We start from the raw sequence: 144,179 nt of genomic DNA, 5'->3' as shown, positions 1-144,179 counted from the left end.
CAGTCTATGGCATTGATTCCCCTGAACAAGGATGTTTGTTGGAAAGTTGGAATGAGATAAAAAGAGATATCAATCAGATATCATTATCCAGATATGTAGAAGAGACATGTTAATGTCAAGCAGATATGCTTACTGTGAAAGTACATTTATCCTTATTTTAAAAGTGAAACTGACTTTCAGATTCTGACTTTGGGGAATTATCTGAGCATTTCTTCTGGGAGAAAAATTTTGGCTGCACTTACTTGTGTTATTTCAAGTGTCTCGCCCAAATAAAACCCAGATGAGATTTTCATTTACACTCCGGCACAAAAAAATGTGTCTCCCTTGCCAGACTACAAATGTGACTGCGATCTGTCTTGAATTTCCCAGGCTGCATGTAAATCACTGGTGTCCCTTCTTCAGTTCCGAATGTGGCGTGATGCACCTAAAGCTGTTTGGTGACTGCCAAAAATAAACGGAGTAAAACTTGTGTACTTTAGCAGCATATTTGCAACTCGGCCCAATTTCCACCCGAAGGCCATTACACCTTAGACCTTTACAGACATAACTGTTGCCGAGGAAGTGACTGAGTATGACAGACTGTAAGAGCTTAAAATGGACAAAAAATGAATTGCATAGCACTTTGTAACATACCTATAACATTACTTTAATGCCAAAACATGTTTTACACGATTATAAGCTATGATTTTCCACTCACATGTCGGTTTCTTTTCTCTTGTGACTTTTGTAACTTTGGGGTTGGTTACATTGACTGATTAGAGGTTAGACAAGACTATTCAGTTACAGCATTCTAGTCAACAGAAGGGGTTTTAATATAATTTAGAGTTTCTGTGACCGCTCAGATAGTGTGAAGGAATGGCTTAATGTCAATGCTGGGACACGATATTCTGGGGGAAAAATCTTTGCTTGCTCTTGAACTTTTCTATTTATCTATCCATTCATTATCTACACACCTCTTAAACCTCACTAGGGTCATGGAGGGGCTGCAGTCTATTCCAGCTGGCTTACCGTGAAGGCAGGGGAAACTCTGGACAGGTCACCAGTCTATCACAGGCCTACACAGAGACAAACAATCACATTACTACGGACAATTTGGAGTTACCAATTATCCTCAGGATATTTTTGGACTGTAGGAGGAAGCTGTAGGATGCACAGGGAGAGCATGCAAACTCCTTGCAGAAAGATTCTGGGAAGGCCGGGACGCAAACCGGGGATCTTCTAGCTGCAAGATGAAAGTAACCTGGCAATAGCCAGATTAATAATTGTGTAGTACTTGATAGTACTCCACAATATCAATCTGGGACCGCTCCATGGAAATCCGTTCGGAGGAAAGAGGCACGGATTGGACAATGCAACAGTATGTCCCGCCTCTGACAGGTTTGTTTGTAGCCAATCGCAGGATCTTCCCAATTGGTAGATTAAACTCTTACCAAAACCCATAGGTAAAAAAGCACAAACATCTTTACCATCCAGAAATGCGCAAAGCGCCTCTCGTTGTTCTTCCTTCAAAGAAACGATAGGAGATTCAGCTAAAACTGACTTAATAGCAGCATCTACACGATCGTTGTCCTCCGTTGCCGTGTTTGTTTTGATCTACTGGCGCTTGGTGTCGTCGTCACACCCGGATATCCCGCCCATTATCCCGCCCCACACACGAATACTGCTGCGTGATTGGCCCAAACCAACTTGGTGTTGTGCAAAAAGTGAAAGTGGGAGCAGAGCAAGATGGTTTCTTCAGAGATTTGTGAACTCACAAATATCGCGAGAAATCAACTTGCTGGCAAGGTTAAGATGCTAACCACCAAGCCACTGTACAGCTGAACTCTGCTGAAGAACATCAAAAGAAGCCTGAGGAATACTGGTGGCACATACTTTGGTAAGATTAGACAAAGAAAAAGATGAATGTGCCCAGTGAGTTTGGTGTGAACCTGGTCGAAACTATTACATTGAATGCATAGTCCCGACAGTGAAGCACGGAGGTGTGAATGTGATGAATCGGGGCCGGTAGCGAGACATTTTCAGACCTCTGTACTTAATGGTTGTGCTTATTTAGGGTTAAAGGGACAGTTCCAGTTGAGTATCTGTCACCAGCTAAAAGTCTGGTGTCCAGAAATTTCCAGAAAACAAAAGCCAATACAGTACAAAAACTCCATTTTCTTTTCGGTCACAAGTGCTCTTGTACACACTGGATGAAGCACATCATGGCTGTTGGACGAACAATCTGCAGTGTAATCCACAACTCTGTAGCTTAAAGTTACACTTTCAATCAAACCAATTGAAAACATACTTAAATATTTTTTTATCTTTTGTGCGTAACACGAATTTTATTTGCCATTGAAGCAGCATATCTTTGTTCCCACGGTGCACGAAGGTTATGTGCAATAAAAGCACAAAACAGTAAAGTGTTCTCTGCGCCTCCAAAATACCAACATTTGCATAATATAACGCGATTAAATAATAAATCCTTAACGCTTTGCTCTAAATGTGACCCTGGATGCTCTGGTACAATGTGAGGTCAGTAAATGCAAAGCTTTAGTGTTGCTCTAATTGTACAGCAGGTACAGAGAGCTCCGTGCTGGATGTGTTGATGCAGATTGTATTAAAATAGATAGATCAGAAAATTTTGCCTCATCAAGGTATACGAGATGTAGTATAGAATCAATTCTATCTATTGAAACCAAGTACTGCTTTAGGTAATTCTCTATGTTTAAGCACAAAACAGCAATTAAACCATTAAACTGCCAACAGAAACACACAAGGAGTCCACTGGGAAAGTTTGCTGATTGATCTTGTTCACACATATCTTTTAAACATAGCTTTTATTGTGTTTTGACCTTTTGTTTCAAGAAGAAATTCAGTTTAACTTCAGTGAAGACTGATCTTTTAGAAAACATTCACAGTCAAGTAATAATAGTTTTAGACTATGTAGTGGCTGGTTTAGTTTTCAGTCAGGAGAGTTTTGAGTTTGGTTTGTTGGCCTACTCAGTTACGTGTGCATCCTTGGTTGTCTGTAATTAAACTTCGTGTTAAATTGATCCGCCTCTGTCTGCCGTCTGTGTGCTTGCACTCAGGGTTCAAACCCCCTCCGCCCTATGACAGCATTTGTATCATTCTTCCTTCCAGCCATTTTTCCAGGCGGTTCCAGTAATGTGCAGTAAGTCGTCATTTACATATTTGTGTATTTTGCCCGCATTTATAGCCCACAAATTTTGCATTTCACATGAATGTCTGCTTATGGGTCCATACTGACTCCTGCAGACTCAGATGATTTAATTTCCATCAGGATATGGGTCATTCCGAGCCTAGCCGCGCTAGACCCATGCTCTGAAGACGCAAGGGTCTAGGCACGCTCGACAGGGAGGGAGGCGGACTAAAAGGTTGTCTATCAAATCCCTCTGCAGCAATTGGGTAGGTATACAACCAATCAGCACAACGAATAGGCTCCTAGAGCGCCGGAAATCAGAGGATGCGGTAGTTCGGTGAAGCCTTATTTATACAGTCAATAGGTGAAGCTCAAGTATATTACAGACATGTTAACAGAAAGATTATTCAGAGTCGGTGCTAATGGAGCTCAACGACTGTTGTCGTTTTTGTTGTCGACCCTGGCAGAGAATTAAATTTGTTGCCGTGGGTTGTCTAGCGTGGCTAGGCTAGTTGTTTCCGGTTGTTTCTATCAGAATCGTCGCGCCTCTGTCGTCACTTAGTTACGTCCGCCTTCTGACTCTACACTTCATGGTGATTCGTCCGGCCAGTTTTAGGAGCATCCAACTTCGAGCCTTATGGAGGGTAACTAGACCCACCCTGGCAGAGAATTAAATTCGTTGCCGTGAGTTGTCTAGCGCGGCTAGGCTAGGTCATTCCAGAATCAGAGGAAATTTAGGCTTCAACATTTTTGAAAAAATAATTTTTTCTTTTCCAAATTTCTGCTACATATTCATCAGTATGTAATAATATAATAAAGGCTTGACTGGCTCAGCTTACACATCATTGGTACTATTTTTATTCCATATTTTATGCTGCTTGCTAACCCTACTCTAATCACAGAAACAGGATTGCTAATCCATGTTAGCTTTCTCAAGCAGAAGCTACATATTTAGATAGCCATTACTGCTGACCAAGAGGACAAACCTACTGATGGAAAAAAGTAAAAAGAATTTGTTTTATAATGATAATATGCATAACATGGTTGCATAAGGTAGAGTGAGACATTCAATCAAGGCTGACAATGTTATAATAAATATGGAAAATAGAAGAGATGACATAGCTTTGCTCTGCCCATTCTTTTGGAAAACTGCTTGATGATGTCAATTCCAGTGTATCATGTGATTCCAGCTAGAAAGGTTTTGCTAACAGGGTTGTTGTGGGACACACATTCCACACATAATAATTATTATTTAAAATCTTATGTTGATTAAAAAAAATGTTCCCACAATTACAACAGACATCAATGAAAAAATAATACCAAAAAAAGAGGTTTAAGTTTACTTTTAGCTGTTTTATTTGAGATTCAATATGGTCATTAGGGAGGTGGGACAAGAGAAAATGGCATTTTAGAGGGAACTCCAGACTTATTTGGTATTTTTAGAAATATTTTCAAACATTCTTTTCTCCTTTTTTTATTTTTTAGATTTGGTCTCAGGACAAGGAAATTTACACAATAACTTCATGTTTTGGTATTTTGTACATGGATTATTTGAAATGTGATGTGTGGGACATAAAATGTCCTCCAATTATGGAATGACCCTGTCGGTTTTACGTGCTCTTAACGTAGTTTAAATTGTGTTTTTAAGGTATGCTGAGATTTGAATGAGAAAAGGGAAGAAAGAATCGGTTGAAAAGCCACCTCTGTGCACGTGGACTGACCCAACATCTTAGTAGTTAACAATTCTCGAAGCAGCAGCTTGGGTCAAGGGTTAACAGCGTTTCTCATATAACCCGACCCCTGTTCGTGTGGAGTCTGCATGTTCTCTAAGTGTCTGGGTGGGTTCCCTCAAACATACAGGTTAAGTGATATGGAAACACCAATGTGTCACGTCTACATGCTGTGGTCAGGTGCACATTTAAACTGGAGCTAACCTTTTGACACTTTGAAAAGCCGATTCCGCTTAGAGCATGTCTACTATGGCTGTGTGTTGAAAGCTGCATGGTAGTGAATTTTGCAGATTAGATTAATGCACTGTAGTTAATGGATGTATAAATGAAAGAAAACCTATTAAAAACAAGCTAGAAAGGGACAAATTGCAAACAGCAACTGGGTCATTCCAGGCGAAATGACCAGATATTCCTTGGGGGTGTTGCCACACCATTTTCATATTAGTCCTAAATTTGCGTGCCATTAGATAGTTACAAAAGTACTTTCTATGCAAAATTGTAGGCCTGTAGCCCAAATAGTTTCTGAGATGTGGGGGTCTGAAATTTTCAGAATTTGGGCTATAGAAAGCCTCACCAGCATTTTTTGCATTTTTAAGTGGTTATTTCTCAGCCTCTAGACATACCAGAGAGCTGTGAGTTGGTAAACAAGGCCTCTGCATGTAGCTAGTGCCCCACAAACATCCCCAGGTGTTTCCCTACACTCTGCAGGCCATGGGGGCTTGCTAAAAATGCTAAAAATTAAGAGATACCTACTCACGAGTGGGGTTTGGGACCTTAAAAGTACTAGAAATACTGCACAGAAGTGTTCTAACACCTCTGGGTTCCATTCTACACAAACTTGTGTGATAACTTAGCAAACTGGAGCTTTCTAGGTACCTCAGTTTGGAAAATATGAGCTCCCAAAGTTGGACGAGATTTTTAATTGGCTGTTTTTGGTGGCAAAAATCTCAGTGTGGGACAGGTACCAGAGACCCCAAATTTTTCTACAAGACAGTTCCATCTGTCTTTTATCACTGTACAAAAAAACAGCAGGGTTATATTTGTAGTTACTGAGATATTCTTACTCAAAATGGCATGGGTAATGTCAAAATCGTTTTTTGCTTTTCAGTACTTTAAATTGGGATACAAGTATTAGTAGTCATTCCAATGGTAGTATTATGTATGTTTTGTTCTTTTTGAAATGTTAGTTGTTAAAGGTGACTACCTTCAAAAAGTGTAATGGTATAACTTACGTATACCTCAGTTATAACTTAGGAATAGGTTCTTTTGCTTGTAACATGACATTGTACAATTAAATTTAACATGTTTAATCCCACTGCACTGTGGGATATATCTTTATGTTTGAAGCCTGAAATGTGGCGAAAGGTTGAAAAGTTCAAGGGGGCCGAATACTTTCACAAGGCACTGTATCTTTTAGTTTACCAGTACTACTTTACCATGACATTTACTGGGAAAAAGGTGTTTTTCTCTCCATTTTCTTTACATTTGCAGCTCTGCAGCCGAACAAATTGTCCACAGTGACGTTGAAACAGTGAAGCTAAGCTGCTTGTTGCTGGTGTTGCTGCCGGAGTTTGTTTAAATCTGACAACTGTGACCTTTTGGTTCTCTTCCAACACAGACGAGGTGACATTCTGGGAAAAATGCCACTTTTGTTATGATCCCTGCTCCAGCCCCTGCTCTTCTTCCTCCTTCTTTCTCCCATTGTTCCTCATCGGTTTCTGTTTTAACCCGTCTCTCTCTGGTTCCCTCTGTCTGCACCTGTTGGTCTCTGTCTTTCTGCCTGCACTCCTATGCGAATCACCTGCACTGATCAGCCCATTTACCTCACTTGTCTTCAACACCACCACTATATAAACCCAGCTCAGTCACTAACTCCCCGCTGGACCATAGACTTCAGTACCCTGCGTCATTCTTACAATCACCACAGCTTCATGGACTTCATGCTGCCCCAGTACTCCTGCTGGTTCCTGATAATTCTCCACCTGGACTCACTTTCCCCCTTTTTGGACTTCCACCTGTTCTGTTCTGTCTCAGCCTGCTGCAACTCTGTCTCGTGTTTTGCAAGCCCCACATTCTCTGAGCCTGCTTACCCGCCCCTTCAGTCTAGTTTTTTTCCTGTTGTGAGTATTCAGTTTTGTTGAGTTGGTTTTAGTTTATTCTTCTGCGGGTTTCTTGGTTTTCCCCTCTGTAGTTAGCTTAGATTTAGTTGTTTTTGTGATCTTGTCAGTTTTCTCTATTACGTTTGGTTTGTCAGATTTCAGCCCGTCCTCCCTGCCCAGTCATCCCTCCTAGTTCCCCCTTAGTTTGTATCCTTAATTTTATGTTTGATATAAATAAAGATTTATTTTTCTGCCAAAACCAGCTTGCCTGTTTCTGTGCCTGCGCCTGGATTCTCTGATTTCCCACTGTAACAGTGTTACGATCAAAAGGACAAAATTACAATGTCTGATTTTTCAAATAAGTTATGTAGCATTGCCACGTAAAGGATTCATCATGCTTCATATGTACTCCTAGTTGGGAGTACCATCGCTGCCCCCACCTTCCTGGCTCTTGAACACAGCAGCAGCTATTGTTCCTATGGCAATCAGCCTCAGATGCACCGCTCACCAACAGTCTGCTCCTGTGAATTCAGTCAACTTTCATGACAGACTTAAAATATTCTAGGTGTCATCATGCTACGTTAAGCCTCAGAGTTTTTTTTTTTAGCAGAACAGAGACCTGTATAGTGGTACTGTATGGAAAGCCATTTCTACAGCCTGGCATTTGCTGTACTGTATGGGATGCTAACAGCTGTACAACGCCTGTGCTCAGCACAAGGTCATTTTGTTTGTGAGTACATCTACATTGAAATGCCACATTCTGTGTCGATCAATAATCATTTCTGATCATCAATTAATAAATAAATGCTGCATTTCCAAAACAAAAATAAACACGCTCCGCTTAAAACATCCCCCGCCTTATATATAGTACCTCTAAGTGCAAGAAATAATAATATATACTGGACGATACACCTCCAATATGATACATCTTCACTACAATTTAAAAAAAAACAGTCAGGTCAAGGTCATACACCCCAAAAGGCACATCTACATTACCAACAGGCTTAGTGTGCGCATTATGACTGAAATCCCTCAGGTAGTTTGTGAGATATGATCCAGAAACCAAAAAATATTTGGAGTGCCTCAGTATGACCTTGAAAATCAGGTCAAGGTCATACACCCCAAAAGGCACATCTATATAGAGATGGCCTGGGTGCAATATGAATGAAATCCTTCAAGTAGTTTCAGAGATATGATCCGGAAACGAAATGCAGACGGACGGACGGACGGACGGACATACATACATACAGACAGACGTGCCCACGCCAATACCCCCCTCCGTGCCTACGGCCGGCGAGGGATAAAAATGGGGAATTAACAGCCTTTTCTAGTTATCCATGTTCCTCTGAGTTCACTTGATCTGATTGTGTTTTCCTTTTATTATTACGCTGATGATGCACTGCTCTACTTGTCTATTAGTTCTGGGTACCTCTCAGATTTAATAACTCTGTTCAGTTTAACCCTTCTGGTGAAGATTAGTGACTGTGTGATAATTTTCTTCCCAGAAATCTAAAGTTCTGGATTTTACCCCCCACCCGGTCCCTGCTAATTAAATCTTATAAAACCATGGCTCATTGGCAACAAGCACAATTTCTCTCTTTTCTTTGTACATGTGTGACCGTCGTGAGTTTGTGTCTAAAATTAATCTTCAGGAGAAGGTCAGACTTGTGGAAACAGCAGGTTTATTCCACATCTCATTATAAATACTGCATTCACAACACAGGACAATAGAGTTGACTAATTCGTCATCTCACGTGGACAACGGCACGTGCTCTGTCCAGAATGAAGGCATTGTGTTAGTGATTGTTAGCTACACAGTGGAATTTATGACTAACTACAGTGCCTTGTGAAAGTATTCGGCCCCCTTGAACTTTTCAACCTTTCGCCACATTTCAGGCTTCAAACATAAAGATATAAAATTTCAATTTTTTGTCAAGAATCAACAACAAGTGGGACACAATCGTGAAGTGGAACGAAATTTATTGGATATTTTAAACTTTTTCAACAAATAAAAAACTGAAAAGTGGGGCGTGCAATATTATTCGGCCCCCTTGCATTAATACTTTGTAGCGCCACCTTTTGCTGCAATTACAGCTGCAAGTCGCTTGGGGTATGTCTCTATAAGTTTTGCACATCGAGAGACTGAAATTCTTGCCCATTCTTCCTTGCAAAACAGCTGGAGCTCAGTGAGGTTGGATGGAGAGCGTTTGTGAACAGCAGTCTTCAGCTCTGCCCACAGATTCTCCATTGGATTCAGGTCTGGACTTTGACTTGGCCATTCTAACACCTGGATACGTTTATTTGTGAACCATTCCATTGTAGATTTGGCTTTATGTTTTGGATCATTGTCCTGTTGGAAGATAAATCTCCGTCCCAGTCTCAGGTCTTTTGCAGACTCCAACAGGTTTTCTTCCAGAATGCTCCTGTATTTGGCTCCATTCATCTTCCCATCAATTTTAACCATCTTCCCTGTCCCTGCTGAAGAAAAGCAGGCCCAAACCATGAGGCTGCCACCACCATGTTTGACAGTGGGGATGGTGTGTTCAGGGTGATGAGCTGTGTTGCTTTTACGCCAAACGTATCGTTTTGCTTTGTGGCCAAAAAGTTGGATTTTGGTTTCATCTGACCAGAGCACCTTCTTCCACATGTTTGGTGTGTCTCCCAGGTGGCTTGTGGCAAACTTCAAACGAGACTTTTTATGGATATCTTTGAGAAATGGCTTTCTTCTTGCCACTCTTCCATAAAGGCCAGATTTGTGCAGTGTACGACTGATTGTTGTCCTATGGACAGACTCTCCCACCTCAGCTGTAGATCTCTGCAGTTCATCCAGAGTGATCATGGGCCTCTTGGCTGCATCTCTGATCAGTCTTCTCCTTGTTGGAGGTGAAAGTTTAGAGGGACGGCCGGGTCTTGGTAGATTTGCAGTGGTCTGATACTCCTTCCATTTCAATATGATTGCTTGCACAGTGCTCCTTGAGATGTTTAAAGCTTGGGAAATCTTTTTGTATCCAAATCCGGCTTTAAACTTCTCCACAACAGTATCTGGGACCTGCCTGGTGTGTTCCTTGGTCTTCATGATGCTCTCTGCACTTTAAACAGAACCCTGAGACTATCACAGAGCAGGTGCATTTATACAGAGACTTGATTACACACAGGTGGATTCTATTTATCATCATCAGTCATTTAGGACAACATTGGATCATTCAGAGATCCTCACTGCACTTCTGGAGTGAGTTTGCTGCACTGAAAGTAAAGGGGCCGAATAATATTGCACACCCCACTTTTCAGTTTTTTATTTGTTAAAAAAGTATAAAATATCCAATAAATTTCATTCCACTTCACGATTGTGTCTCAATTGTTGTTGATTCTTGACAAAAAAATTTAAATTTTATATCTTTATGTTTGAAGCCTGAAATCTGGCGAAAGGTTGAAAAGTTCAAGGGGGCCGAATACTTTCGCAAGGCACTGTAAAATGTCTGAGCATTTAACCCAAACAGCAGTCCTTTCCTTCATCTCAACTTGAGGATAACTTAAAGACACAATGTCTTTATTTTTAATATTCTCTATTATAATAATATAATAAACAAGCAACCCTCCATTTGGAACAGTTATTTTGCAGATTCTGGCCTAGAAACAGTGCATTTGTCCCACCCTCCGCCTCCTCAGTTGGTCTGCTCCCAGCCCAGCTGCTGTCAGTCATGTTGATGAGCTGTCTAACAGCCTGTGGCTGAGGTAAAAGCCAGTGCAGGCCCTGAGGAGGCAGCTGATTGCAGCCAGTCAGCTATGAATAAAGCTGTGTGAACTGTGTTAGCCATTATATAAAGGTTTAGTCTTCCATTTCTTCAACTTTTCTGCCACTGTTACTGTCTGACATCCTTAAACTCAGTAACCTGCTCAATGCCGACAGCACAGGGGGGAAAAGATGAAAACGGATAGGACACTTAAAAAAAAAAGCTTGCAAATTTATTAAAAATGAAATGTGGAAATTTCTCATTTCCTAAAGTAGTCAGACATAGCTGGTAGAATTCAGCACGTTGTACAAGCCCCCCTTTGGCAACAAGTACAGCTTGACTCTTACCTTCTCGGGTATGTCTCTACAGGCTTTGCACCCCTGGATTTCAGCATTTTATCATTCTTTTCCTGACAGATTTTGTCAGGCTTTGTCAGACTGGATGAGAAGCATCGGTGAACTGGGACAGCCCGTGTCATTTCAGATAGCAGTGTTGCTCTACTGTCTCAGATTGTGTGACCTATTTGTTATGTGGGATCCAAAACTAAGTTCTGTCAAATTTTTTTTTTCCTGAATTTTGAGATTTTTTTATGTTTTCAGACCTGGGGATTTGAGTTTTTTTCACCCTCAATAAATACCTGGGAAGCTATTTTAAGGGTTCAGTATTCAGAAATATAACTCCCACAGCCATGAAACTTGATGAGGAAACAGAGTAAAATATTTCTAGGAGAACAGGAGGGCCACAATTTAACTTACTTCCCACTGAATATGAAAAAAGTGGAGAAAAAAAAATCACGAGGTTGGAATAAAATCCCTTTATATGATGTAATATATATATATATAAATACAGTCACTGGTATAGTGTGAGAGACTACTTTTAACTTTGTACATATAACAATATATAAGCCTCAATGCACACCAGTTTTTGTTTTACTAAGGAGACCTTATATCCATTTTGGCATGTAAGAACCATTTTTTTGTCCTAACTTTCTGGAACTTGTTTGAAAATTCTGCACTTTCTTCCAATTTCAAGGGTTAATAGTTAAACATCCGACCTCTGCTGCTGCTATCCAGTTACACAGATCTACTGTAAAATGTGTTCATGCGTGTCAGAGTTATAAATATGGAGATACTGCAATGGAAACATTTAAAGTGTTTTTGAACGGTAAAAACACAAAAATCCCCAGATCTGAAAACACATGAAACTGTCTAAGTTTAGCCAAAGCATTTTATAGAACTTAGTTTTTGGTCTGAAATAACACAAATCTGAGATGGAGAAACATATTTTGCAAAATCATACATGACTGTAGAAAGTATGCAGACACAACTACAATAACCTGAATTAAGCAATGCACAAAAGAACTACCAGCCTGGCTCAGGATTGGGGACTTAGCTGACAGGGAACCCAGTGGGGAATTGGGGAAGTCGCTGGCAGGTGCAGACGTAGGCGGTGGTGTGGAGTGGAGTGGAGCAGGAGATGGCCTGAGGTGGCACGTGGTGGCCAAAACCAGATGAGGCAGGCATGGTCCCAGACGGGGAAGGATCCAGGGGGACGGAGTGGCAACGGACGGCTCAGGCTTGACATACACACGTGGACAAAATTGTTGGTACCCCTCAGTTAAAGAAGGAAAAACCCACAATTCTCACTGAAATCACTTGAAACTCACAAAAGTAACAATAAATCAAAATTTATTGAAAATTAAATAATCAAAAACAGCCATTACTTTTGAATTGTTGATTAACATAATTATTTAAAAAAACAAACTAATGAAACAGGCCTGGACAAAAATGATGGTACCTCTATAAAAGATTGAAAACTATTTGACCAGAGTGACATGATTAACTCAGGTGTGTCATTTAATTGACATCACAGGTGTTTCCAAACTCATAATCAGTCAGTCTGCCTATTTAAAGGGAGACAAGTAGTCACCCTGCTGTTTGGTGAAAAGGTGTGTACCACACTGAACATGGACAACAGAAAGCGAAGGAGAGAATTGTCCCAGGACATCCGAAAAAAAATGATAGACAAACATCTTAAAGGTAAAGGCTATAAGACCATCTCTAAACAGCTTGAAGTTCCTGTGACAACAGTGGCTCATATTATTCAGAAGTTCAAGACCCACGGGACAGTAGCCAACCTCCCTGGACGTGACCGCAAGAGGAAAATTGATGACAAATTGAAGAGACGGATCGTTGGAATTGTATCCAAAGAGCCCAGAGCAACCTCCAAAGAAATTAAAGGTGAACTCCAAGGCCAAGGTACATCAGTGTCAGATCGCACCATTCGTCGTTGTTTGAGCCAAAGTGGACTTCATGGGAGACGACCAAGGAGGACACCACTGCTGAAAAAAACTCATAAAAAAGCCAGACTGGAATTTGCAAAAATGCATGTTGACAAGCCACAAAGCTTCTGGGAGAATGTCCTTTGGACAGATGAGACCAAACTGGAGCTTTTTGGTAAGGCACATCAACTCTATGTTCATAGACTCAAAAACCAAGCATACGAAGAAAAGAACACTGTCCCTACGGTGAAACATGGAGGAGGCTCAGTAATGTTTTGGGGCTGCTTTGCTGCATCTGGCACAGGGTGTCTTGAAAGTGTGCAAGGTACGATGAAATCTGAAGACTATCAAGGCATTCTGGAGAGAAATGTGCTGCCTAGTGTCAGAAAGCTTGGTCTCAGTCGCAGGTCATGAGTCTTCCAACAGGACAACGATCCAAAACACACAGCCAAAAACACCCAAGAATGGCTGAGAGAAAAGCGTTGGACTATTCTGAAGTGGCCTTCTATGAGCCCAGATCTGAATCCCATTGAACATATGTGGAAGGAGCTGAAACATGCCATTTGGAGAAGACACCCATCAAACCTGAGACAACTGGAGCTGTTTGCTCATGAGGAGTGGGCCAAAATACCTGTTGACAGCTGCAGAACGCTCATTGACAAATACAGAAATCGTTTAATTGCAGTGATTGCCTCAAAAGGTTGTGCAACAAAATATTAAGTTATGGGTACCATCATTTTTGTCCAGCCCTATTTCATTAGTTTGTTTTTTTAAATAATTATGTTAATCAACAATTCAAAAGTGATGGCTGATTTTGATTATTTAATTTTCAATAAATTTTGATTTATTGTTACTTTTGTGAGTTTCAAGTGATTTCAGTGAGAATTGTGGGTTTTTCCTTCTTTAACTGAGGGGTACCAACAATTTTGTCCACGTGTGTAGGTGGACGGAGAGTGGTCCGAGCAGGAAAGAGTTCAGAACAGAACAGAACAGACGAAGCCAGCAGAAGTTGGCAGAAATAATCTTGGTTCTGATAATTATTTCCAGTTTGTCTTAAAGAAAAATGAACATCATGTATGTAGACGCTTTAACCTGTTTAAATGTGTGAGCAAAGCAATAAAAGAATGTAATGCTGACGTGTACAAGGGTTCTTCAAGCAGCTGCATGCGGAAAGTAGTTCCCAGGAGGAGGGGAAAAAAAGGCTCTGATTAGCTCTGTCAGGGTCTGATTCTGATGCCAGATGATCAAAGAAGTACTGGAGGCAGCAGTCATAATCTGTGAATCACAGATTTGAAGAGCAAAGTCAGAATAGCCTTCACGGTAGGGAGGACTGCGGGCAAACACGGGCCTCGTCACATCCCATCTTCAGCTCTTCCCATTAACTTTTAATCTGGAGTGGTGTGAAAACTCATCGCACTGTAATACTGCATGTTTCGAGCTCTGCTTCCCCTCTGATCTCCTCATAAAAATGTATAATTTCCACTGTCACCGTGGGAGAACCAGAGGACAGTATTAATGCATTCTGGAGAAATTGGAATGCATGAGGTGCTCGGAGCGTTGCCCACTAGAGCAAGTGCCACAAGCGCTGTGATAACAGTGCTTATCCCTTCAGGAATAATTTAGCACAATACAAGCTTTCTGTGCTGCGTTTAGTTCTGATTTATCATATTTACAAAAAAAAAAGCTTAATCTTTATAAACAATCCATCGACACTCATAAAGATGAGCATCTATGGGGATCTGTGCATACAGAACACTCCTTTGGGTAAATGGTCTGTTTAAATCAACCAGAAAGTCACAACCTGTGATTCTGGAGAGGTACTTAAGGTTAAGGGATAGATGCTGAGGTTCGCCAAAACACTATGACATCAAAACCCAAACTAGGGACACTTGGTGGACAAATTGGAGAGCAGGTACACTTGAATTTTTACTTCAACCTACTAAATTATCTCTAACACAAAACATGTAATGCTGCAACTGAGCCTAAAAACTACACAAATCCTAGTACAGACACTTAAGAGAATAGATAAATGGTTTCAAGGTTTGTAGATGTGTTTGAAATTGTTAAATAATGCGATAGATAAATGGCTGAAGTGGTTATCCATAGCATAGTTTATTTTGGATAAATAGGTTAAAAAGGGACAAATATAGGGTAAGATAGTCCATACAGCAACCAACACAGGTAATGGATAAGCAGTCAGCTGAAAAGTCATGGATGGATTTAAAATTTGTTGAAAAGTTACCTAAGAGTTTTAAATAAGTGGTCCATTCCTTCTCTTCCAGTCATTTGGGATCAGGTCATTCCAAACATTCCTCTTCCCTGCATGGTTGCTCCTCTTGGGAGGCATTCCCAGACCACATGAGATATGTAATCATTCCAGTGAGTTCTGGCTCTGGGTGTCCTCCCTGTTGGATGTAATCATAGAACCTCCCTGTTCAAGCCACATCTGACCCAAAGGAGCGGCGACTCCATTCTGAGCTCCTTCCAGATGTTCGAGCTCCAAAGCAGATCCCAGCCACCCTACGGAGGAAGCTCATTTTGGCTGTTTTTACCTGCAATTTCATTCCCTTCGTGACTACATAGAGCTCGTGGCCACAGCTGAGGGCTGAAATGTAGACCGATTGACCGTCTGGTAAACTGAAAGCTCATCCTAAAGGCTTCGCTTCGTCTTGAACACAACAGTGCACTGCAACATCACCATTATTGGTGACCGATGCATCTGACCACTGCAACCAAGACCCTAAGATACTTGAACTCCTTCACTTGGGACAACAACTCACCCCCAACCCAGAGGGTGAAATTCATTGTTACAGTTTCTGTGAGGCTCAAGCGCAGGAAAGGAGATGGAGCACAGGCGGTGTAAAAAAAAAAAAGGCTTTTATTTTACAAAACAGAAGGTCAAAGTACAAAGAACTACAAATGATGACCGGGAAACTACAACCGGAAGGAACAGATAGCACCAAAACAAAATAACTCAGGTGAGCCTCGAGAGGGCTGGCGGAGAACAGTGTTACAGGTATATTTACAGGAATGAACAAACCCACTCATGAATTAATCACGAAAAAATACTAGCCTTGGAGATCAAATTTCACGAGAACAAGACTACTCATAATACTTAATACAAGAGAATCCAGAACACTAAACAGCAAGAGAGCTACACTAGTCTGGTTTGTGAGGACTGGGACTTAGCTGAACAGAACCGAAGGGGAGTGGGTGTCAGGAAAACCAGAGACTCTCCTAGCCAAGATGGAGTGTGGGATGCAATGAGTGAGAGCAGCAGGAGATAGGGAGAACGATGGATGGAAACTACGGCAACATACTTCATATGAGGCATCGGGGAAGTGTGGAAGAGGTGGCTGAAGACCATGAGAGTGATACCCGGGAGGGTGGAGGATGTAGAACGGTGGTTGGCTGGTGGTGTGCAGGGGGAGCTGAAAACTGCCATGAAACAGATGATCCATGGTAGATGAGGGACAGGCTGAACACAAGCAGGTGGGCAATCCAGACTGGACAAGTTACTAGGAGCTCAGGAACCAGAGGGCTAGACAGAACGGTGCTCAGAACTAACTGTTCATGGTCCAGCAATAAGTAGTGAGTGGAGTCCGTCGTTATTGCAGCAGAAATGAGTCTGATTGGGCCGGTCCCACCTGCTCGTGCTTCTGCTAATGCTGATTACAGATGATTGTCACCTGCCGCCACAGCCTCTGTGCCAAGCACACCCAGGCGTGAACTAACCGTGACGTCACCCGTTGGTTTCAACGCCGAGAAAATGAAGCCTGGATTGTGCTACTTCCTGGTCGCCGTTTTGGATTTTTTGGAGCCAGTGACGTAAAAAGCGTCATCAAACAGACTGGACCGGAGAGCAACTTGGGACAGGATTGGCTGAGGACTCTCTTATCCCGCCCACATTTTACCGCAGAGGCTTCTGTTGCTGTCTATCAAGTATAGCCACGCCCCCTGGCTCCGCCAACTTTAACGATTTATTTAAAATTCAGTATTGATTTATTTTAAGATCGGCCACCTGATCTCTCATTTTGACCATGAAAACTAACAGGGAAAAAAATCCTGAGCCGTAGAAAATCAGTCTATCAAATTTTATTTTTTCCAAAAATGAATTGGGGTCTATGGAGAAAAAGCTTTTTGGAGCCAACCCTAGCGGACAGCGTGATATTGCAAGTTTTTGACACTTCCGGGTTGGCTTCAATTCTGGAGCCAGATGCTACGTCCACTATATATACAGTCTATGAGCACACCTAGGAGAAGCAGAAAGGGTGGGGGAGGGGAGAGCAGTTTCTGGAGCCCCCAGTTGTGGGCCTGACATTTACTGGTTTCTGCCAGACAACCATGGCTTCAGATTTTGAACAGAAGCATACCATCTGCAAAAAGTAGAGCAGCAGCTCCGAGGTTCTGGACATCCTACTTATCCCGTCGATGATTGTCATTTATATAAGACAAGTGTAACCTTGGAGTTTATCTTCCACTGGAAATATGTTTGACTAGCTCTTATTTTGGTTTCACATGGGATGAATGGTGGATAAGTAGAGAAAAGTAAGTAAGTTTTAATGTCCCGTTTCTGTCAATGTGTGTGATAACAGATTTGGTCAAACTGACCAGAACACTGAAAGTTTGACTGGATAAAAATCCCTGTCAGTTGCAATCTGCTATGGTAGTGTCACAAAGAAAGCTAGAAGAGCCTGTAATAGAGCCCACCTTTTAGTCCTACCAGTGTACTTGCAGTGTTTTTTTTATTATTATTATTGTATTTAAAACTAGCATAATGTTGTCTTATTTAAAACCAATCTGCTAATATCAAGTATTCAGAAATGTTTTTGCCTTTTGGTTATTTCCCCAATTAAAAAAAAACAGGCAATCAAACGCTCATTAACCTCTGTGACTCATCACTTCTTGCAGCTGCATGTTGCAAAGACGACGACATTTATGGAGATGAAGGTTTCGTTTGCATAAGGAGTAAATAAAAGAAAAAGAAATGGCCATGGCAAGATGAGACAACTGCATCGCCAAGACTTTAAAAACGTCCCCATATTTTGAAGTCTTCTCTTAGTGCATCATCCAGTATGTGTTTGTCTTCTTTTTTTTAAGTGGCCTAAAATGAGTTAAGTCTAAAAGAAAATCTTCAGGTTGCACTGCAACTATTAACCAGTCCCGAGAACATTGAAGGTGTTCCAGGTGATTTTTCATCGTGACTTGTTCATGTAAGTTGATAATGTGTTTTCATGTATGAGTAATTCACGCAATTAATTCATTCCTTCCAATCGTACACCAGATACAAAACAGTAGCAGTTATAAAATGTTGCCACTGAATACTAACTGAGGTTCTACAATTAAATCGCATTAAGAAGTCATCTCAGGGCACTTCACATTTTAAGTTTCCACAATATTTTTTTATAGAGGGAAACCAAACAAATGCACCAATTCCCTCTGAGCGAACCCTTTGCCACTGTGGGAAACAGCATAATCCAGAGTCAACAGTCTGTCTGGTGAATGGGTTGAAAGAAGTAAGTATCAGCTTTACTGAATTATTACATTGCCAGTTTCATATTCAGCAAAACCTTTTCTTTCAAGAACAAAGACAAAGAAATCTCACAGTAGAACAAGACAAATTAAGTCCCTCAAGATTTTTCCATTTTCTCTTGAATATCTCATGCCTACATTTTCTTGCAAACTTCTTAGCACATATCTGCCAGCTGTCTTCAGTAACTTTATTAGTGAAGGCAGAAGCCCCCCTGACAATTCTAATGCCTGCATTTAAGCTACTGCTAAATTCAGGCCTAATTCTGCATGCACTTCCAATATCTTTTTATGTGTGTAGTATCAGTTTCCCTTTGTTTCCTGGAGAGTGAAAGACATTGTTGAATCTAAGTGCACATGAGAATCAACACTTCTTAGGGTGGGGATGGCTGCAGAGTATAGAGCGAAAAGTCAGGTATTATGTTCACATTATACGCCTGGTCGAATACAACTGGATGTTCCCACTCAGCAGATATCCAGACAGCTGACGAATGCAAGAGTACTTGGCTGCAGACAAGATGTGGACCATGGAATGATCTCAGCAGTTAACAGGACTTTACAGCCAAATGATTCAAAATTCTTTCACCTGTCAACAGCTGCATTTTCTTGAAATTGAAAAGTAGAGTATTTTCTCTCACAACCTATCAAAAACAAACTCTTCGGAAAGATTATATTGAGAATACAGACCCCAAACTCAATGAAACAAAAGTTAATCCGTCATCAGAACTTCGTTGGATGTCTTCGTTGGTCTGTCTATCAGCATGTCTGCATCACGGTTCCGCATAGAAAACTAGAAAATTACTCAGAGGGCACAGACCTCCACCAAGGATATTGACATTCCCACAGAGAGGAAAACAGGAAACCCATGCAGTAAAGGATTAGGAGGTGGAATTGAACCTGCATCGCTGACACAGTTCTGTTTATGAATCACCTTCTTAACCAGTTGAGCTATCTGGACACCTTGTTCCCATTTGTTGGACGACATACTAACCTATGATGTTTTTGTCAAAACATACTAAAAAATTCAAAGTGATCCACAATCCAGGATCCTTTCCGGATTGCCACCAAAATTAAATCAGCTCTTCCTCTTACCATAGTCTACATCCCCTCAAAATTTCATCTGAATCTGAGCAGGCGTTTTTGAGTTGTCTTGCTAACAGACACACAAACGCTGGGTGTCACATAACCTCCTTGGCGGAGGTAATAATTGCTGGACGAAGTCAAAAAAATCTGATCATGACACGTAACCAAATTAGAAAAGGAGGAAGGAAGCTCAGAGACCATCCATCCATCCATTCTTTATGCACCGCTTTATCCTCACTAGGGTCGCGGGGGGTGCTGGAGCCTAACACGGTCGCAGCAGTAATCAGGAAGTCAAAAATGAGCCACTATGCCACTAATCAGAGCTGCAGTGACCCTCCTCATAAAATGACACTACAGAGAGTGTGTTACCTTTACAGTCCAGCTTTGATAAAACACACAAGCAAGTGATTTAGACTTGGCATGAGATTATCAGCCTGATTATCAAAGTTGAACTTTACTAGGAACATGAAAAGAAGCGAGATGAAGTCTCACATTTTTGCTGTGTGCCTGACCAGGAGTACCACAGTGTATGCATAATCCTGACAGTGGAGAACAGAGGTGGGTATGCATTGATATGGGGCTACATTAGAACAAACATGTTGGAGAAATTGCATATATGGATGGCACAGTGAGTGTCTGAGAATATACCAAAACACTGGCTGACTACAGAAGCTTGGAAGAAGAGGATGATAAAGCTCCAAAGAAACGCTGCCAAAATCACGCCACAAAACTACGACCTGGACAAGTATGATGCCTGACTTAAATCTACTAGAACACCACTGGAGTGAGAAAGAAAGAGCAACTCCATGTGTTTATTAAAAGAAAAAAAAGGTAAAATGGATAACTTGTTGAGTCAGATTGGCAACTTGCAAAACCTTGAACACTTGTGATATCAGAAAACGCTATTTTCTTGTCCCCATGTATTTCAGAAATTGGGTAATTAATGGATTAAGATCATCATGATGTGGTCCCATGTTAAAGGAGCTTGTAGCTGAGCTCATTCACAATAATAATCTTTCAAGCTGCTGGACATATCACTGACAGGCAACGGTGTTTCTTTGTGGTTCGTTCCAGTCATGTGAGAGGCAAACTGAAATCAATACAATCTTCTCTCCCAGGAGTCCTCCATGACTAAACTGGCTCTTTCTCTCTGTGGATGTCCAGGCGTCCAATCTGTCTTCCACTTTAGCGAAAGAGCTCTCATGCGCTCCTGGCCTTGGAAGTGCTGAATGTCACGACCCTTTATTACCCCGACTGGAGAGATCTTGGAGCAGCTTCTCCTCCTGCTAACTTGTAAGTGACATAGCAGCAGGTGCTGTCTGTGGGAAAAGGAGGTAATTTTGCAATGTGCTGCATTGACCTTAACTTTAAACTGGCCCACTTAAACCTGACACCAGGTTCTCGTTTCATTTGAGCGGCCTGGGTCTTTTCTAAAATGCCTCTCCCTCCACTCGACTACTTTGAGTGTTAGAACACTGCAGTAGGAGTGACCTGTCTGCACCATGGCAATTTCTGCAGCTTGGGAAATAGTGAGCTGCAGTTGTGTAATGTTTTACACTGACCAAACAATTCCAGAGCAGCAGTGAACAATATGGATGCAAGTTAAGTGGTGCTTCACCGTTGGCATCACACTTAAGGCACGACAGAGCCTCATTTATTTGGAAATCCACTGCACTGTAAAAACTCTACCTAGAGGTGTTTAGCAATGTTTGGTTGAGTTTAAAAATGGTCTTTTATGGAAGCAACTTTTTTTCCTATTATTTTTGAAAAACATGCCATTCTCTACCTTATTGAACAACTTTTTTCGAAGTGTATAGAGTTAAAAATTTAATCTTACATGATAAATTGACGTTTTTATCTCATCTTATTAACCCCAGTATCCCAAACTAAGAAGCAAATTTGATCAAAAATCAATCTGACCATCAAAATTATTCACAAAACTATTCAGACTTGCAGTGGCTCCCACCAGTGGTCAGTATACCTTGTTTTGCTTAATAATTCTTAAGATGTATTTAGAACTTGACTTCCATCTGTGGCAAACTGCATTAAATTCAGTTTAGAATGGCACATGCCTATGTATATAAAGTTCCCACAGCTCAGACTGCATGTCAGGACAAAAACCAAGCCAAGAAGTCGAAGGAACTCTCGTTATTCCTTCACAGTAAGATGTTGTTGAGGCATAGACCAGACTGAGGGTACAAAACCATTTCTAAAACTTCAAATGTTTCCAGAAGTACAGTGGAATCAATAACTGTGAAATGGAAGTTTGTACCCATCAGGACTCCTCCTAGAGCTTGCTGAAGCAGGAAGAGCCTTTGTGAAGTCACCAGGAATCCAACAGCAGAATCCTGCACCTTGATAACCTACAGAAAAAAAAGTTGTGTATTGGATGATTAATATACATTCATATCATACAGGTATAAAGAGCAGGTAGGTTGTGAGAAATATCTGTGCAGTATCTTTAACATCTAATTGAGCTGATATTGGCAATTGATCACAAGGATTTTTCAACTTTTCTAAGCCTTCGACACAACTTCTGATCCCTACATTGCTGAATATTGATGCCTGCAATCATCACCTTGTTAGTTATAGTAGTCAAAGTAGTGACACACAACGTAGAAAGAAAGGTGTTTTCCTGCTTCTGTGGAGCCCTGAAGTTATGAAAAGACTTTGTAGTCTCTTCCACAAGCCACAAGATGACAAGAGTAAGATGCACGCAAGAGAAACAACAAAGACCAGTTTCTCCTATAGATAGCAAACGGCCAATGTGTCATTTGGGTCTCCAGTTGTGGGCCGCTACACTCTTTCTATCCTTCCCTGGTAGTGATCTATCATAAACAGCCTCGTACACCAGGTCCTGCACCCCGATCGGCCCCTACATTGATTTGCCTTCAATGTCCTCCTCTCTCTGGAACTGCGGGTTGATTGGTCCAAATCTGACTCCAGTCCTCCAATCAAGCCCCACGTCTAGCTTTAAAAGATTTGTCATCTCAGCATTGAGATGCTTTTGTGCGGTGTGCAGCTTAACCATGTGTCTGTGGGTCATTTAGTTAGGTTTTGTAAATATTTTTCTCATGTTGTTGGGTAGTTTGGATACACACGTGGACAAAATTGTTGGTACCCCTCAGTTAAAGAAGGAAAAACCCACAATTCTCACTGAAATCACTTGAAACTAAAGTAACAGTAAATAAAAATTTATTGAAATTAAATAATCAAAAACAGCCATTACTTTTGAATTGTTGATTAACATAATTATTTAAAAAAACAAACTAATGAAACAGGCCTGGACAAAAATGATGGTACCTCTATAAAAGATTGAAAACTATTTGACCAGAGTGACATGATTAACTCAGGTGTGTCATTTCATTGACATCACAGGTGTTTCCAAACTCATAATCAGTCAGTCTGCCTATTTAAAGGGAGACAAGTAGTCACCCTGCTGTTTGGTGAAAAGGTGTGTACCACACTGAACATGGACAACAGAAAGCGAAGGAGAGAATTGTCCCAGGACATCCGAAAAAAAATTATAGACAAACATCTTAAAGGTAAAGGCTATAAGACCATCTCTAAACAGCTTGAAGTTCCTGTGACAACAGTGGCTCATATTATTCAGAAGTTCAAGACCCACGGGACAGTAGCCAACCTCCCTGGACGTGGCCGCAACAGGAAAATTGATGACAAATTGAAGAGACGGATCGTTGGAATTGTATCCAAAGAGCCCAGAGCAACCTCCAAAGAAATTAAAGGTGAACTCCAAGGCCAAGGTACATCAGTGTCAGATCGCACCATTCGTCGTTGTTTGAGCCAAAGTGGACTTCATGGGAGACGACCAAGGAGGACACCACTGCTGAAAAAAACTCATAAAAAAGCGAGACTGGAATTTGCAAAAATGCACGTTGACAAGCCACAAAGCTTCTGGGAGAATGTCCTTTGGACAGATGAGACCAAACTGGAGCTTTTTGGTAAGGCACATCAACTCTATGTTCATAGACTCAAAAACCAAGCATACGAAGAAAAGAACACTGTCCCTACGGTGAAACATGGAGGAGGCTCAGTAATGTTTTGGGGCTGCTTTGCTGCATCTGGCACAGGGTGTCTTGAAAGTGTGCAAGGTACGATGAAATCTGAAGACTATCAAGGCATTCTGGAGAGAAATGTGCTGCCTAGTGTCAGAAAGCTTGGTCTCAGTCGCAGGTCATGGGTCTTCCAACAGGACAACGATCCAAAACACACAGCCAAAAACACCCAAGAATGGCTGAGAGAAAAGCGTTGGACTATTCTAAAGTGGCCTTCTATGAGCCCAGATCTGAATCCCATTGAACATATGTGGAAGGAGCTGAAACATGCCATTTGGAGAAGACACCCATCAAACCTGAGACAACTGGAGCTGTTTGCTCATGAGGAGTGGGCCAAAATACCCGTTGACAGCTGCAGAACGCTCATTGACAAATACAGAAATCGTTTAATTGCAGTGATTGCCTCAAAAGGTTGTGCAACAAAATATTAAGTTATGGGTACCATCATTTTTGTCCAGCCCTATTTCATTAGTTTGTTTTTTTAAATAATTACGTTAATCAACAATTCAAAAGTGATGGCTGATTTTGATTATTTAATTTTCAATAAATTTTTATTTATTGTTACTTTTGTGAGTTTCAAGTGATTTCAGTGAGAATTGTGGGTTTTTCCTTCTTTAACTGAGGGGTACCAACAATTTTGTTCACGTGTGTTTACTAGACTTCAATGAGAAATCCTCTTTTAGTTCTATTTATTTGTTTTATTTAAGTAACATCCCTTGTCCGTAGTTCCTTCAGTGATTTTACCTCTGTTCACTTTGGCGAAACAGCATGTATCTGCTGTTTTTTGCTGCCGTCTTAGTTCACCCTAGACTGCTGGGTTGTTACATGAGAGTTGAATTAAATTTAGGGAGGACGCCATGTCTTTTGTCTATTTAAGGAAACAAATAAATATAAAGTATTACACACAACAAGCACATTTCTCTAATTTTGTATTCACTGGATATACAGTAGCAAAGGGATATGAATAACAATCATTATTGTTGATTTATTGTGCAGCTGGGTTCACAGTTATTTCTTTAGAAATTGCAAAAACATGTGCAAGACAAATGCATTGTCAAGTAGGGATTGGATCAAGTTTATTAGCCTCCTATCCAATCTGCCAATGCTGAGTCTCCATCAAATATAATTTCTTTGATAATACACACTTTAAGTATATTAGAGATATTAAAATCAATCCCGTGTACATCTTTGACAACTGGATAGCCCTGCAATGCATTAAGGTGAAAAAAAGATGCGTTCCTGCATTCAAGCTGTTCCCTGAAATGTAATGTGGAGAGGGTAGGATGTACAATGATTCTACAAACAGGGCGGCATGGCTCGGTGGGTAGAGTGGCGGTCTTGTAACCGGAGGGTTGCCAGTTTGATTCTGGCCTGGAAAGCTTATGTCGAGGTGTCCCTGAGCAAGACACCGAACCCCTAGCTGCTCCTGATGGGTCATGGATAGCTGCCTTGCATGGCAGCTTCCGCCATCAGTGTGTGAATGGGTGAATGTGATGTATAATGTATAGCGTTTCAGATATAGTAAAACACTATATAAATACAAACTCCAAAAGATGTTGAAAACCTGTATTTTCTACACGCATGTCTGAAATGTGTTGTAAATTAGCAGTAGCAGCGCTCGATTTAGACGGTCAGCAGGTCACCATTTGCGACTAAAAACCGATTTTGGCAACCAAAAATGACAAAAAACACGCTGGTTAGGGGCCCAAATATTTTGATTGGAGCTACTGACCTCCAAATCCAAGTTTCAGGGATGGCAATTTTCCGCGGATTTCCGCCGATTTAATTTCAAATTTGAACACTTTATTGCTGATGTTAACGTCTTTAACATCGCGAGACTCCGTCGGGTCCAGAACCAGCCCAGAATGTGGTGGCGGCATCCAGAGGACAGCACCAACTGAGCCTCAGCACCGCGAACGGAAAGCACCAAGCCACCGGAGCTGTCATTTTTAACTCGGTGGGTCCGCCGGCTGCTCTCCCCGGTCACAGACTGCTCAGACTCCCCGGCTAGCTAGCTGTCCCCCACTAGCTGCTCGGCTAACACCTGCCGCTCCTCGCCGCTCATCTGCCCGGGACAAACCGTACCTGTTCCGGCTGTCAACGTCCCAGTCGCCCGCTAGGAGCTCCAGACAATGCGCTGCTCATTCGTGGGTGACTTTTCACGGCCGTGGGGGGTTTTAAGGCACACCAGTGATAGCTCGGCAGCTCCAGCTAACAACTTGACGTGGAGGAGGAACTGGATTAATTTTTTTTGGCCACTTGATTTTTGGCTCCTAAAAATGTCTAAATTGACGTATGTTGGTGGCCCAAAAAATGTCATTTGGGCGACCGGACCTCTTGGCCTTAAATCGAGCGCTGAGTAGTACCTGATACCCTCTTACTATTTAATTGCAACCCGAGGAGGCGGTCAATCAGAAGTTTCATATTGGCAAGCACAGAGGATTGTGCAGGTTTAGCTTGCAACGGGCACCGTGACAAAGACTTCTGTGATGCTCTGGCCACATCATTTGTCTACATCAAAAAATCTTGTGTCTGTTGAGATGAGCGCCGAACTTATTGAACTCAAAATAGTGCACATTCCGACAAGAATGCATCAGAGTTACGTAAAGATTGACGTTGCTTTGTTCGTCTGTCCGTCCACAACATAATTCAAAAACAGAGAAACAGATTTAGATGAAATTTTCAATGAAGGTCATAAGTGACACAAGGACCAACTGATTAGATTTTGATATGATATGATGAGACGGTCCTCAGTGGTCCTTATTTGGTGAACAATCTGTACTTGTGGTTACAAGAGAAATCGATTCATCTGCCTTTATGTCGATCCATGCTTATGTATTTAGACAGCTCGACGACTGATAGTTATGAGATCTTCCCTACACAGTTCTCACTTTGACACTTCTGTGGCCAATTTGAATTTGAGAAACTAGGACAAAAGCCTCCTTGGACCCTGTAGCTTTGTGGAAATGCCAGGGCTGACGTGAAAGGGGCTAGAGAAAGTCATTATGGGCTGTAATTAAAAGCTGGAGCTAAATTATGGATTCCATATCTCCAGAATTCTCATTTTCATGGCAAGTTCAGATACATACGGCAGGGAAAATATTCCACATTAAGCTGTGCCAGAAACTGAAAAAGTCTAATTATTAATAATTTAGGGAACACAATAGCTTACAGTAAAATATAGCCTCTTTAATATAACATTTCTAAAGTAATTTGACCACTTCAGTGATTTTAAAAGAAATACTTTCCCTTACCCCAGACATTTTACTATTGGTCCCAACAGATATGACATTTATTACAAGACTTCAGCGGTTGAACAAGTTTCTGCTTCATGGTTTACAATTTACATATATTACATAAAAGGAAGTGGATTTCTGATTTTAAAAAAAAACACAGCAAGAGACAGAGAAGACAGCAGAATCACAGAATACTCTGCGAAAGCCTTCAGAAATATTTAGCGAGGGCTCATGATAAGAGCCCGCTGCCTTGTATATGCAGGGTTTGCAGAGGAACAGCAAGGAGAAAATTCTGCCCTCATTTTTCCACTTTCAGCATTTAACCCTGAGCTGCCAGTCTGTCTCATGAGGAATTAGACAGCCACCATCATCAAAGGCACAGTCCAATAACAGTGAGTCACTTGCTTTTGCTGCTATTATCTGGAAGGGCAGTGTGCTAAGACTGATGAGCTGCAATAATGTTCATCGCTGGACTCCTTCATCTTGTTCATCAGAGACCTGACAATAGTCAGGATAAATGCAATGGAAGTCACGAAGGTCCAGAGTGACTGATTAAGCTCAGGCTGGCATTACAAGGAGCTGGTTTCTCCCAGTTTGCACATTTGCGACAGTTGGAGCAGTAATCTATTCTGAGACCTTCATCTCAACCAATCTTCAGCCCAGATTATTTGCTAATATGGTTGTTTAGCCTTCTTGTTTGCTTTTGTTACCGCAAAGTGTTACAGAAAGTTGTTGCATCATAGTCTCGACTTTGTTACCATCCGCTTCCCCACAAGATCACATGAGATGGTGCACAATAATCTTAATCACATCATGAATTGTGTGATGCGTCATTATTGTCAAATCTTGGAGAACAGAACAGAAGAACATCTGTAAAGTCTCTCCTCGTGTGCAACCTAATTTCAAAATCTGTTTTCTGAAACATTAGCAGCTGCTATCAGAACGGCATGCCCACAGCAAAAGCGAAGCTTTATGCAGAGATACAGTCTTTTCTGATACAGGCTATCGATTAACTCCAGACTTCCTTTGTAAGTTGGTTTTGAATACTAAACAAAACCCAAATCTCTGGTCATGAGTTCTGGGTAGTGATCAAAAGAATAGTAATGCAAATGCATGTGGCCGAAATGAACTGAATGAGCTATGATCGGAATATCAAAAATGGACATGGATACCAGAATATCACATGAAACAGGTGTTATCAGTAAAGTAAATCTGTTCAAGTGGCTCCTTTCAGGGGACTAAATTCTTGGAGGCACGAGAAATACTAACTTATGTAGATCTAATTGCCTTTATTGCATTAAGGAAGAGTTCAAATGTGGTAGAACCTTTGCAAATGAAACTCAAACAGCCCAGGTGGATGCTGGCTCGATGAAGGAAATGCTTTTGTGGGACTGGAGTGATGGAGTCAGCACTGTGTGTTTAACAAAACAGGCCTCATGTCTGTGTGCTGTTATGCTGCCAGTCCAGTGGCATCTGATCTCTATGACAAGTTCACTCTGCCTGCTCTGTTGCACCTTGCTCACTGCCGGGGAGGGGGAAAAACCATTTTGTTTGCCAAGCTCAGAGACTGATGCCATCATATTTACACAAGCAGTTCCCTGTTTTTCTATTTCGGCACAGCATGTCACATGTCAGCTCTGGCTTTCAGTGTCAATAGAGCGATGTGAGGGGCGGCGGGGGGGGGACACGACAGTTGATTTACTGAGCTTCACGTTGAGGGTGAGACAGCAAACGTTCTGGGCAGGACAAATGAGATCAACCAAAAGCTATTATGTACATTAAAGATGACGGGTGGATGAGTTGTGTTTTTATCGCTGTGAAACATAAAGCTCAGAATTGTGTTGAGGGACATAAAGGCAAAGACAACACTAATTAGCTGAACTGCCTGTCTCCCTCTGTCCATCCCTTTGTCACAAATCTCAGACTTGTAGGGATGATATGAATCACACACATAGAAGTAACTCCATTTAGACTTTAAATACTTAAAGGTCAGCAATCCTGGAGAGAGAATTTTGATATTAAACTTTGTGGTATATTTAGATCGTTAGCAGGAGCCAGGTTTAAGAGGCCTTTCTGTCTTGTCCTGTGCATGAGCATGAATGCTCAAAAAAAATCAAACGCGCACAGGACACACTGGAAAACTGAAGTGCAGATCGCTCCGAGCCACTGTGTTTGTTTCCTATTTACAGAGCCAAGGTTGTGTACAAACCCCAGGGCACGATGTTAAAATGCTGGGAATCAGAGTCTGGACCCAAAATACAGGACTAAACACAAACAAGAGGACGTTTAAAGGACCGTTTGTTGCTCCAGTTTATCTTGGTGGTGAGGAAAGCTCGGTAAAGATTCAGGGACTCAGCATATGTTGACTGAAGCTAAACCAAATTACTGGTCAGTCATAACCTCTCATTAGCTCACTTGATTTCATCTTATTGCTTAAAGTATTAGTTACGCTATGATAGTTATTGATTACTAATTGAGACCAGGTCTTTCTGTACTCAATACTGAGTCTACACATTCTGTAAAGGCCACTGAACTCAATGTGCTGTGTAAACACTAATGAGTTCACAACAGCCGTGACTTTATGCATACATTTATTCTAAATATATCATATGAGAAATATGAAGTTCGTAGTGTGCATTACCCAAAACGGTGTGTGCTATCACCTCTTACATACACATATGTGCATATTTACAGATTACCAGAGAGAACATTATTTCTCTTTAATTGACCACGCCTGACGAACGTCAGCGGGGTTATTGCATTCGGTGCGGTATCTGGCTGGGTAAGTATGTATGTATGTATGTATGTGACTATGTCCGGTCCGATATCTCTGCAACCGCGGAAGTCAGAATGATCAAACTTGGCACTGAAGATCAGTCTAAGGTCCCCTGCTCAGTTGTGGAATTACAGGTCAGCAGATCAAGTAGGGAGGGGGATACGTACATGATCAAAATTGATACATATTGCATCAGTTGTATAGGGAGGACAGGGTTTTCGCCAGCAGAGGGCGTGGTTCTGCCCTCTACTGAGGGCTCATCTAGTTTTAAATGGCTTTGTAAAAAGTTTTTCAAACTCAAAAGCTAAAACTGTATCTTTAATAAAAGTAGTGAGACTTGACAGACGAATACTTCAAAAAGGCATTCTGTTTCTGTTTGCTTTATAAATCCTTGGGATGTGTCAAAAACCAGACTGGAAGTTAACTGTGAAAATCTTGAACTGGATATAATTTTGAATAGGACTCACTTGTGCACATAAAGGTCCCACAATTTATCATGTGAGAACAGAAACTGAGCGACGAGATCGAAACAACTGTCTGTAAAAAATGCCAAAAGGCCTCTGAAGGACATTAAGAACATTAAAGAAGAAAATATCCTTAGTTTTAATCATTCAAAAATTGAAATATTTGAGCAGAGCTCAAAATATTATAAACATCAAGCACTGCTCATTATAAACAAACTGGTGGGCTGGCCCTCCCTTGAAACCATGTGTCTCCAACACTGGCTCTTACTCATTTACAAGACCCTATCAGGGAAGACACCTCAATATCTCTCCAACCTCCGACACCCTTTCCATAACAACTACCACCCGAGGTCCAGGGATTTTATAACACTTTCTATCCCCAAGTGTCGCACTGTCTTTGGCCGGAATTCCTTTCGATTTGCTGCAGCAACCGATTGGAATTCCATCCAAAAATCTGTGAAACTGCCATCCCTTCCACCACCTTACATTTTTAAGCAGAAGCTGCAGCAGACCCTTGTTGACCACTGCACAAGAATAATCAAATAAATAAATAAATAAAAAAGCATGGCGGTAGCAGCATCAAACTTTGGGGGCGCTTCTCAGCAGCATTTATAGGTAGACTTGTCAGAAATTAAGAAAAAAATAGTACAGTCAAATACAAAGGTGCAACCTGTTGTTGGCCCATTATCATAATGACTCATTCCCATATATACAGTATAGCCCAGAAGGAACCTCCTCCTTCACCTTCTAGTAGGTTCAATTGGAGCATTTTCATTTTGATCACTGCTAAATAGAAAGAAACTGACTGACTCCTCTCTGGATTGCACATAACCTGATACTGGAACACCATTTCAGCTATTAGAACTACAGGGAACAAAAGCCAAGACAGGACAAGTCTCTGACTGTCCTTGAGCGGGAAAAGAAAAAGCTCAACTGAAGCTGGCAGGCAAAGAGGTTTACCCAAAAATAACCCTGCTAAAGAAGCTTCTAAAGTGTATTAATGTAAGGCTTTGTATGCTTTTGGAAAAGACACATTTAAAAGTTTGATTTTCAAAAACTGAACCAAAGTACACTCCTGTGCAAAAGTTTGAGGTCACTTAGAACAGCATTTTTTCAAATGGAGATAACATCAAATTAAAAGTTTTCATTCAAAACATGAGATTGTCTGGGTGACCCCCAAACCTCTGAATGTTAGTGAATCAAAAAACAAGATTCAGTTTTATCACAGAGTTAGTGGAGAATCAACAGAAACAGGACTGCAACTTCTAAAGCAATTAAAGAGAAAAGGTTAGTTTCGGGGAACTTCCTTTCCTCTACAATCCCAGACATACCATAAAATCCAAGGCCTGTGTATTTTTTTTTTTAATTTTATAATTCTGTACCAGCTTTTTTCAAATGTCAAGAGACAAGAGGAATCTACATGGATTGTCAGCCTTGTCATCCCACATGTAACCTGGGGCTTTGTGCGAGGCCTGCTGAGGGCACCAGCATCCACCTTCTGAATAAATCCTCCTGAGATTGAGCAGAAACATGTGAGGACTGCAGCTCATCCCTCATTATTGATATGTAGAAGGCCCTGCAGGCCTTCTATTCACATCGCCCAGTGATTCCTCACTGTCAGTTTTTCTTTATGTCTGCTATTTGCATGATACACTGGGGATACGAGCCCTGAAGGGGGAAACACGAGTGGTGTACTCGTCTTGTGCTGCTGGAATCTCATCCTCACTCTCTCTCTCTCTCTCTGTACACAGTCATGTTAGTGTCTGAGAACAGAAAAAAAATGATAACATGGCAAACACAAGTCCGCTGACTGTTGAAACTGTGGTAATTAAGAGAGGCCATTCGCTTAGCTTGCATAAATTAGCGCCTCAATCATCACTCACCAGGATTTGTTTGTGTTCACTGAGAGGCAAGAAAAAAAACTTCCTCTGCAGCTTTTTTTTTTTTAAATGACCCAAAATCAAAGCCCAGTAATGATTACTAAAACATCGATAATAGTTTAAAGAGCACATTCCCCTTCCTAATTAGCATGCCGGTGTCACCTTTCTCCGACTCAATAATGTGACTGTGCATACAGATCATGTGTGTGTTTGAGACTCTCTCTTCTAAAGAGAGCATTAGGCACCACAATTAAATATTCCAGATCCTTTCAGGGGCCCCATCTATACATAATGGTATATCATCATAACCTGCTGATTGAAACTGTGACCTTGGTAGTTAATGTGTCTTTATGGAATGCACAATTGAACTATATGCTGCTGATTATGACTTTGTTGACCAGTCAGGCAGGGTATGGAGTCAGTGTGAAGCTACCCGAATCAGGGTAATGGCTAAATGTGGATATTCAACCACTCGTCTGAAGCTCAGAGACATTTGCTGTCTGGAGATTACAGAGGTATCCATCTACAGTTACACACATACAGAGCTACAGTGCAGAATGTACATCTGTGTGTGTATCAGAGAAGAAACTAAATGCAATGTTGGCATTATATACATTTCAAAAAAAGTGAATACACGTGATTACTGACACTCAAGTTGGGAAACAAAATAGATTATATCTGTGATTTCCAATCAATCTAACAGAAAGAGCACGGTATAAAAATAACCTGTGAATTCCAAAACTGTCTCAATTTTTGACTTATGGATTGGGTCTATGTGCATGTCTACATCATGGCTCTACATGGAAAAAAACATTGCCAGATAAATTTTAAAAAAAAAATTGGTGAGACTTCACAAAGATGACCAAGTTTACAAAGAAAATCTGTGGCCAACTAAAAAGCAGTCAAATCACAGTTGAAGCAGTAATCAGGAAATATAGTCCTGCCAATTAGGGCTGCAGTGATTGTCCTCCTAAAGTGACCAAACGCTCAGTTAAGTGGCAAGTGCTTCAGAATTGAAATTGCATTAACATAAAGATAGATGTCTGACTGCCACAGTGAATGCATAGTCCTGACGGCGAAGCGTGGAGGTGGGTCTGTGATTAAATGGGATTCCATGAGTGTGAAAGTGTTGAGTGACAGCATTTATATATACAGATATACTAAAATTCTGTCTGACAAGATGACTCCCAGTCTGCAGAGGAGGAATAATTCAGTATGATTACTTAAATTGTTAGTATGTTAGATTTGAAACATTTGACACATAAATGATGTTGCACTCAATTCTGTTGAAAAAATATATTTGAAGCCTGAATTATTGCTCCCTTTAAAGGGGCACCGAGGAAGATTTTAGCGGAAATGTAGCGTTGCCTACATTTCCTGTGAGCCTCGGCACGCACTGTCGCAAACCATCGTAAACGAGCGAGCGTGCCTCAGGAAAGCCGGTGGAGTTTAAATCATTGTTGAACAATAACGTGTGTAAATGACTCTGCGGTCTAATGTTGTAAAACCGAGTTGTCAAAGCTGCTCCAAGCTACGGAGTTAACCGAACGGTAGCTCCGAGCTAAAGTTACATTAGCCAATACCCACAGTGTTTTTGCCACAAAGTTAGTCAACTAAACCAGTCACAGTCAAACTAATCCCATAGTCTACGAACCACACATCGCAAGCAACACACACAAAAGACAAAAGAATTGTATCAAACTTACAAAGAGCTAAAGTTACGTACCTGTCTAGAGAAGCACAGCCAGCTCGGCGTCTGTTTTGATTTCTTTTTGCTCCCGGAATTCTCTCCACCTCTGAAATGCCTGTCCAAGATGAACTTTTCTTTTGCTTCGTTGTCGATCTGACAACCTTTTTGCTTGCAGACTTTGCTCCGTTCGCTTCCTTTTGCGCTCCATGTGTGCCGTCTTCTCAACCAACTCTCCGCTCTGCTACTGCTAAAAACAACTAGCTCCGCTCTGCTACTGCTAAAAACAACTAGCTCCGCTCTGCTACTGTTAAAAACAACTAGCTCCGCTCTGCTACGCTCCGTCAGCGCACACGCACCGTATTTGCTGTAAATCGCTCCGTCTCTCACAGGAAATTCTAGACGAGTCGACAAAAAATTAATAAAATACAAATATTTACAAAACCAAAACAATTCATGAATCGAAAATGGGGGCATTAATAAGTGTAAATAACAAAGATTCATCCACATTAATATGAGACTTTGTTACGAGCACAAAAATCTTCCTCGGTGCCCCTTTAAGTGATATCTTTACAGTATGTTGGGTGGATGGTGGATGTGTAAAGCTTGGGAATTTGCAACTGGAGAGCCAGGTTTGCAACATGAATCATGTCAGTTGTTAGAATTACAAAAGCACTTAGCCAAAATGAATAGTTAAATCCAGATCTATTGACACAGTTGGAAAGCTTTTCTATCTTCAACCAATACAGTTTCAATGTACAACTTGTTGTTATGGCCTGTGATGGCCATGTGTGGGAAAAGGACCTTTGTACACCCTTCTGTGTCTGGATGGCATGGATTGACAACACCTGGTTGACAACTGAGCTCCAAATTCCCACCTCGCACTCATGAGGAGTGATTAACCTGGAGCTCCAGACCTCCTCCCAGCCCTGGTCCTTCCTACCTGGGATTGGCCCACCACCACCACGACTCCTCGTCCCACAATCACTGTACATGTCCATATAACTACAATCAAGACTTTCAGTAGGGGTGGCTGGTATTTGCAACCAATCCACCCTGGTGCCTCTGTGTATTATTGTCCTGTGTGGTCCTTCAGTCCGTAAGTACTTGTGGTGGGTGCTACGGACAAATTTGAGCTTCTGTTGGCGGATGTGGATTTGGCGTGGCACCCAAAGTCTTAGTGGAGACTGAGGCTCCAATTCACAGTCTGCCAACTGTGTGAAGAAACTATTTAGTATCTTGAGTATTCGTGAAGTGTGTGGTCAGTATGTGTGTGTATTCAGAGGCACCAGTTTTGCTTAGTTTGTTTTGTGCACTGTTGTATTAGTTGTTGTTCCTTGTGGTGGGTGTTGCTAATGTACTTATGTTTGGCTAAGGGGTTTAGTTGTTTTGTGTGTTTAGCTTAGATACGAACTCTGTTAGTCTTCTTTTGTTATATTCTGTTCTTCGATTTGGAAACATCCAACAGTTTTGTGTTCTTTGTTATCATTTTTATTTTCAATTACCCACTGAGCAATGAATTAATTTACCTGAACCGTTACCAACTGGTTCGATCCTTCCACACCACATGTCTCTGGCAAATTCAAAGAATATTTTGGCCCGAAAAGATCTCCAATGAAGAACTGCTAAGGAAATGCCAACAACAAGACATGGGCACCATCATTACAAGGCGACGATGGAAATGGATTGGTCACATACTCCGTAAAGACCCGCAGTCAATCACAAGAACAGCACTGCACTGGACCCCAGATGGCAAAAGAAAGAGGGGAAGACCAAGAACAACATGGAGAAGAACAGTAGAGGGTGAGATGGAGGCCATGCAGCACTCTTGGAGTTCATTGACAAGGCTGGCCCAGGACAGGCAGAAGTGGAGGAACTTTGTTGCTGCCCGACACACCACTTGGTGTAAAGGATGATGATGATGATGATGATGATTACCAACTGGTTATTTTGTTGCATCCAGCCAACCCTAGAGATTGGATCGAACACTTGCTGTCTTCTTCTTCACGGCTTCTGTTCATGCACTGCTGTGTCTCTTGGCGAGGCTGTCCTCATAGAAAAAACGACCACATAGGTCGTCTGTACACGCCCGAATTACGATCGAGTGTTACGTTTTGATGTTAAGCGACATCTAGCGGTTGAGTAAATATCGACACTCCGGTGTCTCAGCTGAAACGTCACCATGAACAAACTTTTACCTAACACTATCCCTAACCCTAACCCTAACCCTAAACCCCTGTTGCGAAAGTGAGGAAAAAGCCGTTTCGCAAGGGAAAAGCCGTTTCGCGAATTAAATCCCATAATGTGTTCCTGTTTCCCGTAGGGGTGCTAACGTAAATACGCTCTGACGGGTTGTACATATGACCTGTGTGGTCATATGAGTTTGAGGACTTGTTGCTCTTGGCGCATCTGTGGATCAATTAAATTGAGTGACACCACAGTTAGAAATCATATGAGACATTGCTCTGGAGTGCTACGAGTGGTCAAAAATGCCACATGTTGACCTTTAATTTACATTTCCCTTATTGCCTCCAGAAAAATCTTGAATCCTTCTTCCATTTTAAAAATAGCCCATAGTAGGAGGTTATAGTTACTTTAATTTTAACCTGAGCTGCTTGTTAAAGGCTGTAATGGATAGTACTACCTGCCGAAATCATTGAGATTAGAGGTGATGGCCATCACCACAATTAAAGACATGCACACACCTCCCACTCAGAGAGCCTCAGGCCTTATCTTGAATCTGAGATCAGCAGCTCCTCCCAGACCTCCTCAAACAGATAACCATCATAAACAGTCCTGTGCTGTCTGTTTTATGTGCAGCCACTGTTAATATGGCTCATTACTCCCTCAGACTGGCTTTTAGCTGCAGGTACAAAGACAGAGAACACCTTAAGATCTTCCCCAACTTATACCAACCTGTGCTGTCCATCCCAGCATCCTGACTTGAAGAACATCTGCAGAAGTATGCATTTTCAGAGCTGTGTTTATGCAGAGAGAGCTCGCTGCTGTTTCCTGCTCTCGCACACTCCATGCATCAACACCTGGGAGCTGTCTTTAAGTGCATCACTCAAGAGCTCACGGATGGGAGCTGCTGACTGAAGCAGAAGTGTTACTCATCACCTTCTCCACCCACGTGTTTTTCCAAGCACTGCTGTGAAGCACAACATCTCGGATGCTTGTATGTGCTCTTCATGCTGGCCTGCAGATGACACAATAATGCACAGCAGTGAGGAGGAAAAAAATCACTGTGCCGTGTGATGTACAGTTAAATTAAAGTAGATCAAAGCAGCATTAACTCATTAGCGACTTCCATTTACGTGTTTATGTCTATGAAATGCACAGAAAAATGCAAAAATACTCATCTCAAACTATAATCCGATTGCTCATGAGAAGAACACCAGTCCACATATGTAAGAAGGTGAACCTAGGGAATAATTGAGGAGCTGCAGGCTACAGAGGTTTGGTAAACATGCTTTGTTTCCCACCCTTGGAGGCCCAACTGATACTGATCCAGCTACTGACAACTCTAATGGAACGTGTCCACAAGTGCATTTTTTAAGGATGTCTAGTTTGGTTTTTTTTTGTCTCTGATCCAATCCAATTAGAGTCATTTAATATTTTGCTTCTGCCAACACTGAGTCTCAACTCTGTGCCATTTTCCTTGATAATACACATTTCAAGTGCATTAAGCCAATTAAAATCCATCCATTGTATATGATAGGCAACTGAATAGCTCTGCAACGGATTAAGACAAAACTGCATTTCAACAACAAAGCTATTTCTTAAAAAAACAAAAAAACAAGCACATTAAGAATTGTGTCCATGCTCTGTCTCATGGCTTCATCATATTCAATGAAAACACACTTTTTTAAAAAACTTTTCAGAAAGACTTTTCTTAAATGCTGGTCCTATGCCATGCGTATTTATGGAACCAATATGTTGATTTGGCACAGACGGTTTTGAAAAGCATTTTTGTCCTCGGTAAACTTTATACATAGATTAACGAGTGGCTGAGATGTGGTGAACGACAAGCCGTGTTCTGTAATGAATGTGCACACGGGCGTTGTTAAATCACAAACCCTGATGTGGATGTTGCTCCCAGCAAATGAGTTGTCGGTGTCAGAGTGGACAGCAGCTCTATGGCTAGGATCAGACTCATGAGATGGTACGGAAGCACCCGGCTCCTTCAGTTTTTTTGCGACAACAGCCAAAGGGCTCGCTGTCTCTGTTGAACTCTTCCAACCACTCGAAGCACCATTTGACGATCAGCGTACGTTCGTCCTTCCATCAATTTGTCTGTCTGTGCAAAAAAATGGAATAACGTATTTCGATCAAATTTTCAGGGAAGGTCACCAATGACAAGAACGCAGTGATTAGATTTTGGCAGTGACGGGACTTACAGTCTGGATGCACGGATTTGTCAAAGATTTCTGTATTATTGAGAAATAGCACCACGGTATCACTGTAGCTATGACAACAAGTGAACACTATGTCAGCTGCCTGCTGACGGTCACGTGATTGAGATCCTACTACAAATCAACAACTGCGGACTTGTTAGTCAGAAATTATACAATAACTGAGCAGCCTTGGCAGAATACTGCACTCTCTAAGTGCCGGTATGGACTCAACCGCAGTTGGATCTCAACGCCTTTCTCTGACCCACCCCCACTCTATTTTCCATTGGCTAGTGATATCAGTTGGCTTGAGAGCAAAAATTGCATTCTCCCCATTCCATTGGTAGATGAAACTGAATGGGAATGCAGTCTTAGTCGACCCCTCGCGGTCCACTTTGGATCAGTCTGCAGTCTACCAGTCGATCATGATTGACTGATTGGGCACTCCTGCTCTACAAGCATGTCAGAAAATGTATGGTAAGTTAGCTGTAGTATCTGGTCGCTCAAGCAGGTGGAGCTTCTTACTGTTTAATACTGCAGACTCCAGAGGATTTCATGTTGACAAGCAGAGAGCATTGTGAGGGTTTAGCTGACAATGAATAAATGGCCATATTCTATATTGCCCTGATTTCTGATCATCAATAACCTACTAAACAAATGCTGCATTTCTAAAAATAAATAAACAAATAAAAATGCTGCATTTCTGACAATGCCATATGGGAGAATGAGCAGCCTCGGTGGAGTCCTGCAATCTCTTAGTGCTTTTCTTGTTTAATTTTAGATCAAACTGGGTTTATTTTAAAGCTTTTCTGGAGTTTCCGGAGGCAGGAAGTGGCACCAACAAGCACCACTGATTTGCACTGATTTGACAAAATGCATTGCGACACTACCAGATCATCAAACATCACATTTTTCCACACAAATAATAGCACTTCCAGCACATTGCAACAATAACATAGCAAATGTAAATCTGCTGTACCACTCAGAGAAATTAACCTTTTAACCTTTTGTCATCTTATACAGCTAGTAATTTGGGGTTCAGTGTCCCGTCTAAAGACACTTGGGGCTGGGTGTTGAACCATAAACCTTGCAATTTGTTGACAACCTGCCCACAAAGTCCTCCAGATACAGGCAGAAGCCACTGTTAATATTCACATTAAATATCAGAGTGAAGAAAAAAGATTGACCAATATTCAATATTTCTGAAGCTGCCAATCTCCTGGGCCATAGCAGTGTTTGGAGTTTACACAGAACAGTGAGAAATAGAATCCAGGTCGTGAGTGGCACTTCTGTGGATAAGAAAATTCTGTTTTTGACGAGAGAGGTCAGAGGAGACTGACCAGACTGGATGGAGCTGACAGAATGTAACTCAGATAACCGCTCTGTACAACTGTGCAGAGCAGCACAACAGCCCAGAATGGACAACATATCAAACCTTGAGGCGAATGAAATGATAAATGCAGAAAACCATGTTGAGTTCCACTCCTAAACAGAAATATGACACTCGGGTGGATTTGATCGACTCATCAGCGGCTTGTTCAAGTAAATCGACCTGCAGCCATTTTTCACCTCTTCTAAGTATCAATGTGTCTCAACTTTCCAGCAGAAGAATATTCAGTAAGTCAGACTGTGATAGTGGGCAAACACGGAAGCAGAACTGAGCGAAAGTGTCACAAGTCAGATTGTTATTTTGAGCAAAAAGAGGCAGAGATTACTCAGAGCTACACTGAAGATTTCTAAGCAGGCAGCACATGGAGCTCTGAAATACTTTGTGGAAACAGCATCAGTTGTATCCAAAGCAGGATCAGGCAGGACACCATCAGAAGATCAGTACATCAGCCTTTGCTCACCGAGAGATCAAAAAGCCACTTCAGCACGGACAGAGAATTTACCAAAGAAAGAACACGAGACTCCAATCAGCAAAAGTACCATCAAAAGAAGACTTTCCAGTCATGGTCTCAACGGATGAGGAGCATTTCTAAACCCTTTCTCGAAAGGGGAATCAAGGCTAGACACAAAGGGTGGGCTAAGAGAGAGAAGCATTGAATGATGCAAAAAGTCCTGTCTATCCATGAATCCCAGTTAGAAATTAGAGGCAGTAACAGAAGGATCCATGCAAGGAGATGAACCAGAGAGAGAATGATACTAAAGTGTATCAAAAGAAACACTGTGGCTATGATAGGAAGCTCTCACCATGCCAGGATACCAAAAGTATCTTCTCTTGTGGTACCTGTCTTCTATATATACCTGTATTCTATCTATACAATATGATTATGAACATATGCATGTGTCTGTATTATTGCTGTCATGTCTCAGGTCATCCTGACTTAGGTCTCGAGGTTATTTACTTACTGATGACCTGAACACTTTGGCTGCAGTTCGACAAGACTTTAGGGCTCCTTCCCTCCACTGCAGGTGAATTCCACTGGCTGTCTGCCCTTGCCCCACCATTTCCCTGCACTGTCATTCACTCAAGTGTGGCTGTCCTCTTCTTCTTTTTTTTTTTCCAACAACAGTGCACTGAGTCTGGCATTGAAGCTTGGCAGCCAATCAGAACTCACAACCTGTGACTGTGGCAATATATAACTTTTTATGTAACAAGGGAAATGCCTCCTTGGCATTAGGAAATCTTTTACAGAGAGTTCTCTGCCAAGATGCGGCTGCAAAATATGATACAGCGGAGAGATTTAATAGAGATTTAAAACAATGTACATAAGACATAAATAATTTCATCATGCATCAACAAAGCAGATGTGGTGAAATGGATGAAGCCAAATATAACTAGCATATATACCATTACAAGCACGGTTGTAAGTGGAATTTCATGAATATTGATGGGGTGGGACGCATCACTGTGGTAAACCAGAAAATGAGACGGAATTTGCATAGTTTGGGGGTCTAAATTGAACCAGACAGTGAGTAAAAACAAAACCTTAAGTCTGGTCTCACATGGAACCCAGGTTGTGGTCTCCTGGGTGAACATCTGGTTGCTGATTTGAAGCGAATTCATTGTTTCCATACCAATAATCCAGAGTCTGAAGACAGATGTGGATCCTACAACAGCTATGTGTTGGCCTGTTACACAGACTTTTGTATCCCGTTATTGTTGTTGAGGTTGTGACTTTGCACTTTTTACTGGCTGTAGCAGTTAGTTACAAGCCCAGGTGCTATCAGTGTGTCCATAGCACAGGATTTCTGGAGAATTTAGAGCTTTCCACTGTGGCTCTCTTTATGGACAGCATATGCAAGTGAAGTCTTTAAAGTTTAACACTTTGCTTATCCTCCACTTCTACCTCCTTATGCGGATTTTGGTGGCTCTTTTCCTTTTCCTCCTCTGCCACAGTCTTGTAGCCTAGCCGCGCTAGACAACCCACGGCAACGAATTTAATTCTCTGCCAGGGTGGGTCTAGTTACCCTCCATAAGGCTCGAGGCTGGATTCTCCTAAAACTGGCCGGACCAATCACCATGAAGTGTAGAGTCAGAAGGCTGGCGTAACGAAGTGACGTCAGAGGCGCGACGATTCTGACAGTTATCTTTCGACTCGGCTTTGGCCACAGCCCTTAAAGATTTGAAGCTAAAATTCAACTTGAAAGATAAACAAAGGACAGCGCTGAAGTGTTTCATTGAGAAGAAAGACGTATTTGGACTTACGCCGACAAGATATGGCAAATCCTTAATACACCAGTTGGCTCCGCTGGTTGGGAAGCTAATGGGACTTAGCCACAATCCGCCGGTGCTCTAGGAACTCCGTCAGCCTATTCGTTGCACTGATTGGTTGTATACCTACCCAATTGCTGCAGAGTGATTTGAAAGACAACCTTTTAGCCCGCCTCCCTCCCTGTCGAGTGGTCCTAGACCCTTGTGCCTTCAGAACATGGGTCTAGCGCAGCTAGGCTAACAGTCTTGCCTTTTTAATGAGAAAATAGGCTTGTATTAAAACCAGATTATGTTTTGTTTCACATTAGAATGCAGTTTGGTTACATAGAAGCACAGCACTTGGGAAAACAACCTGAATCATTTTACTAAATCACTATGACACATTAGAAAACACTCTTTGTCATTCTAAAGGGCAATCAAAAATGACATATTATGTTGTTTGATATGGATCACAATCAAGAATGACACACTGGGAAGAACAGTGTAGTCTTTCTTGATAAATCAGTTGAACCCGATCAGAAAGGGTCAAACTCTCTCTCCTTGGTGTCCTGAGATTCCTTCTGTCTCTAATAAAATTCCATGGGGAGATTTAAAATGGAGCAGGGCATCACTCCTGAAGGTGTAAAAGCTTGTTTCACACCACAGTGCACAACAAATAGGCACTCTGGCAGTGGTGAGTTGTGCGCCTGAACTGATTGCTAACCAGAATGCTCGCCACTCCAGCCCAGCGGCAAGCAGCTGGAATTCACACTTTATCACGGCGTGCAGAGCTTCCCACCTTTACACTTTACAGTACATTATGCTTCATAAATTATAATGGAGACCCCTGGGAATATAAACACCCCTAAAAAGAGGAATCAGTTGCTTTGCTCTGGGAGGAAGTGTTATTACTTTTGCTGAGTCATGAATAATGGATCAAGTTGCTGTATAATCTCTGGGTGATAACTACCCCCGATCAGCGTCGAGGAGGAAGGCTGGAAACAGAAGGCAGAAAACAAAAAAAGAGACAGATGACCTCTTTTACGAGTTCGCAGGCATGATGCGGCATGAGCATTCCTCCCCTGACGCACCGCGAGCTTCCCTCCACCAGCTGTGACATAACTCCCGTTTTTACATTCGCAACATCCATTTTGTTGTTTGCAAATCCAACCACCTTGACAAAGTGTAATCTGGCAGCCTTCAGAGGTCTGGCTAAAGATGTGGAGAATCGCTATAGCAACAGCTAGGGGATGTTTTATGTCGGCTGCAAAATCAGCCGGCTATCTGCTGCATAGATGGATATTGGTAACATCTCTTAGGTAAGTGATTGTATTACAGCGACTGACGGGACTAAAGCACATCTATTTCAGAGCACCATTCTTCGGATTGTGTTGGAGAGCTGAATAATAAGCAGATCCAGGAGCAGCCCAGGCAGCAGCTGTAGAGCAACTGCTCCCCCACATGACAGCATGCAGCACTGCATGTTTCTGGCCTCTGAGCTTCCCTGCTGAAGAACTGTTCCCTGTCTCGGAGGACACACCTACGCATCAGATGTAATCCAGTGTGCTCACACACACACTCTGCACTGCATGTCCCTGCAGACACACATTTAGAACAGTTACACACACAAACACTCCCCCACACACACACACGCACAAGGAAAAAACTTGTGTCCACATCAATAGTAAAAAAAACCAAAAAAAACCCCCAAAAAGAACAGACATCATAAAAAACAAAAGCAGCCTTTCTCCTGCTGGCTCCCTGATTCTAATGGCTATTGTCTGGCCCTCCTTGAAGGATGAGTACCAGTCACTCTCAGCAAAATGTGAATGCTTGTTGATACAATGCCCCACAGCCATATTCAGAAAGCTTTTCAAGGTAAAATGAATGTTGAGACAACATGAACAAGGGCTGCTATATTGCAGAGACCTCCAAATAAGAAAAGTTGCTTTTTATTGTGCGCTGCAGTTTGGTTTTCTCACTATCAACCTCTGTGAAGGGAATCAAATGTCATTTTCTGTTGCAAATTTAGATGGGCACAATGTGCATGAAACGAATAACGTTAAGTGGAAAGAGTACTGTCATGACCTGAGGGAGAATATTGATCATCTTGTTGTAAGTTGTCAGAAATTAGTTGTAATGTTCTACTTGGAAACCATATAAATGTGTGTGTGTGTGTGTGTGGGGTGGGGGTGGGGGTGGGGGGTGTCTCGTCTTGGAAAATAGGGCAGCGGTTTACCGGAGAAAAGTTATTAGCTTTAGACAACTCATAATAGATTTTACAAGTTAAATATTGACGGCAAGCTAACATGATGGAACATATCGGTAGCTTAAGATAATTGGGCCCGGTGCCAACTCAGTGTCACTAATGTGACAATTGATTACAACTCATTGATAGCATTAAGCTAATATCTACATGCCATGATGAAACTGCTGACTGCATTTTCAGATGAGCTTGTTCAAATATTTCTCTAAGACGGGACAGACGCCTGATGAAGACGATGCTAGTCAGGTAGCATTAGCCTTTAACTGACACATAAATGACGATGGTTAGGTAAAAAAATTGTGTTCACACTTGTAATCACATGTGATGTGAGTGTAAGTTATCTAATGTTACATGCTTCATGTAATCACATAAGACAAGTAAGTAATATGTATTTAGTTTTATTGTCTTATTTTATTTTATTTTATTTTTACATTCGGTCTTTTAAAAGCTATTTTCAGCTGACCATTCAATAAATAGGTTGTAAAAGTAAAATCGGCAGTCAAGTGTCATTTGCTTATGCCGCCATGGCTCCCCAGAGAGCCTACCCCCCACTGCTGAAAAAAGTCCTAGAGGAAACACTGCAACAAGTTTAATACCAAAGCCATTTTCAGCAAGGATTTCCTCCGTTTTATTCCTCTGAAACTGGGCATTGCTTCATTCACTTCCCAGAGATTTGTTTCTCATTGCAGAGCAAATAAAAAAATCTTTAATGAAACTAGTTCCAAGACAAAGTAGTCTGGCAAGAAAAAAAAAGCAGGGGCATGATTGATGGATGAAACGGGAAGATGGACAGGCAGTTTACAGGCAATGAAATCCAGTTAGTTCAGCTGAAATGAGCAGAGCTGGATGAGGAGTTTTTCGTAAACCTCATGTTATTTGGTACAGAAAAGCTAACTAATGCTACGTGGACAGTTTATTACTCAGTTGAAACACAACGATGAAACGGCTTACAAAGCAAACTTACCTCTTGTGCGGTTGTAAATAAGGTTTTCAGGTCAGGGCAGACGAAAAACTTTGCTTCTCATCAACCCTCATAGACACACACTCACTTCCTGCTGTGTGAAAACGGTACTGTATAAACTGCCAGAGTAAAAAGAAAGGGGAATATATATATATATATATATATATATACACACATATATATATATACACATATATACATATATATGTCGGACCAAATGTCATTTTTTAAAGAAAACTACATTGCTGAGCGGCAGCTTGACTTTTACGGAATAGTAGCGTAACCTTTTCAGGTCAGATCCACAGGGGAATAGAAATAAGTGAGAGAAAGGGCATCTGCATTCTGTTCAGCACACCAGAGAAAGGCTGTTCTGCCCTGACAGAGCTATGTCAAAATGCAGCCTTGTATCTTGAACGTCATATGAAAATACGCTCATTAGATAAGACTCTGACGGAGAAATAATAACAATACGTAGCACTTGTCTTCTGGTGTGAATAATATTATCACTGAGGCTGCAGCAGCATCGTGTAGGTCTGTTTGCTGCAAATAAGACTACAGTCATGAAAGGCGCTATGCGTTCCAGGCATGCGTTTGTATGTGCCGTTTGCTTCGTAGTGTCCTTTTAATTGAGCAGGTGGCACTAAACAGCAGAATCTGTGCAGCAGTTTGGACCAGAAGAAGGCCATTGGCAAACAGCTAGATGAGACAAATCCAATCTAGTATCCAGGAAATCAGTCAGAATGGATGAACCTGCACTGCCAATGCCAAAATTTGGTAATAGTGCAAGAAATAAGCATGTATAGAACTGGAATGTGGCAGAAAGGACTTCTTGTAATCGTCCATAATAACTCACAATAATTGAAATTTGACATTATTTCTTCAAGGAACACGGCAGAGAATTGGCATTGGTTTGTCTGCCTGTTTGTCTGTTAGCAACATTACTAATAACAGACTAACAGATTTGGATGAAATTTTCAGGGAAGGTCAGAAATGACACAGTCCAAGTGATTAGATTTTGACAGTGATGCGGATTATAGTTTGGATCCATGGATTTGTCAAAGATTTCTGTATCATTGTGAAACAGCGACACGTCGTCACTATGCCAATGACAACCATGAACACGACGTCAGCTGTAAACCTTCAAACTTATCAGAACTTATCTCTTGGAAATGATACAAGGAACAATTGATTAAATTGTGGGCATGTTTCTGAGTCCCATCAATTCCCGCCACCCAGTACATATTTAGGTCATGTGATTCGTTACCTGTACATACCATGTACACGCATAACACAAACCTGTGCTCACCACAAGGTCATTTTGTTTTTGGGTGCATCTATATTAAATGGCCACATTCTATGTTGCCGGGATTTCTGATCATCAATAAGTAATAAACAAATGCTGCATTACTACAAAAAATACTGCATTCTGACATTTGGGAGAATGAACGGCCTCAGTGGAGTACTGTGCTCTACGAGTGCTTTTCTAGGTATACATGTTCCTCTGAGGTCATTTGATCTGACTTTCCTTTATTATTACTCTGAATTTACTATTTCATTTAGCAGACGCTTTTGTCCACAGCGACGTACAACACAAGCAATTCACACACTGATGGCGGGAGCTGCCATGCAAGGCGCTAATCACAACCCATCAGGAGCAATTTGGGGGTTAGGCAACTCTCCGGTCGCGAGATGGCCACTCTACCCACTGAGCTATGCCTAAATCACCTACAGATGTGAATTTTGGACAGGTGATAAAGGAACTCCGTATTGTTACTTCGGTATGCATAAAAACACGAAACAGATAGCAGAAAACAGTTATTGAGTCCATATATGTTTCAGTGTAAAAATGTGAGTCTTACTCCAGATCTTCTGGAATGTGGAAACAGTTTTTATGGCTTCTGTCTTTTCAGTTCCCCTACTTGCAGAGGGTGTGTGTGTGTGTGTGTGTGTGTGTGTGTTGGGAGGGGGGTTGAGTGAACAGAGAAGGCAGTAGCAGAATTTGCCTGGAAAATCCAGACTGACTTTATTTATGTATTAATATAAATACAAATAAAGGCAGTCTGGCATTGCGATGATAGGAGACGATTTCAAAAAGGAGGAGCTAACGAATGCAGCTTGAACGAGAAAGAACCAATCAGTGTAACACGGATGTGACGCACAAACAAATCGACCTTGAAGTCCATGTAGTCCAAACAACAATGGCATGCAGCCGAGAAAGCGTCGCGGTGAATCTGCGAATACATGGGGTACTCTCAAGTACAACACTTATTTTTGAAAAGGCTACGCAACAAAAGACTCCTTCCGAACGATTAGCGGTGTTAGGAATAACTTTAAATCGGAGCCAAACCAAGCCGGTGCGTATGTGTAAAAGTTGCTTAAATTTACTCACACGTTTGGAACGGGATTTTCCTCTGTACAAACAATGGCAAGAAGCCGAAAGTAACGAGCCATCCACTGCCTCCTCATCGTCAGAAACGTCAAGTGAAAAGAGGCAACGACTAACGCCATCCAAAACGCCAAGAGACCACAAAAAGATTCGGTTTGGCCCCCCTCCTCCTCCTCCGGCATCATCTTTATGGGTAATCCAGGCGCTGAAGATGACGCAGCATTAACTCCCGCCTCCCGTGCTATGATTGGTCGTACCAAACTGAACCGGGAGGGAAACGCGATTCAATTCGCCCAATGCCAAACTGACTCTCCTGTATCTCCTAACATGGAGATAGGAGATTACATGGAGATTCGGTTTGGATTTTCCAAGCTATAGCAGAATTATTCACAGAACCGTAAAAGTCACTGTGTCTTTTAGGTTGTGGTCCTCTTAAGTGTTAATGTCCAGTATGAAGCTTCATCCCTCCACAGAAGGTCTGAGATTCACACTCATGCTGAAAAGAAATGAATGTAGCACTATTTGCTCTAGAGAATTGTAGATCTTGAGGTTGGTCACAGTGGTCCAGCTGTAATTCACATCTGACACTAATGTAGTTTCTTCCTAAAAACAGGAGGATTCCCCGTTCTGTGTAATGTCCAAGCTGGCAGTTGGTCCACAACCAGACAAAAAGATTTGTTCCTTGGGATTCCAAAGAAAGCCAAACTGTGTCTGCTACAACCCCTGTGTAGATATTCCATGAAAAAACAGCAGTAGTCATTTACCACATTACCAATGTCAAGACTGTATTTCCGGTTCCGGGTCGCTGCTCATGTGGCTGACCAGTCGCCTCATACAGCAGTAGTCCTCCTGTTGCTGCTGTCAGGGCCTTCTCAGTCCCACAGCTCAGTCCTCCAGGAGTTTGTGGACTGATGTGACAATTATTGTCTGGAGCTCAATGTTAAAAAAGAACAAAACAAAACAAGGAGATGGTGGTGACATTTTCCAACAAGCAGAGGGCACTGGCTACAGCTGTCAACCACAACAATCCATGGAATGCCTGTTGAGTTTGTGGAGGAGTACAAATATCTTGGAACATCTTTGACAGCTGGCTGAAATTCTCCTCTACCACAGAGGAGATTATCAGGAAATGTCACCAGAGGCAGGATCTCGTAAAGAAGCTCAACTCTTTTGGGGTAAGTAAGAACATTCTCCAGAGATTCTATTACTACTTAGAGAGCCCTATCACCTTCTCCATCAGCCTCCAGAATAGAGACCACCTGCAGAGGACTGTCACTGTCTGCTCCAAAATGATAGGACTTCCTCTCAGGGTGAAAAAAATGCTTCTACACACGTGGACAAAATTGTTGGTACCCCTCAGTTAAAGAAGGAAAAACCCACAATTCTCACTGAAATCACTTGAAACTCACAAAAGTAACAATAAATAAAAATTTATTGAAAATTAAATAATCAAAAACAGCCATTACTTTTGAATTGTTGATTAACATAATTATTTAAAAAAACAAACTAATGAAACAGGCCTGGACAAAAATGATGGTACCTCTATAAAAGATTGAAAACTATTTGACCAGAGTGACATGATTAACTCAGGTGTGTCATTTAATTGACATCACAGGTGTTTCCAAACTCATAATCAGTCAGTCTGCCTATTTAAAGGGAGACAAGTAGTCACCCTGCTGTTTGGTGAAAAGGTGTGTACCACACTGAACATGGACAACAGAATCCGAAGGAGAGAATTGTCCCAGGACATCCGAAAAAAAATTATAGACAAACATCTTAAAGGTAAAGGCTATAAGACCATCTCTAAACAGCTTGAAGTTCCTGTGACAACAGTGGCTCATATTATTCAGAAGTTCAAGACCCACGGGACAGTAGCCAACCTCCCTGGACGTGGCCGCAAGAGGAAAATTGATGACAAATTGAAGAGACGGATCGTTGGAATTGTATCCAAAGAGCCCAGAGCAACCTCCAAAGAAATTAAAGGTGAACTCCAAGGCCAAGGTACATCAGTGTCAGATCGCACCATTCGTCGTTGTTTGAGCCAAAGTGGACTTCATGGGAGACGACCAAGGAGGACACCACTGCTGAAAAAAACTCATAAAAAAGCCAGACTGGAATTTGCAAAAATGCATGTTGACAAGCCACAAAGCTTCTGGGAGAATGTCCTTTGGACAGATGAGACCAAACTGGAGCTTTTTGGTAAGGCACATCAACTCTATGTTCATAGACTCAAAAACCAAGCATACGAAGAAAAGAACACTGTCCCTACGGTGAAACATGGAGGAGGCTCAGTAATGTTTTGGGGCTGCTTTGCTGCATCTGGCACAGGGTGTCTTGAAAGTGTGCAAGGTACGATGAAATCTGAAGACTATCAAGGCATTCTGGAGAGAAATGTGCTGCCTAGTGTCAGAAAGCTTGGTCTCAGTCGCAGGTCATGGGTCTTCCAACAGGACAACGATCCAAAACACACAGCCAAAAACACCCAAGAATGGCTGAGAGAAAAGCGTTGGACTATTCTAAAGTGGCCTTCTATGAGCCCAGATCTGAATCCCATTGAACATATGTGGAAGGAGTTGAAACATGCCATTTGGAGAAGACACCCATCAAACCTGAGACAACTGGAGCTGTTTGCTCATGAGGAGTGGGCCAAAATACCTGTTGACAGCTGCAGAACGCTCATTGACAAATACAGAAATCGTTTAATTGCAGTGATTGCCTCAAAAGGTTGTGCAACAAAATATTAAGTTATGGGTACCATCATTTTTGTCCAGCCCTATTTCATTAGTTTGTTTTTTTAAATAATTATGTTAATCAACAATTCAAAAGTGATGGCTGATTTTGATTAATTAATTTTCAATAAATTTTTATTTATTGTTACTTTTGTGAGTTTCAAGTGATTTCAGTGAGAATTGTGGGTTTTTCCTTCTTTAACTGAGGGGTACCAACAATTTTGTCCACGTGTGTATATTACTTTAAATCAATCACAGCCATTGTTGGAGGAGTCAAGAGAAGGACAGTGATTAAAATGCATAATCCAATGAAAATAAGCTGACAGAACTGGGCGATTTATCTCCTCATCAAAGTTTGAAACTACCAGTGTGGCTGACTGTTGCTCAGAGGTTGTTGTTTCCCAAAGTGAAGACAACGGCAACACATGGAACTAAATGACAAAGCCATCTGAAGCGGGTCCTTATACCCACAGTTTACATCTGGTCGATCAGACTAGGGCAAAAAGAGGCAGATCCTTTGTAAACTTAAAAAAGAAAGATGCATTAAAAGGCCACATTTGCTTCAGTCTTCAAGCACAGCCTTAGAAAGACATTGGAAATGACGCAAAATTTGTATCATCAGTAACTGTAAGACATTCACGGACAGATCAAAATAACTGCTTTGACAATAGCAGCACCTAAGCTCTGATAGTAATTTAACATATCTTAAGAAGCACCCTAGTTATGACAGAATTCAAAGGCTCTAGTGACATTTCCAGATGTATTTTAACATGGCACCAATCTGAATTCAATGCAGTCTGACCAACAGAAAGATAGAGGCCGTATGTATTGTGAAAGAAGCAAAGTCAGTGAAGCACAGAGAAACTAGAATCAGTTCAATGAACCAATAAACACAATTAGAGGGTCGATTTAAAGTGTGTATGTGATGTGTGTGTATTTTCCCATCAGATAAGTCAATGGAAATTATTTTACTCACAAATCTTGCAGGGATATTGATTTTTTTTTGTTTGTTTTTTAAGTTGACGACAACCTTAGAAATCCAACCAGCTCATTTTCATTTAAATTTGCATTTGAGATGCATGAATGAATGAGTCAATAGCACTCTACATTTGACACGTGGCCAAGTAGGGATTAAAACAGTCGTCTTCCTTCATATAACATTGGTAATCCACAGCTGCACTGTCTATTTTTGTGCCAGCTTGGAGCTCTTTGGTGCTGTCATGAATGAATGAACCTGAGAGGAACATTAATGCTAAAGACACCTGTGTGTGAATGAGAAAAAGTCTGCACTTAAGCAGGTAAATGAAGCCAGCAATGTAGCTTATTCCATGTCCGAAAAAGGGGCTGATGGGCTGATTAGCAGAGAACTTATTGAAGATGTTAACGGGTGTTTGCCTGGAGATTAACTTTTTTAGATTTAAACAGTTTTTTTTTAGCACCACCTTAATGCAAAATATCACCTTCTAGACGATATGTAGATTCAACCAATTGGGTTCTTTTATTCCTTCAAAGATGAGTAGACCTGGGATAGATGGTCGACACGGTGGGATGCTGGAACCCTTTTGTTCAGTCAACTGCAAATACGTACCTAAATCAACATTCAGTGCAAGCACCCTTTTTTCTCTGCATACACTTTTCAAAGTACTTGGCAGGTAGGTTGTTCCAAGAATCATGAATCTTGATCTGCTGTGAATTTAGTCTGTCGTCTCCTGTCTTTTCGTGTAATCACAGACTGACTCCATCGTATTGAGATCAGGGCTCTGTGGGGTTCAGACCATCTGTTGCAGGAAACTTTGTTCCCTAAAACTCTGGAGGTATGTTTGAGTTCATTGTCATGCTGCTGCATGAATTTGAGACGAATTAGATGCCTTCCTGGTAGCGTCATGTGACGAAGAATCCACAAAAAAAACAAAAAAAAAAACGCTGAAAGCTTTTGCACAAGACTGTATACTTCATGTGTTGCAATTGATTTTAAAGCTCCTGGGAAATGTTAAAGGGGAACTTCGGGTTTTTTTCAACCTGGGGTCTGTTTTCATGTCATTTCATACATGTGAGTGATGGAGAAATGAATTTTCAACATAGCTCCAGTATTTAGCCAGGCAGGCAGCTTAGCAGCTCAGCTAGCAGCTCAGCTAGCGAAAAGTATGGGGCAGCTGGCCCCCCCCGCGTCAAAGTCCGCCCTAACGTGCTTTTTTGCCCCACACTGACCGGCTCGGATAGACTCAACGAGTGTCCCACAACATGCTAGAGATGAGAAGTGAACGAAAACCTCCACATTACCTGGCGATCGCTCTTTGTTGTGGTCTGTATCCAAATCTCAGGACGCTAGAAAGCAAATCTCGTTCCGAAATCGCACGAGAGCAAAAGCGGTGTTTTGGCGCGAGCTATCGCGCGATTTCGGAACGAGATTTGCTTTCTAGCGTCCTGAGATTTGGATACAGACCACAACAAAGAGCGATCGCCAGGTAATGTGGAGGTTTTCGTTCACTTCTCATCTCTAGTATGTTGTGGGACACTCGTTGAGACTATCCGAGCCGGTCAGTGTGGGGCAAAAAGCACGTTAGGGCGGACTTTGACGCGGGGGGGCCAGCTGCCCCATACTTTTCGCTAGCCGAGCTGCTAGCTGAGCTGCTAAGCTGCCTGCCTGGCTAAATACTGGAGCTATGTCGAAAATTCATTTCTCCATCACTCACATGTATGAAATGACATATGAAAACAGACCCCAGGTTGAAAAAAACGAAGTTCCCCTTTAAGAGGAAGAAATGTAACAGCTTTGATGACATGGGAGTACTGTAGATTTGACTCGCTTCTGTATTACATAAACCAGTGGTAGACAATAACAAACCTGACATTTATGTTTTGAATAAACATCACTGAATACGCTGAGGATTTCAACCTCTAATAGATAAAAAGCAGAATTTCAGGGCTTGACACTTTGAAGGCCACTTCACATGGAAAGTTTTTTTCTTTCTCAGCATTGCCAGTGAAGCATAATGTCCACCGACAGCTGCTTAAATCACACAAACCTCCTGCTGTTTATGTGTTGTGAACTTTTTAAGTTTGTGTGTAGTGATTGATCACACTCTTTGTGTTGCAGTGAGCGTCCCCCTGCTGACTATAGCAGGCAGGAGGAATCAGCAAAATGAATTTATCCATACATAAAAACATTGCTGATTTCCTCCTACTGAGTGGACATAAAAAACACTTTTATCAAACAGATTTATCTGGTGGGAGACAGTTTGTCCGGCTGCTCTTCTTTTAGCTCCTGCTCGCTGCTGACAGAGTTGGGTGTTGGTGTAGATGAAGTGAATGGCTCATTAGTGCTCTCATGCTGCTCATATCTTCCTTTCAATGTGTCAGGCAATTCTTTAAAACCACAAATATTCTGACTGCATTTTCAAATTCTCCCCTGTGAACAAGCCTCACAAAAAAAATATTTCTTGCTGCTCATAATTGAAGGGTGACACCTCGAAAGCTGTGGAGAAAGTGCCAAGCATCCAAGTGAGGGTCCCCATTTATTGGTAGAAAGTTGTTTCCCCCCTATTCCAGGCTAGTAGGAGGCAGCAAAGTAGCATAGTCGAATCACCATTCATTTCCCAGGAGAGCCATCAATGCGCAAGTGTTCTATTGAGAAAAGTTCCTGTAGAATTATTTCTTATGTCCTCAGTATTCGTGCAGCAGAAAACGCTCAAACTCTGTCAAACTTTGCAAGAACAAATAGTTTCAGGTGCCACAAACCAGTTCTGTGAGCTGGAAGTGGAAATCAAGCCAACAATCAAGTAACAGACAAAATGAAATATATACTAGTTGTAAACTTTAGCAACTCGATGTGAACTTTTGTAAGTTGCTAAATAATAACAGACTGAGAGAGTGTTTGAAAGTGGGCTCTGCCTGGGGAGGCTGCCAGAGGCCATCATATATTACAGCTACAGGATCAGTTTAGGAGTAGCTGCAGTTTAAAAAGAGAAACAGGGTTCACTTTGAATTTAATTACATTTTATTGCAAAGGGTGCTGTGACCAAGAACTGAAGGACAGGTTCATGATTACAGCGTGGAGCTGTTTTCATCTCTTTTTAAATAATGTGTTTGAGAGACATACAGTACCGTTCAAAAGTTTGGGTTCTTAGAAATGTCCTTATTTAAGAAAAAAAAGCATTTTTTTAAAATGAAGATAATACTGAATTAATCAGATATCCAGTCAAGACATTGTTACTGTCGTAAATGACTATTCTTGGTGGAAACGGCTGATTTGTAATGGAATATCTACATAGAGAGCAGGGAACAGGTGGACGAGAAACTAGAGGCATGGAGGTTTGCCCTGGAAAGGAGAGGAATGAAGGTTAGCCACAGCAAGACGGAGTATGTGTGTGTGAATGAGAGGGACCCAAGTGGAAGAGTGAGGTTACAGGGAGAAGAGATCAAGAAGGTGGAGGATTTTAAGTACTTAGGGTCAACAGTCCAGAGCAATGGAAAATGTGGAAAAGAGGTGAAGAAGCGTGTACAGGCAGGATGGAACGGCTGGAGAAAAGTGTCAGGTGTGATGTGTGATAGAAGAGTTTCAGCTAAAATGAAAGGAAAGGTTTACAAAACTGTGGTGAGACCAGCCATGTTGTTTGGTCTGGAGACAGTGGCTGTGTCCGAAATCGCATACTAACGTACTACAAACTACATACTCAATGAGTATATACTGTATATTACGTACTATAAGTATGATTAGAATGCCAACCGTTCACACTGTAGTATACTACTACGTTTCCCATAATGCATTTCAAACCTCCGACGACAAAAAAACGGAAGTACGGCTATCAAATATCTCGGCTGAATGCCGGCTTCAGGTCGATTTTACGCTAACAAACAGTTGCATAATTAATGTGGCAATTTCAAGCCAGCACTCCAATGCAGTTATTAGCCAGATTATGCGAATCGTTTCAGTTGTAGCTGCAGGCTACTGGAGGTAGCTGCTACTTGTTCTGTATGCAAAGCGAGCTGCTGCAACTAGCTGCTAGCATTCAGTAGCACGTTGTGAGGCGTCTGACAAATTTAAAACGTTTGTCAGAAAACGCCTATTTCTCAAATCTGTGGGGTGATGAGGATGACTACTTAACCACATAAAATAAAATAAAAATCGGCCACAGATCCCGCGAAGGCTTCAATTTCAATGGATAGCTCGCAAAGCATTATGGGGCGGTTGAGTATGACTAGTGTGGTCACCGCGCATACTTAAAAATTTTCCGGAAATAGTATACATCCGGATATTTGTCGCGTACTCAATCTTTTCATACTATCTAATGTGAACGCACTGCATACTTATTTTGATGTCACACTTAGTATGAGTAGTACGTTAGTATGCCATTTCGGACACAGCCAGTGTCCCTGAGGAAAAGACAGGAGGCAGAACTGGAGGTAGCAGACCCGAAGATGCTGAGGTTCTCTTTTGGAGTGACCGGGATGGATAGGATCATGAATGAGTACATCAGAGGGACAGCACATGTTAGAGGCTTTGGAGATAAAGTCAGAGAGGCCAGACTGAGATGGTTCGGACATGTCCAGAGGAGAGAGAGTGAATATATTGGTAGAGGATGCTGAGTTTCCCACTGCCAGGCAGGAGGTCTAGAGGAAAACCAAAGAGGAGGTTTATGGATGTGGTTAAAGAGGACATGAAGGTAGTTGGAGAGAAGAGGATGCAGAAGACAGGGTTAGATGGAGGCAATTGATTCGCTGTGGCGACCCCTGAAGGGAAAAGCCGAAAGGGAAAGAAGAAGAAGAAGATCTACATAGGGATGCAGAGGCCAATTTCCAGCAACCATCACTCCTGTGATCTAATGGTACATTGCATTAGCTAACTGTGTGGAAAGACTGATTATTAGAAAACCATTGTGCAGTTACGTTAGCACATGAATGAGTGAGAGTTTTCATGGACTATTAATGCCTTTCTCTGACTGATGATGTTTTACGAGTACGCATATTGAGAAACGGCCACTGTCTTGTTTCAGTCTCTGCCGTAAAAAAAAAAAAGTAAAAGAAAGAACTCTGCAGCAATACTGCCCACTCTGCTGGCATAACGAAGAAATTGCACTGAGTTAACCCTATAAATGCTGCCAATTACAGCGTCGTGCAATTCATGGCTGTTACATACAGAATAGCCTCGATCAACCATGGATGACAAAGAGCTCAAGGAGCACAAGATCCTACGTGTTACATGTACAACTGATATGAAGCCCTCACCCTCAAGGAGCACGAGATTTTTCCTGATTCAACCAGCATAAAGACTGCTCCTGAATCAGCTGATGTTTCTGCTGTTCTTGGACCAGAGTCAGCTGACATCACCCTCATTCCTGAATCAAAGTTGCCCCATGTCTCCCTTGTTCCTTTCTGTAACCTTTGCGGAGATCCCTCCTGAGTTTCTCCAGGTACTCCAGCTTCTTCCCACAATCCAAAAACATGCTGAGGTTCATTAGTAACTCTGAATTTTCCACAGGTGTGAATGTGAGTGTAATTGTTCGCCTCAGTATGTAATCCTGTGATACTGAGACTTGTCCAGGGTGTCTGTGCCTTTACCCTAAGTCAGTTGGAAAAGACTCCAGCCCCCCACAACCCTAATGAGGATTAGGCAGTGTATTGATAATTTATGGATAGACACTAGGACCAGAGGGACCAAAGCCCATTTCCACTGAAAACATAAACCACCTTGCCTTATGGCTCTGGACCATCTGGTTGTAGTCGCCTTTAACTGGTTCAACAGTTCCTCCTCAAAATTTAGGAGTCCAGGAACACCCCCGTGCATGGATGGATTGTCACCTTTCTCATCAAACTGAGAATAAGTTATGGCAGAGGTCACAGAGAGATCGGCTTCTGCTATAATGCTGCATTATCAGTTACTAGCGGGAAAGTCTCTCCTACTGCTTTCACGATGACTCACTCTCAGAGGGAATCAGGGAGAGAATATCAATCTCTCCTTTCTCATGTGTCAGTTCATAGCCAAGAGAGAGATCACCTTCTGGCCTATAGTTGCATTATGAATGGCAGGGAGTAACACTGGGTTCCAACATGGTTTCAATTGTTAGATCCTCCTACATCAAGGAATGGGGCAAAAATGCGAACTCCCAAAACAGTAGTGACAGTATGCCGTGCATGAATCAGGTTCAATTAATGGTTAGACTCTGAAAAATACATATATCTGGCCTTTTCTATTCTCCACAGGTAATTGGATGTAGCAGCAAGAACATAAAGAATTTAGTATGTTGAAATATTTGTGACAAAGTGGGTGAGAACTCTCATTTCACCTCACCACTTGTCCCTTAATTCGTTCATGTTACACATTACCCAACATTTACACAACACCATCATCTTTCTGTGTACTTTGCTTTAATTTAACCATGCTAACGCAACACTGTGGCACTTACTATCCCGGGTTTGTTTGTGTTAATAATTGTTACAGTTTGCATCCATGGGTTAAAGGGAAAACACGCAGCCATAATTAGTTTCACTTATCCTTTTTTAAGTTACAGGTTAAATATTGTTGAATTGTTTGTTTCTTTGTTCCTTTGTTCTGGTTCACCGTGCGGGACTGGTGTTTGGGAGGACGCCGGCCCAGCACTTCCTTAATTTATAGTGTTGCTGATGTCAGAGTGACATCACTGGACCAGACCAAGTGGAGGGTTTTTTTCTTTGGATTAATGTTCTTCTTGTTTTACAAAGCATCAAGCAGTACTGCTTTTACATATGCACTTTCAGAAAGCATTCTTCTTAAGCATTCTTAGAGGTTTGTAGTGTGAACGGTTAGGTTGCTAGTCAAGTAGTTTCCATCTAGGTTAAACAGTAGGTCACCGTGCTGCATCATGGTAAAACCCAGGTGAATAGGTGAGAATTGAAAGCGCTATTTAAGGATGTCTGTGTAGGTTCTCCTTCATCCAGGTCATGGTTATCCAAAGTTGTTTAAATCAATCCACTGCCAACCACCACCAGAACTGAAGAAGCCTCTTGGATGAGAGGTGAAACGTCTTCAAGGAACTTTCTTTAAGTCCAGTTGATTGATTTAAACAACTTTGGATACCCTATATAAGGAGTTAAGGCTTGGCTGCCTCGAGAGAGAGGTGAGGTTGTGCTGCCACAATGTGTGTTTTGTTTTTTTTCCCTGAGTAGCTACAAGATTATTGTCGTCAGTTTTAAATTCTTTTGTATTGTTTTGTAACTTTAATTTTCACAAAATGGAGAGACAATAAAATTTGCACCTCTTTGGCACTCAAACAAGTTTGCTGAGTTTGTCTGCCTACCACATTCCTTGACCATTCCGGCCAGGCAACCTTCACATCATTTCATTCTGTAAACCAGAAGCACACACTTGACAGAGAAACCACAGACTAGAAGTTTCTTGGGGAACCACCAACTTTGTCGAGTTGGAACACACATTTTTGACACTTTAATAGGAAAGAAATTCAAATTTGGGTAAATGTATTCGTAGTACATATCTTAAACCGGCATTCTTGAAAGTCAAATTGCCACTGCAGACATCTTGGACTACAACTTTGATTTGAAACCTTAGATATACAAAGTATCATTACGGATCGTCTTTCAAACATTTTTTTAGTGGTAGAGCAGCTTCCACAAATGTCTTTCCTCTTGAAGGTAGGTTGTTTCTAGAGGTACGGACCCGTACCCGTAGCCTGTGGCCTAAGGATACGGCACTTTCCATTTACAAATCAGATACGCGAGATCTGGTCACGTGACTCCCGGTAGATGCTAGAGGTACGGACCCGTAGCATCGGTACTACAGGTACGGACCCTAAACCTAACCCTAATCCTAACCCTAATCTTAACCTTTGCTTACCTTTCAACAGTTTGCAGTGGTTAGCAGCTTCTTGACTCGCGAGACTCACATACGGGTCCGTATCTGTAGACACTACCTTGAAGGTAAGACTAATTAGGCTCCAATAAAACCGGGTGTAGCTCCCTTATGCTCCCATGATACAACAGGCAAATTCTCAGGCTGTAAAATACACAACTCCTTATCTCTTGGGGGCCTTTGGGTGAGAGCTAATTTTAGCTCCTTCATTTTTTTTTGAATGCTTTAGGGATCTCTTGTACGGCTTCAATTGAGTTACTGATCTGTTTTGATGGCACAGGCCTTCTCCTCACTTCCAGCATATTCTCTGGGCTGTCTGTGATGACAAAGGTATTTTGGTAGCTGCTTCAGTCATCCGTTTAGCACAACGTCAGATGCTTATTCAGAGATGAATAACTGTTCCTGCCTTCAATGAAACCAGATTAAACACACTCACTTGCTGTTGTTGTAAGATCGTTCTGTAATACTCACCGTCGATGTGCCGTTACTTCTGCTGTATTTGTGCTGGTTGCTGCTTCGCCCTGATTTTAATCTATATGTTTGCCTTTTCTGTGTGTTTTACGCTCTGCTAGGCATCCAGAAACCCTAATAGATGTCTCTTTTCTTTGTCCTGGGCCTGAAGGGGGTCATGTGGCTGCTTAAGTCAGTGCAACTTGACCACTCCATCTGCTCCAATCTTGAATGTTTGCTGTGTTTTTTTTCTCTGTTCCTTGGGTTTCTCTGCATAATACCACTATTTTTCTGCCTTTTAGTGGATCTTCTCCTAAATGTAACACTACATATGAGTATTACATTACCATTTTAATATTTGAGGTCGCTTCGAAATGTATTTATTTTTGAAAGAAATGCAGTTTTCTCATAGGATAACATGAATTTTTAATAGAAGACCTTCATAGGGGTACAGAGGCCCATTTCCAGCAACCACCATTCCTGTGTTGTAATGGTGCATTGTGTTCACTAATCATGTTAAAAAGCTAATTGATGATTAGAAAACCCTTGTGTAATTATGTTAGCACATGATTAAAAGTGTGAGTTTTTATGGAAAACATGAAATTGTCTGGGCGACCTCAAACTTTTGAATGGAAGTGTATATGTAGGAAGGACCAAGGGGAAAGCTATTGCAAGGGGATTCTCAAGAATGAGCCTTCACACCCATTCGTATTTGACAGGCGTAGTGTGTCTAACATGTACTCCAAATCTGAATCGGCTAATTCAATTAACTCCATCTGAACTGAGTCAGTAGTTGAGAATGAATCAAATGAACTGATTATCTGTGGAGAAATGACCTGCGAGCTGCTCCCAGTGTGCATATCAATAAGCTCTCCGAGGTCTGTAATGTGCTCTTTGTGTTTAAAGCCACATCTAATGAATGCCGTAGCTAATTATGCGGGTTTCTCAGCTCAGCATTTCCAGGGCGACTCTGATCAATGGGATTATCAGGAGAACATCCCACTCTGACCAGAGGCCTAAACAAAACAATGGGAGGGCTAATGTGAGCTTGTGGATGTCTCTCTTGGTATTGATCATTATTTACTCGCGGTGCTCTGAGGGGACCGGCAACGCGCTCTCATACACTGATTGAGCATTGAAATTGAAAACAGAATGCCTCGCGGCCTCCTGTTTATAATCAGTTTGTATGTTGTTCAAATTAGTCAGGACATGGCATCTGTCTCCTTAGAGGCTTGCATGCCCTGCAGCAGACAAGCATGAAATACTGTTGTGTGTAATGCTGGGGAGACAGATCCCCAGTGAAAATTAGAAATGTGACAAAACATGTCTGCCTCCACCGGGTTTCTTTTAAATAAGACTCAGCCCACTCATCCAGCAGTGTGCTGACAGAAAATAAACAGCGCCACTGTTGCAGTTGTTTTAAAAAGAAATTTCACCTGTAGGGAGGCAATCTTGGAAATGAAAAGCTGTGAGATTTCTGGGAGATAAATCTCTCATCCCTGGAAATAACTATTGGATTTAAAGCATCAAATCGTTTGTTTCTGACACTGTTAGAGCATATTTGCAAGACATGTTCTGCATCAAACACAACACGGTAAACATGATTGCATGATGAGTGAAAGGATCCTGAAAAGTTGCCAGTATGAGCTTGGTAGGAATATTTCTGCTATTTGAGATTAAAACTCCCATGATCAATGTATCCACACATTTATGTACAGTGTTACCAACCTATAACGGCAGTATAGGCCTGATCGCTAAAGTGAAACTCAACATTATCGCAACATACTTTACTCAAAGTTCGACAGTTGCGTGTTCCCGTAAAATTGTTTTACTTTCTTTTTTTTAAATTTGAAGCCAAAAACAATATGCATATAGCCTGGCCACACTAGACCCATGTTCTGAAGGCACAAGGGTCTAGGGAAGCTCGACAGGGAAGGAGGCGGGCTAAAAGGTTGTCTTTCAAATCACTCTGCAGCAATTGGGTAGGTATACAACCAATCAGTGCAACGAATAGGCTGACGTAGTTCCTAGAGCGCCGGCAGATTGTGGCTAAGTCCCATTAGCTTCCCAACCAGCGGAGCCAACTGGTATATTAAGGATTTGTCATATCCCGTCGGCATAAGTCCAAATACGTCTTTCTTCTCAATGAAACACTTCAGTGCCGTCCTTTGTTTATCTTTCAAGATGAATTTTAGCTTCAAATCTTTAAGGGCTGTGGCCAAAGCCGAGTTGAAAGATAACTGTTTATTGTGCGCCGGTTGTTTCTGTCAGAATCGTCGCGCCTCTGTCGTCACTTAGTTACGCCCGCTTTCTGACTCTACACTTCATGGTGATTCGTCGGCCAGTTTTAGGAGAATCCAGCCTCGAGCCTTATGGAGGGTAACTAGACCCACCCTGGCAGAGAATTAAATTCGTTGCCGTGAGTTGTCTAGCGCGGCTAGGCTAATATGCATACATTTCCAACCATGAATTCAACCCCTGTCCATGCAGCTAATATGAAAAGCATCTCATGTACTGTAGGTGTTCCAATAATTGATTATAAAAAGATTTTCTTGGACCAAAAAGTGAAGACATGCCCGAAATACGCATTTTTAAAAAAATCCAGCAGTGGACAATTTATATGGTTGATTGTCAACGTCAAAATGATCCCACTTCTCACTTCATTTGTGAGCTCAGTAAACATTTTCTTCTTGAGTTTATGGTCTCAATCGTTGCTTTCAAGCCTTTTTATTTTGAAAATAACATTTTCTCATTTCATTTAGAGTAAAGCAGATCATAAAGCAGGCAGTGGTTCAGAACAAGGTTATATTGTGAACGACAGTGTAGCATCCTCAGATTAAGGTCCGCTATTCACTTGCTATGTCTGGTTTCAAGAGATTTAACAAATTCCAAATGCCATGCTCAGGACAGCAGAATCAGCTGGTGTAGTCTTAGTCATTCAATCCATCTTTAATATTCAGCCTGTGGGTTGTCCTTGGTGCAGATCCAGTGGCCCAGCAGGTCCATGACCCTTTGCTAAGAGGCAACAGAAACTCTTCACCACTCCATACATTTTTAATAACAAACTTACGATTCAGGACTTTCCCCACTCATGTGGAAACAGTTGCGTAACATCTTGTCCTCTTGAGCAGTATTGTCTTGTCTGACAAAATAACTTGAATGATGCAACAGTGGTGTCATCAGGGTTGTCTCAGGTAGAAACTGCAAATTTGCAGCATAGATCTGTCAGCACAACTTGGATATGTGGAGCTTTAGAGATGTGGGTTTTTAAGGTCTGATGTAAAGGAGTTATTAGTTGCATTGTAGGAAATGTAGGATCAAATCATTTGGAGTTTGGCCATTGGTGTCTTGATCTTTTGAAACAGGAGGACACTGAACATATTGATAGAGTTGCCTGTCAGTCACATTGTAGCCCTAAAAATACCCTATTTATCATCAATTTTAACCTAAATGGAACCATCCACTATTTATACTCCGCCACCCATTAGAGTCACGGGGGACTCTAATGGGTGGGCTGGATGTACAGGTCACCAGTCTATCACAGGGCTACATATAGAGACAAACAAATACAACTACGTACAATTTAGCTACCAATTAACCTGAGCATGTTTTTGAAGTGTGGGAGGAAGCTGGAGAACACCCGAATATACAAACTCCATGCAAAAAGGTCCTGGGAAGGCCGGGACGCGAACCAGGAATCTTCTAGTTGCAAGGCGAAATTGCTCTAAATGGAGCCATCCATCCATCCATCCATCCATCCTCTATACACCGCTTTATCCTCATTAGGGTCGCGGGGGGTGCTGGGGTCTATCCCAGCTGACTTGAGCGAAGGCAGGGGACACCCTGGACAGGTCGCCGGTCTGTCACAGGGCGACATATACAGACAAGTAATCATTCTAGTATTCATACCTACAGGCAATTTAGAATACTCAATTAACCTCAGTATGTTTTTGGACTGTGGGAGGAAGCCGGAGTACCCAGAGAAAACCCACACATGCACAGGGAGAACATGCAAACTCCATGCAGAAAGATCCCAGGCCCAGGCTGGGATTTGAACCAGGGATCTTCTTGCTGCAAGGCGAAAGTGCTAACCACTACTGCACTGTGCAGCCCTAAATGGAGCCATAATTTACAAAATGAAAATCTTTGATGTATTGAAGGAGATTGGAAAGTAGCAATTGAGGCCATAAACTCATTAGAATTATGTTTACAGAATCATCGGAAAAAGGCAAGTTTTCTCATTAAACTGGGTTTCTTTTTGCAACCAGAGTAGTCACCCCCACTGGCTGTTCAAAATAATGCAGACCCAGAGTCCTCATCCAGGTTATATATACAGTCTGCAGCTGCAATAGTGCAGTTCTGGAGTTCAAAAATCCTCCTGCAATACTGCGATGAATATTGGTATGTTGATCTAAATATGACAAGAGCTTTTCTCAAGCAAAATCGTATCTAGTCTTATCTTTTAAGACAAGTGTTACACCAAATAGTAAGCGTATTTCTTAAAGACCAGATGTGCAGTGAAAAGAAGCAGCGGTGTCTAGCTTGATTTTACTTATTGATTGTATTTGTAAGGAGAGCCTGGAGCTGGTGCTGTGTCGGAATGTAATGTCATATGGAAATGGAACAAAGGAGAGATGAGAATGTGTTTCAGGGCTAATAATGATACAAAAGCCCCGTTGTCTTTTCCTCCCAATTCAGAGATGGATTTTCAGCTTTATTTTTGGAACGAAAGATAAATATTTAATCAGCCTGAACAATCCACAGTGTGAGGACACAGCCTTGTAACTAGCTTCAAGGTTTGGCAAGCAGCAATAATTCATGATCATTTCTATTTGATGTTTGTAATTTTATAGGTAAAAGGAGGGATATTCTCTACCTGTTATGCAGGGAATATTAGAATGAACTTAAAGTATATGTTATGATGATAGCAGAGCTTGGACTCTTGAACAAGCAGTCTTTTAGAATTCTTGTTTCACTTAACCATCTGGCCAGTCCTTTTCCATCTGATGCTAACATTTGCAAGTATCCTTATCGGGAATAGAGCATGTTCATACAGGTTACAGAGTATATAACAGAATGAATTATTGCCAAATCAGTGTAGAATGGTTTAAAAATGTATCACCTAAGTCTGTGTTGAACAGTCGAGAATTTGCTCTTACGTCAAACTGAATTTAGATTTACTATAATGAAAAATACAGGCCCAACTGCAGTCAATGCAATAAAAGTCAGCAGATTCGAATCTTTTGTTTTTTTCAATACTTTGCATATCCACTTTTGTTTTTCATGACAGTCTTAATCCTTCTTGGCATGGTGAATACTCGTACACAAATTCATGAAGAGATGCTCTGCTGGTAATCAGTTTTTATTCAGCTACTCTTTCGCTGGAAGGGTTGTGTTGCTGTACCTTTTCTGCAAAACGCTCGACCAGGTCACACTTTTTACTTTTTTCTTGTGTGATTTTGGAAGTGGGCTTCGGACCATTATAATGCTTGAATATTCCTCTTTTGCTCAGCTTCTGCATACTGAGACTCATCTTGTCAGACAGTGTTTTGGTTTAACCAAAGACATTCATTCAAAATTCAGATAAATCATAAAAACTGAGAACCTTGTATTTCACACATTGATAAACAAATGCACATACGGTGGTATGAAACTTTAGGCACCCCTCTGAGGCTGAATAATGAATTACTTCATTGAAAAGGATCACAGTGGCATGTCATTCATTTCCTAATAAAAGCTAAGTACTGGTAGCCTAGCCCTGCTAGACCCATGTTCTGAAGGCACAAGGGTCTAGGAACGCTCGACAGGGAGGGAGGCGGGCTGAAAGGTTGTCTATCAAATCACTCTGCAGCAATTGGGTAGGTATACAACCAATCAGCACAACGAAAAGGCTCCAAGAGCGCCGGAAATCAGAGGATGCGGGAGTTTGGTGAAGCCTTATTTATACAGTCAATGGGTGAAGCTCAAGTATATTACAGACATGTTAACAGAAAGATTATTCAGAGTCAGTGCTAATGGAGCTCAACGACTGTTGTCGTTTCTGTTGTCGACCCTGGCAGAGAATTAAATTCGTTGCCGTGGGTTGTCTAGCACGGCTAGGCTAGTTGTTTCCGTTTGCTTCTGTCAGAATCGTCGCGCCTCTGTCGTCACTTAGTTACGCCCGCCTTCTGACTCTACACTTCATGGTGATTCGTCCGGCCAGTTTTAGGAGAATCCAGCCTCGAGCCTTATGGAGGGTAACGAGACCCACCCTGGCAGAGAATTAAATTTGTTGCCGTGGGTTGTCTAGCGCGGCTAGGCTAAAGTATTGGGGTATTTTCCATACAAATTTAGTGTAATAAAATAAAGTTCTAAGAAATTAAATTAGATGTGAGAAATTGAAAGTGCAAATATTTGGACACCCTTGTCATTTTGTTGATTTGAATACCTGGAACTACTTAGTGCTGATAAACTGGAACACAAAATTGGTTTGGTGAGCTCATCAAACCTTGAACTTCACAGACATGTGCATCCAATCATGAGAAAAGGTATTTAAGGTGGCCAATCGCAAGTTGTTCTTCTCTTTGAATCTCCTCTGAAGAGTGGCAACATGGGGGCCTCAAAACAACTCTCAAATGACCTGAAAACAAAGATTGTTCCCCATGGTTTAAGGGAAGACTACAAAAAGCTATCTCAGAGACTTCAGCTGTCAGTTTCCACTGTGAGGAACATAGTGAGGAAGTGGAAGACAACAGACACAGTTCCAGTTAAGGCCAGAAGTGGCAAGCCAAGAAAAATATTGGAGAGACAAAGGCAAAGGATGATGAGAACAATTAAACAACCCACAAATCCCTACAAGACCTACAACATCATCTTTATGCAGATGGTGTCACTGAGTATCATTAAGCAATTCAGCACACTTTGCATAAGGAGAAGCTATACAGGAGAGTGATGAGGAAGAAGCCTTTTCTGCACATACGCCACACAGTCGCTTCAGGTATGTAAAAGCACATTTGAACAAGCCAGTTATTTGGTCATAACAAAGGGCATTATGCATGACGGCGAAAGAAGACAGCATTCCAAATAAAAACACTTGCTACCCATCATGCTGTGGAGCTGTGTGGCCAGTGCCAAAGCATATAAATGGAGCATATATTCAATTTTAATTAGTATATGTAGGACAGTATGCAAGTGTGTGTGCATGAACTTTGCAAGTGTATGTCTCACGTGCAGAACACAGGATTTGCTTTCCAGTTTTACCTCCTGGATGTCCGAAAAAAAAAAAAAAGATCTACACTACCATTCAAAAGTTTGGGGTCACCCAGACAATTTCATGTTTTCCATGAAGACTCACACTTTTATTCATGTGCACTGTCAGTGTACGAGAAAATTTGCTGAACAGTGATGGAAGACATGAATGCTTTGAGTGTGTTGGGCAGAAAGTTTACATCATGGAGTGTAGATATTAGCTTAATGCTATCAATTAGTTTACTCACGTTAGCGACACTGAGGTGGCACCAGGCCCAGTTAACTGAAGCTACCGATAAGTAATATTATCTGGACATCAATATTATGTAAATGTCTATTTAACTTGTAAAATCTATTATGAGTTATCGTAAGCAAATAACTTTTCTCCGGAAAGTCTCTGCCCTATTTTTTAAGGTGACACTCCTCTGACTTTCTGACCTGCTGCCTGGATGCTTGACATGACGTCACTTTCAAGGCCGCGTTCTTGTGACATCAATGTCATATTAACTCGACGTATCAGAGATAGATACTGAGCAAGATAGTTATCTGTAGTTTACCTTGGTACTTGCGAGTACCCGACACAGTGCAGGACTCTGCTGTGAAGGCGGAGACATGTGGCGGTGGTGTATTTTCTTTCAAAAATAACGGCATTTCAAAGAAACTCCGAACTTTTGAACGACAGTGAAATATAATCTGATTTAATACAGAAAAGGTCCAAGGTGATTAAAGACAAAATACGTTTATTTACACTATCTCTATATAACCTTAACCAGGGTGCAACACACTACAGGGTAATCTGACATAAAATGTGGGAATACTATATGCACATCATAAATTTTGTCCTTGACTGATATGCTCAAGCATATGCTATGTAGAGAGGAAATGAGAGATTTACAGTATAAGTAATGTTAGCCTTGGTAGTAAGGGTAGTGAATGGTGGCCTAAAGGTAGAGAGTAGTCGAGTGTCTCCTCCTTTGGTCCCTCTGACCTGAGATGCACCATCTTTGTTTCTCTGCTTACTTTGTTTGCATATAAAAACTGCATCTCTGTGTGGGCAGAAGGGAGATAATGAGACTGATAATGATAAGCCAAGTCAATATTAAGAATGTACACTGTAAAAAAAACAAAAAAAAAAACCCGTAATAATTCAGCAGCAGTGGTATAAATACAGAACAAAAACAATACAGAAAAAAGGAAAAACAAAAATTAGTCTTTTTATTGGTAAATGAAGGAAATTAACATGTAAAAACCAGTGAAATTACCCATTAGATACACTCTAGTCAACTTACTGGTTAGGAGAAAGCCTGGAGAAGCCCACAAACCAGACTGCCTTGTCCCTACAGTAAAACATAGGGGTGGCTCAGTGACGATCTGGGGTTGTTTCAGTGTGGGTGGAACAGGGCAAATGCAATTGTGTGAAGGGCAAATGAATTAAGTTATGCACAGGGTTACTCTTGAAAAGTCTTCTTCCATCAGCTGGAAAACTCTTTCTGCGTCCATTGACTGGATTTTCCAACAAGACTGTAATGTATTATTATACTGTTAAGGGTTTATTGTGAAAGGTAACAGGATGTGGAAGAAGGATATGACTTCCAGTGTCACACAGTAGACAGTGATGGACAATAATAAATGATTGACTTGCTGCTGTTTGTACACTTGATCCTCCTGTCACGCTATTTAATATACCACCAAACATTACAAAAACAATGCCCCTTGCCACATGGCAATCGTCACTTAAAGCCTGGATGGAGAACCAGAACATTCAAACCACGCCTTGGCCTGCTCAATCACTAGATCTAAATCCAATTGAAAACATGTGAAAGATCATCAAACGCAAAATGGATAACAAAAGACAAAGCACATTCGTTTGAATTTGTGCAGCAGGAATGGGCATATGTGACAGCAGAACAATGTCTGAAACTGGTGGAGAGCATGCCAAGACGCATGGCTACAGTCATGAAAAATAATGGTTATGCAATCAAGTACTAACTCCTGTGTGTATCAAGTGACTACAACAGACAGAAAAGAAAACATAGAATGACTAAAATCACTTTTTTTGGCAGTACAATGCCACAGCTATTGATGTAAGACCTAAAGTGATTTTGGCTATTATCAAGAACCCATGAAAAATGGTCAGATATCAGCTCTTAAATCAAACTCTTATGAGCTATTTTTGACGTTATCATCACAGTTTTCCAAACAAATGTACCTTTAGTTGTACCAGGCAGTAAAATAAACAACAAATTGAAGAAAACAAGGGTGGTCTAATCATTTTTTCCATGACTGTATGTAAAATTATTGAACCAAGACCCAAGACTCCAGTTTCTGTTAAATGTTTCTCGTTATATCTATTTAAAACAATAAAATACAGTATAATACATTATTAAACTTGAAATAAATATTAAGGAATTATCTGTAAAAAAAAAAAAAAAAAAAAAAAAAAAAATATATATATATATATATATATATATATATATATATATATATATATATATATATATATATATGTCAGGGTAGAGACTGCGATTTGGTAGAGTTGGAGTCTCTACCAGTAGAATTGGAGTCTCTACCAGTAGAGTTTGCGATTGGAGTCTCTACCAGTAGAATTGGAGTTTCTACCAGTAGAGTTTGCGATTGTAATCTCTACCAGTAGAAACTCCAATCCTACCAGTAGAGATGGAACTTTAAATCTGACCCCTGCCCTGACCCCTGATCCTAACCTTAAGAGTGTAACCTTAGCCCTGACAAATCTCTACTGGTAGGATTGGAGTTTCTACTGGTAGAGATTGCGATCACAATCTCTACTGGTAGAAACTCCAATTCTACCAAATCGCAGTCTCTACCCTGACATATATATTATGTTTTACATTACACATGGAAATTCAACATTTGTTTTTCTCATTTTACTGATACTTTTACTCCGCCATGGAGGTGAAGCCTTGGCAGAATTATGTGATGGTCAACATTAGTTTGTCTATTAGCAACACTACTCAAAAACAGACAATTTTCAGGGAAGGTCAGAATAATGGCACAAAGACCACCTGATTAGATTTTGGCAAAGATGTGGCTCATAGTCTGGATCCACAGATTTGTTTAAGATTTCTGTGTCATTGTGAGATAGAGGCATGGCATCACTGTGACTATGACGACAAGTGAACGCTCGTAAGCTGCCAGATGACGATCACATGATTGCGATGATACTGTAGATCCAGTACTGGAAATGATACAAGGAACAATTGATTTAATTGTGGGGGTGTTTCCGAGTCCCATCAATTCCTGCCGGCCACTACACATTTAGGTCACACGATTTAGCATCTGCACATAACGTACACATGCATAACAAACACCTGCGCTCAGCACAAGATCATGTTGTTTGTGGGTAATTTATAACAAGTTAATTCTATGGTGCTGTGATTTCTGTTACAATTTTTGTTCAAAATTTCATCTGTCGGAAATGATAGGATGACTGAGCAGCCTTGGCAGAGTACTGCTCTCTCTGAGTATTTTTCTTTTTGTGTATTTGAAACAATGAGTATTGGGAAAATTAAAAGGAAAATTAATTGAAATGTTTGGGGTTTTTTCACAATGTATTTGGATGCAGTTCTCAGGTTATACTGAGTGGGGAACGTTTCTAAGGAAAGAAATGAACGGAAAGCGATGGTGGTGAGAATGTAGTTCACACTTCAGCTCTGTATTGGTTATTTGTTGCAACATGTCCAAATGGAAGCTGAGATTTCCAACGCTGCAGTCTTGTACTTGGATGTGAAAGTTGTCCAATTACAGTGAGACCCTAAAAACTTTGGGCCCTTTTCTCTGAAGTAAACTTGTTCATAGCAGAAAGCGATTGAGTTTCGACTGGGCTCAAATGTGATAGGGAACACAGCTTTTTTTTTTCTTCTTCTTCCTCCCCTAGCATCCGTATCACAATTACTGTTTTTCCCCCTTCCTCCTCCTGAAGGAGATCCAATTCTCCCTTCCTTAAATAGTTTGTCCTCTATTTTCCAGAGGAGACACAGTAAGATTTCAGAAATTGCCCCGAGACGACAGGCTGCTGCTCATTCCTGTGATCGATGCGATTGTACCGTTTTTTCTTCCTCTCCCCTCCACACGCCTCAGAATGTTAACATCCTGAAACCACTTCTCAGCTGGATGTTACTCAATCGCGGCTGCTCCATTCATGTAAAGGCAATTCCTTCTGCTGTCAGTAACTAATCTTTAATTGGGTTTCGCGGTGAAACGACACTGTGATGAATCATGTCCCGATGAGGTGAGTAATCCTCGTCTCCTCGCACTCTGCATGCAGATCTGCAGCGATCTGACAGGTACATGTTTGCACTGTGTTGATGTGATTGTTCTAATGGCCTTTCAGCGAGCCATCACCTCTTCCCTCTCATCTGTCACATCCAGTCTGCTTCTGTTGCGTTTTTGTTTTTATGTCTTCACTCCTACATGCTATCCTTCCATCGCAGCCTCTCCGCTTTCAATTCCACTTTGATTTCTCCCCCTCCCTCCCTTACTCTGTCGCCTCGGCTCTGCATTTATTTATATTTTTCGATCTACAGGAACTATTTGATCTTTTAACAGATTTGCTTTATCTGTGTGACCTTGCGATGTCTTTCCAGCGGCATTTGTGAGGTGGGAAGGGGGGGCCTTTTCCTCAATCAAACCTTTATCAGCCGGCTTGAGAAGTATCCAACCCACTCCTCACTGCGAGTAGATTATTCCCTGCATTTTTGTTCTCTTTTTTTCCTCTTAATTATAACTTTGCTCTGGATAATGAGTCTGATATCTGAAATTGGACTTCTTCATTTCTTTTATCCATGAATTTCATGGAGTCTGGGGTTGCAGCGAGTCCCACACATGCGCTTCTTCCTCTCCCTCTCGCTCTCTTGCAGCTAAGCTTTGCCACAGGCGTTCCACTGAATAACTACTCTTTTATCAAGAAGAATAATTAAATCACAGTTCGGCTCTAAAGCGTCACGAGTTTAACCTCAGCCAGTGCTGCAACAATGACAAGGCTGGACTGGTTCACGCTGCTCTGGTGCACCATGTGACACTGTCCTTTGGCTCCTACAGGAAAAAACTTCTATAGTATACCGCTTCACTATATTCTGTTTGCCGCTCTGCATGTTAAACCTTTACTAGTTGCACATATTAACTGTGTCCTCTTTTGGGCTTGACCTTAAAGCCTTGGATAGTAAAAGGAAGCCTTATCTTGCCTTGTGCAGGGGTAAATCAGAAGCTCACAGTTTCACAGGAGGATGGAGCTGAGATAGACCAATACAACTGAAGCTACGGAAGCCTCGGAGTGCCTTTATTAGATAAAAGTAGTTGTGGGACATGATTAAAAAAATAATTTATTGATTAGAGACTTTGTAATTAATCAATCACATTTTTGTCAAATAGCAATATTTGACACAATAAACAAAGTTTTTCAACTCAGAAAATTTTGGCTGACAACTGAATCGATGAATAGACATATACACGAACTAAAACAACAAAAATGTTTGTTTCATTTATAATTATTGGTGTATTTTTCGTCTCTCTAATACATTCGCAGAATACTGCAACCTCGAAGTCCAATTATAGTGATTATATTCAATGTTTTAAGACACTGGCTGGTTCAAAACCTCTTGACTCTGTGTTGTGCAATTTTTGTTTCAAGAAGTCAGAAGGTTGAGACGTCTTCTTTGTGCCACTTATTCTGGTAACTGGTCAATATAAGAAAACCTCTGGTCAGTAGGCTCAGCCGTCTTGTGCACAGCACACTTGTGCATGCCTCTCAGGAACAAGATAATAAAACAGAGTATGTACTTGGTAAACATAAGAAAATCTCTGGTCAGCGGGCTTGGTTGTCTCGTGCACAGCACACTAAAATGGGAGCAGCACATTCATTAGATTAATGCTCACTAGCTAGCTCTGTAGCTAGCTCATGGAGTGTCTCAAACTCCCCAAATAGATACAGTATTTTAAAAAGTAAAAACATTAAATATATGTCAACACACGCCAATGAACATCCAAAAGCACATCAAGAAAACAGCCATTTATAAGTCCATGTTCTGCTCCCCAACCTACCTTGTGCAAGCCTCTCAGGAACTGACAGTGTAACACCAACACCAGTTACATACTGTAGCTCCAGAGAGGGTGCTATTGAGCCAGCAAAACTAAATGAAAACCAAAGTACAGCAAGTGGAATTATTTTCCATATAGACACTGTTACACCAGCTAATATTAGCTCTGGTGCTAACAGCAGCATGCTTTGCATTGAGGTGATACCGTAGGCTTGAAGTGCTGCAGCAATACGAAAACTCTTCGTTGTGTGTTGGGATCGATTGTGGCAATTGAATTGATCACAGATGGCTGAAGACTGAGCTCCAGATCCCACCTGTCGGACATCAGGAGTGACTGGCCTGAAGCTCCAGACCTGCTGCCAGCCCTGGTTCTCCTCACCACTCGACCTGTTGGTCCGCCACCACAATTCCTCCTCCTACAAACCACATCTGTGGATAAATCTACAGCCAAATTCTCAGTCAGTGTTGCTGGGATTTAGTGTGATCAGTTCTCCCTGGTGCCTCTTGAGTTGTTGTGTTCTGTGGGTTCCGTAGATTCCACGGCCACTGAGGTGTGGTTACCCGGAATTAAAGCTTCTGTTAGTGGTGGCTTTTTTGGTGAGGAGCTACCGGTCTTGGTGAATTGTCTGCTGTTGGTGATGTCTTAAAAAGGAAATAACGGGTTTGGTGGCTGTTATTTTTACTTTATTTTATGTGCTTCGGCATCACAATACAGTGTATTGATGAATAAAGACTAATACATCTTGTGTTAGAGTCTGTCGTTGAATCTAAATGAACAGCATATTAATATCACTCTTATGAGTAAATCATGTTTCAATGTGTGATTTAACGCCATTTTTAAAAGCAACTGGCTCCTGTGAAGATGATTTAAAGAAGGTCCAGCTAATGACCAGGGGTGAAAGTAAGCCGGAACGCTCCGGAACTGTGTACCGGCAAAAGATCTAGTGGCGGAACGCAGTTCCGGGAAAAGATCTGCTGGCGGTACGCCGCTCTTCCACCGTTATCTATGGGTACGCTGGTACGCTGCCCGGCCTGCCTGCTATCCATAGATATCGACCGGAGTTCACTCAGCAGTACGTGAGTGCACATGCGTGTCTACTTCCGTAACACAGCGATTGTTATGGTCAATAGCAGCCAATAGCAAATAGGTGCGCTTGATTTATTGCACTGGGGCAAGCAATAAATTACACCTGAAATTCCACACGTTCTTGTGATTGGCTGAAAAACTTTCAACAGGATTTACAATGGTTAGCATCGACGGAATGGAGTGAAAGTAAGCCGGAACGGTCCGGAACTATTACTAATAGTTCCGGCAAGAATTTAAAACTACTTTCACCCCTGCTAATGACGATGACGGATCTGTGCAGTGTTCGGTGTTTCTGTTCTGCAGTCAGGGTGGAAACAAATTTAAAAGACTTTTTAGACATCATGGGACACTAAAAAACTTTCCACCCAAGCTCAGACTAATGAAAGAGTTTCTGGTGAGTCAGCAGCTCCTGGAGGCAGAGAGAGACCTTTTTTTTATTTTTTATTTTTTTTCCACAAACTGTTAAATGATCACCTCTCAGTCCACACTGCAGGCTTTCTCTGCTCAAGTGATGAGTCCTAAAAGCAGTGAGAGCATGCTGACCACTCTCAGGAACCTACATCACAGCAGGGACTCATTTTGACGCTTCATGTTTTGGAAGTTTTGAGGGTGTTTCCGAGTCCCGAGACTGCCGGCTTCATATTTAGGTCATGTGATTCAGTATCATTCAATATCTGCAGCCTTACACATGCTCAACACACACCTCTGCTCAGCGCAAGGTCATTTTGTTTGTGGGGACATCTATATATGCAGTGTTCACTTGTTGTCGTAGTTACAGTGACGCCGTGCCGCTATTTTGCAGTGACAAATCTGTGGATCCAGACTATAAGCCGCATCACTGCCAAAATCTAATCACTTGGTCCTTCTGACCTTCCCTGAAAATTTCATTCAAATCTGTTAGTCTGTTTTTGAGTAATGCTGCTAACAGACAAACAGACAGACAAACCAACGCCATCGTCACATAACTCTGCCGCGTTCCTTGGCGGGGTAATAAAAGTCAGTCTGCATTATTGGATAATTCTCAAAATATCAGTTTAGTTGTTAATTTACAGATTTTTTTTGCAAACTTTTTGTGCAATGTAAAAAAATAATATTAAAATTAATGTAATTTTTAGCAGATCAGTCAGATTTATTTTTAATTTTTTACAGTGTAGACTTTTTCTGCACCTCATTACATTGAAACTGAGTTGAAGAAGATCAGATACCCCTCTGTGAGTAATTAAACTTTTTTCCATTGTTCACAACCATACAAACTTAAATCTTAAGTGATCTGACTTCTTCCAAAAACATTCTTGTTGCAGCACTGTAAGTCACTCACCAATCAAAATGCATTAACCCCCCTCTATTATTTCAGCAGCCCACTAATACCTTCGCCTCTTCTGACGGCGTTTCCCCCACAGTGTGGAACCCACCTAATCCACTTTAGGCTATACATAGTTCTAAGCAACACTAAAAGAGCAGGAAATTTGTGCTGACGTGCTCGGAAAACAGGGCGAGAGCAGAGAACTCCGATGGTGGAGGGTCCAGGGGAAATAAATGCTGACTGAAGTGGTAGCGGAGGAAGAATTACACTCCAGGGACTCTGCTTTAGGTGAGAAAATGACAAAGTAGGGTCAGTGATAAAAGTGCACACTGGTTCATTATTTGGGTTGCATGATTGGACAATCAGTGGGATGAGTTTAACAACAACTTATTGGGTTGAGAACACGGTAATGAGCTGAATTTTCTTAGGTTTTAGAAGCAGCTGTGGAAGCCAGATGTGTGTTTGACCTTTGACATGCCAAAGTTTGACTCTGCATCAGACAGTTAATTGGACTGAGCAAGTTGTAAAGTTTTATTTTATGAAACTTCACTGTCTGATTATTTTCATTTCTGAAACCTATACTGACCAGCATCTACCTTTAGTGGCTGAATGAGCCAATAAAATTTGGTGGTGGAATCTTCCCACTTTATGCACAAAAATATCAATACAATTTCGATTAAACACACTGAATTTACATGTCTAGCGTAAAATAACATTAAAACCAAGGGCGTCAGTTTGTTTTTAAAAGTGTGTGTGGGGGGGGGGGGGGGGGGGGAGATGGAGACCGCAGCACTTTGAGAAAATGTCGAAGAACGGCGGCAAAATGCCTCAAGCTTGGCTCAAACTCACAACCACCGCACCAAAGGCGGAGGCTCAAGCTGTAGAGCTATCGGTACATGTAGATAGAGGTGTCTGTGGGCCGCTATAGTACTAATTCTCCCGGGCCGAAATTTTGCCCCTGCACGCCTCTGGTCGGAGCTTCCACTTGGCACGGGCGCAAATTTAGCATCTGCACGGTTTTTTTTAACCTCACGAAGGTGTGCTGCATGTCTGTGCAACTCTCGGCCGAGTGCGGATGGTGCGTTCAGGAGCGTCGGAATTTTCTATACTGCTGAAAATAACTGGGTTTACAACGGCTTACATGTGAAGAATTTGAATGTGTTGGAGACAAAATGACCCCTGACAAAAAGTGGGGGGGACACATCCCCACCGTCCCCCCCCCCCCCCCCCCAACTGACGCCTATGATTAAAACCTTGACACTGTTTATAACTGTGAAATATCATTTTTTTCAATATATAAAACTGTTGAATTCAAGTTCAATATAATTAGATACAGTCAGTGACAAATAGTAGAAAAAGAAGTGTCGATTCTGTAATTTTGCATAAATGTATTACATTTTTTTAAAAAGGAATGAATGTCTACTAATCTGTAAAAATGCAATTTCCATCTATCTTATTGAACATATCAGTATTATTACCTTTATTTTTGCTACATATGGTAGTTAATTTCATATTTTTACACATGAAAATATCTTTCATTTAACAAAAAAATTAATTACACAGCTCAAGGAAAATTAGGAACATTTTATTTTCTTTTAATGGGATTTTTTTATTGTCATTATTTTTAGATGAATATTTTTTCTGTTATTTTACAGTATATTTTTGGCATCCACAGGTTTGTTTTACTAAAGTAAAGCCTATTTCTTCTTAGTTTCAAATGGAAACAAATGAAAGTGGATTTAAACTCACCAGAAAGTTTAATGATTTTCATACGGTATAATTATCAGTCAGAATGCAAGACAAGGTGTTCTGTTTTTCTCTTTTAATCATTACAGGGGCTACACATATGCCTGCATCTCTGTTTGTGGTTCTACAAACAAGAAACAAAAGTTTGGCTTTACTCCTTTCAAAATACAGGAGCTTTCATCGGAGCTTTCTGTCATTCTTCAGAGATGATTTTTTTTCAGCTTCTCTTTGCTGGAGGGGTTGTGTCGCTTTGCCGTTCTCTTTACAATACCCTGAAAGTGTTCCAGTTTGTCGCCTGACTCGAGTCCTTCAAGTCAGGTGGTTGTCATGCTGAAATATTCCTCATCTGCCAAGTCTCTGCAAACTGGAACTCATTTTGTCATTAACTATTTTGGTTTATCCACAAGAATTCGTTGTTCCATTCATAATTACCATCTACCGAACAGCTTTTGCACTCATACAACCCCATATCACCACAATCCGACCTCCGCGCTTCACTGCCAGGCCTGTGCATTCATTGTGGTAGTTTTCACCAAGTTAAGACAAATATATATAACAAATGTTCTCCAAATATACATAGTGCGAAGAAAAATATGCATGAACCTCTGCTTCAGCTGTCTTGGAAAATCTGCAAGGATTCATGGTTGCATTTATAAATATAATCTCCCCAAAAGCTTTTGCACTCATACAACCCCACGTCATCACAATCCAAATTCCGTGCTTCGCTTTCAGGAGTATGCATTCACTGCGGCAATTTTGCAACAAACATGTGGGAGCCCATTTGAGCAAACAAAGTTAAACTTGATCTCTGTTGACCAAATAATGTTCTGAGGTTTCTTTTCATGTTCCTTAGCAATGTTTAGTTTTTCAGTTAAGACCAGGCAAAGGGGGGTTTTCTTGGTTGCCGTCCATGGAAGTCACTCGATCAAGTCGCAGTTTAACTACCTTTGTGGCCTGAGAATGTCTCCTGAGCGTGTGTTTGAAATGATACCAACATCTGCAGCGATTCACAACATAGCGGTTATAATGTGCAACTGGTGGCCCCTGATGTTGCCGATCCCATTTTCCTCAGTCAATCCAAGGGCACAGCCATCAGAACAGGATTTTAGTTGACATCAAAAAATGAATTAAGCAGTCAGTGACTGTGTTGCACTCATTTCTTTATTCAAAATCCTGCCTTTGCTGACTAAAAATAGGGGCTATTCAATCATGGTGAAATTAACCATCTTTGTAGTATTTTGACCTGAAAATTTTTTTAAAGACACGCTGTGGTGACATGTGAGAACCTATATAGGACCTTTAAAACACCATTTAATTATTAATGTATAATATAATATAATACGCAGCATAACATATGACAATATATTTATATCTTTGTTTTTATTTTTATTTCTTGATGATGAACAGGTCAGACAACTAGAATAAGGGTATATTATAGTGTTCAAGCAGTCCATTTGAAGATGGAGCTTTTATTTTGTAAATCCGGAGCCATGGTAGTGGTGCTAGCTAGCTTGACGCCGTTGCTCGGTGCCGGTGAGAGCAGGCACCGGGAGTCCTGAAACAACGGATATCTATTATTTATTTATTTTAGGTTTTTAACAGATTTATTCACCGTCAATGAGTGAGAGATAAATGTTTTCTGGGCTAGGACAGACAGACGGTACGTTTTCTGCTTCTCTTCATCCAGACGGCTGTGTGTGTGTGTGTGTTAGCTAGCGTACCCTTTCTCTGCTTTTACAAACTCAAACTGCTCGAAGAAGCAACTCTGAACACGTTTTGGGCTCTTAAACTTACACAAACGGCCATAAACGTGGCCTTTCAGTCATAAATGTAACCTTTAAGTCAGGACGTTTATGTGAATGTAGAGTAGCTGCATGCTAGCCGAGAGCTGCGTGTTCAGAGGTCATTCATGTAAACACTGAATTGGAAACGCAGCCAAGTGCTGGAGTTTGTTTTACCCTAAATTGTAGCAAAAGAGTTATTGAATAGCCACAGTGTTTACTATGGTTGCTTTCTGTTGTGTTACCGATCGTCTTGGCATTACTTTGCCAAATAAACCTTTCAAAAACAAAATAAAACAGCTGGTGATTCCTTCCCTTAATTGGCTGTTCTTAGAGCAGCTGTTAAACCTGGAAGTTACAGTACAAATACCGTAGTAAAAAATAAAACATCAGACTTATATCAGTGCTGAATAAGTGCTGGGTTTTGTACCACCTGACTTATTCTACCCCTAAGGTGGAGTCGAAATAAGTATGTATGTGTATGTTCTGCTGTGAATATACAGTATTTACTTTTCTTGCTAACGCTCTGACGTCACGGTGTCCTGTGCAGGTGTCCAGGATGACAGTCCTCAACCTGTCCTTTGCTGCATGTGGCTTCCTGGGGATCTACCACCTCGGTGCTGTGGGGGCCTTCCTCCGCCACGGAGACAAGCTGCTGGGCTCCCTCAGGGCCTGTGCAGGGGCCTCTTCTGGTGCCTTGGTGGCTGCTGTGATGATCACAGCTCCTGACAAGTTAGAGGTTATGCATCTGCCTCCTCATTCACATCTAAAAATAAGTGGTAGTACAGCAGAGCAGGGGTTAACAAAGTGGGGTTGGAGGAACCCTCTGAGGCCTTGCAGGGATTTCCAGAGGTCCCTGAAGAGAGTAGAAATAGATATTTTAATCATGTATCACTGCCTGCATGATTATTTCCTTTTGTGTAGCGCTGACAGTTATGCAAATTGCAAGTGTGGATTTAAATATGTTCTTTTCAAAGTTAATTAGCATCAGAGATTTGACATCGCAGCAGAAACAACACCGACAGTTTCTTGAAAGTGCAAAAATCATCATATTAGGATAACATCATTTGCTTTTTTCAGATAGAATTTCAGAATTTGTCAAGAATTTGTCGTGAAGGTCCTCAGTCATCCAGATTCTGGTGTTTCCAGGCGGGCAGGTCAAGGACAGCTTTAACTACTAGAGAGATTATGGAAATGTAAAGTCACAAAACTGAATAAACCAAGAGATTTAGCTGAGTGCTGTGTACATCACATGCTGATATAAAGATTAAATTGCGGAAAAGAAACTAGATAAGTCATCACCGTATTTTTTATTTCGTTAGTGTTGTTTTTATTCGTGTACCATGATGAGCCGCCTTAAATTATTCAGCTACTTTTTCAAATGTGAGTGGTAAAGGACAGATGGATAGATCACAAGTTGTTTCTTAAACTTGAAACATGAAACAGTTTAAGTCATATGTGATTCCCGCTTCATTATTATTCATCACAATATTTGTGTCCTTCTTGCAGCACTGTAAAGAGTTCACCTACAAGTTTGCTGACAGTGTGAGACGACAGCGGTTTGGCGCGGTCACACCAGGATACAATTTCATGCTCACGCTCCGGTAATGACTCTGTAATTACTCATGCTATGTCTATGGCTGCAACCATCGATTATTTTAGCGGCGCTCGATTTAAGGCCGAGAGGTCCGGTCGCCCAAATGACATTTTTTGGGCCACCAACATACGTCAATTTAGACATTTTTAGGAGCCAAAATCAACTTTTAGTGGCCAAAAAAATTAATCCTACTTGTTAGCTGGAGCCGCCGAGCTATCACTGGTCGCTGGGCAAAGTGTGTCTTAAAACCCCCACGGCCGTGAAAAGTCACCCACGAATGAGCAGCGCATTGTCCGGAGCTCCTAGCGGGCGAGTGGGACGTTGACAGCCGGAACAGGTGCGGTTTGTCCCGGGCAGATGAGCGGCGAGGAGCGGCAGGTGTTAGCCGAGCAGCTAGCGGGGGATAGCTAGCCAGCCGGAGAGTCTGAGCAGTCTGTAACCGGGGAGAGTAGCCAGCGGACCCGCCGAGTTAAAAATGACAGCTCCGGTGGCTTGGTGCTTTCCGTTTGCGGTGCTCAGGCTCAGTTGGTGCTGTCCTCCGAATGCCGCCACCACATTCTGGGCTGGTTCTGGATCCGACGGAGTCTCGCGGACTTCGGCGAGATGTTAACGATGTTAACATCAGCGACAATAAAGTGTTCAAATTTGAAATTAAATCGGCGGAAATCCGCAGATCCGCGGAAAATTGCCATCCCTGAAACTTGGATTTGGAGGTCAGTAGCCCAAATCAAAATATTTGGGCCCCTAACCAGCGTGTTTTTTTGTCATTTTTGGTCGCCAAAATCGGTTTTTAGTCGCAAATGGCGACCTGGCGACTGTCTAAATCGAGCGCTGTTTTATTAATCCAATATTCTATCGATTATTCTGGCGATTAATCGAGTAATGGAATTCTGTGTTTGGCAGGCACGCTAGAGCATCAAAAGTGTAAGTGAGCGCACTGAGCAACAGAAATAACCATCCTGGCAGAACATGGGATGACATCTGTGCATATATAGCTTAATACAGGGTTGTTTTACATATATAGTCTAGTACAGGGGTATTGTTCATGTATAGTATCGTACAATGATATTGTACATATATATATGAACAATACCCCCTGTATTAGACTATACAGTGTTTCCTGTAAGATTTTTTTCAGCAGCAGGGGCAGGTTATCCGGGGGGGCATGCCTTCACTCGGCTCTCCCCCTGCTGTACTCTGTTCTCCTTTGCTTTGTTCCACTGCTCCTCCCTGTCTAATGTTACTTGTCTTGTACGATTACATAAAACATTAACATTAATTACACTCACATCACATCTGATTGCAAGAGTGAACACAATTGTTTACCTAACCATCATTTCGAAGTCAGTAAAAGGCTAACGATATCTGGCTAGCGTCATCTTCGTCAGGTGTTTTCCTCTTCTTCGACAAATATTTGAACAAGCTCATCTGAAAATGCAGTCAGCAGTTTCATCATGGCATGTAGATATTAGCTTAATGCCATCAATTACTTTACTCATGTTTGCGACACTGAGTTGGCACTGGGCCCAATTATCTTAAGCAAAGAAAACCTGACTATATCAAACTGCCTTCATAGTTCAGTCTCCGATCTGCTAAATGTCGTAAACACTGGAAAAGCTACGCTGGTTAAAATCGATCAAATTTAAAATCCGATTATAGATCCGGGTCTGTATAGGATGAAGTCTGGGTGACGTTGGGTCTCGATGTAGTGGAAGCCTCAAGTCAGAGAAATTGCATCGAGGAATTTTAGAAATCAAATTACTAACTCAAGGAATTGTAGCTCTAAATATATCGTAAATAGAGTATATTATCAGATTTCATAGGAATGTGTGAATGAAAAGAACAGCAACAACTTTTGGTTGTAGTTCCGTCAGATTGCACAGACACATTTGTGCTGCCACTCAAGATGAATTGTAATAACTACAGTAATCCTCTGGCTTTTCTTTTATCTTGCTGCATCACAATATCAGCATTTTTTTACCATCGCTAAACGGAATCAGGTTATCAAGCTAAGAGGCTAAAATGAGTCAACTGTCAAGTATTGAAGGTAGCAAGTCTGTACAATAGCTAGCCTAGCCGCGCTAGACAACCCACGGCAACGAATTTAATTCTCTGCCAGGGTGGGTCTAGTTACCCTCGGTAAGCCTCAAGGTTGGATGCTCCTAAAACTGGCCGACGAATCACCATGAAGTGTAGAGTCAGAAGGCGGGTGTAACTAAGTGACGACAGAGGCGCGACGATTCTGACAGAAACAACCGGAAACAACTAGCCTAGCCGTGCTAGACAACGAATTTAATTCTCTGCCAGGGTCGACAACAAAAACGACAACAGTCGTTGAGCTCCATTAGCACCGACTCTGAATAATCTTTCTGTTAACATGTCTGTAATATACTTGAGCTTCACCCATTGACTGTATAAATAAGGCTTCACCGAACTACCGCGTCCTCTGATTTCCGGCGCTCTAGGAACTACATCAGCCTTTTCGTTGCGTTGATTGGTTGTATACCTACCCAACTGCTGCAGAGTGATTTGAAAGACAACCTTTTAGCCCGCCTCCCTCCCTGTCGAGAGTTCCTAGACCCTTGTGTCTTCAGACCTGGGTCTAGCACAGCTAGGCTATACAATAGCTGGTATCATAATTCACTTTTATTTTTGATGACTGACTCGATTCTCTGTAACACTGAGGATACAAGTCATGTTGGTGTTGCACAACTTTCTAGACAGATATTCTGTGAAGTGGGGAGTCACCTTGTCAGCCAGTATTTTGATATATCCACATTGGCCATCTATGAATGATTACAGAGAATAGGATTACACTCAATGCTGTTGGGACGATGCGTTCACTGTGGTAGACATGCAGGTATTCACAGCCCAGGGATCCAAAGTCTTACAAGTCATTTTATAACCATGTTCATGCAATTTGGCTCATTGAGAATCACAGATGTGCTCAGTTTAGTGTGAGTGATCACAGTTTTTCTAACTTTCGTGTCCTATTTACAGATGTATTCACTTTTGTTGCATTGAGTTTCCACTTTGGGGCCTGTATTTTCAATATAATCTTTGTTTTTGAGTAGTTAATGAATGATTTGTACATGGATATTTAATGATTATTTCCTGCTGATGTTGTGTGAACATGGAAAAAAAACAAGAATTTTGTTTGTAAGAGAGACAGAAACAAAGAAAAGATGGAGGAAGGCATACCTATGGTTAACTGTTGCTGATATGCAGAAAGCAAATCCATTCATATATCATGATATCATGATGTCCTTCATGATGACATTCTTAACAAGGTATTTGTATATATCTGGTTAATTTTGTGATTGTAGAGATGTTGCACACAAAAACCATTTATTTGCAGTGTTTCAGTGCTAACCAATTAAATCAGACTGTGAGCTGACTCCATTGCTACATCCTTCATTAGTATGCTTTGGTGATTCTGTATATATTCAACAGCTTGTGTAATAATTACATGTTGCTGTAAAAAGCGCCGTCTTTATTGCGCCCTGTGGGGATATTATTAATAAATCCCTGACAAATGAGCATCTGTGTGTGGAAACTCTCCAGGGAGGGGATGGAGGAGATTCTGCCCAGAGAGGCTCACAGTCTGGCTACTGACCGCCTCCACGTCTCAATAACACACACCCAAAGTTGGAAGAACCACATCGTGTCCAGGTTTACCTCCAGGGAGGAGCTCATAAAGGTACCCCTCTCTCTACACATAAAGCTGATACTTTCAGTTTAGAACACCATCATAAATGTTTAGGATTGCTTTACATGCTTGTTTTCCTCCAGTCTATAGCCAGCTGTTTGGTTTTTTTACTGCTTTTGACCCTATAGTGAAACAACAGTCAACACTTGTTAAATGAACGTCTACATACTGTATGTCTGCAGCAGCACAGTAAGGATCTAAGAGCTCCACTTTAACTATCATGTCCTTTAGCTGACATTTAAATAACGCAGGCTTTTGCTCATGTTAGATGCAGATAATGAACTCCTGCTCATTTATTGTTGTTTCATGTGGCTGATTGAGTTTTTACTGACTAGCTGTAACCTTCTTGAACTTCTCCAGGCTCTACTAGCCAGCAGCTTTGTGCCCGTCTATGCTGGACTCACACCAGTGGAGTACAAAGGACAGGTAATGGGTTTGTTCATTGAGCTTTGGAGATTCAGACTCCGCAGTTTTATATCCAGAGGATCAAAATTTGAGGTCCATCATGTTACGTTATTGACATGTATTCAGCAAAAGGAAGAGCTTTGACTGTGTCTTTTAATGTTTATGTTTTTGGCATTTCTGCCCTCATTTGAAGAAGAGAGGAGAAGGATGCAGTAAATGTCCAAACCAGCTGAGAATCAAACCAGGGATGAAGGCATTTGCACCAATGTTATAAAACCTACTTATCCGGCTGTCGGGTCGTCCCACAGCAGCTAATTAGTTAGTATACACGACCGTTTCAAAGTTTGGGGTCATCCAGACAATTTCATGTTTTCCATAAAAACTCACTTTTATTCATGTGCGAACATAATTGCACAAGGATTTTTCTAATCATCACTTATCCTTTCAGCACGATTAGCTACCACAATGTACCATTAGTACACAGGAGTGATGCTTGCTGGAAATGGGCCTCTGTTCCACTCTGTAAAAATCAGCTGTTTCCAGCTAGAGTTGTCATCTACCGCATTAACAATTTATAGACTGTATTTCTGATGGATTTATTGTTATCGTCATTGAAAAAAAAAATGCTTTTCTTTCAAAAAATAAGGACATTTGTAAGTGACCCCAAACTTTTTAACAGTAGTGTAAGTAGTCAAAGTGACTGGTGGTAATGTGTTTTTTGTTGTTTGCCTGTATTTTTTTTTCAGAGGATGAAAATCACTCCCCTCTGAGCGTTTCCCCACCAGCAAAACATCTGACCTCAGAAAACAAACAGAAATATACCAAAAATTAGGAGAAAACACAAGAGAACAGTCGATGAAAGCCAGATAGTAAAGGCCTGAAAGTGCCTAAAATAAGTAACTTGTAAAACACTGTAAAAATTTTTTTTTTTTTGTCGAAGAAGCTGCACACGCAGGTATAAAAGTTTGAAAACTGAATGAAAATGAGACTGTTGACCAGATGAAAACACTAGAAAAGCACTCAGAGAGCGCAGTACTCCACATATGCTGCTTAGTTGACGCATCATTTCCAACGGATGAAATCCGTGACAGTTACCTGCTGACTTGTTCGTGCGGAAAGTATAACCCAGCCTTTATTCACACGGACTCTTACACTACTACACCTGCAATCTCCTTGCAAGCAAATCAAAATATCTGCCGTGCAAAATGCCAGTTGGAGGAAATTAAATTTGTTATGGTCATGTCCTCATCCACTGACCTTTAATGTGTTAAACGACGGGAACTTGCTACTCTGTGCACTTGATTGTCCCTAAAAGCAAACAGCGGAAGTTCTCAAAGGCTAAAAATAGCAAAACCTTATTGTTCAGTCTTTACTCGTAGACCTTCTATGACCCAGCAGACCGCCAATCTTTAAACGCCTCCTGTCGTTGATCCATCAGAAATGGATTGATGGAGGGTTCACTGACAGTCTGCCCATTCTACCCGAGGGACGAACCATCACCGTGTCTCCTTTTGCTGGACTGCAAGATGTGTGTCCCGTCCACAGGGGGAGCTTCAGGACTCAACTCAGACTGGCCAACATGAACATAATGGTGTGTACCAATTTCTTTGAATGGGGAATTCTGACATACCTAGGACTTCCAAGTTGTTTGGCAAAAACAAACTGATGACTAATTGATGGGAACTGTAACTCCTCCCTCCTCCTCCTTACCTAAACTTCACTATGCTGTACAATAAAACAAACACACCACAGAACTCGATTTTAAATGGCAACTTTGAGCAAGTGGAAATTGTGATATATAGTAACACACCACATTAGCGTTGCATCAGCTGCTTTCCATCGATCAGCACCACGATGCAGGTGGCTCAGCCAACTGTTAACTACGTAGCTATCTGGAACACTGTTTATGACGGATTACCAGAGAAGACTAGCCTAGCCGCGCTAGACAACCCACGGCAACGAATTTAATTCTCTGCCAGGGTGGGTCTAGTTACCCTCCATAATTCTCGAGGTTGGATGCTCCTAAAATTGGCCGGACCAATCACCATGAAGTGTAGAGTCAGAAGGCGGGCGTAACTAAGTGACGACAGAGGCGCGACGATTCTGACAGAAACAACCGGAAACAACTAGCCTAGCCGCGCTAGACAACCCACGGCAACGAATTTAATTCTCTGCCAGGGTCGACAACAAAAACGACAACATTCGTTGAGCTCCATTAGCACCGACTCTGAATAATCTTTCTGTTAACATGTCTGTAATATACTTGAGCTTCACCCATTGACTATAAATAAGGCTTCACCGAACTACCGCATCCTCTGATTTCCGGCGTTCTCGGAGCCTATTCGTTGCGTTGATTGGTTGTATACCTACCCAACTGCTGAAGAGTGATTTGATAGACAACCTTTTAGCCCGCCTCCCTCCCTATCGAGCGTGCCTAGACCCTTGCGTCTTCAGAGCATGGGTCTAGCGCGGCTAGGCTAAGAGAAGACAGTTATTGCAAGGATAAAGGCTTTCAGACTGAATCTTACGATGATACACTGTATCCTCCATCACCAAGTACTTGCATCCAGTAGTTTGGGCTTTGTGAAGAGACTTGATGCTTTTTCACTCAGCAAATGTTCTGAGGGGGAAGTTCTGCAGCAGGCGTTCAAGTTGCATATTGAGTTTAAACCACACTTTGGTGGACATATTCCATCCATTCAGCTCTTCTATTCAAGGAGGTTACACATCTGCCCTGGGAGTTGGTGACAAAACTGCTGTATTTACTTTGGAAAAATCTGTTTGGATAAGAAAAAAGGAAGAAGGACTCACAGACTTGGCTCCTCGGTCAATAGCAGGGGTGTTAAGCATACGGCCCGCGGGCCAAAACTGGCCCTCCAGAGGGTCCAGTCTGGCCCGTGGGATGACTTTGAAAAGTGTAAAAATTACAGAGGTGAAAATAAATCCTGTGAAAATATTGAAAGACATTGAACATTGTGCAATATATTGTCAGTCGGCAGCTTCAGTGTGATTGAGTTTGGTTTGGTTGAACACAGCTTTGGGCATTTTTATGTATATGTTTTCTACATTTATGAGGCAGGGGGAGAATGTAACAGTTCCCACTTTACTACACAGATGTGGAAATGAAGGAGACTTTAAAATGATTTCTTGAGCTTGACAAGTTGTAAAATACTGTATTGTTCAGTTCCAGATAACTGCAACTAAATGTTTTGTGCCTTTGCAGACACACTGTGATCTTTAAGTTGTAATACACAAATAATAAACTGAGGCATAACGTTAAAATTTCTCACGTATTCTGGTTAAGAAATTTCAGGTTGTTAGTAATGTTTTATGAAAAGATAATTCATTAAATGTGAACAAAAAATGTACTTTGTTGCACTAAAACAAAGGGAAAAATTTGGATTTGCCGTTATTTATAGGTTATTACGTTATGATTTTACTGGTCTGGCCCACTTGAGATCAAATTGGGCTGAATGTGGTCCCTGAACTAAAATGAGTTTGACACCCTGGCTCTATGGATTGCACTGAGCCAGCAACTTTTATGATTTGAACACAGATGCTTGGGAATGGATCTTTTTTTTTTTTCAGCTACAACAGGCAGGAGAGCTTTGGCCAAGTCTTTCAAAGGAGTTCCCTGATATTTTAGTACAAACTTGATCCCAAAGGTCTGAAAACATAACAGTATTTTTTTTCCACTTCTAAAAGTAGTGCCGCTGTGTAGTGGTAGCCTAGGAGAGATTGGGATTTCTCCAGAATGGTTTCGATGAATACAGGGCAGTCAAAAAAATGTGTCACGACTTCCAGAAAAAAATATGGACAAAAAAAATGGAGGAAACACTGCAAAGCTAAGCAGCTCAAAGACAGACATCAGTTTTAGTTTTTGGCATGATATTGACAAGAGAACAGTTTCCTTTCAATTTCTTTCTGTTCTTATGGTGGATCTTCTGTGGTCGCTATGTGAGAAGATGGTCGTTGTCGACTTTTAAATCGCTGGTTGAGGAACAGCTCCAGACCCACCTGTCTGCCATCATGGCTGATTGGACCGATCATTTCTTTCTTCCAGTCGAACTGCAGCAGATTTAAAGCCTGGTGTAGACCAGGCTTTAAATCTCCAGGGACATTCTCAGTCTAAGCGGCTGTGTGTCAGTGTGAGCAGCTCATCTCCTGTGTCTTTTGCGCTTCATGTAAACAGTAGCTCCTTTATTGTTGAGTTAGGAGTTACTTACCTTGCATTTCTGTGTTTTCTGGGGCCACTAAAAAGGGTTACTCTTACTGAAGCATTCGTGTTTAGCTTTTCTTTGCATCTTATACAAGTTTGTTGACTACCTTTTGTTAGCTAGAGGCATTGCTACCTTGTATTTAGGTTTGACAAAGAAGTTTAGTTATTTTCTGTTGTTATTTTTGCTTTAGCTCTTTTTAACTGTCAAGCTGTCAACTAGATGCATTTTTTTCCGCATGAATATGCGCCGCATCTGAAAATCACACACATGGTGGGCAGTTACTAACGGGGCAACATTGTCACATGACCGCGCTTAAACTTCAGCAGGCCACTATGTAGTCACATGACCGCGCTTTTAGCTTGACAGTCCGGCAGATGAGTGGATAAACAAAGCGGCTCAGCCGCGAACTTTCTCTTTTATTTCGAAAACACTTCAGCAAAAAGTATTTCTGAAAGCATCTGAGGTGAGAAGTAACCTGTGCAGCAGGGCCATGCAGAGACCTGTGGAGGGACAGGTGCTCAAAGTTAAAAGGAGAACAAATTTGAATCACCGTACAGAATCATATCTTACAATAAAACTGGTTGAATTGTAGCAACCCATAGTCATAAAGAATGTAACATGGAATCACAATGTACTGTATCATTGCCCACACCTCATATCTTTGTTAGGGGGCAGTCAATGTTTGACCTGATGGGGTACATTGAATAGCTTCTGTTGAGGGGGTAAAATGACAGGTTGAGAAAAATCACAATTCAGCCTCCTGGCTGCTGCTGTTATCGCTGGAGGTGAGCCGTATTGATCTGAGAGTGTAGACACTAAAAAGAGCATGAGAGAGATGATAGCTGATTAAACAAGTTAGGTTATAAAGTTATATATTTTATATTTATGCACATTGTATTTAATTTGTGTGTGTATATGCAAATGTTATAAACTGAAATGTGTAAATGAGAGGTTGAGAAAATCCATCCATCCATCCATCCATTCTCTATACACCGCTTTTATCCTCACTAGGGTCGCGGGGGGGTGCTGGAGGCTATCTCAGCTGACTCGGGCAAAAGCAGGGGACACCCTGGACAGGTCACCAGTCTGTCACAGGGCGACATATATGAACAAATAATCACACTCACATTCACACCTACGGGCAATTTAGAGCAATCAATTAACCTCAGCATATTTTTGGACTGTGGGAGGAAGCCGGAGTACCCGGAGAAAACCCACACATGCTCAGGGAGAACATGCAAACTCCATGCAGAAAGATCCCAGGCCCAGGCCGGGATTTGAACTGGGGATCTTCTTGCTGCAAGGCAAAAGTGCTAACCACTACTGCACTGTGCAGATGGTTGAGAAAATCCCAATTTAAATTCTTATAATTCTTATTGTTGTATTTATACTGCAGTAGTCCAAAATTACATGAATATGCATGTACATAGTTTTAGTGAAATAAATAGCTTATCCACTGCAACTCACTTGACGCTAAAATGATGCGTCTCTCCAATGCACTTTGCCCATGACAAAAGAAGCAGAAACAAAAATATAAGCCTGGCATACTCTTTCCCCTCAACGTGCTGTGTGTTTAACCACGCACAGCACACAGCTAGCGGCTATAACTTATGAGAGGTGTGCACAGAGTCAGATGCACACTTCACTTCATCTGTCATCTTGCATGAATACACCATGCACGAACGAATACTGCCGCAAAACCTCGTCACTGGACCATCAGTCGTTGAAGTCCACCCTCGGGTCTTCGGGTTCTAGACTAGCAGCGCTACCGCTGAGCTACAGGGCACGTCTGGGTAGTGAGGGACGTCTACATAGATCATGTGACCGACCGAGGGTAGATCTGAATTCTTGTTATTATTTTCGTTTTGTTTATTATTATGTGATGTGTTTTCAGCTGCGATCCATCGAGTGGACACGTACCTTTAGCCCTCGTTGGGTTTTATTTGGTTCTTTGATTTAGCAACATCCACTTTGTCACTTTTCTTGAAGATCACAAAAGAAATGTTCCCGAGCACATTTCAAACCCTCCTTTTCAGAACATCCAGCAACATTTTTAGTTTGTTTCGCCCATCTGCAATGACAATACCTTACCCAAAACAGACAAATGCCATTTTCCACATGCAAGCCTCTATTTAGTCTTGATTGGAGATGTCACAACTGTCTTTGAGCGGCTTAAATAAGTTTAAGATGTTTCCACCATTTCTTCCAAGTGCTTTTAGACCCCTGCAACCGATCCTTGATCACAGAATAAAACACTAAATATCTCCATACATGACTTGAGGTGTTTGTTTTCCCACACAAGTCTCCACCTGCACTTACCAACCATATTCCAGCAAATCCCAGTGCTGTTTCCACCTTCCTCAGTACCAGAGAAAACCAGTCACTTTCTCAGAAATGTTCACAGCCCCAGATGGGAGTTTGGAATACTACTGTGAAAGAATGGGCCAAAAGTCTCCTGCTTTGCCAGTAAAAGCTCTTCAAACTGAGTCTCAGACAGGAAAAAGATCTGTCATCCAGTCCCAAGCTTCAGTGTTCAAACAGGATAAGTTGCTGGCTCAGTGCAATGAAGCAGGAGGAACCTCCTTCCTTTACTGCCTCCACAAACAGGTTGCTCACATGAAGAAAACCTGTAAGCTGAGGGAATCATGTCTGTGACTCTTTCTTCCACTTTCCTCTTTAATAACCACAGCAGTTTTGTCACCAACTCCCAGGATGACTGTGCAGCCTCCTTCGATGAATAAGCTGAGTCTGTCCACCCGGCCAATTTTACCTGTCACTTTATGTCTGGAAAAGGCTTCAATGAACTCAGATCTGACTGTGGAGCTCGAACACCTGCTGCAGAACCTTCCCTGAGGACAGTCACTGCACTTCAGAGTGAAGCAGCAGTGAGTTTCTGCCAAAAAAACAAACGAAAAAATGATCAGAACAAAATAGAGTGAAGGACTGGCTCCATACTTCCAAATGCGAGAGCTTGGTGATGGAGCACCAGCACAATGTTTAGATTGACAGCATTTGCCCTCTTTTTCAATTTTTCCATCATGAACATTTTCCAATATGTAAAAACTGCGTTAACGTCACATTGTCTGATTTTTAGTATCAACTTGATCCCAGAGTAGTAGCTTGCAGTTCCTGTTCACTCTCTACCAATGATGTTGACGCAGCGTTTTCTTTGGTTCACTCAGTTCTCCACGAAGAACATCGAACGTCTGAACCAGGCTCTGTTCCCTCCGTCCACCAGCACCATGCACTCTTTCTATGAAGAAGGATTCGCTGACGCTGTGAGATTCCTGAAGAAAGAGGCCTGGATGAGCTGACGTCCCCTCATGGAAAGCACTGACACCATCATGAAGCAAAGTATCTACTGTAAGAATGGATTTGATTGATATCACTGTATTTATTTCCAGTATGGTTTTAGCTTCTTTCTTTTTTTTTTAATTAAATATTTAAACTGAAGTCGTGGACTGATGGTATTGAGAAACACCCTGATCCAGCAGCCATGTGTGGATGGACTGATCTGTAAATGTCACCTGTGTTGGCCAAATCCTTGAGACATCTTTTTTTTTCTTCCCAGGATCAACGCCCGTGCGGATGTTTATAAAGCTGAGCAAGAAAGATGCTACGTGTCATTGTGAGCTGCAGTCAGATAAGCTTTATCACATCCACATTCTGGGTCTTTTCCTCGAAATGACAGCAACTGAACATGATGAAAGGCCCTCATGTGAACATGGACTCATCAATTTTCCAAGGAGGCATTTAATTTCCCCCAGCTGGAAGCAGCGAGGAAAAAAAAAATATTGGATATCCATTACCCACTTCACAGGAAGTCCATGCTGCCGTCATGGATGTTGGAGGCTCCCTCAGGAACCCGAGGATGGAGCATCGTCTTTGATGTGCCGTATGTTTCTGCCGGGCTCCTCCGCTGCCGGGTTACCGTTTGATTTCCTCTAGCGTCTGGAGACGTGAACAGGTTTTCCATCAGCGTTCAGCCGGTTGAACTGCTGTGTGAGAGCAGCTCCTCCCTCAGGACACGTTCTGTGGAGCCGACCAGACGACTGTCTCACTGAGGAGAACTTCACCTGAAGGGGGTTTGGTAGCACACAGGTAGATACCACACAGTTAAGTTAGATTTTTTTGTCTGCTCAATAGAATTCTTTTGACTGGATGTGACTTGCCTGGAAAATCCAGACTGACTTTATTTATGTATTAATATAAATACAAATGAAGGCAGTCTGGCATTGTGATGATAGGAGACGATTTCAAAAAGGAGGGGCTAACGAATGCAGCTTGAACGAGAAAGAACCAATCAGCGTAACACGGATGTGATGCACAAAGAAATCGACCTTGAAGTCCATGTAGTCCAAACAACAATGGCATGCAGCCGAGAAAGCGTCGCGCTGAATGATTACTGCCGCTTTTGTCACAAAAATCAGCGAATACATGGGGTACTCTCAAGTACAACACTTATTTTTGAAAAGGCTACGCAACAAAAGACTCCTTCCGAACGATTAGCGGTGTTAGGAATAACTTTAAATCGGAGCCAATCCAAGTCGGTGCGTATGCGTAAAAGTTGCTTAAATTTACTCACACGTTTGGAACGGGTCTGTTCAAACAATGGCAAGAAGGCGAAAGTAACGAGCCATCCACTGCCTCCTCATCGTCGGAAACGTCAAGTGAAAAGAGGCAACGACTAATGCCATCCAAAACGCCAAGAGACCACAAAAAGATTCGCTTTGGCCCTCCTCCTCCTCCTCCGGCATCATCTTTATGGGTAATCCAGGCGCTGAAGATGACGCAGCATTAACTCCCGCCTCCCGTGCTATGATTGGTCGTACCAAACTGAACCGGGAGGGAAACGCGATTCAATTCGCCCAATGCCAAACTGACTCTCCTGTATCTCCTAACATGGAGATAGGAGATTACATGGAGATTCAGTTTGGATTTTCCAAGCTAGGATGTGACATAATCACAAGAAAAAGACAGGAAGACATTGTTCTAAAGATGTTAATGATACCTTTTCAAATATTTCTGTGTATTTTTATTTTTACTAGTCTGAGTCATGTTTTACTGGTTTTAAATTTCTAACAACAACCTATGACAGCAAATTGCACGCTAAATATGGCATATATGCCTGACGAAAAAGCTGTTATGACCTTAGAAAGGTTAGAGAGTAAATTTTCCTTCACAAATGGTTGTAAAGACCTACAAACAGTACATCTACAAGATTTGCTGTATAATCGGGATGTCGCGTGTTTGGCTGCTAATTATGGAAGAAGCTTCACTTTCCAAGCATGGCCGAATTTGTGCAGTGACCTTACAGAGGTTTTTAGTTTTGTTTTTTTCTGATGTCTTGAGCAGAGAATTGTCCGTTGTTAAACCAAAACCAGTTTCCACTTCATCCCGTCCTTGGCTCACTGCTATCCAAGACAGCTGTGATTGGTTTAAGCAAACACAAATGAGTTTTAAAGAAGTTTCTCCCAATCTAGAACTCCTTCACTGACACTTGGATGAGACTTTATAAACTTTTCCTGCCTGGAGAACAGCCAGTGACAACTCTGTCTTAGGGTTAAGACAGACAAGCTCACTGGGTTCTCTGGTTTTAGCCACGTCTTGCAACCGACTGGAGAACTACTAAATCAGCTGTTTTCAGTTTTATAGTGGAATATAATGTTCAGTTTTGTAATTTTGGACAATGTAAACATATTCATTTGTCATTTCCAGCCAGAAGAAACCCATTAGTAAAATAGAAATACATTATTACGGTAATTAAAATTTGGTATCATATGAATGATTTTGTTCTTATATGAACAGTATTAAGTTGTATTAGACATGTGTTTCAAATACTTGAAGATCAATACTTGTAATTTAAATGCTTTTTGCAGTTTGTGAAATAAAGTGGCAGATTGAAGGTCCTGTCCAACGGTTGTGGTTTGACAAAGGAGCCCGGCTGTCTGTCTTGGAGCATCTTAAAACCAAAAACTGTCACCTTTATATCCTTTTTAACGTCTGTTGTTTTTGTTTTGCCTCAATGTTTCAGAAAAGGAGAGCTGTAAAAATACAAAATGAGAAAATAAAACCGACTATTTCAACATTTCTGGCCGATCGGATGTTTTCAAGTCCCTTATCTGCTCTGATTTCTGTTGTCAGTCACACTTAAACACAGTTGATCTGATGACAGAATGGCATTAACAATAGATGAAGTGCGTGTTCATAAATATGATAGGAAGTTTCATGGCTTCATTTCAGGTGTAAAATGTGTCAGTCTCTAGCAGCAGCTGTATCAATCCAAGTTCCACTCGGGGACATGAATTAAAAAAAAAAATAAATCAGCAAGACTCAAGCTATAAGATGTTAATCAGACAAACTTTTTGTGGTCAACGAATCAGAAAAAACTGTATTTAAATGTAATCCAGATACAGTTTTCAACAGAAGCGAGTACAACCCTGTGCAGCATCACTAACATGTCAAATTAAACTAAATTGTGTGATGATTTGAGGCTGCGAGAGTGCAAAAAAAATGTTACATGTATGGAATCAAATGAAGTCAAATGTCAAGAAAACATCAATATTTTAAAAAGAAATATTCAAATCGAAAAAGTCTTCTAAAAGAACAAACAGCCACACAGAGATGTACCCACCAGTGTCTCCCCACTGGTGTTATGTAAGCCCACCTGCAGGTTCTGCTAATGAGGGTCAGTTAAGGCTTCCAGTAAACTACAGTTTACTGGACAACTATATTAATATATATTATAATATATACTATATTACTACACAGAAATTCCCCTGCTTGTGTGGGTTTTTTTCCCCTCTCTTTCTTCCTACATTATGTTCCAGCTTGTCGTGTTGGAAAATTCGCTCTCGGTAATGAAACACTGAAGGGGCCTTCTGTCTGGACACGGGCCAGCTAAAGCAGCTCATTTGTTAGTGTAATTATTCAGCTGTTGACTTCAGTGTACAGCACTGAAAAACTGTAGACTCCCGCAATGTGTTATGACTGTGATAAGCAGGTTCAGATCCAGTGGAAAGCGGAGAATGTCGGTTCACGGAAGTGAGCATTTGTCATCTTCGAGCTGCACTGTTCTCTCGCCTTAATGAGAGCGATTCTACAACAGTCTACAGAGAACAAACGGAACAAATACCGTCTCAGGTCTGGTTTGTATGCAACTCACAACACTCATACGTTCTGCTTCCATCCGCATCCTAACTCATTTTGGGAAATATGATTGTGGCTTGTAACCATATTAGGCTTCTGCTGAGAAACAGTGCTGCTGGGAGAACCCCTTGCAGGTATGATGGCTGCTTTTACTCAAGCTAATACACAAATAACCCAACAAGCTTTAATACCGCAAAAGCAAACCTTTGTTTCCTCGGGGCTCGGTTAGAAAATTGTGTTTTTTTCTCCAGCAAAAACACTAATTTGATAACACCCAAAGTGCCTCAGTAAAAGGGCTAACTCTCATACAGGAGACTTCCTCAGTTTTAACTGTCTGGCTATAGGCATTTATTTTCAGCCCTAAATCACAGGGCTCATGGTCCATTAACAACCCAATCCTTCGATCACCTAAAACCTGCAGATAAGAGATGACTCAAGGTGTTAATAGAAATGAAACTGTCTGGAAAAGGAATATTATAAGTACCTGATGAGTGGTGTCTTATGCTGAGAGATGGTGGCAATCCACTACAGCGAGGAGTGCACAGACTGATATATAGCGATAGCCTAGCCCTGCTAGACCCATGTTCTGAATGCACAGCGCCACCCAGCTGCCTGGCATGCATATCCAATCGAATTCCACACACTATAAAGTCACCGTATATGCGCAGATTTTCCTTCAAAACCGCTCGTCTAAACGTGAAATGACAAGACGCCACTTTTGCGTTTTTTGTTAAGATGGTCCTCGTGTAAACGGCCCCTTAGACAGAAACGTAACGGCGGAGCGTTTTCTACTTTTCCACTCTGGAGGCCGGTTTCAAATTTTTGCGTTTTTAAGCCCCCAAAACGCCGTCCTCGTATAAACGATAGGGCGTTTTGTTGAAATATTTTGACGTTTTTACATGCAAGCGTCCTCGTGTAAACGGCCCCTTAGACTGCCCGCAATAAAAGGCCGCTCTGAAAGGTGCAATTTTATCACACAGCATAATGCCACGGATGTCGCAAGAAAAGTGTTGCATTTATATTTTTGTTGATTGTATTTATATACAGCCAATTACAGTTCACATTGTCTCAAGACGCTTTACAGAACCCATATGCCTGAACCCCAAGAGCAAGCCCAAAGGCGACAGTGGCAAGAAAAAATTGAAAAAGGAGAGTAAATGAGAGGGGCTTAGTGCATCATCGGAAGTCACCTCAACATCTAGGCCTATTTGTAGTATAACTAAGGAAAGGTTCGGGGTCACCTAAGCCAGTCGTACCTCTGAGCTTTATCAAAAAGTACAGTTTTAAGCTCAACGTTTAAGAACATCTGCCTCCATACTAGGAGTAGTTCCACAGGAATTCCTCACATTCCCTTAAAGTTTGCCATCACAAGCACTACGGTGACAGTGAAGGATTTCAACATCAGTAAACTGCCACTGCCCACTTTCATTTACCAAAGCTGGGAAAAGACCACATTTGTCACTTCTTTCACTCTATGATGAGGGGGATCCCAAACAGAGGGACGATGTATTCTCACAATGAAGAGAAACACTGCAGTGCATTTTGTCTTGTGACAAAAGCATGTGGGATTTGATGTGCAGCTGCTTTTCTTCCTCAGCCCGGCTGTGGACGCTGCTGCTGGTCAAAGACTGAACACTGGGGCCAGACAGGGATATCAGTCTGATGACCGACTGTCATTAGTAGCAACCTCACAGACACACAGTTCGCAAATTGACATTTAAAAGAAATGCACACGATCTACAGTGAAAAACATGTCAAGCTTTAAAGACATCATAAAGATGGGGATTAACAGCTGTACCTGAATGGTTGCAGTGCTTTTTTTAGCATCCTGTCTGCTTCTTCTTCATCACCTGTCCAGCTTTTTATCCTATTACATTGGGATAAACTGTTCCCACTCTGGTCTGCTTTTTTCCACCATCTCCAGAGAAACATCTCCTGCTCTAATCTGTTAAATGTTGCACCGTGTTCACCAGCTCATCTCTAACTGCGTCTGCCTGCTGTTTGCTGCTAATCAGTTAGTCTGCAGCGGCTTTTTAGGGCTTCTTTGTCGTCAGTAGCAGATGGAAACGAAGCTGATGGAAGCAGAGTTTGAGTGTTGACATGGGCTCATCACTATGAGCAACACCTGAGTCTTTTTTTCCCCACTTTTAGTATAAATAGAAACTGCAGTGCAGCAGGCAGCTGCTTGTCAGAGACCCTTCAGACTCTATTTGGTTTTGTCCAAGAGAATAATGAATCAATGCTCTGGATGGGAGAGGAAATACTGCTACTCCAGACAAACTCAGACAAGTGACAGGTCACATCATTGTCATCACTGACATTTTTTTATAATCTGGTATTCTCCAGTGTTGAGGAGATAAGTCTGGCCTTGTGAGATGAACAAACCCTTGTCTGAATCAAATGAATTATCTGTAAATGCAGGAGTCTTGGTATGTGTCTCTGGATTTAATTTTCTCAACAGCACATCATCGGGCGTGTCGCTGAGGGCCTGCACCGGCATTCCTCTAGTTCAGCAAAGTGTTCTTATGACGAACAAAACCCAAACAGAGCACCAAAACAGTAAACGGTACATATCTTTAACTAAAAGGATCAGAACTGTGACAAGTGATGATCTTCTCTGACAGCATTTATTCATTACTTGAATCAGTTTCAGCAAATGCATGTACATGGTACACACTGAATTCTAGGTTTCATGTAAAATGCTTTTGTGTATTTCCATTTATGTCCAAATTATCAAAGCAGATGCATAAGGCAGCTTTGCTAGCGTTGGTGCTGCAGGGCGTATTTTCTGGTTTGCACATAAAAAAGAAGTTTTTTACTTCGCCAAGGAACGGCGGAGTTATGTGACGACTGGCGTGTGTTTGTTCATCTGTCTGTTTGTCTACAGGTGAACACGACGTCACATGACTGCGATGCTACTATGTCGGAAAGGATACAAAGAACAATTGATTAGATCGTGAGGGTGTTTCCGAGTCCCATAAATTCCCGCCACCCGCTACATATTTAGGTCACTTAACTTGGTATCTGTACATAATACACATCTGTAGCCGAGCCACGCTAGACCCAGCTCTTAAGACACAAGGGTCTAGGGCCACTCGACAGGGAGGGAGGCGGGCTAAAAGGTTGTCTTTCAAATCACTCTGCAGCAACTGGGTAGGTATACAACCAATCAACGCAACGAATAGGCTGACAGAGTTCCTAGAGCGCCGGCGGATTGTGGCTAAGTCCCATTAGCTTCCCAACCAGCGGAGCCAACTGGTATATTAAGGATTTGCCATATCCCGTCGGCATAAGTCCAAATACGTCTTTCTTCTCAGGGAAACACTTCAGTGCCGTCCTTTGTTTATCTTTCAAGTTGAATTTTAGCTTCAAATCTTTAAGGGCTGTGGCCAAAGCCGAGTCGAAAGATAACTGTTTATTGTGCGCCGGTTGTTTCTGTCAGAATCGTCGCACCTCTGTCGTCACTTAGTTACGCCCGCCTTCTGACTCTACACTTCATGGTGATTTGTCCGGCCAGTTTTAGGAGAATCCAGCCTCGAGCCTTATGGAGGGTAACTAGACCCACCCTGGCAGAGAATTAAATTCGTTGCCGTGGGTTGTCTAGCGCGGCTAGGCTAACACATCTGTATATCTAAATTAAATGGCCACATTCTATGGTGCCATGATTTCTGCCGCAAATTTTTGGAACTTTCAGCCGTTAGAAATGATACGACAGAACAGCCTTGGCAGAGCACTGCGCTCTCTGAGCGTTTTTCTTTTTTCTGCATGATTTGACATATTGTTGTGCACGCAACAGTTCCACATCAGTGCAAAAATATTAAGTCAACCACAGCAGTGTTGGACTAAACATTCATCCCCACTGTTCCATTCTTTTGTCTTGTAGGGGTGATTCCCATAACTGCTTCCATTTCGGATCTCATTCTGTGTTTAACAAATATATTGTTCAGCTCTCGAGCCTCTCATTTATGCTTTTTTGTGTATTTCTGATATCTGGAGAGCTCCCATTCGACTCTCAATTTGGCCATCCTCGACTAATTTCCACGACTCCCCTGTGAGTGGGGGAGGCGAGGAAGAGACGCAAGGAGGGAGGAGTTGGGCCACCCTTACTTTTGGAGTGAAGTGACGTCAATTCAATATGACATGGTGCAGTGTTCTGTTACAGCCTGCTACTATATTTTATGATCTCCACCAGATAAGGGATGGCATTTACAGTATATATTTAATGTGACAATGATGTACACTACCATTCAAAAGTTTGGGGTCACTTAGAAATGTCCGTATTTTTGAAAGAAAAATATTTTTTCAATAAAGATAACATTAAATGAATCACAAATACAGTCTAGACATTGTTAATGTGGCTATAAAAATGGCTATTCTACCTCGAAACAGCTGATTTTTAATAGAATGTCATAGGGGTACAGAGACCCATTTCCAGCAACCATCACTCCTGTGTTCTAATGCTACATTGTGTTAGCTAATCGTGTTGAAAGGCTCATTGATGATTAGAAAACCCTTGTGCAGTTATGTTAGCACATGGATAAAAGTGAGTTTTCATGAAGTCACATGGAATTGCCTGGGTGACTCCACACTTTTGAACAGTAATGTATGTTACACATTCCATATTTGTCAGATCTGCTCCAGTGGTTCATTAATTCCAGCTACGCATCTTATACCAGAGAGACTTCCGCTAAAAGATGCATCGAAGACACACAGCCTCTCCTGCTCTGTCCTCCAGATGCATTTTAGGAATTGAGGCATCCGTCAAGATGGCACCCTGAGATCAATTCCTGGGTCACAGGCAGGAGGACGGAGGCTCAAAGTAGAGAAATGAGATCAGCCTTCGGTGACTTATGGCAGTGCAAGTTTGCCTCCTGATGGTTTTACATTCACGGCGCTTGCAAAAACATCAGCAATTAATGCAGCTGTTCACTGAATGATGAATTCCAATCTACTTTTTTTTTTTCTCTGCAGCTACAAAAAAAGCTTCCAAATGAGGAGCAAATACTGTTTTCTATACAGGAAAAGGTAATGAGTAAATAAATGTCATAAAAGCAACCACAAGAAAATGTACATGTGTTTGATTACAAAAAAAAAAAAAACTGTTGTGTACACTGATTTTGCTTTTGTAGAAGAAATTTCAGTCTCGGTCCTTCAAAGTTTGCTGTAATGGTGTGTTTTCTTAGTATTTCCGGTAGTGCAGTGGATTTACAAAGGGTCTGCAAAGGTAAATTGACCCAGAGCATTTTCAGGGCATACATTTTGTAGGAATGTCAGAGGATGGATCAAAGGGTAGGGATGGGCTGTGTACAAATATAGAGGGTAAGACAAAAGGAACATATCAGAGGATGGATCAAAGGGTCGGGAGGAGGTTCAAAGTAAATACCAAGGTGGACAGTGGTTAATTTGCGTCTAGTTGCTAATCAGTAACAGAGGGTAAGACAACAGAACAAAAGGGTGATTGGATCAGAGAGTCTGGTAAACATTTGCAAATAGAAAGGTGTGATAACAAGAAGATGGGGGTATGACAGATGGTAAAAAAGGATGAAAGAATTGTGGATCACCATGGGAAATGGAATGAAGGGGTGACGTGACAGCAGTAACAATATGTGTGCTATTTCTTTGTTACTGTGAATGACAGGTGGAATAATGTTCTGATTTCGGTTTCACGTTGAGGCTGCTGTGTGAAAGTCTCAGGGGGTCAGAAGTAGCACTGAGGTCACAGATGAGATTAGTTTAGTGTCACTATTAAGTATAGTTATCTTGTGCTGCAGCCTGACAGTCTATTGATCCTGCTGGCACTGGCAGAGCTGAGTGAGTGTAGAGCAGCAGGGCTGCAGCCACGGTCTCCATATCACCTTCCCTGCAGTTAACTGGCCCTCCACAGGCTTCACCGACCTCTGATGAATCTCCACGGCCTCCTTCATCGCGGCCAGGACAGAGTGAAAGACCGGCTCGGTGTCAGGGGTCAGTGGTGTGGTCTCTGATGGGTCCCTGGTGAGATCAAAGAGCAGTGGAGGATCGTGGTAGGTCACGTACTTTGGTGAGCAGAAGCAGACCTGTGTGTGGAAACAGGCCGTCTGGTCCTCTGGGTAGAAGTTTGGAGTGAAGTAAAAAGCTTTCCACACAGAACTGCCTGAAGAAACAGATAAAACCAGTGGGGGTTACATTCCTTTAGACACTTTGTTTTATGGTCAGTTTGCCATTTAGATGAGCTTCATTCAATCTTATGGCTACTCGGAGAAAGAAATGTCATGCTTTGTGAAATACTGCAGCTGGAAAAATACCAGACAAACAAATGTCAGTGTGTTCATACGACACTGTTACAGTCTGCGACTAAATGGTCGTGTTTTACGACAAAAATTTGAAACCGTGAGTAAATTTTTCATCTACTCGTACATGTGCAACCGGTAAATTTGCCGTTTTGTTTTTTTTATTACTGAATATTTTCTGTTGCTGACAACCTTCTGCTCCACACTTCAGCCCGGTAGTAATGCGCAAATGAGCTGGTTTGCTAACCGACATTATCTCCAAAAGAAGACGAACACCTCAGAAAAAGAAGGCGGCGAGCCAATGTGTGCGAGAGCGCAGGGGGCGAATAACCCCTGTGATTGGCTAATGTGTGAAAGGAGGCGGGTCTTTGGGTTATCGCGCGAATCCACAGGTTTCGCATAACTCTTGTAAACAATGACGAAGAGGACTATAGCCACGTGTCCACTAGATGCCTAGCATAGCCGCGCTAGACAACCCACGGCAGCGAATTTAATTCTCTGCCAGGGTGGGTCTAGTTACCCTCCATAAGGCTCGAGGCTGGATGCTCCTAAAACTGGCCGGACCAATCACCATGAAGTGTAGAGTCAGAAGGCGGGTGTAACGAAGTGACGACAGAGGCGCGACGATTCTGACAGAAACAACCGGCGCACAATAAACAGTTATCTTTCGACTCGGCTTTGGTCACAGCCCTTAAAGATTTGAAGCTAAAATTCAACTTGAAAGATAAACAAAGGACGGCACTGAAGTGTTTCATTGAGAAGAAAGACGTATTTGGACTTATGCCGACGGGATATGGCAAATCCTTAATATACCAGTTGGCTCCGCTGGTTGGGAAGCTAATGGGACTTAGCCACAATAAACCGGCGCTCTAGGAACTCCGTCAGCCTATTCGTTGCGCTGATTGGTTGTATACCTACCCAATTGCTGCAGAGTGATTTGAAAGACAACCTTTTAGCCCGCCTCCCTCCCTGTCGAGCGGCCCTAGACCCTTGTACCTTCAGAACATGGGTCTAGTGGCTAGGCTACTAGATGCCATTTTCCCACAATAGATACTTTAATAATCCTGAGGGAAACATAACTGCACAAGGGTTTTCTAATCATCAATTAGCCTTTCAACACCATTAGCTAACACAATGTACCATTAGAAATCACAGGAGTGACAGTTGCTGTAAATGTTCCTCTGTACCCCAATGGAGATATTACATTAAAAAAGCTGTTTCCAGCTAGAATAGTCATTTACCACATTAGCAATGTCTTATCTAGAATGTAGTTAGAATTAATTTAATGATATCTTAATTAAAAATAGATACATTTTCTTTCAAAAACAAGGACATTTTTAAGAACGGTAATGTGTCTTGAGACCAGTTTTGCAGCATGTTTAAGATTTCTCCAGAGTTTCATTGAGGTTCAGAAGCATGTGAGGGTGACTTCAAAAGCTTCAGCTTATGTTCCTTGTAGCACTTGAAACAGGCAATTGAAACAATAAATTCAATGTTAAACAGTTTTTTATCAATCAAGTGAGAAATGGGTTGTTTTTTTCCCCACAAACATACAATCACATCACTCCTGACTCCTTTTTGTGGCCAGAGGAGTCATCTACTGCTGGCTGACAGAAAAAAATGCATGTGCACTCTCTCAATCATTGTCAAGGAGTTCTTCTCATCAAACGCTGCTACTGCTTGCCTCCAAAGACATTCCTTGCTCTCTCACTTGGCTCACTTTATAGGCATTAGTTAGCTTTATTTTCAGATCCTCAGTCAGTTCTTTGTTTTGAGATCTGTCACCAGCTGAGAATTCCTAGTGGTAATTCCTGACCTTCCTTACAAGTCCTAAGGAGTCATTTGGGCCAAACAAACCCAACAAATTTTTAGAAATTTTACAAATAAAAGCGGCTTAAACTTCTGAGGCCTCATTTATAAAGCTTGCGTACGCACAAAACGGGTTGTGATTTATAAAAACAAACTTGGCGTGACAATGTGCGCCAACCTTGATTCTTGATGCTTCCTTACGCACAAAACAGGGCGTAAATCACAAACTTTGCGTAGAAAGTGGCGTACGCTGTGTACGTTGTGATTTCTAAAACAAACTTGGCGTGAGAACGTGCGCACCAGTGCGCCAACTTTGATGCTTGCTGAAGCATATTTTGGAGACAGAGGGAACGGCAGTGCCAGAGGATGAAGTGGTGAATTGAAACCAGATTGATCTCAAACCTTTATTGTTATCACATATTAGACTTGTAGAGCCGGATAATCATAAACCCTTATTGTTGTAGATGTTCATATAGTGCGCCATTCGGCCGACGACTGTATTTGCAGAACTATGTTCATATATTAACAGGGGCGGATTGAACGTTATTTCATTCGGTCGTTTGACCGAAGGGCCGGTATCTGGGGCCGGTGCGGTGATCTTTATTAACTCATTCTGTTTACTGATCACCCGGCGCCCGTGTGGCTCATCAGGGAAAGCAGAAGACCCATTTGCAGGGGTGGTGTCCGACGCAGTGGCTCGGGTTCGGTTCCTGCCCGCGGCACTTTTATGCATGTCTTCCCCAGACTCTTCTCCCCATTTCCTGTCACTCTTCACTGCAACTATCACAGTAAAAAGGCAAAAAAAAAAGTAAAGAATTTTGTTTATTTATCCATATGCGGCCGAATGGGATGAGCGTCCAACCATTAATCAGCCCTGTACAGGCACGCAGGCACACATGCTTCACACCACAACTCCCGAGTGAAAATGAATTTGTCTATGTGAACCGAAAAAATGCACATTCAATCAGTGTGCAAATTATTTGTACATCGGACATGATCATAGCAAATTTAGTGGCAGGGTGGCCTGGGTCACACATGACTCATTCATCCTGACGCACAGCAGTGAAAAGACTGCCGGCCGGCGCTGCGTAAAATGCCGTGGATCAGCAGCTTATTTATATACAGATACATTCATGAGTTACTTTGCATTGACCATTCATGGTAAAATGTGGGTGTGTTGTGGGCGGAATGTGAGGTGGATCCACCTGTGCAATCTTCCAGCTGGTGTGTGATTTATAAAGAAATTGCATGCAGCTGTGCTTACGCACAGTTTTATAAATCAGGGGCAAAGGGCATACGCCCATTTCGGATTTTCGGCGTACGCAAACTTTAGTATGAATCCTACGCAATGTTTTATAAATGAGGCCCCTGCTTAGTGTCTGTGTGAGTGGAGTATGGATACAAGATGTGCAACAGACTTACTGTTTTGAGGATGCCATCTGACAGCGTTCAAGTAGGCGTTACAGTAATGGAACAGAAACTCATGGTTTGACCTTTCGACTTTCCTCTGCAGCAGATCCATCAGGTCATGACCGTCCATCTCCCTGCAGACCAGAGAACAGACCATCCACTGTAAATAATCATCTCTGATACAAACACAATCACTCATTACTGTTAATCATATAGCTGAAGAAACCTTTAATCAAAGCATTTGGATTACCTTAATACACCCCTTCCTCATTAGCAAACATGTTTCCCCAGCTCAGATTCACCCAGTGAATCGCTCAGACTCTCCCTATCTCTTCCTTCTTTAAAATGCGACCTAGATTTCAGGCTGCACTTGTTTTGACTGACATGTGGAAGCAGATCTGTCTCAGCGCTGTGCAGCCTCACCTGTCCTCTGGGACTGAAGCTCCGCTCAGCTGCACCACCGTAGGAAACAAGTCCATGTTGCTGGTGGGCTCGTCTATCTGCCTGCCGCTGGGAATCTTCCCTGGCCAGCGCAGAATTCCTGGGACCCGGATCCCTCCTTCCCAATTTGTGGACTTCCCTGCTGCTCATATAGGAATAAAGAAGAACACAAAGTCATGAAAGTAGTTCTCATCCAGCTATCATAACTCAGCATGTCTGGCCTCGAAACAGTGCTGGGTTGGTAACTAAAGGAGTGACTTGCTTCATAAGACTTGCCACTTGCAGAGATAAAAGGGCATAGCAGACAGTGCCTGCCTTACAAAACTCTCCCTGCTCTTTGAATCAGGTCTACTGAGCCCAAACAGAAAAATGACATCAAATCTGAGTCCATACTGTGAACTTTGTTTGGTGGAGAGATTTAAATCATTGCCAACAGCCTGCTGCTAGCTCTCTTAGGAACAACTAATTCACTTCCGGTCTGGTATGTGAATAAAATAAATACTCTTCTTTTAATTACAATTTTGTATTCATGACTGGAAGTTTTCAACACATACCACTGAAAGATTGTATTATAGTGCTGTGGGGTTTTGCTTCAATAATTTCCTGGGAAGTTTCCTGGAGGGAACAATGCAATTTAGACCAAAGACAATGGAGATGATAGCCTAGCCGCGCTAGACAACCCACGGCAACGAATTTAATTCTCTGCCAGGGTGGGTCTAGTTACCCTCGATAAGGCTCGAGGCTGGATTCTCCTAAAACTGGCCGGACCAATCACCATGAAGTGTAGAGTCAGAAGGAGGGCGTAACTCAGTGACGACAGAGGCGTGACGATTCTGACAGAAACAACCGGAAACAACTAGCCTAGCCGCGCTAGACAACCCACGGCAACGAATTTAATTCTCTGCCAGGGTCGACAACAAAAACGACAACATTCGTTGAGCTCCATGAGCACCGACTCTGAATAATCTTTCTGTTAACATGTCTGTGATATACTTGAGCTTCACCCATTGACTGTATAAATAAGGCTTCACCGAACTACCGCATCCTCTGATTTCCAGCGCTCTAGGAGCCTATTCGTTGCGCTGATTGGTTGTATACCTACCCAATTGCTGCAGAGGGATTTGATAGACAACCTTTTAGCCCGCCTCCCTCCCTGTCGAGCGTGCCTAGACCCTTTTGCCTTCAGAACATGGGTCTAGCAGGGCTAGGCTATGGAGATGAAGCTCTGAGGCAGAGAATCCAGTTATTTCTGCTTTATTAGGACATATTCTAGCTTAATGCCCTTGAAAGGAAAACTCCTTTGAAACCAAAGTAAACATGAATTATTTCTTAAAACCAGGGTTGAAAACTTTGTTTTGTGTTCACACTGAAGTGTAGATAATTTTCATATTTGCTTAAGCTTAAGGCAGAAGGAGACGTTGTGGGGGTTTAGCAAGCAATGGGGCACCATCACAAAGACTCTTGTGGTGGATAATGGCCCTTAAGCAGTGCTGACATTATTAAGTCTAGCCGAAGATCCTTATCCCAGCTAACCTTGTCATGCTTTGTCTGTTGTGGGTTTGGTTTTTTTTAGGTTCCTTGTCAGACTGAATTTCCCACTCTCGGAGGTTTCATTTGTTTAACGAACCTTTTTTATTTAAAATTTTACCCTCTGCCACCCCTACCCCGTTCCCATACGTTTTTCTTTTTTTTCCTTTTTCCTCAAGACAGGCGCGCTGCACGGTGGCGATGCCGAGCTGCTATTGGCAGGGTAGCTCGAAAACAAATTTCATAGTATATGAAAGTGTGCAATGACAATGAAGTTCTTCTGAGTTCTTCTGATGACGGTGTTTCTTCAACTGAATGTCTAATTTAACTGAGCTGCCCTTTTTCTGTGTATCGAAAAATCTCCACTGCATCTCTTACACTTTAACAATTATGAACTGATAACGCAGTCAGCTAATGCAATGCAAATAGTTTCAGATTTGCGTCCCCAATGGAAAGTCATTTCCCTCATGACTGGGACCAAACTACATAATACTTTTAGGAGGCTCTTGTTTTTTATAAAAGTGTGTTAGCTTTGGTTTTATGTCACTATTCCTTCAAAGGGTTGGAAGAGGCTGGATGGGTTAAAGTCAAGCGTAAACTAACCGTGACGTCACCCGTTGGTTTCAATGCCGAGAAAATGAAGCCCGGATTTTACTACTTCCTGGTCGCCGTTTTGGATTTTTTGGAGCCAGTGACGTAAAAAGCGTCATCAAACAGACTGGACCGGAGAGCAACTCGGGGCAGGATTGGCTGAGGACTCTCTTATCCCGCCCACGTTTTACCGCAGAGGCTTCTGTTGCTGTCTATCAAGTATAGCCACGCCCCCTGGCTCCGCCAACTTTAAAGATTTATTTAAAATTCAGTATTGATTTATTTTAAGATCGGCCACCTGATCTCTCATTTTGACCATGAAAACTAACGGGAAAAAATCCTGAGCTGTAGAAAATCAGTCTATCAAATTTTATTTTTTCCAAAAATGAATTGGGGTCTATGGAGAAAAACCTTTTTGGAGTCAACCCTAGCGGACGGCGTGATATTGCAAGTTTTTGACACTTCCGGGTTGGCTTCAATTCTGGAGCCAGATGCTACGTCCACTATATATACAGTCTATGGTTAAAGTCTATCCATTCATCAAATAATGGTACCTTTGTTCCTACATCACCAGCATACCTTAAAACTGTTTTGTATTACTTTATTTTTAAAATAATACTATACAAACACAGCATTCCAGTGATGTCCTTTTCTGATTGATCCTTGATTGCTGTGGTAGGAAGAAGATAAATTTAGATAATTGTGCACATAAAAACAGCATTTAAATTCTCACTCACTTTCTTGATTCAAACCCTCATCAACATGGCTTTAGAGGACATCTCCAAAGACTGACATCTTGGATTCTGGCATGTCAGTTACCACTGACATCTGAACAGCTCCACCATTTGTCGTCAAAAATCTTTTCAACTTATGACCATGTCTTGGTATCTTAGAACATTTAATTTTTAATTCTAATCCCATCATTTGGTCTGTAAACGCTCGGTAGGTTGTGTACCATGTTTATGTAGATTCAAATGAATTAATGTTGCTTTTTCAGTCAATTTCGCTTCATGTTATACCTTTATATATTCCATTCCATCCTCCCATGACCTCCCCACTTGCAGATATTTCCTCCAGGTGAGCCCCCTGGTCTGAAGTCAGGTAAACAAGAGTGTTTTCTCCCAGGTTCAGTCTTTCCAAGGTCTCCATGATCTGGCCTGAGAACAGACAATATACACAACAGTCTGCATATATTGATAATGTGATCAAACAATGATATTTGATTAAACAAAAGTACTTGGGAACACTATTAAAATCTTTAAACCAATGTTAAGTTCAAGCATTTTTTTTTTTTTTTGGGAAAGTGATCAGTAAATATGTCCTCATAGGTGTAATCAACGGAGTGCATGCAAGTGAGTGAGAGACAAATGAAGCAGGCAGAAAGACACAGAGACGCAGACAGAGGGAGCCAGAGGGACAGAACAACGAGAGATAAAACATGGGGAGAGTGAGGAGAGCTGTAGGAGAAAGAGAGACAAGGAAGAGACAGGAAGAAAGGAGAAAGAAGGGAAAAGGAAGGAGAGGAACAGGGATCTTAACAGTTCGTTCACTTAGAGTGATGTTTATGTCTCCTGGTGACTGTAAGTCCAGCATTCAGTCCCTCTTTAGCTGTTTACTCTCCAACAGCCTTGGCGAAAAACATTCAGTTCTTTGGCTGCAAAACCACAACTAAAAACAATGAATGACTAAAAAGTAGCGCACAATTTGTCAGATGAAATGATTTATTTGCTCTTCTCTCTACTAGTGGCACCTAACTGAAATGGGCTCTAAGCCAAGAGTCACTGACAGAAATGGAAGTCAGAAAGTATTTAACCCATAAGAACCACGGTGACACCAGTGTAACAAACACTTTGAGCGCCCCAGTTCTCTTCCTTGTAAAGTTTTATGTCTGACCTTAACTCATTCAGTCCTTTTAGGAAAAATGAGTCTGGGTTCTTATGGGTTAAAGCTCGTGTCCGGAGTTTCCGTTTGTCTTCAATTTATGTATCATTGTTTAACAAAGCTTAAATGTGTTAGTCTAATTTGATACTATAATATAATGTTAGTATGACGTGATATGCAAATCCGGCTTCCTCTCATAGACCCCCATGTTTTTCCAAAAAGCACCGATCGGCAGCCAGCCAATCAAGTTCGAGCTTCCGCTTTGTCATGCTGTCAATCAACGGTTACGTGGACAGCAAGCACGCCCATGCAGAGGTGCGTGAGCTACGCACTTCTAAATGTAGAAGAGTGAACTTACCTCGGATATATCCATTGTCTGCTAAACATCAAAACAGGCAAGATGCTGCAGCACTCCGGGCACTCCTCTCAGGTACTGCGCGCGTGCACAAATAAAGGGGCGAAATCAGAGGGAGGGTGGGACCAACAGTGTTTTGGGAGACGTTGCGATTCAAACTCGGAGTTTGCGATTCAAACTCCGGACACGAGCTTTAAGGCTGAACAAACTGTGTGCTTTGCTGTGTTCATGGGTTTTGCTGGCAATCGCAAAAACAAAGAGCAGCGCCAGACTTAGCGCTAACTTTTCTGACCTACCTACACTCCAGTCCACCTCATGGACGGCATCCCCATAGATGCCGTGACGGCTCGTTCCCCTGAATGCCACCGAAGCAAACATGGCTGTGTGTACTTGGACAAAAGAGAAAAACAGCAGGAAAGGTCTGGCTGAGTTCCTGCAGACATGGAAAATACAGCATTTAAATAAAAGTGAAGGAGCAAACTCACTTTAAAATTGCGCTCTTTGAAGTGACACTTCAGATCGAAGTCAGGAATTTACAGCTTAAGTGCTTCTTTCTTTGTTTTTAATGTGATTTCTTTACTACGCGGGCTCTCTAAAATGCTACGTGTGGCACAGAATTATGAACTGTGTAAAGCGAAGGACAATTTTGATCATTAATGAAGTCTATCTGCAAGACTCGCAGAGCTTCCTGGTCCATGTGAATCAGAAATATTGCCATATACCTCTCTATGAAATCCACCGCCTCATGAGTCATCCTCTGCGTCAGGTTTTCAGATGTGAATGGCTGCTCTATGATGCTGTGGTCCCTCAGGAGAACACAGTTGAAATATGGGATCATCAGGAAAAGTCCTGCTCCCAGAACTGTAACCACAACCACCAGAGACAGCAAGCCCAGGATCAGCCCTTTGCGGATGGTGATGATCCTGCCTTGGTGGAGGAAAACTGCAGTGACCAAAATGATGCCCAGCGTCCCAAATGGAAAATGTTTCTGGATCTGGAAAACGGTGCCGTGTCCGGGTTTGCAATCCCGCAGGTTGGTCAAAGGGATACCGAAGAAGTATTTAAAGCCGTGGGTACTGGGGTGGTGGCAGTGATCGTCACTGCTCTTGCAGTTAAGTCCTAAGTGCCATTTTCCTGCCGACAAGAAAAAAAAAATGCAAAGAAAAAAATCAGAAAAGAAAAAAAACATGAAAAGTGAAAGTCATTTTTGAACAGCAACAATAGAAAAGCTGTTCAATACACAACGGAAAGAAGTACACCGCCATTCTATATCACCTAAAAATTTAATGATTCAAACTGCATCAATTTGAAATAATTCTATTATTTACAAACGTAAAAGATTTAACACACTCAACTGGTTTAACATTTCAACCAAGCGTAAACTAACCGTGACGTCACCCGTTGGTTTCAAAGCCGAGAAAATGAAGCCCGGATTTTGCTACTTCCTGGTCGCCGTTTTGCATTTTTTGGAGCCAGTGACGTAAAAAGCGTCAAACAGACTGGACCGGAGAGCAACTAGGGGCAGGATTGGCTGAGGACTCTCTTATCCCGCCCACATTCTACCGCAGACGCTTCTGTTGCTGTCTATCAAGTATAGCCACGCCCCCTGGCTCCGCCAACTTTAACGATTTATTTAAAATTCAGTATTGATTTATTTTAAGATCGGCCACCTGATCTCTCATTTTGACCATGAAAACTAACGGGAAAAAAATCCTGAGCTGTAGAAAATCAGTCTATCATATTTTATTTTTTCCAAAAATGAATTGGGGTCTATGGAGCAAAAGCTTTTTGGAGCCAACCCTAGCGGACGGCGTGATATTGCAAGTTTTTGACACTTCCGGGTTGGCTTCAATTCTGGAGCCAGATGCTACGTCCACTATATATACAGTCTATGATTTCAACATCGTTTACCACATTACAGAAAACAAAAGACACAGGTTGCCACCAAAAATCACAAAACTAAGAAGAAAAGCACTCAGGGAGCACAGTACTCCACCAAGGCTCGTATGGCACTGTCAACAATGCAGCATTTTTTTCTAATGCAGCATTTGTTTATTAGTTATTGATGATCAAAAATCACAGCAACATAGAATGTGGCAACTTAATATAGATGTACCCACAAACAAAATGACTTTGCCCTGAGCACAGGCCTGTGTTATGCATGTGTACTAGCCTAGCCGCGCTAGACCCATGCTCTGAAGATGCAAGGGTCTAGGCACGCTGGACAGGGAGGGAGGGGGGCTAAAAGGTTGTCTATCAAATCACTCTGCAGCAATTGGGTAGGTATACAACCAATCAGCGCAACGAATAGGCTGACGTAGTTCCTAGAGCGCCGGCGGATTGTGGCTAAGTCCCATTAGCTTCCCAACCAGCGGAGCCAACTGGTAAGGATTTACCATATCTCGTCGGCATAAGTCCAAATACGTCTTTCTTCTCAATGAAACACTTCAGTGCCATCCTTTGTTTATCTTTCAAGTTAAATTTTAGCTTCAAACCTTTAAGGGCTGTGGCCAAAGCCGAGTCGAAAGATAACTGTTTATTGTGCGCCGGTTGTTTCTGTCAGAATCGTGGCGCCTCTGTCGTCACTTAGTTACGCCCGCCTTCCGACTCTACACTTCATGGTGATTGGTCCGGCCAGTTTTAGGAGAATCCAGCCTCGAGCCTTATGGAGGGTAACTAGACCCACCCTGGCAGAGAAATAAATTCGTTGCCGTGGGTTGTCTAGCGCAGCTAGGCTACATGTGTACATTATGTATGGATACCGGGTCGTGTGACCTATGTATGTAGCGGGCGGCAGGAATTGACTCGGAAACACGCCCACAATTTAATCAAATGTTCCTTGTATCATTTCTGACGGATAAGTCCTGATAAGTCCACAGTGGTGATTATGTAGTAGGATCGCAGTCATGTGATCGTCAGCAGACAGCTGATGTAGTGTTCACTTGTTGTCTTAGCTACAGTGACACCGTGCCACTATCTCGCAAATATAGAGAAATTTTGATATATCTGTGGATCCAGACTATAAGCTGCATCACTGCCAGAATCGAATCAGGCGTCATTTCTGACCATCCCTGAAAATTTCATCCAAATCCCTTAACCCATTTTTTAATAATGTTGCTAGCAGACAGACAAACGTACGCCGATCGTCACATAACTCACATGCCACATTCCTTGGCAGAGAAATAATTAATGTAATTCAGGTTTTGACTAACAGGAGATAACATTTAGTTTGTTCCTTTCAGCTGTTTGTATGAGTTTTTCCTCTCAGTTTCACATATCCCATGTCTGAAAGGGTTGAAGTACAAAAAACAAACAAAAAACAGTAGTAAGAGCCAAAAAATCCACAACTTGTGAAATGAAGGAGAACTGCAGTGTACCTATAAGAGCGGTCTCATAGCCTTGTTGTTTGGCAAGCTTAGCAAAGGTGACCTCTTGGCTGGGAAGACCTCCAGATGCTGCATTAAAGATAAAAACGCCAGGTCCCCAATGATCAGCCAAGCCTGTTGAAAAGAAAATTGGGATAAAAAGAACCCATTATTTTCGGTCACTGTTTTAAAGATTCATTTGCATGTATTTTTAACAGTTTGCAAAGAACAACATGGCAAAATCCACACAGGTTTCAGCTATAATTGCGGTCTATAGTGCATCTACTAAATACTGACATGAAGCAGGCAAATACTTATGCAATGACTTCTAATTAATTGGTGACACTTTGTAGAAATCTGTTGTCCATGCATTCTTGTCAAAAAAGCCATCTAAATCAGCCATGAGTCAATGTTAAAAAGCAATAGAATGGGAAAATTTCTGAAAAGGGTGAATAGTTTTTCATGTCCCTTTATATGAGAAAAACAATCTGCCTTAATTTTAAAATGATGTGTGTCTACAGCTTAGATTATAAATACTTTGTGCTTGAAAAATGTGCACTATTAGTAAGAACATAATATCTAATATATGATATAATCATAAGATAATAATAATAATGGGTTCCCAATTATCACCTCTGCCTTTTGAAAAGAAAAATGGAGAGGAAAAAACACATCATTTTGTGCACTTTTGCATGGGTTTTTACACAGATACAGTAGAGGAGGGGAAAGCTTAGGTCATCACTTATTTCTTGTTTTATAATTTTCATTAATCAACACTTCTTTTAGAACTCTGTTTTCACTTTGACATAAAATCTTCTTAAATTGCAATTTTTTGTCGAACACTACTTAAACTGACCGTATGTTTAAAAAGAAAAAAGGGGGGAGATAGGGGGGGAAAAAAAGGGGTTGGACAATGAGAAATCTAATCCTCATACGAATGGGAATAATTGTCAGTCTTTTTCAAAATGACAAGACTGTTTTTGTGTTTTAATAAAGCATACTGTACATACTGCCTTCTGAATAATTCAATAACTTCCTGCAAGAGGTAAGGCTCTGTTAGATGTGGCAGTGTTTAAACCGTTCAGCTGTCTGCGGACATCGCCTGAGGACCAACATTAAGCACCGTGTTGTGTCGGTGTGTTTGAACTCGCCTGAGCGTATCGGGTATCGTCCGGTGAGAAACGCAGCCCTGCTGGGCGTGCAGAGGCTCCCTGCAGCGATGTGGTGGGTCAGCTTCGCCCCTTCTCGTGCCAGCTGGTCAATATTGGGGGTCCTGCAAAAATCACATCATCAACTCTGTAAATCCCTCATTGGAATTCACATTTGCTTTCTGAGGGGGAGCCTCGGGGAAGAGCTTAACTGCAAGGAGCTCAACTGCAACTGCGAAGAGGAGAGGAAATAATGGGCCTGATGCTGCGCGGAAATGGGAAACCATCTGATGTAGCCTCGCTGGTTTTGCGCTTGTGTCATGGGGGACGAATAATCTCTCCCATTTGAAATATTATCCGAATGCCCCGCTGGACGACTGCAAAAACTGCTCACATTGATTCATTTTTGTGGCATTTTGCTGCGGCACAGCAAACTGGAAGCACAACACTGACTGTGTGTGTTTGTATCGCTTCATGAAGATGATGCAAACACATCGAGCAGACTCACACAAACACAATCTGTAATTGAAGCAAAGGCACCATTCAGTGAAAGCAGGAAATAAGCCACTGTGTTCATAGATTCACGTCTCTCCTTGCACAACTTCTTGCAGTGCTTCCTCTACGTTGATTTAGGCGTGGTGGGCCGCCATTCCTAAATCCTGGCCGCCGCTCCTTCAAATTTCTTTTTTCGTTTGTCACAAATGCACCACTGCCGCATGCCTCCACCTTCACAGCAGAGTCCTGCACTGTGTCGAGTACCAAGGTAATCTACAGATAACTATCTTGCTCAGTATCTACTCTGTGGGGAGTTAATGTGACGTTAATTATTTGCGAAAGCGCGGCCTTGAAAGTGACATCACGTGAAGCACCCAGGCAGCAGGTCAGAGAGTCAGAGGAGTGTTGTACTGGAAAATAGGGCAGCGACTTATCGGAGAAAAGTCATTAGCTTAAGATAACTCATAACGTATTTTACAAGTTAAACAGGCATTCACAAAATATTGATGACCAGCTAACATTACGTAACATACCAGTAGCTGAAATTAATTGGGCATGGAGCCAGCTAACATGAGTAAACTATCGTAATTTCCGCACTAGTGAGCGCACCTGAACAGCATTTGAGACAATTTGACTGTAAATTGAATTGAACTTTTAGCTTTTCATTCCTCGCACTGTGTCCAACATATTTAAAGTTCCAATAGTGCACAGTCATCAGCTGTTTTTTCACAAGACAGGCAAAGCCTTTGACCGTCTGGCCAGTGGTAAAATGACTGAGTTTAAGGGATGAATTTATTGATATGCTGAAAACTTCATATGCTAATCCCTCTCTGTCAGTTACTCTTAGCATTTTAAATCATTGACTGTTTCACTCTAATCTCTTCTTCGTGCTGTCTCTGCTGTGTCATTCCTATCTTTCTCCAGGTCTTGGACTGGCCCTTTGTCGATGAAAAGTCAGACGTCCTTTGTAGGCCAAGCCAGTGATGACTCACTTTTCCTGGGTTTCTTGTTGTCATTCTTTTTCATCTCTCACTCCCATAGCATTCTCACCTTTTCTGACTTTTTAATGCTTTTCTAGGGCTGCGTTACTGAACAGAACATCCACAATCAAACACAACAACACTCAACACAATTTAAAAATGTAGTCTGCAAAGACAGCAAGTAAAGAAAATGAAAAAAAATAAATCAATAAAACAAGAGGAAGTCCAAAGTTTTGGAAGGAGCAGAATTACAGATTTGGTCCATTTATGTGAATGACTGTCGATATGAATCATCTTCCTAACCCAAAGAGCAAAACCAGACTCAAAGCCTTTCAGCCTCACATAATGACAACTGCAACATGTTTTTTTTTGTTTTTTTTACCTCAGAGTTGTATTGCCGTAACAGCCCAGGTCTCCAATTCCGAGGTCATCCACCATCATGAGGACAAAATTGGGCTTGTTGCCTTCCTGAGCAGACACACAGCTCAACTCCAAGAGCAGCAGCAGCAGGGAATCCAACTGCAGCCATGTGGGCTTCATGTTGTTAGAAGAAACACTGAGGAAGAAATCACAGCAAATATTAACATAAATTTGTACACATTTATGTTTCATCATACCACAGTGAAGCCAACAGTGGTTCAAGATTATTTCAACCAATGCAAACACTGACATGTCAACCACAGTGTAGTCCTGACAGGCCAGTTAGAAGCTGCTTGTGCTTCACCAGACGTGCATTTAAACTAGGGCTGCAACTAACGATTATTTTAATAATCGATGAATCGGATAAAAAAATATTTTTAATTTCCGCCTCTTTATTCAGAAATAGAAGATTTGGAATGACAGAACAAATAAGATCATTATAGGGAAGCCTTCATCTTCAACCATTGAGGCCTCACATCAGTGACATTCATGAGGATGCTCTCAGTGAAACAGCTGCTTGCTGTGGTGGATATGATGTCTTTCTCATCATAAAGCCTGTCAATGCAGTTCATCCTGCCTCACTCCAACACAGACCAGTATCTTCACTCAGATCCTGTCAGAAAATTAAAACTTCAGGCTTAATCTTCAAATTATTACCACTATAGTGTGCAAGTTCCGTTCATTTGTAATGCACATTCAAACCATGCTTTAGCTGATGAAAGTGGAATTAAACCTCTCTCTCACAGCCACACACGCCCCATCTCTGTCATTAATAGCAAACCCTAGCATCAGACAGCTACCAGAGAGACTGATATTACGTTATCTCACTTTAAAACGGAACAAATGTAGGATAATGCAGTGGCTTAAGGTGCGTGTCCACTAGATGCGACACATCGCATGTGGCCGGTTGGTGCGTTTCCAGCTGCGATCCGGTGTGTTTACCTGCAGCTCATTTTTATAAAGTAGACTCGACTTCTACTGTCTTTAAACGTCTAAACTAGCCGTCAGTGAACTAAAACCAGGACAGGTTCAGCTGCTGCACAGATTATTTCTCGCCTCAAATGCTTTAGAAATACTTTTCCCTGAAGTGTTTTCGAAATAATAGAGAAAGTTTGCGGCCCAGCCGCTGTGTTTATCGGACTCATCTACCGGACCGTCAAGCTGAAAGCGCGGTCACGTGACCACGTAGTGGCCCGCTCGTGACCGTCCGTCATCAGTGCTTTTTTCAGATGCGTGCATTCACATGTAATGGACACGCTGCATGTCTTTGTTTTGTGAAGCGTGAAATGCTCCCATACTTTTGAGGACTTCGGTCAAACTGTTTTCTCCGTGCTGGTCATGTTTCATGTGTTGAATTTACTTCCCTTTGAAAACACCTCCTCTGCTCTGCCTCCACCTCGCTCTGTTCAACTCGCTCTGCAGGTGAGGTAGACGGCGCCGCGACATGACGAGTGAAACGCGCGACACAATGAATCGATAATGCAATTCGTTTGCCAACGCTTTTAATAATAGATTATTATTGATTTTATCGATTCGTTGTTGCAGCCCTAATTTAAACACACCACATGTGCGCAGAATGATGACTGTATTTAACAAATCGAAAGCTAGAAAAGAGCAGCAATAAATTCTACTCATTGAAGAAGTATTACACAAGGTTCAGATCAGTACCTCAACTCAACAGATGCAAGACTAACCCACTATTCAAAGCTGTAAAATAACAATCAATCCATTTACTATGTGTCTGATGCACTTTTTGTGGTTTTAAAGAGGCACATCTATGGTTTTCACTCTACAGTATCACTTGTACACAGTGACTGTTGAGCAATTTATAAATTATGGTGTATCGTTTAGACACCAAACACTATATAAGCTCATAATAGAAGCAGAATATATCATAATAGACACTGAAACAAGTACAGAACAGAGGGAAGCACATTCTACATTTTATGAACTGACAGTGATTGCATTACTTCTAAACTGAAGAGTATGTAAAATAAACTATATTAAAGATGATCCCTGAAATCACTCAAATATTTCTCCTGTGTTCTGAGGACTAATGTGATGTGTATGTGAGCAAATGATAACGCGGAAGTGAGGTGGATGTGATGTCTTTGAGTGGCCGTGAGTACTGAGCAAGTGTGTGTGACCGTGCAGTGAGCGTGCGTGGGTGTATGTATGTCTGTCTACAGCGCATGTTCGCGTGTCTGACATGTCGTGAGTGTAAGCGGATGTGTTTTTGCCTCTGTCTGACCTGGTATTCAACTTTGTTTTATCCCAGTTCACATAGTGTGAGATAATGTTCTAGACCCTCTCATTCATTCCCACATCAACACGGCTCTCTCATGCTGCATATAATGCGATGTGCACATCAGTATTAAGCTAGTAGCATGTTTAATAAAGATATAAAATACATGATTACACAGTGTCACTTACCCAGCTGACCTCCACAATGACAGAAGCAGCTGTCGTGTGTTTCTCTGCAAAGGACTACCGCTGTTTTTTCTCCTTCCTCTGACACTCTGCAGCCCTCCAGCCGCTCAAACTATCCGTAACATGCAAAGCTGCCAAAAGTTGCAAATCACGCGAGAGTTGCTTGTCAAGTTAGGCTCCATATATAGTAGCAAGTCCTGTCTGAAGTTTCAAAATAAAACTTGACAGACACATTTCAGAACTAAAAAGAAAGGAAAACACTTTTAAATAATATTCGGAAAATCTGAAAGCTTTATAATTATTTAATACCACGTTTGATTAGCCAATCACAGACTATCAAGCAAGACATGAGGAGACAAGTCAGAGCAGTCAATTAAAAATAAATAGTAAAAACGGTAATACCTTAAATGAATAATTAGGTAGATTAACACACATATCAAGGGGACTAGGTACTTTAAAAAGTAAAGAATCAGATGGAGGGTTAAAAGTAAAAAAAACAACAAAAAAAACCATTAAAGAATTAGAGACATCACACCAAGGAACTAGGAAGCTACAATTAAACTAAAGCAAGAGAGAACATATTAAAAAGCAGGACATAATACAAAATAAAACAAAGACTCATAATGTATTTTACAAGTTAAACAGGCATTCACAAAATATTGATGACTAGTTAATGTTACATAACATATCAGTAGCTGAAGTGAATTGGGCCTGGAGCCTTCTCAGTGTCGCCAACGCGTGTAAACTATTGTAATTTCCATACTATTGAGCGCACCTGAATATAAGCCACACCCATTAAAATTAAAAAGAAAAAATGTACATATATAGGCCGGACTCATCTATAAGCTGCAGGTGTCCACGTTGTAACATGAGATATTTACACAGAAAGATTTTTTTTAACTTTTAATGAAATGAATGGGGTTTTTTTTCTGAAAAATGCCTGTAACGCGGCAGTAACACAGCAGTAAAAGCAAATTTGAATCATTTGATCATATGATATTGACCAAGGGTGTACTCACTTCTGTTCCATACTTTATGTAACATAAGCAGCTAAAATTTACATCGGAATGCTGCTTACAAGTTACATTTCACTTGAATGATGCATTTAGTGGAAATACTAAAGTTACTTATTTTTATTACATTGCAGACTCTCAGCAGCAGCTCCAGCTAGACTTGATCTCATTACTTGTAGCCAAGTGTGTCACAACTGGCACTTGTTAGCGCGTTCGTTTACTTGCAATAATGAAGAATCCTCAGTAAAACACTAGAACTAATCAAAGCTAAACTTCACATAAAACCAAATCTATAAAAGTGGGTTTTAAGAAGTAATTTAAAAATTACTGACTCCGCAAGCCGTATTTCTTCGGCCAGGTATATCACTTTTCATACAAATAAAACGCAACAGAATGTGTTTTACAGATATCAGAAATAAAAAATGGCATTAAACTGTACAAATCATCGGAAGTCCCAGCCTCTCTCTTCATGTAAATCTCCCCATTCTCTGCAGTTCAAGCACACCAGCTCACCTATGACTGCTTTAACACTACAAAACTACACAACACAGTTGTAATACTGAAATAATCTGGCCATACATATTAAAGCTAGAAACCTACTATATAGAAGAGTAATTCAGAAAGCCCTACCTTGCAAATTTACATATTTCCTTTGAAATCCTGGAATTTATGTTTTAAAGTCTGTTATCTAGACAGTACAGTTTCAAGGTGGCTTCTAGCACACAAAAACCACCATATGGACAAAGTGTATTTTCACTGGTGTTGGTCTTGAAGCATAGATTAATCTTTTCCTCTTTTGTTCAGTGTTTTTTTTTATTTCTCTATTTTTTTCTGAGCACTTTATGTAACATCAAGCTCTCGTAATCTACTATAGCTTTTCAAGCTAACTTGCTAATTCATGGCCAGCCATACACAAGCCCAGCTTGTTTTCAATCCACACAAATGACACATGTCCTTGGTATTTAAATCCCTCTGTAAATCATTTTTTTCTTTCCCCTGATGTGCCCTGGTGAGTTTAGGAAGCAGAGGAAGTATAGAGAAATACTGGCATCTGTTAGGATCCAACATTGCAGACTCAACACTACTAAATAAGAAAAGGGAATACAAAAACCTAACCCGGACACAGCACTACAGTGGCAGGAGAGGTGGAAGGAAAATACGCAGGTTTAACAGACTAAGCCAAAACACAGCAAGATGATAAAACTACATACTGTAATTTTCACTACAATGGACAGGAAAACACTATCAGAATTGAGACTAGAAACCAGTATCAGAAACAATAATTAGAGAGCAGAAAACTCAATAAACCTTTCAGGTTAGAAGTTCAACTGGACATGGAAAAAAAAAAACCTTCTGCAAAAACTGGCCATATAATCGTCTCTTAATCGCCAGTCTTTCTGTTTCCAGTGTGGCATAGGAACTGACATCTTCAACCACAACATTAAATCTAAAGAAGCAAATCAATGACTGACAGCAGTTCCTGAATGAAATTCTATATCCTGCTCATAATGTCTCATTTATTTCCTGTTTTATTTTGGAATTTCCTGTTGTGAGCTGTACTCACTTTCTGTCTCAGGTATCTTTACATTCCAAGTCTTTGGCTGTGTCCGAAATGGCATACTAACGTACTACATACTACATACTCAATGAGTATATACTGTATACTCTGTACCAGAGCCCAAGAGATAGTAAGAGTTGCGACACTCCCATAGGGTGCCGTTGTACGCTTTCTTCCGGTCTACTTCCGGGTTGTGGAGGCTTGTTTAGTTCCAAGCACCGCTTCCACAGTGACAGCCACCGTTCATTTGCACTGCAGGTTGTTGAGTATATGTGGAGGTAAGTTGATGAAATGCCTATCTCTTTTGAATTGTCAACTGCCTATATTTTATCAGAGGCTCTTTATGATGCATATGCTGAGCTTTATTTGTATTTGCGCAGCGTAATTATATATATTTTTTATCTTGGTAGACAACCGAATTTCTGCTACTTTTTTTAGCTCGACTCTGCTGTTAGCTGTGAAGTTATCTCCAGGGATATATTGACGGATTAATTGTTGATGAGTCGCTACCTCTTTTTAATTTTAACGTCTTTATATTATATCAGAAGCCCTTTGTGGTGCAGACATTTATCTGTATTTGTGAATATTGGCAGATGACCGACTTTCAGGCATTGCCATGTGCTTGTTAGCTCTTCTTTGAAAGCTACCTAGCTACATCGCTACCTCTTTTTAATTGTCAAGACTACATCCTTTATATGAGACCCTTTATAATGCATAAACTTATACTTGTAAGTATTTAACAAATATATTTATTAATATCTATCGTATCTATCTATCCACCAGTATCCCGAGAGCCCTCACTGAAGACACGAAGACCCTCATTGTTTCTCCCATTGTCAATAAAACATACTATTTCATTCATCAGAGCATAATGAGTTGTTATTCTTGAATATATATTTTGTGTATGTCTTAAAATGGTTATAGTGAGTCAACTCCTGCCTCATCAGAAGTGGCTGGACACTATCTGCTGAATGGACTGTTGTTACTCTGCTTTTCAATAACTCCCAGACTACAGGTAAGTGAATCAGAGAAATATAGACATTGTCTGGAAATACAATAATCCAGCTGGGCAAAAATTAACATCTTCAATCATCTTACATTTCTGTGTAAAAGTCGATTTTCCATGCTAACACGAATGTAAAACATTCCCTCCAAAACCCCAAAAGTGTCTTTAATATGTCACCTTATGGCTCAAAATGTAAAACTGACATTTACATACATACTCCAATGAATTAATAATCAAACAAGTACTTGGAGGTGTGATTTTATTCCTTTTTTACCGTGAAATCACCGCTCTCAGTCCCATAGAAGGAAATGACAGCGCTGCCTGTTTGGAACTATTCAAGCTTACATGAACCACGTGACCGCCCCGCTGCGAGAGCATGAGTGTCGCAACTCTTACTATCTCTAGGGCTCTGCTCTGTACTATAAGTATGATTAGAATGCCAACCGTTCACACTGTAGTATACTACTACGTTTCCCATAATGCATTTCAAACCTCCAACGACAAAAACTAGAAGTACGGCTATCAAATAGCTCGGCTGAATGCCGGCTTCAGGTCGATTTTACGCTAACAAACAGTCGCATAATTAATGTGGCAATTTCAAGCCGGCACTCCTCATGCAGTTATTAGCCAGATTATGCGAATCGTTTCAATTGTAGCTGCAGGCTACTCGAGGTAGCTGCTACTTGTTCTGTATGCAAAGCGAGCTGCTGCAACTAGCTGCTAGCATTCAGTAGCACGTTGTGAGGCGTCTGACAAATTTAAAACGTTGGTCAGAAAACGCCTATTTCTCAAATCTGTGGGGTGATGAGGATGACTACTTAACCACATAAAATAAAATAAAAATCGGCCACAGATCCCGCGGAGGCTTCAATTTCGATGGGTAGCTCGCAAAGCATTATGGGGCGGTTGAGTATGACTAGTGTGGTCACCACGCATACTTAAAAATTTTCCGGAAATAGTATACATCCGGGTATTTCTCGCATACTCAATCTTTTCATACTATCCAATGTGAACGCACTACATACTTATTTTGACGTCACACTTAGTATGAGTAGTACGTTAGTATGCCATTTTGGACACAGCCTTTGTCTGCCTTTCTGCCTGTGTGATTACCTGCCCCACCCTAATATGCTCCACCTGTGGGTGCTCGTCTTCCTGCACTATCCATCCATCCATTCTCTATACACCGCTTTATCCTCACTAGGGTCGCGGGGAGTGCTGCAGCCTATCTCAGCTGACTCGGGTGAAGGCAGGGGACACCCTGGAAAGGTCACCAGTCTGTCGCAGGGCTACATATACAGACAAACAATCACACTCACATTCACACTTACAGGCAATTTAGAGTCATCATAGAGACCTTTTCTGGTCCATGTCCATTTCACTTTTGAGCTTTTGGAGTTAGCAGGAGTTAGCCGCTCGTACCTGGCTGCAGCCATCTTCTGCCAGATCTTTTTGAACACTGTCTTGGTCCGAGAGGTTTCCTCCAACTTCGACTGAATTTCATATGAAGACCACAGTTCCAGGAAGCATTGGGTCTCCTCTTCAGATCACTGCTGCTTGAATATGGCGTCTATATTTACCGGTTTTCAAAACACAAACACTAAACACTACTATTACTCGCTCAGCTGTTAAAAAATGGCGGTTCTATGTTTTCACCATTGATCGTCTGTCACCGTAACCCCACCCTCAGCCCGAGACGTACTCAGTTCTCAGTTCTGGCCCAACAAAGAGTGGGTGCCTGAAAAGCACCAGTTTTTTTTTTTAGCCTGGAGCCGATGCTCAGCTGATGGAAACACAAACAACTGGTGCTAAGTCAGGCACTGGCTCCCAACTACAACTAGAACCAGCTTTATCGAAAAGGGGCACTGAGGTTCCTGTGGATCAGCGACTTCTGCAGACTCTCCTGATCTCTGCTTAGCGACTGTGACCCCCCTCACAGCCAAAGATGAGAGTTTGAAAACAAAACTCAACTGGTAAACGGAGAGCTGTGCTCCCGGTGCTCCTTTCACCAGCACACACCATAGACACAAAAAAAGCCAAAAGATGTAATGTTGAATCAGCTTTCACTGTGTCTCAGGAGAAGTTACAAATACATTACAGCTCTGTGCGATTCTCTTTTCACATCCGAGTTGGGGTCTGAGCACAGGGTCAGCTGGACCTCCTGCACAAAACTGACGTATGAATGAATATGCAGGTGATCGGGTCAACCAGCAGGTTTCCTTTTGATGTGGGACTTCAGTGCGGTCAGCGGAATGGCTTTTACAGGCAGCTATGCGTTGTTCACTTTGTGTTTGAAACTATTTATCGGAAAATTTATTTGGAAAGTTGTCGAAGACTAGCACTGTTTGCCCTGATATCCAAATCTCAAAAGCAACTGCAAACTTTTGGTCCTTGATTAAATCTCTGGGGAGATGGATCCTGGCGTCTTAGAAAAGTGCTGTTTAATCCCAGTGAGTGTTTCATTACTTGCTGAATTAGACTCGACAACTCAATATACATAATTAAGGACAAAACAAAGTAATGGGTCACCACATTCTAAGAATGTACCATGGCACTGATTCTCCAAGACTCTGGATCTTTACTGGAGGAAAGAACGCCATTCTTCTTAAAGATATTCCCTCTGATAACTGTGAAGGCCGTAGCCATACATCCCATTCAGTGACCCTTCAGGTCCTATGCATGGGGGCGCTGACATCCTGGAGGAAATCCCTTTCATCATAAAAGTGATTATTCAGAAAACTTCGTACTGATTTGATCCTTTGTGACTGAAGCTCCTGCCATTTCTATTCATTGCCCCAACGATGAACCATCTTTTAAAGTCACTTAGATCTTTTATTAGATCCAAAATTGGAATATATTTCGCAGAATTTTATTGATGTTATTTTATTCATTTACATTTATATATAATTTCGATGATCTGATTTAATAATTGGACGACACACTGTTGCATCATTTATGAAAAGTGTCATCAGTCACTTTTCACCCTGCGTGATTCATCGTGATTGATCCAACGATCTAAACACCACCTCATGCTAACATTTCACACACAGAGACATGCCTGGTGGAACATTTACTGTGAGGATGACAACATTTATCTTTATGCTGGAAGTAAGTGGGGCAAAGTTCATCTGGGCAGCATTGCCAGTACAGATAGCAAACTAGTTTTACCATTTATGACCTAACAGGAATCACCTGACTGCAGTTCATCTGGGACTAGTCAAAATGTGCATTTATAAGAGCTGATTTACTCACTGGAATCTGATCAGATTGGAATTGATTTTTAAAAAAACTGTTTTGCTCAAATTTCTGTTTTCTATTGGATTCAAGTCAGGTGACATATTTGTCTATGCAATAGTTTTTAGGTTTTTTCAGCCTTTTTTAAAGAAACTATTTTGTGATTTTGGCAATGTGTTTTTGGTCACCGGAATATTTCTCCTCTGCTCCAAACAGTGAAGCCCTCTTGAGTCTTGATCAGTGTGAAATTACTGAATTTAAAGTAAAACAAACACAAATAAAATCGTTCGGTGTGTTGGCGCTGATGGGGATGGAGTAGAGCCAGCAGGTGGAGGATGGAAACTCCCAGAACATTCTTCGTTCCTAAGGCTGCAGAGGTTAACAGCAGGGCCGGCCCTAGGACTTTGGTGGCCCTAAGCAAGATTTTTTTTGTGGCCCCAAAACATGCACAGGGCAACTACCAAATCCCGTGCACAGCTTGTAATTGGGTTAAAAGACACATGTACATGATTAACAGCAAATAGTTATTTTTTTAAAATGTATCCAAGGAAGGGACAAAATGCGAATCACACACTTATTGTGGTGTGGCCCCCTCTAGTGGATGTGGCTATAAAAAGTGTTTATGCCAGCGGCCGGCCCTGGCTAACAGCATCCAAAAAACATGTAAAAAAGAAAAATTGGTTAGATTTATTATAATGGAAATTTCTGAATTCAAAGAAATCACAGAGAGGCCGGTTTATATTGAAGTTCATATCAATGAATGAGATTTTCCTTCTTCATTTCAAAGTCGAAGTAGAAATTTGCACATCTGTCTAAAAAGACAGCAAATACAGAATATTTCCATGTTCCACTCACTGGAACCAGTTAATCCAGATAATGTGCAAAAAAAAAAAAATGTTGTTTATAGTTTGAATATGCATTTTATGAAGGTAAAACTGGCTCAAAAGATTGAGAGTCAAATAGAAGCAGATGGATTCTACCAGGAGTCGCTCTAAGCTACAGCAGCTTCCTTCAGCAGAAATATCTTAAATCTCCAATGAATCAGGATATGAAGTCACCTGCACAAAAGTGAGTGGTGAGAGATGTAAAGCTGCTTCTTTGGAGATTAGTGGGGCTTTCCTGCACCACGAAATGCGGCATATGCAGGTTTTTTTCTTATTTATATTGCAGTTCGGTACAATTATTTAACCCCAAACGCTTGTTTGTTTTGAAGGCTGTCTTTCTTACAGTATTGCAGTTTGTAACTGTAGTATATTTGCAATCCGTGCCCTAAAGGGGAAATTCAGGTGCTCCAGATTGTTTGTTGTTGGTTTGACATTGATCTCTTATTTGCTTCTCTTAGGTATATTTCTCTTCGGCTCAGCTTTCACTAGTTTCTCCCTCTCATTGTGCTTGCAAACGTGTGACCAGTGGAATCCAGCTGTGCTAAAACTGAAATGAACAAAGAAGTGTATACTTTTTCTTTAATTAGACTCTTGATTTGTGGTCTTTATCCTTTTTTTTTTTTACACTTTATCTCTGTTTGCCTTTTTGTGCAGCGCTTCTAGAAATGAACCTCACTTACTTGCTAAGTGCGCTTAATCGAGCACGCATCAAGTCCGTTGGGTGAAATGTGAGAGTACTGCAGCGTCACCAGCAGGGAGCAGTGTTGTTAAGCAATCCCAAAGGGAGACCTCTTGTGGTCTTTGATCAAGGCTGTTGCCACCGGTGATGCCTGGGTTGGAAGCTTTATTTATTCTGTTTTTAATTCATCGAAATTAACAGATTAAAGTCCAAGCCCTAGCATTTTAACATCAAAAATTTATCGACTAAACTCATAAAAAAGTCTACAGTTGTAAAAAAAAAAAAAGCTAACAAAAATATTTTATCATTATCCACTTTTCTCATGTGTGAAGCTATTGCATATCAGGAAAGTTTAGTTCTGCACATGGACAGTCAAGTGCATGGGGATAGCAGCAATGTTTCAGAAAACCTTTTCCACATACATTATGATACAAATTTGAGAACATCTGTCTTTATCCTACTGTCAAGCATATTTGCACGACTTGTACTGTTGTTACTCATTTGCACTGTTGTGAAAATTCTGCACTTTATCTGCCATGCCACTTTATCTCATGGTCATGTTTATATTTCACTCAGTTCTGCATTCTTTGTTCTTAGTTGTTGCTTTTATGCAGACAGATGGGGTTGTAGGTAAACAAGAAAAGTTGGGACAGCTGCAGGATTTGGCAGTACCAGCTTTCAAGGCAACCTCCATTGCTGCAGAACAGCATTAAAGCTCGTGTCCGGAGTTTGAATCGCAGCGTCTCCCAAAACACTGTTGGTCCCTCCCTCTGATTTCGCCCCTTTATTTGAGCACAGTACCTGAGAGAAGTGCCCGGAGTGCTGCAGCATCTTGCCTGTTTTGCTGTTTTCCACTCTTCTACATTTAGTACATTTAGTAAATAATAAAGAAATTACGTTAGAATGCTGTATTGAGTCTAACTTGTCCTAATACCAAAATAACATGAATCTGCTAGGACGAACGAGTAAAGTTTCAATATGTGATTACACTCGTGTATCGCTCTCGATGACGTTGTTTATCAAACTTAGTGCATTTACGCGTGTATATGTTAGATTGTTTATTTATTTCTATCTAGAGTTCAGAATTGCATGACTCCTCTGACGAAGAGTATGTCCCAGACGCCCCAACATCTTCCTCCAGAGGTCGGGCATCTAAACGAAGCCGTCAGGCGGGCTATGGAGGCCGTGGTCGGGGAGCGACGCGAGCACCCCGAGCCAAAAAACGTCCTGCAGTCTCTTGGCCTGACAAGCCATGGGATTGGTAACTTTTCTGGAAGTTGCTGATCCCTGATGCTCTCTCCTCCACAAGCAAAACAAATGTGCGCGCGGTTGCGTAGTGCGTAGCTCGCCCACCTCTGCATGGGCTTGCTTGCTGTGCGCGTAACCGTTGATTGACAGCATGACAAAGCTGAAGCTCGAACTTGATTGGTCGGCAGCGACCGGCGCTTTTTGGAATAACATGGGGGTCTATGAGAGGAAGGCGGAGCTCATGAATAAATTTTCATATCGCATTATACTAACTTTATATTATAGTATCGAACTAGACTAACACATTTAAGCTTTGTTAAAAAATGATACATAGATTGAAAACAAACGGAAACTCCGGACACGAGCTTTAAGTTGATAACCCATTTTTAGCGAACGCTTAAAAGGCCTTCTTGTATTATTCTGAAATGTACATTATTTTTCAGTTTTGATTAACCTTACCTTTTTTTTTAACCTATGTCAGTTCACCACTTACCTTTGTACCATTTCAAGCTATTCATTGGACTTGAACTACTTGAATTTCAATTTAAAAAACTGAAAAATTGAGGCGTTCTAAAACGTTTAACTGGTAGTATGCATATTGACAATAAAGCTGACTTTGATTTATTCTCATCTTCTCTATGTCGTTCTGTGCACAACACATTTAAAGACACTTTTATGGCAAACAACAAACACGGGTCGACAGGATAAGAACTTCGGCAGACACACCTTATGTGAGGGCCGGGATGAAAAATTTGATTCTTTGAGCGGAGCAAAGGCTATGAACTTGATGCACAAATTTCGTTGTTTCTGTGCTTTGTAGTGGGGCCTGAACCGCAACAGATGGCTGATGGCTTTGATGTCCCTCACAGCTATATCAGACACTCTATAAAACCCAACTAGAATAATGAGTCAGCATTCCACTTGAGACTGCGCAGTATGATTTGCTCGCTGCTGTGAAGTTATACCAATGTATATTTCATGAGAAGTACTTATTTTCAGGGTGATATCAGAAGCCATACTGTGGTTTTTGCTTCTCCGCTGCTGAAAGAGTTCAACATTCTCTCTCTCTCTCTCTCTCTCTCTCTCTCTCACACACTCACACACACACACACACACACACACACACACACACCAGGTCAGAGCCATGAAAGGCATCCACAGCCTGCAGCAGTTTGGGAAAGCTCGCCTGTACTCAGCTCTGACAGCAGAATTAGGGCAGAGCGTGCATGTGACAGCAGGGAGATGCAGATGTGGTGCACGTGAGTCAATAACAGCACTGCGGTAACACAAAAACAAACCCCCGAAAAAGCGAGAGAGACAGAGAGAAAAAAAAACATAAAACAGACTTGATCAAAATTCCTGGCCTTCTGGGTTTTCACTCATTCTGAGAGAAGCTGTTTGAGTTCTGTCATACAAGGAAACTTCACGCAGTGCACGGATCTAATAAGACTAAAATATCAATCCTTTGACTCAGATGTAAAATAAATCTGCAAGATAGTTTGTTTTCTCTGATCATGCTTATGGTATTTGCATTTAATTCAGGTTTTGTGTCAGTATTTGTTGATTGCACAGATCCCAGGAGTCAGCCAGAATCAGACTAATTAGATGGCTGCTCGGTGATGGCATTTAAACTGGCTCTTCGTGTTGAGTTCATTCGGCTGTGGGAAGGACACGCAAAGGTTAAGAATGTTCGTTTAGAGGCTCGGCTCTCCAGCCAACACGATGGAGTGCAGAATCTGCACTCAATTTTCACAGTCTAACCTCCAGCACTACAGTGAAAGTAGTGACCCCTGCTGACCCCTGCTGTTAGGCATCAGCTGCCATGTTTGGAGAAAAATGATTCCATCACAGATGTGTTATGTTTGAAGAAGTGATGCTGTAATAGGTTTTCAGTGACCCCGAACATGCTGCACTCTTTAAGGTCAAGTCTTCTGTGTTAGATAAGGCTGAAGGAACAGTTTAGAAAGATGGTTTCAGTTCAATGTTTTTCTTTTTTTTTTTTCTTTTTTTTGCTTTTTGTCACAGTCGACATTGGTTTCTAATCTTTAATGAAACCTTTGCTGAACATTGTGTTATTTATATACATAGCATGTCCTTACCACTCTGTTTATACTGTTAATACTGGAATATTTAGTTTAAATCATAGACACACTATTGTTCAAAAGTTTGGGGCCACTTAGAAATGTCCTTATTGAAAAAAAGTTCAATAAACATAGCATTAAATTAATCAAAAATACAGTCTCAGCATTGTTAATGTGTTAAATGACTATTCTAGCTGGAAACAGCTGACTGTAAATGGAATATCTACATAGGGGTACACAGGTCCATTTTCAGTAACCATCACTCCTGTGTTCTAATGCTACACTGTGTTAGCTAATGATGTTGAAAGGCTAATTAATGATTAGAAAACCCTTTTGCAATTATGTTAGCCCATTAATAAAAGTGTAAGTTTTCATGGGAAACAGGAAAATTCCTGGGTGACCCCCAAACTTTTAAACAGTAGTGGATATGTACTTGGTCATAACACCCTTGTGCTGTATTTAAAGTTAAATGATTAAGTTGAAAATTGAAATCAGTTGGGTTTTGGAAAACAGCGTCAGAGTGAGCGCTCTTTCTTTTGTTGTGGTTTGGTGTCAGGGATGATGGCGGTGTGAGCGCTCTCACCGCTCTGACCTATCTTTGAAGTTGCTACGTGCCTCATGCTCGTCTGTAGCAGAGAGCCGACAGCCGCAACGGACACAGCTAACCTTTGCTGCAAATGTTTTGTCACGCTTCTGCCTTGGAGATTATTTGTCTGTGAGTACAATGTGTGCATAAGCACCAAATAAAACCGCCATGTTAGAAGTTTATGTTGTGATAATTAGTTATGTAGTTAAACCGTGTCATACAGTGCAGAGTTAGCAATCGGCTTCAGTGTGTAATACGTGTGTGTTCATGAATATGTCAGCGCTCATATATTGATTTATCTTCTGTTCTCTGTTGTTGTCTGTTGTCTGTTTCAGTTTTACAAAGGAAAAAAGAGAAAACTATCGCTCAAGTAAAGCACAGAAAAGCAAGCCCTGTGTCGTTATTTGAAGGCGTTAAAATGTTAGCTAGCTGTCCAGCTGCGCAGTAGAACACGCGCTGCAAGGGCAGCATAACTCTGTTTATACTGTTCAGTCTGTTAATACTGCAATATTTTGTTTAAATCACACAGTACATACCTGCATAACCTGCTGAGGTATCTTTTTAATGTTGTACCTGTTGATTGCTGTGACAATATTTTTGAGGTTTGCTCTAATTTGGGTGTTGTTCTGTCTGACATTTTGGTTATCAACTGCAAGTCAATCCAATCAAATAAAAATTCTGTGCATTTATTATAAAAAGGGAACATTTGCCATGATAGATATGCAAATGTATTTTAGGAAAATTTGGAATTTATTTTAAAAAACTAAACTTCATGCTCATTCACTGCTTAAGGTTTTGTGTTATTTTACATTAGAGGTGTGAATTCGCAGACTATCTTAATGTTTTTATTCGTAGTTTTGTTTATTTTTCTGAAACAAAAAAAAGAAAAGTTTCAGAAAAAAAACATTTACAAAATGCAGACTGTGAAATATATTGGGAATGTGGCCCATATATGAATTCTTTAATTTTGTCTTGCCTGCAAAACTACACTGTACTTTATGTTTAGGACTAATGTAGCCATGCTGTCGCTATACGCTAAGACGAGCAGGATAAAAATCACCTGCTAAACACCAGCTTGGTATAAACTGACTGGGACTATGTTCAGCATTGCGCCATTAGCCTCACAAAGCCTCCCTCATGCTTATAGACTCTTAAATCATGTGTGATGATTAACTGTTAAACACTCAAAATGCCCCTGATGATTAGTGAACGTTGCTTAATTGCATGTCAAGAAATACATTAAGATTTAGCAAATAATATCTGCAGCCGATTATTAAATACAGAGGGCGTATATCAATAAAATGCTACATTATCGAGCTCAGTGCCAGCAGTATTTCAGAAGCATCAATAGCTTGTGATTATCCTCTATCAGCAGTATGTGAAGGAGCTGTAGCAGGCTTTTAGTCAGTGACTAAGAGACAGCAATAGCATGGCTTGGTGTGTTTGGCTTTTTAGATTTGATGGGAAGTCTATTAGTCATAAAAGGAGCTGATGAAATCGGTACGGTGATGATGCGAGCCAGCTCTGATGCTCTAATCCCAGAAATACAGCCACAATGAGTCTAAACGAAGTGGACACTTTTGGAATTCACACACCAGCAGGAGAAGCTGGCATTAGCATTTTTTGCTTGGGAGAACCTGGGAAATGAGGGCAGCTGTCTCTTGTCTGCTGATGCATTCACAACCAAGACAGGGCCGACTGTTTTACCAGGGAGGAGGACCGAGCGCAACATGTGTAGATACAGGACTCAGCTCATTGTGACTGCACGGCAGGCTAATGCTTTCTCTGCACCAGTGGGTTTGAATTACTCAGACGAGGGCTTGCGTTTGATTATTCATTTTCTCCGTTAAACGTGAAGATATTTTCACCTATTTTAACTCATCACATTATGAGCAGATGTAATTAAATCAAGGAATTTCACTACTCCAGTCAGCACTCAGTGTTCTACACATGTATTGTTTTCAAGCAGAACAGGCTACATGCAAAACACAATCCTTTACGCAGACACAAATGTGTTGCCACCTTTGTCATTTAAATGCAATCAGCAGTCCATTCATTGTTACATTTTCTGTACTGTCTAGTTCAGGGTTGGAGGAGCCTTTTCAGTACGCACCGTTTCATTAATGTTTGATTGTAACATCTTATTCTCATTCAACGGAATCTAATTCTGCTATTCCTGGTGTGCTTTTTAAGCAGCTTTTTTCACCTCTTCCATGGTCTGTTAGCCTAGCCGCGCTAGACAACCCACGGCAACGAATTTAATTCTCTGCCAGGCTGGGTCTAGTTACCCTCCATAAGGCTCGAGGTTGGATGCTCCTAAAACTGGCCGGACCAATCACCATGAAGTGTAGAGTCAGAAGGCGGGCGTAACTAAGTGACGACAGAGGCGCGGCGATTCTGACAGAAACAACCGGCGCACAATAGACAGTTATCTTTCGACTCGGCTTTGGCCACAGCCCTTAAAGATTTGAAGCTAAAATTCAACTTGAAAGATAAACAAAGGACGGCACTGAAGTGTTTCATTGAGAAGAAAGACGTATTTGGACTTATGCCGACGGGATATGGCAAATCCTTAATATACCAGTTGGCTCCGCTGGTTGGGAAGCTAATGGGACTTAGCCACAATCCGCCGGCGCTCTAGGAACTCCGTCAGCCTATTCGTTGCACTGATTGGTTGTGTACCTACCCAATTGCTGCAGAGTGATTTGATAGACAACCTTTTAGCCCGCCTCCCTCCCTGTTGAGCGGCCCTAGACCCTTGTGCCTTCGGAAACATGGGGCTAGCGCGGCTAGGCTAATGGTCTGTCACTATGGAAAACAAAGCAGCAGCAGCAACCTACACTGTGAAAATAGCAAATTTGGCTGAAAATTTAGACTATACAGTGCTTGTTTTGCTTTTTTTTTTTCTCCAGTGAATCCATTTTAATACCAATTTAATAAAATGTTCCACCGAAACAGTCCCCCTTGGCAACGTTTTCCAGGGGCACCATTGCTGCATCCTGGGCTTAGCACGCCCAAGAAAATCGTGTGGGTTTGATGTGGAGATGTCTGTTGAAGACAATTTTTTTTTTAAAGATATTTTTTTGGCCTTATCGATAGGACAGCAGTGAGAGGAAGACAGGAAAGAGGGAAGAAGAATGAGGGACGGACCTGCAATAAATGACCGTGGGCTAGATTCAAACCCTGCCCCAGCGTGATCCCAATCCTCATTAGGATCCTCATTAGTAAGCAGTGTATAGATAATGGTTGGATGGATTTGATCAAGAGCAACAACAACAACAAAAAACTTGTGTTAAAGACATGCAACAAGCCAAAGTGTTTCCCCCCCTATAGCAGAATGGCAAGCAGTCGAGCCACTCTCCTGCACTGACTTAGTTCAGTGAAGATAAATGTGACTGTGCATGACTTGGAAAACATAAATGTCTAAACCTCAACAATAAAATATTTGAGAATTACTTTTTCAAACATAACTTCCAGGAAAAATTGCTTTTCCTTGCCAGCATGGTTGCCCTTGTGAAAACAGTTTCTTGTGAAATATCCAGATTAAAGTCCCTAAAACACTTCCAAATGCAAAGCAGATGAACGAAGGGTTCACACACAAAAATTTACGTCATACACATTGTGGCGCTTTATTCAATGCTGTGGGCAGTACAAATTGAATTCCTTTCACCTTGGCTGGTTCCGCGAGACTATAAACACCTTGACATTCGAACGGGGAAAACACGGCTTCAGTTAAAAGTGCATTTTGTACTACTTTAGAAAAACATACGATCATTCAGTACTGTGTATGAAAAGAGGTTACAACAGAAAAAAAAACCCAGGCAAATATAACTGATACAACTTTTACATTTTGGTTCCTAAAAACTGAGCTTGCAGTAGTGATGAATAGTTCAGTGTCGTCTACATGAGCTGCTCAGGCTTTTGTTTAGGTTTTGGACAGTACATTGTGTTTTTAAAAATGGTGTGGGAGCACAATTTAGTCACTTACTACTTTTTTCTACATGACAGCTACCTGTTCAGAAGTTTGGGGTCAGTTAGAAATGTCCTCATTTTTGAAAGGAAAGCAGTTTTTTTCAATGAGGATAACATTAGATGAATCAGAAATACAGACGAGACATTGCTAATGTAAGCGAATGGTTGTGTACAGTAGCTGTTCTGGTAGTTTATTCCAAGCAAGAATGGAATAAACTACCAGAAAACATTACACAAGAAAATAGCAAAGTAATTTTCAGGAAGTTACTCAAAAAACACCTGTTCACAATAGAGACTTAATATAGGACAATTGGAAGTACAAGTATTACCTAAAATTGCACCTTTGCCACAGAAATAGTTCTAGGGAGATGTACAGTGAGCACGGAAAGTATTCAGACCCCTTGAAGTTTTTCACTCTGTGTCATTGCAGCCATTTGCCAAAACCAAAAAGGTTCATTTTATTTCTCATTAATGTACACTCAGCACCCCATCTTGACAGGAAAAAACAGAAATGTAGAAATTTTTGCAAATTTATTAAAAAAGAAAAACTGAAATATCACATGGTCAGAAGTATTCAGACCCTGTGCTCAGTATTGAGTAGAAGCACCCTTTCAGCTAGTACAGCCATGAGTCTTCTTGGAAATGATGCAACAAGTTTTTCACACCTGGATTTGGGGATCCTCTGCCATTCTTCCTTGCAGTGTGAATCACCCACTATTTAAATTTATTATTTTAAAATACCCATTCATGTAACTGTTGATATGCAGATATTTCTGTGTAGCATTATGTTTAATGCTCGTATTTCATCTCCACCATCATCGCACATTGTTACGACCCAACCCCTAGGGGTTGGCTGGATGTAACAAAATAACCAGATGTAATTGGTTTAGGTAAGGGATTTATTGCTTAGTAGTAAAAGAGAACGAAAGAGTGACAATAAAACACAGGACTAGTGGGTGTTGCTAAAACAAAGAACAGAATAAAACATAAAGGCTAACAGAGTTTACAACTAAGCTAAACACAAAGAAAACAACTAAACTCCCCAGCCAAACCGAACTACAGAAGCAACACCCACCACCAGAAACAGAAACTAATACAAAATGTGTACAGAACAAACTAAACAGAACTGGTGCCTCTGAAACGACATACATAATGAGCATAGTTTACAACAGCTCAACATACAAAGTGGTTTCTACACAGAGTTGGCAGACTACGAAGTGGAGCCTCAGTCTCCACACTAAACTAAAGCCAACAGAAGGTCGGAGTTGTCTGGAGCACCCACCACAAGTGCTTCCAGACCGAATGACCACACAGGACCACACAAAACCACAAAACAAAGAGAGCACCAGGGTGGACTGGTCTAAACACCAGCCACCAAGCCCAATGGCGTGGTGGGGGTTTATAGTCCACAGGTGTGGTGCTTGGCTGCCTCCGATTGGTCCGGGGAGGAGGAGCTGGAGGGTGGTCCAATCAAGATGGCCGGAAGGCGGGGAGAACCAGACGAAAGTGCAGGTTGTCATCAGCTCGGTCGTCAGCTGAAACGGCTGGCAGCTGGGGCTTCAAAAGGCTCTACAACAAGCCACAGCTGAACCTACACACAAATCTCCCCCAAACAAAAGGCCCAACAAAGCACCACCTCAGAACAAACGGCACACCAACACTGGTGGCCGTAACACACATAAAGAAAACATGAGAAGTGCAAACATTAATAAAAAAAGTGAGATTCCGTTCTTTATGTCCCATCTTTTTTATTATGAGCTTGCTGCACTGCTGGGCAGATGGACTATGAAAAATAGCTGCAAGAGTGTGGAGCACATGCAACGAGCATGGCAATCACATGCATGTTCAAGTGTACACGCTTTTGCACACACATGCATGCAAAAGAGCAAGACAGTTGCATGCAATAATTCCCATAAGATCCAAACGGGGTCTTTGAAGAAGTGCTGTCTGGCAGTTTTTCCTAATGCTGATTTGTGTTCCATGGCCGATCCAACACGGCTTCAGGTCCTCTGGGATCGACAGAATTATCCAACACTAAAAGAAAGAGAAGAGGCCTCAGAAAAGAGTCTCACAATGAGATCGATCCCCTCAGGCGGATTTCAGCTGCAGTCCCTGTTTTTTTTTGGAAACGCCATTTGACTGACCCAGAGAAAAAACTTTTACCATGAAGGTGATGAAGCTGAATGGGTAGATTAAAGCTGCCAAATACCATAATTCTTTAGGGCCCACCTTTTTTCTCCTCACAGGGTCAGGTTTGAGGCCAGCACTTGTCTTCAGTGGCCCTCACACACACTTTAAGGCCCTACCATGTGCTATCAGGACGGTGATGTCACAGCTGTTTGTCGGAAAAACCAAAACTCAAATAAGCCTGAAACTACACTACCATTCGAAAATTTGGGGTCACCCAGACAATGTAATATTTTCTATGAAAATTCATACTTTTATTAATGTGCTAACATAATTGCACAAGGGTTTTTGAATCATCAGTTTGCCTTTTAACATTATTAGCTGACACATTATTAGCTGTGATGTAATGGTACACCATTACATCACAGGAGTGATGGTTGCTGGAAATGGACCTCTGCATCCCGATGTAGAAAAAAGTCAGCCGTTTCCAGCTAGAATAGTCAATTACCACATGAACAATATCGTTTTGTTCCACCTTCAGTAATGAGCTACCAATGCATTTTCTGTTCATTTACAGCATTTAACATTTCAAGCTTTTATACTGTTAATTTACCATAAAATTACAGTGATTATATATACCGGGCTTTGCAAAAGTTCTGTTACACTCGGTTTCGTGATCTTTAGAGATGTTTACATGTCGGAGTGAAAAATTCCATTAAATAAACTGAAAGTTCTACCTTATAGGCAGGTGTCATTAGTACAATTTTTTTTCTCCGGTGAAGTTGTATCAAGATGGAAGTCAAAAGAGTTGAGATATCTGCTCTCTAAAGAATGGTGAAGATCTTTCAGGTCTTCACCATTCTTGAAAGAGCTTCACCATTCTTGAGCCTCTCCGCGACTCTGTGGACGGTCATCCGGCTGATGTTCAGCTGCTTGGCTCTGTCAGACTTGTTGTGGCCAGCATGAAGGAGAGCAGATATCTCAACTCTTTTGACTTCCATCTTGATACAACTTCACCGGAGAAAAAAATTGTATTAATGACACCTGCCTATAAGGTAGAACTTTCAGTTTATTTAATGGAATTTTTCACTCCGACATGTAAACGTCTCTACAGATCATGAAACCGTGTAACAGAACTTTTGCAAAGCCCGGTATATATATATATGTATATATATATATATACACATATATATATATATATATATATATACATATATTGTTATGGCCCCAGGGCCTTGTTCTTCTTCTACTGCTCTGCTTACAGGTCTCCAGCTGGGCGGAGCTACAATCAGTTAACCAGCCACACCTGTCCCGTCACCTCATATTCTTGATCTTGCTTATTGTATCTTCAGGTTCAGTATATCACCCATTTTGACGCACATTCAGGTTCTATAGAATTTTGCATTCCTTGCTTAGAGTCAAGTTAATGCTTGTGTATTCTTGTTCTTGCTTAGAGAATCTTCAGGTATTGCCTAGAATACTGATCAGCTGTTTGTTCCGAGCCTGCCTAGGTATTACCTTCTGTGGGTTTGTCCACTTCCAAGTTAGTTTCCCGCCTGCTCGCTACAGGGCTCATTGTTTGTTCAGTCGCCTTGTGCAATTAGTGCTTCTTGTTCCTGCTTCCGCTTGTAGTTTTCTTGTAGCAATTTGTAGTTCTGGCTATACCAACCTCTTGTTCTGTAAAATAAAAACTTCGTATTTTACATTCTTGTTGTCACTCTCCTTTCCTGTGCCATTACCTCAATGTGTGCAAAGAAACAATGAAACGGATAAACAAGATGGGGCCCATTCCATCAAATTACATTTCCATTCAAGGTCTCAAGGTCTCCCTGCTCAATAGGAGCCAAAAAATTCATTATGAGATCTTTCTCCTGCTTTGTCCTTGCAAACTGATCCAACAGATGCACCAAGACAGTCTTGGTGTCACAAAAATAACACCATGATGTGTGGAGGCCTAAAATATGGACTTTGTCACGATAAGAGCTGGAGCACCATTTTGGATGTAGTAATCATTAATTACAGCTGTCCACACGATCACAAAACACTGAATGAGTGCCTGGGTGAGAAGAATGGATGCTTGCAGTGTGAGTGTCTCCAGCACATGTGTGCATCCAGACTAAAGTGTGGAGTCATAATCAAAAGAATGCATTTCTAACAAACATGTAGACATAAAACATTTCCCACTCGGCCCCATACCGGCCCACTCACAGCGGGGCGGCCGTCTCTTTCCAATTCCTTTAACTGCACATTTCACACGGTCCATTTCGAGGAGAAAACAACACACTGACTTTGATGTTTAACACATCAAGAGTATAATTCGTTTTCTTCCTGAGTGGGTCCTCTCGAACCAAGGCCAATTTCTGTACTCAGGCAGGGGAGGGGGCACTTGTGATCAGGAGAAGCTCACACCGTGTTGTTGTGCAATATGTGAAATTATGAAAACGCTGGAATCTGCACCCTCTCTCCTGCACAGTCAGCTCAGAATGCAGAAAATGAAATCGGCATTTTATGAGTAGGTGACCCAGAATGTGAAACAACCACAAGAGTCACAAGTCCTGTATTGCTGTCAGTTCAAATATGGTGGTCAGGAACTAAAGTCAGTAAACTGCTGTCGTTGTTCTGGAACATTCGGGCATATATGAATGCAAATGCACAGATTTCTAAAAGGTTTTTTGATTTTAAAAGGGGTTAAAAATAACACAAGATGATCAAACATGGTGGTTTTGTTTTTCCTCTTGAACCCACATTCAACTTGGAAGATTTATTGGAAAACAGATCAGATGGTTACAACCAGGGGTGAAAGTAGTTTTAAATTCTATTACCAAAACCCTCGTCTCGCTCTAACTTCATCCATTTTAAAATAGCAAAGGTAAAACACAAACAAATAAAAACATATTAATATTTTACTGTAGGCCAATGGAATAGGAAGGAATTAATAACACTTGAAAATACGGTAAACTTTTTGCTTTAATTGAAACACTGATAAACATCCAGAATACAAGGCTCTAAGAACAGACATGAGGTCACGAGCAAACACTCAGAATGGAACTAAACATCAAAACGCATCACCTAAAATATTTTCCACAGAGGCCTAAAGTAGTTATAGTAGTAACAGTTAGGTTCCAGATTTTCTGTGGTAACCCATCTTCAGTGTCCCTGTTTTTTTCAGAGGTTATTTTCCTCGCATTATTACTTTGACAAAATTTTTTTTGACTGTTTTGTAGTGCTTCTCTCCATTTTTATTTAAAATATGCATCTGTTGATGATAACCGCTGTAAATCCAGTTGAAGGTTTTTCAGCCAATCACAAGAATGTGTGGAATTTCAGCTGTTATTGTTGACGTCTCTTGATTAGTTGTGGAAAATGTCCCAGTGCACTAAATCAAGCGCACCTACTTGCTATTGGCTGCTACTGGCCACAGCAGTCGCTGTGTTACAGAAAGTAGACACACATGCTCACGTACTGCTGAGTGAACGGTCGATAGCAGGCAGCCGGGCAGCGTACCACCACCGGATCTTTTCCCGGTACTTCGTACCGCCACCAGTTCTTTTGCCGGTACGCAGTACCAGACCGTACCAGCTTACCTTCACCCCTGGTTACAACAAAATAGTTCCTGCCTTTGTGTGCACCATGAGTCATAAAAGTTTGTTACGCAGATGACAGCAGTCCTCTTCGGAGCTGTTTCCTCCAAATCTATCAGCTGTAATAGGAACAATATAGCCTAGCCGCGCTAGACAACCCACGGCAACGAATTTAATTCTCTGCCAGGGTGGGTCTAGTTACCCTCCATAAGGCTCGAGGCTGGATTCTCCTAAAACTGGCCGACGAATCACCATGAAGTGTAGGGTCAGAAGGCGGGCGTAACTAAGTGACAACAGAGGCGCGACGATTCTGACAGAAACAACTGGAAACAACTAGCCTAGGCCTAGGTTTGTGCTAGACAACCCACGGAAACGAATTTAATTCTCTGCCAGGGTCGACAACAAAAATGACAACAGTCGTTGAGCTCCATTAGCACCGACTCTGAATAATCTTTCTGTTAACATGTCTGTAATATACTTGAGCTTCACCCATTGACTGTATAAATAAGGCTTCACCGAACTCCTGCATCATCTGATTTCCGGCGCTCTAGGAGCCTATTCGTTGCACTGATTGGTTGTATACCTACCCAATTGCTGCAGAGTGATTTGATAGACAACCTTTTAGCCCGCCTCCCTCCCTGTCGAGCGGTCCTAGACCCTTGTGCCTTCAGAAACATGGGTCTAGTGTGGCTAGGCTAGGAACAATATGTTCATTTCGAGAAACTCATAATTTGGTGAGCCGTTACATTTTTTGAACACTGATTACACGTTCACATCATGTTCACATTATTCTGCATTATAACAGCAGAGAGACAATAAAGAGAAAGTCGATGCAACAATGTTGGATCACTCAGCTAAAACCCAACAAGAATGCTAAATGTGGCTGTTTGAATGTATTTGAATATAGAAATATGATCAATTCATTAATGTACACAAAGCACCTGTTTTTCAGTTCAGAAACAATCTAACCACACTGTAAAAAGTGTATTTGAATAAAAGTACTGCTATAAATGAAACCCATCCTGCTTTGGTGATGGTGGTTTACTTTTTTGGATTCTATCAGCCTAAAACTTAACACTGTTCCTTTAAATAGATTTTCTAATGACCTGAAAGGCTCAGTCTACCGCTCTTTAAGCCCTGTGCTGAAGTCGTCATGATGAAAAACACTATTTTTACATTTCACATTTGGCTAAGACATACGAAAGTTTGAAAAATTGAGATTCATCATGTTGTTTAATTCAACCCGGTCTCACGAGGATTCGTGAAACTGTCACGTAAATTGTTGTTTCGGTTTCGTGCGCACCAACACGATTTCGTCATGTTTTTCGTGCCGCTCACAACGAAATGTTTTTCGTGTTGCTCACAACGAAACCCGCTGTGATAATCACATCTGAAAGTGGTTTATACCGGCGGATTCATGACAATCTAAGCTGTCCATTGGCGTATACTGTTTGTGTAATCGCGTTTGCAGCCATCGGACATTCTTAGAATCGCGTTTGCAGCCTTTGGACATTCTTTAAATTCCTATGCAAATTGGTAAGTGTACCACCGGGTTATGGTTAGGGTTATGGTTAGGAATGATGTAATGCAAAGTATAGCGTTGGATTCGCAACGCTTTTACATTAAAAATATAATATACCCATTCGTTTGAAATACGTTCTGAGTGGCACGAAAAGTCCGCCGTTTAAAATACATTGGTGTGCATTTCGTTGTGAGCGGCACGAAAAACATGACGAAATCGTGTTGGTGCGCACGAAACCGAAACAAAAATTTACGTGACAGTTTCACGAATCCTCGTGAGATCGGGCTGTTTAATTGCACCTAGCTTGAACCAGTGACGCTAATATTGCTTGTTAACTTAATCTGGATAAACCTAATTCAATTGTCTGTTGCCAGTTGAAGCAATTCATTTAAGTTGGTCCAACAATTCTCTTTATCAGCCTCCAAATTTTGCCACTTCTAGGATGCATACTGTATGAACCACTTTGTTATATTTGCTGAAATTTTGATACGTCTCTATGACTTTGTGTGTAAATGTGTTATGGTAGCTGCTAAACTAGGCTATTGCAGAGTTTTTTTTTCATGTGAAGAATGGTCTGTGTACCACAATGCACATTTTTGAGTGTTTAAGATTTTTTTTCTGGATAACTCACAGTTTCTTTTTTTTTTTCTGGAAATTATGTCATAGAAAATCTCATCTAATTTGTGAGGTTCAAACAATTGTGAACACATAGTTGTACGTATCTTTTTACGCTGTGTCGGTACTGGAGAATAGTCTGACTACACCTCATCAGTCTGCTATAGAGGGAAGAACTTCTGTGGCTTGCTTGTCTTTGTTCAACCCAATCACATCCGACTTGGACAATTTCATGAATAGTTTTAAATTATTTTTGTAAAAATCAGACGTTCACAAGCTGTTTTCTCATTTCCCTGATTCATGACGCTATGGTTACATTACTGGGGAACGCGACAGATTGAAATAAACAGGAATTATCCTCTAGCAAGTTTCTTAAAGTTGGTTTGTGATTGTTTATAACAGGTCATCCTAAAGTAATGTAATTAGTTTGGTTTAACTAATAGAAGCTTCTGACAGCTCATCTAAAAGTTTAAACATGATGAGTCAATTAAACATGATAAATGCAACATGAAATTATTATGACCACTTCAAGCGTTTTACAAGATTGTATGATGCACAATGTGTGATTTTGAATTTGCCCTGCTGGGCGTAGCTTTTTTTCAGTTTTCACTTTTACAGAACAAAAGGCCTGAAGTCATCTCAGATTGCTCCGTATCCTAAAAAAGAAGCTTTGTTCCTTAAAGGGACGTGAGTATGAAGGGTGAAAACTTTCACTTTCACAACTTGAGTTTCATTATTCACTAAAAACCACCAGCTTTCCAAGTACCAAAATGAGAGAAACGAGATGGGCAGAGCTCTGAAATGATTAAAACTTTACTTTCAATTATGACTCTGACCTTTAAGCTTCACCAGAAGTAATGAATGATCAACAGACTCTGACTGTAAAACATTCTAAAGGAATTTCGTCAACTCAAACCACTTTCAAATTTAAAAACATGACTGGACTCTGTCATGATTTCTCAACTGTCTCAGCCCCTGCCTGACCCCCTCTTCCTGCCGTCTGCTCCTGCCTGTCAATACCTCTGCCGTCTTGCTGCACTCCACGCTGTAGGTGATCAGTGCGGATGGAGAGCAGCTGCTGGAGCGGCACACCTGCAGCTCATGAGTGAGTTAGTTATATTGCATTCATTTTCAGTTGTAAAATAAACCTTTTAGAATTTGATCTGCCTCCAGCTGCTCTATGTGCACTCATTTTGGGTTCAGACTCCCCTGTACCATTAGCCTAGCCGCGCTAGACAACCCACGGCAACGAATTTAATTCTCTGCCAGGGTGGGTCT

The 144,179-nt window shown here is 41.5% G+C and overlaps 2 protein-coding genes and 1 long non-coding RNA gene across 5 annotated transcripts; 2 read left to right on the top strand and 1 right to left on the bottom strand.

Moving 5' to 3' along the window:
- Window positions 1–78,286: 78,286 nt before the first annotated feature.
- On the top strand, window positions 78,287–100,606 carry pnpla4 (patatin-like phospholipase domain containing 4). 3 transcript variants are annotated; one of them, XM_051943093.1, is made up of 8 exons: window positions 78,291–78,473; window positions 79,145–79,333; window positions 80,104–80,198; window positions 83,756–83,891; window positions 84,261–84,326; window positions 85,744–85,896; window positions 91,708–91,888; window positions 92,097–94,613. In XM_051943093.1, exons 2-7 carry the CDS (start codon window positions 79,154–79,156, stop codon window positions 91,837–91,839), a joined length of 762 nt encoding a protein of 253 aa, XP_051799053.1. In that variant the 5' UTR covers window positions 78,291–78,473; window positions 79,145–79,153; the 3' UTR covers window positions 91,840–91,888; window positions 92,097–94,613. The 3 variants fall into 3 exon arrangements, with proteins under 3 accessions (XP_051799054.1, XP_051799053.1, XP_051799055.1); XM_051943094.1 differs by lacking the exons at window positions 91,708–91,888; window positions 92,097–94,613 and adding an exon at window positions 91,215–91,667 and having other exon boundaries at window positions 78,287–78,473; XM_051943095.1 differs by lacking the exons at window positions 91,708–91,888; window positions 92,097–94,613 and adding an exon at window positions 100,410–100,606 and having other exon boundaries at window positions 78,317–78,473.
- On the bottom strand, window positions 98,283–118,951 carry sts (steroid sulfatase (microsomal), isozyme S). The gene is made up of 10 exons (XM_022195876.2): window positions 118,799–118,951; window positions 116,328–116,501; window positions 114,474–114,595; window positions 113,335–113,457; window positions 110,680–111,091; window positions 110,254–110,390; window positions 108,741–108,878; window positions 105,586–105,745; window positions 105,175–105,296; window positions 98,283–101,807 (listed from the first exon to the last, which is right to left on the bottom strand). Exons 2-10 carry the CDS (start codon window positions 116,483–116,485, stop codon window positions 101,455–101,457), a joined length of 1,725 nt encoding a protein of 574 aa, XP_022051568.2. The 5' UTR covers window positions 116,486–116,501; window positions 118,799–118,951; the 3' UTR covers window positions 98,283–101,454.
- Window positions 118,952–121,389: 2,438 nt separating this feature from the next.
- On the top strand, window positions 121,390–122,227 carry LOC127532128 (uncharacterized). Its single transcript, XR_007939389.1, has 2 exons — window positions 121,390–121,644; window positions 122,150–122,227. It is a non-coding gene; the product is annotated as an uncharacterized LOC127532128 (long non-coding RNA).
- The last annotated feature ends 21,952 nt before the right edge of the window (window positions 122,228–144,179 follow it).

This window comes from Acanthochromis polyacanthus, chromosome 22 (assembly GCF_021347895.1).
Source record: "Acanthochromis polyacanthus isolate Apoly-LR-REF ecotype Palm Island chromosome 22, KAUST_Apoly_ChrSc, whole genome shotgun sequence".
NCBI lineage: Eukaryota > Metazoa > Chordata > Actinopteri > Pomacentridae > Acanthochromis > Acanthochromis polyacanthus.
Note: the sequence above shows the minus strand (reverse complement) of the source record. Positions and strands in the feature narration are given on the sequence as shown.

Excerpts from the sequence above, each read along its gene's own strand:
- sts (XM_022195876.2), bottom strand. The coding sequence starts at position 116,485 with ATGAAGCCCACATGGCTGCAGTTGGATTCCCTGCTGCTGCTGCTCTTG. Across the intron at positions 108,879-110,253 it reads TGAGGTGGACTGGAGTGTAG|GCCAGATCATGGAGACCTTG; the intron begins GTAGGTCAGAAA and ends GTCTGTTCTCAG. Across the intron at positions 101,808-105,174 it reads CAGATGGCATCCTCAAAACA|GCAGTTCTGTGTGGAAAGCT; the intron begins GTAAGTCTGTTG and ends CTGTTTCTTCAG.
- pnpla4 (XM_051943093.1), top strand. The coding sequence starts at position 79,154 with ATGACAGTCCTCAACCTGTCCTTTGCTGCATGTGGCTTCCTGGGGATC. Across the intron at positions 83,892-84,260 it reads CCAGGGAGGAGCTCATAAAG|GCTCTACTAGCCAGCAGCTT; the intron begins GTACCCCTCTCT and ends GAACTTCTCCAG. Across the intron at positions 84,327-85,743 it reads CAGTGGAGTACAAAGGACAG|AAATGGATTGATGGAGGGTT; the intron begins GTAATGGGTTTG and ends TTGATCCATCAG.